This window comes from Crassostrea angulata, chromosome 2 (assembly GCF_025612915.1).
Source record: "Crassostrea angulata isolate pt1a10 chromosome 2, ASM2561291v2, whole genome shotgun sequence".
Classification (NCBI taxonomy): domain Eukaryota; kingdom Metazoa; phylum Mollusca; class Bivalvia; order Ostreida; family Ostreidae; genus Magallana; species Magallana angulata.
In genome coordinates, this window is record NC_069112.1 from 52,377,633 (window position 1) to 52,521,811 (window position 144,179).

The 144,179-nt window shown below is 32.2% G+C and overlaps 5 protein-coding genes and 2 pseudogenes across 5 annotated transcripts; 4 read left to right on the plus strand and 3 right to left on the minus strand.

The window, feature by feature from the left end:
• The first annotated feature begins 9,929 nt into the window (after positions 1 to 9,929).
• Positions 9,930 to 57,713, plus strand: LOC128173500 (uncharacterized). Its single transcript, XM_052839199.1, has 12 exons — positions 9,930 to 9,971; positions 10,753 to 10,853; positions 18,265 to 18,454; positions 18,811 to 18,921; positions 42,146 to 42,212; positions 42,366 to 42,481; positions 44,410 to 44,691; positions 46,788 to 46,895; positions 54,205 to 54,663; positions 54,762 to 54,859; positions 56,371 to 57,540; positions 57,670 to 57,713. Exons 2-12 carry the CDS (start codon positions 10,788 to 10,790, stop codon positions 57,703 to 57,705), a joined length of 2,703 nt encoding a protein of 900 aa, XP_052695159.1. The 5' UTR covers positions 9,930 to 9,971; positions 10,753 to 10,787; the 3' UTR covers positions 57,706 to 57,713.
• Positions 25,540 to 26,902, minus strand: LOC128173502 (uncharacterized; annotated as a pseudogene).
• Positions 48,704 to 52,850, minus strand: LOC128173503 (uncharacterized). The gene is made up of 5 exons (XM_052839200.1): positions 52,462 to 52,850; positions 50,145 to 51,339; positions 49,867 to 49,980; positions 49,624 to 49,726; positions 48,704 to 49,512 (listed from the first exon to the last, which is right to left on the minus strand). The coding sequence occupies exons 1-5, from the start codon at positions 52,474 to 52,476 to the stop codon at positions 49,050 to 49,052; spliced, it is 1,890 nt and encodes a 629-aa protein (XP_052695160.1). The 5' UTR covers positions 52,477 to 52,850; the 3' UTR covers positions 48,704 to 49,049.
• A 14,769-nt stretch (positions 57,714 to 72,482) lies between the features above and the next one.
• LOC128174468 (uncharacterized) lies at positions 72,483 to 92,986 on the plus strand. Its single transcript, XM_052840017.1, is given in 4 exon segments — positions 72,483 to 72,606; positions 90,879 to 90,952; positions 91,307 to 92,807; positions 92,810 to 92,986. Coding segments are annotated over 4 exon segments (1,815 nt in total). The 3' UTR covers positions 92,926 to 92,986.
• Positions 92,987 to 108,156: 15,170 nt separating this feature from the next.
• LOC128173617 (uncharacterized) lies at positions 108,157 to 119,428 on the plus strand (annotated as a pseudogene).
• Positions 119,429 to 126,019: 6,591 nt separating this feature from the next.
• LOC128174469 (uncharacterized) lies at positions 126,020 to 127,949 on the minus strand. Its single transcript, XM_052840018.1, has 3 exons — positions 127,778 to 127,949; positions 126,751 to 126,863; positions 126,020 to 126,194 (listed from the first exon to the last, which is right to left on the minus strand). The coding sequence occupies exons 1-3, from the start codon at positions 127,859 to 127,861 to the stop codon at positions 126,020 to 126,022; spliced, it is 372 nt and encodes a 123-aa protein (XP_052695978.1). The 5' UTR covers positions 127,862 to 127,949.
• A 3,167-nt stretch (positions 127,950 to 131,116) lies between these two features.
• LOC128174470 (uncharacterized) lies at positions 131,117 to 140,517 on the plus strand. The gene is made up of 2 exons (XM_052840019.1): positions 131,117 to 131,583; positions 140,342 to 140,517. Exons 1-2 carry the CDS (start codon positions 131,130 to 131,132, stop codon positions 140,515 to 140,517), a joined length of 630 nt encoding a protein of 209 aa, XP_052695979.1. The 5' UTR covers positions 131,117 to 131,129.
• Positions 140,518 to 144,179: the final 3,662 nt, after the last annotated feature.

The following is a 144,179-nucleotide window of genomic DNA, read 5'->3' on the forward strand; positions in this document are numbered from 1 at the left end:
TTCAACTTCTTTATCACTTATCATAGAGACTTCGGACCACTTGGAATGGAAACGTCTACCTTGGCCGAACAAATGACATAAAGGTCAAATGTCAAGGTCATTTGGAATTCTGTTAATTAACGAGTTTGTAGATCTCTTTTGTTTAGGGTGCTACAGAAAAACGTTTTCATGGACGTAGTAGGACACCTTAAGACATTTAAAAATATAGCCCCTTGGCTCATACTTCTTAATAATTACAGAGTTATTGCCCCTATTATACTAAATATTTGTTATTGCTACTTCTCTGAAACCATAAGAGATAGAGACTTGGATCTTTTACCAATGTATTTAGTACACTTAGAGGGTTCTTCGATCAATTTATACCGAAAGGATCTGATGCCCCCTTCTAGCAGTTATTGCCCCTGAAAGTATTGAAACTTCGATAAATTCACTTCAAATTTTTTCACTATCTATTATAGAGAGTTTGGACCATTTGGAATAGAAGCGTCTACCTTGGCCAAACAAAATGACATAAAGGTCAAAGGTCAATGTCATTTGGAAAGCTATTAATTAATGAACTTTCATATATTTTGAAATACAGAATTATAGAAAGGGTTTCAATAGCCTGCTGGATTGCGTAATAGGGTATTTAACTGGGTCAGCCAGGCATTACATCAAGTCCTGTGGTTACTCAAGTGGAACTTGTTTTTACAGTCAACCCATTCATTTTGTACAAAGACAGCTAGCCTCTAGAACACTATCTTCTATTGTTAGGTGTACTGCTTATATGAGTGTGTGGAAAAAAGTTCAGAAAAGTAATTTAATAATTGTTTACGATATATACAACATGGAATTCTTAGAAAAATGGCTTGAAATTAAAAAAAATCTCTTTAAAATCATTTATCATTTCATGGCTTTGTGTTTTTCCCATTTTTTAGTACAACATATAGCATAGGTATAATATTTTTTGTATACCTTATTGAGCAATCTAGCAATTCATTGAAAAACATTAAGGTGGAAAGACCTCTATTTGTTCGAGAACAATTAGCCTACTGTTGAACTATTTTTTGTTATGTCTTGTTAATCGAAGCGGCTTTCTAGGTCATTACAAAAAATAAGAAGCAATATTATCGTCATAATTTGCAACATTTGTAAATATAAAAAATTAGATTTCAAGTTTGAATGTATATCTGGATTAAATACAGTTTTATGGAAGCTTTGATCACGTACCGACCCGTATATAAGGGCTATATGGAAGATCTGATCACGTACCCACCCGTATTCATATCCCGATTTACATCCGAAAATGATACTTAAGGAAGGAGTCTTCTCGTTATCAAAAATACTTCTTATAATAAGAAATTAATGAAATTTTGATAAGGTCAAACGGATCATATTACCAAATATTCAATCAGTTTAATCAAATTTGACCTTTTTGTTTTCACATAAAGGTCAGGTCAAGGTCACTATCTTTTTCCTCAACGTAAAGGATTTTAAAAATAAGTGTAGCTCTTTCTAGTTCTGTAGACATTTCTTTAAGATTTGAAGATTCTATTCTTCAATGAAATAATAGAATATCAGAATGTCTATCAGCTTAAACTACTTAATTGGAATAAATATTTAAACTAAAATTGATATTGCTTAGACCGCATTTCCTCTTATTTTCTTTAATTTTGAAGAATTGTGTACTATTTTTTATGCTTCAAATAATAGAATATTTCTGATTTTTATGTATTATAAAGATTTTATATAAAGATATAAATTGACAGAAAAGCTAATATATTGACCATTTACTAAGAGAGAAAATCTGATTTTAGTGATTTTTTCACAAAATCAAGGTATAGAATAGGCGCTTTAAAAAGCTTATAAAAATGTAATTTGATAGGCAAATCATTTTTTAAAAACATATTCTGAAACCCAAGTATCATATTATTAGTTCACATAAGTTAAAAAATCCAACATTAATGTTATTGTTTTTAAAATGCTAAAACAGACTCATTGATCTGCAGCAATTCTGAAATGCGAAACGTGATATTTTCCTACGCCAATATTACGACAAAAATATAGTCCTTGTTAGATTCTAAACAGTGATATTTTTTTATGCCAAGTTGTATGATAGTAAATAAGAAAGAAAATTATACTATTAACTGTTTCTATTAAGAAAGAAAATTTTCTATTCGTGTCCTCTTTTTTTCAGTGCAAAATGAAAAATGAACACAATGCAAAAACAGAAATGAACATGAATTTTATTCATTTTGGTCGTTGAACACAACATAAATTGGTGAACCCACCATCTTTTTTACACAAAAGCACATTTTACAGTATCTTTAAACCTTCATATTCCACAATGACAGTCATAATATTGGTGATTCCACCAATTTCATCCATCGATTGTTTCACTTACGAAAAAACTTGGTGGGTCCACCAATAATAAGATAAAGGCGATTCTGTTATTTAAAACAGCATCAAATATATCAAATACACAGGACCCTGGTGATTCCACCAATTTTATTCATCGACTATCTCACTTTCAAATAAACTTGGTGGGTCCACCATTAATAAGATATTGGCAATTCTTTTATTTTGAAAAGCATAAAATATCTCATTCACACTGGAAACTAGAACCCTGCTGGTTCCACCAAAAATCAATTGTGGATTTGTATTTCATTCAAAGAATTGGTGAACCCACCAACAAAGCAATAATAGAAAATTTGACAAAAACAAAAACTTTCGAATGCCTAAAAATACGCAATTTTGCAAACATTGTTTGGTGATTCCACCAATAGTCAAAGAGGTAAAATTTTCTAATATGTTAATAATATGTCAATATATAAATACTACACTGAACAAATCTTAGGAACTTGTCCAAATTGAAAAATGCTGTCGCTATTTCAATACTTGGTGGATCCACCAATATAAAATTGTGCGAAATGTGAAATGAAACTAGAGTTCCTAATTGGTGGACTCACCAAGAATTTTTAAAAGATTAAAAGCTGTTAATAAATCGCTGTGTTAAATAGAGCAGGTTTGGCAACCAAAAAAGATGAAAATTTTAGCTTCTATACAAGACAAGAAAGTTGGTGAATCCACCAGAAAGATCACATTAACATATTTTAAATTTTCGCTGATGCAGACTAGTGGAATGAATTTACCTCGTTGGACTCACCATAAACAAGCACATTTCACTTTAGATTTACACACTTGGTGGATCTACGATGACTTATTAACCAACATAGATTACATAGCTGGTGTATGCACACAAAAACATAAAATCCATCAAAAACACTTTGTTTATCACTGTCATATACAAATATAGATTTGTCGGAGTCTGCTCTTTCTGTGGGTCAAAATACGTTTTCCTTTCTAACGGGATTATCAATGACAGAAAAGAATTATATTATACAAGATAAAAGCAAAAATTATCATCACTAGGTGCAACTTATAAGGATTTCCACCGATGGTAGGTGTTGTAAATAAACTAGTCACCGTCACTACTCATCATTTCAATAATTCGTTGATTATTATCCCTTAGAAAATCACCGATACTACTCTCTGGTCATGTTTTAAAGAGTTTTCAAATCATCGACATACGCATAGTGTGTCTTTCCTCCTCAGGCTTCCAGGTCGAGGTGGTGTCACAGGGATTTTATGTGTAAACCAACACAGCGATCTGTAAAAAAGTACAAAACTAATTACTTTCCTGGATATTTATGAAAATGGAAAGAAATTTTTAACTTTCTTTTTGATATGATAAACTTTCACAAAGATGATTTTACTTGATTTTGTCAGCTCAAGTACAGAAAAAATGAAAGAAAATATAATCACATAGAGTCAATGTAGAGGTCATGCGTTGAAGTTTAAAATAATCAACAAAATGTTGATATCACGAACAAAATTGCATAAAGAAAACTAGGTACTCAGTTTCAGTTTCGTATATAAATAATGACAATAAGAACAATATGTAATCAATAAATGTTTTAAAAAGTTCTTGTATCTCATGATTGTAAATGATATTTCCTAATTTGTTTGCTGGAAAGATAGTTTTACATATGTATTGTTTCATGAAGATGGCTTTAGAATACATATTTTAACTAAACAGCCTCTTCAATTATCCAGGGGCCGGAGAGCAATTGTAAATGAGAAAATGAAAATAAAAATGGTATAATGCTTCATATTTCACTTAATTTGCATTACTTCTCGTATCAACATATCTAAGAACAGAATTCGGCTCTTCCTTAGCACATTGTATTGTATTAAACCATGACCAGGCGTCTCAGTCCGTACCCGCTTCACCCGAGTTTTATACGAAATGCGAGAAAGAATTACGTAATAATGGCAGCTACCGAGTGCCTCTTGGACACACGAAAAAGCTTTCATTCGATACATACAAATATTCCGTTTGCCTCGTGGTTATTTTAACGTCAACAGACCTTGCAACCGACAAGGCAACTCGTCATCTAACGCCTGGCTATTCTACTTGGCGATGTCGCTTATTCAAACAAAAAGATATTGCAACTTATCACTGCACAGTTCTCTACCTAATGTTACATTGTAATCAAATTATACATATTATACCACAGTGATACTCTTTTTCTGCGTACATGTACTTCTTCTGTATCTTATATTCAGTTTATTGAATATTAGACAACAAAGCTTAAGCTTTCAGTATTCATTCTTACACTTGAATAGAAATACAAACAACCATATATGTATACTGGTGAAAATATCTGGCATTTAAGTCCAAAAATCTTTTTATAACATATTATGCAGTGTTTTGGGGTAGGAAATTGTTAATTTTCTATATTTACAACCACCAAATATGATTACCTCAAATTTTAACAGAAAGGATGACTGCACTTAAGGACATGCGATATTTGCGAGAAAATAAACTTTAAAACAAGAAGTTTCTTTCAATTGCAGAAATGGTCAACATCTAAACTGCAACTTTACGTAATTGCGTTAAATAAAAGTATGTGTTAACAAGTACGAATCTGTTTTTATAGGCGGGGGTAATCACGATTTCTTGAATATCCATACGATAATGAGGACCCCCACTTTTACACTGACTTCATACAAAATCAGCGCATGTTTGTCTGTTGTTTTACGTTTAACAGTAGTTGTATATTTGCAACATCAAAGTTATGTCAAAGGGAGATTAATAAACAAACATGCGCTCATGGTTTAAATGAGAAAAAACTGCTTCTTCTTACTTCCGCTTTCCCCGTTGTAACCAAGGGTTGATGCATTTTGTATATTATATAATCATCACGTGATTTCTCACCTCAGGTAACTTTGTGAAAACAAAATTCTATCACATGACGTGTAAGATAGCATGTTGTGTGCTTACGAGGACATTATTTTCAAGAACGTAAATTTGTTAAGCATTGACTTAAAGGGACTTGGACACGATTTAAGCTCAAATTTCACAAAATTTATTTTGTCATATTTAATGTCTAAAATAATCAGTATGGGTGTTTTAATACTTTGTCAAAACTTGAAAGTCCAATATCGAGTTACAAGCGAGTTACAGAGGTGAAAATGTTTTGTAAACAAAGCTTGAGCCTTGTTATTGTTTACAGATGTGTTATAATGATATGTTTCAATCTAATGTTACTTTTTGTTGTTAGTAAAATTATTTATGAGCCAATTGAATGAGTTTATCTTGTTTCCACAAGTTATTTTGTCAAAGAAATTGTAATTTCTTTACTTTACATTATTTGTAAGCAAATATAAGAGTCGAGCTTTGTTTACATAACAACGATTTCTTTCCTCTGTCTCTCGCTTGTAACATGACTTCTAACATTTACATCTGGGTAAATCGTTCAAAATACACAACAAAACTTATTATGTATACAAATCAGAAATAAAATTTTCATCTGAAATTGTGTTTAAGTCCTTTTAAAATCTTCTGTACTTACATAGGCGTGGTCTAATTGTTGAAACCATATCAAGTAGTATACTTGTACCATATAGAATAGATAGGGTTATGCTGAAAGAGTGATCACATAAATTTTATGCATGGCATTGTTATTCATGCTAGTCTAATTTTAGTACCATTCTGATAATGTCAGTTCCACCTCTTAAGGATATTAATATCAATCGTATGTTTGATCAAGGACAGATAAGCAAAAAATCTCCTTTTTTCGAAAGTTGTAAGGCGAAAAACATAAAAAGAGCTTAATGTATCACAGTCATGTTGGAAATTGACTAGACTCTTCAAAAATTTTAAGAAAAGTGGAACTAGGTTAAGAAAAAAACGCAACATAAGCGACCAAAAAGGGCCCAAAACCCGGCGCCAAGTGCAGTCATCCTTTATGAAATATATAGCTATGTAGACACTCACATAACTGAAATCTACCCAACCCTCTTCATTACTTACTGATGTATATGAATTGTAATTTAAATAGTTTATAATTACTTTTGACAATCATTTGATCAATGTGTTAAAAGAATGATGTTTATACAAACAGAAACGAGGGTATGCTTACTTTGATGATTCATACAGGTGATATGAAGGTAGCGAAAATTGCAGAAAAATTTACTAAACCCGATAACGCGAATTCTGGCCACACCCTGCGATAAGAAACCCTACCCTGTGGTTGTTGAATTCATAATTTTGGACTGTATAGTCTTTCTTAAAATTCATTCAGTTTCAGTAGAGATAAAGAAGAAGAGTTTCAACCATTTTTACGTGTATATTAACACTGCATGACCATATTGGCCCACTGACTGCATCAGGTGACAAAACAAAATCATATTTGCGCGTATGTTAATTTTAAATCTGTTAAAGAAAGTGGGCGCTTAAGATGTCAGTTCGGCGGGAATCTGGGTGCACACGGTGAATGAAAATTCCATCGATCAATTTTGCACATTTTCCGAATTAAACGGTTATTTGGTTTTTGTTGGACGTGAAATGGGTAGAAAAATGTTTGTAATGCAAAGGTTTTCTCATAATATGGGTCTACATGTTAATATAGCAACACGATTCAATTCATGCAAAATCCTACTTATTTATTGTTGTCTTTGAATGATTGTGTCGTCTATGGGTCTTCTCTTTTAGTAATGATAGTTATAGTTGTTTACGTGCTGAAAAGTTGCAATTCACGTGGCTTAATAGCTAAAGCTAATTTTTGAACTCATTAATCTTACTTTCACAAAGTCTGTGGATATGATTAGTACCATCGATATCTCTAGACAAGTGTTTGCTTTAAAAGCCTCGTAATATCTCTAAAAACCGTTAACCGACCTCTGAAAAAAGTAAACTGAATTCGCGTGCAGATCAAGAGTCGTCATTTATACGTGTGAACAAACTACAATACTTCACTTACATATAAGTTATTTTGGCTAAGAGAACATAGTGGTTAAAATATAATGATTTAGTTTGATTGATCATTCCTGTATCCTTTTGTATTTTCCAATCATTTTCCTGATTATTTTTGTTTCAAAGTATAGTGAATGAGAAAATAATTTTTAGGCATATTATATTTAAATTTCACTGCACTGAAACTATAGAAAAAAATTGCTATGTATACTTACACTAGTGATTAACTATTCTTTTTCAATGGAAATCCCTACATATTTTTTCCATTGGTCACCACTATGCATATGGTCAGTGAGTTTAAATTGTACATAAATCTTATTTTTTGAATTAAACTTCATATTCATTGAAACTTTTATCTCCTCTTTTATAACGTGTTGGATCCCGAAGTGACATTCAGATGCTGAAATCATTCAATTATGTTTAAGGAAATTATCAAGGAGAGCATATCGCTGAATATATTTTTTGATATCATATATATCAAACCCAACCCATTTATTACATCAGGCGAAGGGATAGATTAGTGCACCTTCCTTTGCACCTTCTCGTTCTTTTCTCTTTGAAGAAAGGTGGGTTTGAGACATTATTATGTCATCTATAGGTCTTGTATTTATTTCGCGCGTGTTAAAGACTTACATTTAGAACAAATAAAATCAAAAACACTTAATATTTTTAAAAAACCATTATGACAGCAGTTACAGGCACGTATCATCGTTATTGAAAGTGTGTGGGGGCAAACTCATCCAAAAAATCTTGACAAGCAAAAAAAAGGAACTTTCAAAATCATAAAAATCCTAATCCGTGGGAAAGGGGGGGGGGGGTCAGAACATAGCATATCTATATCTTCATATAACATCAACTTCCTTCACTTAATTTTTTATCAAAATTTTATCATTGGTGGACCCACCAAGTTTATTTGTAAGTGAGATATTCGATGAAATAAGTTGGTGGAATCACCAATATTTTGACTGTTATTGTGGAATATGAAGGTTTAAAGGTACTGTAAAATGTGCTTTTGTGTGAAAAAGATGGTGGGTTCACCATTTTATGTTGTGTTCAACAACAAAAATGAATAAAAGTTATGTTCATTTCTGTTATTGCATTGCGTTCATTTTTCATTTTGCACTGAAAAAAAGAGGACATGAATAGAAAATCCTCTTTCTTAATTGAAACAGTTTATTTTAATTTCCTTTCATCTTGATTTAATCAATAATTAATCAAATTTATGTTTGACAAGTCAAACCAGAAAAGACTAATATATATATTTGTTTTCCCTTGGACTGAAATGTCACATTTTCATTGGTTTAAACATAGCACGTGATTGCCTCATATATCTCTATATTTGTTCTGTGAGAAATAATATTAGGCAATATGGCCGTCATTTGTCGACGCTTCGCTTACTCATTTCGACATTTCATAGTATTTAATACATAAACCGCATGCCGTAAGTTCTTAAAGTATTTGGAGTAGTTGCCCTTTGAAATTCTTTAAAATTAGAGTAGTTGCCCTTAGAATATTGACGTCACATTCTTTTGTCTGGAGCAGAACAAAATGGCAGCGTCAAAATTTGCTCAAATCTCTGCAGAGGACAGGGAGAAAACATTTAAAATTCAATAGCAACAAAACATTGTAAGTAAACATGGGTGAAGCAAAGATTTTAAAAGAGTATTTGAAAGGTGGGATTGAAAATTTTGAAGAGTTTAAATGAGTTAAATTGTATGAGATGTTAGGCATCTTGTACATGGCTTTGCGTAGATCATCGCTATTTGTGAATAAATATGTCGCTTGATAGTCCTCGGGAAAACAAAACACTTATTAGGTTAGTTACTGACTCACTACGGAAATATATTGGGCTGATCAATCTCATAGATGGCTCGGCTTCGCCTCGCCATCTATGAGATTGATCAACCCAATACATTTCCGTAGTGAGTCAGTAACTAACCTAATAAGTAATAATATATATATATATATATATATATATATATATATATATATATATATATATATATATATATATATATATATATATATATATAACTAACAAGAATTATAAGTAATGCCTCATTTTACATCGCCGCAACATATCATTAATATGTATTCAATCACATTTTGTTCTGGAAGTTATAGCATAGTATTTTTGCTTCTAGAAGAAATCAGTTTTTCGGTAATTATCAGATTTTTTATTTTGGCATCTTGTTTTATAGAGATAAAATTTTATCGTGCGTACATTTTTAATGTTAAAGTTTATTGATCCAAGGGAGTTAAATAATATTTTCGTTATTAAAATGAATGGCTTCTATGTTTGATTGCAACTGATATTGAAGTTCAGACTTCGATACAGGTTTTAAGTATAAAGATAAGATAAATTATACAAAGGTGGTATAATAATTATATGCATATCAACTTTTCTCTAAGAAATATTATGTCACAAGATTCGATAAAAGTGTCATACCAAAAAGAAGTACAATCAAAATCTCACTCGATATTAGATTACTCCGTTTTAAACTCAATTAATAGTCTAATTCAAGCTTTCTTTGAACACATATTATACATGAAAACTTTAAATAGTTCGGCTTTTCGTACTTTTGATGTTATTCTAATTTTTGATTTTTTAATCATTACTTACTTGCAGAACCACCTTAACAAAGAACGGCCACATGCGCTCATGAATCTGGTATGTATTTTGCATACGATTAATAAATAAAATAACCAAAACAATATAAGTATGTAAAGCATATGAATATCTTGTAATTGTTATATCGTGTTATTGCGTGTCATTGAGTGAATGTTTGCATCAATAGCATCACTGAAAATTGAATTGTAAATTCATGGAAGCCATTTTTTTTATCCAAATTTCTGATTACTTCTTATAAAAAGTCGCCTCTTACCTAAACGCTTATTGTTAAATAACTTTAAATCGTATTTGGTAAAGTTCAAATCTTATATCAATCAGGACAATATATTTTTGAACAATTATACATGTATATAGTTTCTTGCAGAAAGCTAGCGTTTAAATGGATCACTTCATATATTACACAATCATTATTATGGCCAACACAGTCTGTCCCTTTAAAGTCTTTGTTGCAAAGAGTTGGAATGTGTGCACTTTGTTTGTTGTGGTGCATTACGATCAATTCAAAACAATACATATTCCTCTCAAATGAAGAGAAATAATAATGTGGAGCAAGCACTTTTTATCTATGTTTATTGCATGACACCTAATTTCTGGATAATTCGGAAGAATGTTCACTGACTACAATGTTTTATGATCCGTATGTATTATGAGATAATAACACCATCTCAATTTAAGATGAAGTCAGGATTTCATTTAAAGCAAAAAACATTCACGATAGGAAGTCAAACATAACAATTTAGTCATTGGTGAATATATATTAAAAAAATATAGAATGCTTATCAACACCCTAGCATTAAAAAACTATTTCTGACATGTTCAGTTTCAGATACAGGAAGAATAATGAACATTTGAATAATGGGACTTTTACTGTTTCGTGTGTGTCTTGTCATTAACGCATTTAACATCGCAACAGAAAATCCGGTAAGTATAAAACAAACTTAAATATTTCTAATTGTGCAAAGTTTATATTTAGTCTATTCAAGTACGTTACTCTAAAAGAATAATCGTTATGCATGTGTGGTGTAACAATTCTCATCAACAAAATAAATGAGTCAGAAAAAATGTTAAAGTGTTTCTTTTTTAATCATAAAGATTGGAAATATGTTGTTTTTATGAACTCAAACGTTATTTTGTCAATTTGAGGTTCTTTAGTAAATTCATTTGGTGTCTATTTATTCGCTTAGGTAAAGTCCATGCGAAATAGGATTTAAACAGTGCATTATATAGTTGTATATTATAATTTTAATTTAGACCATACTTTATTCATTATCTTAAGTTATTAAATATCTGTAGATACATCATGTTTTCAAGCGATGTTTATTTAATACTATTAAAATATCCAATAATTTATATTCTCTTACTCCCAATCAAGCTTTACAAGTTTTAATAAAATGATATACATAAAATTATACGAGAATGTTTCAGTGCGCCAGTAATAAAACTACCCTGGTGAAAACATTGAGATATGTGCGAGGCACATGTAATACAAGTGACCTCCAAAAGGAGAAAAGATATATATATATATATATATATATTTGTATTATGGTATTATTTACTTTTATTGCATGTAAATGCATATGCATTTGCTGTACATGCAACCCAAACAACATCAAAAGCTGCCTTGTAGCACGAGAGTACAAATATCTTATTCTAAAATTATTGTGTGCAATGTAAAGGCAAAATCAATGTTCTTAATTTTACAAAACTCAACTCAGGTATTCATGTTAACAAAAACCATCATTTCTTTGCAACCTACATGTAGTAACTAACAAAGTTAAATTGACTTTTACTATTAATTATCAACAGAATATTTTTAGTCTCATTCTTCCAGAAATAGATCTGGTTGTTACTGCATAAAATGATTACGTTATTTGAACAAAGCTTTTGCAACCAAAAATACCCCGTCATTTCTAGCCATGACTCCTGGGTAAGATATTAACCTTTGACACTTTATAACGCATCTACAGGGCATCCCCAGTGGTTTTCTAACAAATGATATTTGATATTGTGTAAAATGTAGAAAGAGTTCCGGAAAGCGGATTTTGGGGTAAAAATGCTTTATTTTAAGCTAATTTGCTGCATGTTATAAACGCTATCTAAACATTAAAAGAACACCAAAAATCAAGAGATGATAAGTAAAATCCGTAAAGTGTAAGAGCAGTAAGAGAAATAAAAAACGTGACTGCCGGACCGAAGGAATAATAACAACAAACCTGAATTTTATGATGAAAGTGAAGGCATAATCAACTGGTCAACTTTAAAAAAACAATGTCATCAGAGTAATAGTGAAATAGTTGAACTAAATGTGTTCAAGGTATCAAAACATACATTAATGCACAGTAGTTACAAAAAGAACACTGCAGAGACTTAAGAACACTTAATAGACTTCCCTTCAGGAATTTTCTGTTTATTTTGTCCTCGACATTTTAATTATTTAGCAATCCGAGGGAAACGTTATTATAATATGTTTTTTTCTCTTACCTAAGTGTAATGTCATTTTCATACGCAACTTAAAACAAGCAAAACTCAGTAAAACCGGACGTGTTTGTGATATTGAGCACACGTCAAGGTTTTGGGTCGCAACAAGAGGTCAAAATCAATGAATCATTATTAATTAAGTGGAAATCAATCACCCCGTCGACAAGACAAATACATGTGCCTCTATCATATAGTAAATGCATTATACTGGGTGAATACTTTGTAACGTATTTACTTTGATGTTGAATGATTAATACCTTTTTTAAATTTTCCAAAATTTATTAAGTCCGGAAATCAATATTTCACATTACATATAAAAGTACAACTCAATTTAACAAAGGTCGGAAATAGAAGAACACACATTTTTCACTCACACACTTTTCATCTTTGACAACTCGATCCGCCTACTCTCACCTAAACTGATCAATAGAATTAATTAAAAAGTTTCAAATAAATTTGATTCAGCAAGCAAAATTTTACAACGCTCACATATGGAAGACAGGAAACCGTAATTCTAATCTTTAAACGTATTTCTCAGATCTGACTGTTAATTTGACAATAATTAAAGAATAATTACATTGATACCAAGATTCAGGGAAGGGATATTTCAAATGAAATTACTAACATATGTGAATGCAACTTTCCGTAGTTCAGAGTAAACTTATTATTTTCCAATTACAAATTTAGAATTTCCAAAATGAAAAGTAAGAATAATAATAAAGGTACAGATGTTACAAATTATAATAAATAATTTTTGCCATTTATAAACCCTATTACACATAAACATGACAACTTAGAGGTTTTGACGAGTCAACAATTATATCAGTTTGCACAGGGCGAAAAACAATCTTTAAGCTAGTCCTTAAAGGTGGCTTAAAGGTGGCGTAAAGGTGCCTTAAAGGATATACAATCTTTAAGCCACCTTTAAGTCACCTTTAAGCTGAGCTTATAGGTCCTTAATGTCCAAACTTCTTTAAGTCACCTTTAAGCCATCTTTAAGCTACCTTTAAGCATCTTTAAGTGGCATTTACGCTCCCTTTAAGTTGTCTTTAAACCATCTTTAAGTTCCCTTTAGGTCAAGTTTGATCAAACTGAACAACAAAAACATATATTAAATGCAAAAGCTCTTTTATAGGGAGGGGAGGGGGTGATCCGAGTGATGATATAATTTCCAAGGAAGGGGGGTGTTCCATGCGGTTTTTGATTGTCGCTCCATTAAACACATATTGCAATCATCAACAACGCTCCAATGGACACAGATTGCCGTTATAAAATTCTTTATAATTTTTTTTGTTTCAAAATTATTCAAAATTATTGTAGGGCTGAGCGCAGTCTCTGTATCATAATTTGCACATGAAATTATATTTAAGTATGTTTGTTTCCTATTATAAATTAATCGGTGAAATAAATCTCTCTCTCTCTCTCTCTCTCTCTCTCTCTCTCTCTCAGTTCATCCGGTTATTAAACAAAATAAAGATAATGAACCAAAACTGCATGATTTATTTAATAATCGGTTGAAGTTATTTTTTTCTTTTTTAATATTAATTATTTCTAGGTCTAATTCTAGATCTGCTAGTTACATGTTAAAGATGAAAAGACTCTCAACTGCCTTTGTAATATCGGACAGGATATTACTGCTTTGTTTGTCTAGACATAGTTTTGTTCGTTTGTGTATATCTAATTAGAGTCTATTGTTTGTCCAACTTAAGAAAACCCCTGGAACTAACACAGAATATACAAGATATACACAACAGTTGTGTCGTGTGCCCAGGTGCACGTTTGTGTATATCTAATTAGAGTCTATTGTTTGTCTAACTTAAGAAAACCACTGGAACTAACACAGAATATACAAGATATACACAACAGGTGTGTCGTGTGCCCAAGTGCAAGTCAGGGTTTCTAAAGGCGTTGAAATCTTAGTATGTACGTGTATACGATAAGTCTAGTGAATGAAAGTTTATTTACATTTGTAATTCATTTTCAAAATATTATTTCCTAACTGTGGGTTTTAAAAATGTTACGTCTACAAATTAAAGATACATGTATGTAAGAGTAAAATCTAGAGGCTAATTAATTCCTGTACCGGTGATAATAAATAGGGGTTAATTGTTTAAATATATGTATAAGAGTAAATATGTCACATACCCGGCTTGGTACATCATACAATTGTATGTACAAGTATATGTATACATCATTTGCAATTGCCACATGCAGTAAATTTATACGTCACCCGTAATTGGTAATATTGAATGTTTGTTTTAGAATTGATAGTCTAAAAATCATGTATACAATTAAATGTTTAAACATACTGGAACGGTGCCATGATCATGAAAACCGGGAAAATTGCGTAGAACTAATACCCTAATAGTTTCAATGCATTTAATAAAAGAATTGATTTCATCTTCTTCCTTGCATTTCATTTAACTATGAATGAGATGAACGTTTATATACTCGGTTTAAATTTATTTAATAAGTATGCCTTACGATTTCCATTAAGGTATAATATATTTTTTTTCACTGAAGACCAAGTTCCGTATTTCATTCTAAATATATGCATGCATGTAATTTATAAATTAGATATGATTGATTGTTACAATATGAATGGAAGTCAAAATCTTTTCAAGTAAAAATTACACATTGAAAACATTGATTCAATATCCACTGATATATAGGATATAAAAACCTCCTTAAATATGCAAGTTGCCGTTGCGCAGAGGAAGTGAGTGAGGAGATGCTGGTAAACGAAGGGTCACGGGTTCAATCCTCGTCTTGGGCGTTTTGATTATTATTTTTTTCATTTTATTTTCTAGAACAAAAACCATTTTTAATACCTTTTCTATCATTATCATATAGTTAATATATTTTGTTGGTAAATTAAGCACAATATTGAATTAAAAGATTTTTTATGGCTTAAAGGTGGCTTAAAGATGGCTTAAAGGTAGCTTAAAGGTAGCATAAAGGTGGCTTAAAGGTGCCTTAAAGAAGTTTGGACATTAAGGACCTATAAGTTGTCCTTAAAGGTGGCTTAAAGGTGGCTTAAAGATAGTCTTTAAGCTGCCTTTAAGCCATCTTTACGCTCTCTTTAAGTCATCTTTAAGCAACACATATAGCTTAAAGGTGGCTTAAAGATCGTCTTTATGCTACCTTTAAGCATCTTTAAGCTATCTTTAAGGAGAACTTAAAGATGGTTATTTATCCTGTGTTGCCAATAAATAAATAAAATTCTATTTTTCTTATGTGGCTAGTGTGTCATTGAAATTTACGATATGCAAAAAACTTGTGTTGCAATCACCATAACGTTAAATCTAGAACTATATAACATAATTTAAATAACATTAACTTAATATCAATAGTCATAATTACAAGTGCATACATGTGTAACCTAATTGTTTGTGATCAAAATGGAAATGCATTTGTTCTGTAAGAACTCAAATTAACAATGACTTAATTTGTTTCTGAATAATTGTATCAAATTGCCTTGTCTACAAAGTTGCAATAAATCAGAGGTTAAATTTGCTTAAAAAATGTGCTTATTTTTTTTTTTAATTTTAAAATCTTCTCGTTATTTGATTCGTATGGGATGTGTAGGAAATGATAGTGAATTAAAAATATCCCACGTTATCGTCTTGTGATTTTTTTTCTGCAATAAGTGCTCCCTTTATAACTCAAAAGAACATTAAGAAAAAAAACTTAGTGTTTATCTTTACGTCGTTCTTTTAATAAATATATCAATAAACGTGAAGAGTAAATAATGTAACGCAGTTATTTTCATCCGTACGTTAATTCAGAGATATAGTCATATAGCTCTTTATGAAATTTGAGTCGGGAATAATAATGATTTTTTTTGTACAGTCCTTGATTGTTCTAAATTGCTGAAGGTTTCAACCGATCGATAATCTGGTACACTTTAAGAACTGGATAGCATTGATATAATTTTTGTCAGTTTCTATACAGCTGTGTCTGAAAAGCTGTGAATTACAATCAGTTTTGGATAGAATTAGAGAGACTCATACATTATGGATGTCAATGTTGTGAAATTTAAACAAGAGGCCCAGGGGCCACATCACTCACCTGAGCAACAATTGCCTTACTTCTGATCAAATTAGCATTACAGTATCAAAATATATCGAAGATTAAGTACAGTAGATCTTGCTAAGAGAATTGAAAATTTGCAAATTTTTATCCACCTCTTTTTTTTTGGTAAATACCAAGCCCCTTTTGTTGTTGTACCTGTAAGAAGATTTTTCTCTATTCCTATTACCCCCCCCCCCCTCATTTTGTGGCCCCACTTTTCTCTAGGGAATCATGGTTTCATCAAACTTAAATCTGCATTACCTGTGCTTTCACACTAAGTACTGAGTTTTCGACCGAAAACTTTCCCAGAATATATATTCCTATGTAAAAATTCAAACCGCCATCACGGCCCCGCCCTACCATTAGGGACTGTGATTTTTGCAAACTTAGATTTACACTACCCGAGGATGCCTCTTCACAAGTTAAAGCTTTTCTGGCCAAATAGTCTTTAAAAAGAATATTTTTAAAGATTTTCTTTATATATTCCTCTGTAAAAATTAATCCCCCAGTGTGGCCTCACCCTTCCCTATTATATAAACAAACTTGAATATATACGATATGGGGATGCTTCCACTCAAATTTAGGCTGTCCTGGCCTAATAGTTTTGAGAAGAAGATTTTTAAAGATTTTCTCTATATATAAAAATTTATCCCCCATCGTGGCCCCGCCATAGCCCCAGGGACCATGATTTGAACAGCTAAAAAAAGTAAATGAAATCAGTTGATTCACTCAGAGTGGATTTTGGTATTGTATAATGTAGATGTTTTCAAGATTTGAGAAGGATAAGTGCCCTTACTTCGACACCCACCTTTAATTACTATTTTACACGTTAATATAAAAAGAAATAATATAAAAGACACATAAAGCTAATTGCTAAGAACGCGAAGATAAAACATGTAAAGTAAAAATGGATGGGCATACTTTTTTGTTGATATCTTTAAAGGTTAACCAATGCAATAACACTGTAAAAACGATTGTGTTTAATGACTCTTGTTCCCTTTTAATGGGAATATCAATTTTCACTTTGATATACATTTACATTTATACATTTAGTAATTCCTTCAAACCTTGTAGTCCAGACTTAGAATATTGACTTTGTTTCACTCTAAAAGAAATGAATAAATAATGTTGTATTCTAGCAATACTGTAGAGATCAATTAAGAACTCCTGTGAACTGTAATATTCAGTGTAAAAGGGAACTCAGTTTGCAAACAAGAAATTAGAGGAACTTGTAAGCACGTTAGGACGGATATAAAATACACTCCTTTCATGTAGGAAATGGAGAACATTCTTTTTTATGTTTCTCTTATATTTTCGTCAGTTTATAAAATTATCATCAGGTATATGCCAGTTTGAAGGAGGAAATTGCAAAAACTAGAACAATACAGACTTAAATATTAAGATAATATTGTTTCATCGTACTACAGTGAGCTATTCATCATTTTCTTGAAATCAAATCAAATTTGTTGATAATTTGATATCCGAAGTTAATCAAATTTATTTTTTAAAATTATTTTCCTTGCAACACAAAGTTCAACATATTAGGCCCCTCGATGAGCGTACATGTATGAACATCATCTATCTATTTTCGAATAAAACTGTTCTTTAAGCATTTTATTTACTCCCAGTAGAGACTCATTAGCATTCAATGTACCAGCATTTTTATGGCCAAATACAAGAAACCCGCTCAAAACGACAAATATATTAAACCTGTTTAGAGAACTTAATTTTTCAACTAAAACAGAGTGGTCTTTTTTTTCTTTTCTTTTTTTGATTATAGGTTACAACGAAACCTTATCGATTTCCTGTTTATCCTGTTAACGAATGTCCCAGAAGCGAAGATGAGTTTAAAACAGCAACACAAAGAAGAAATTGCACAAAAGGGTTCAGATATATGTGTGCCCCCAATAAGTACCTATCATCTCTAATAGAATTTTGCACAGACCAACCAAAAAGTCTTTATCAAAAAGGTATAATGACGAATATTATCTGGGTGATAATCATTCATTAATTATTAAGATAATATGACAATAATACATGTGTTTGCAAAATTCATTTAAAAAAAATGACATCGTTTTTCTTTGTACCACATTTGAAGAATTTCTATGAGCAAGTTGTGAGCCAATACTAAATCATGTAATAATTTGGACTATAATACGTTATTACATGTGTACTGTTAAGTCATCTGTATACAAATATATAAACTTTAGAAAAAAAGCCGGTTGTGACAATGACGCATTATTATTGATTAGTGTATTAAAAATCACCAATAATCCAAAGCCATCATTGTTTCAACTCTAATACCTCAAAAATTGAATATCAATAGGTAACTGTGTAATACTGGAAGGTACAGGTGACCTGGATCATTACAGCTGTGTGGAAAAATTCAATAGTAGCTGTCCTTTGGAATTTTATAATGACGAAGAGATCTATAAATGTGAGTGATATTTCCTTTAAAAAATTAATATTTTACTAGCAATACTTTCCAGCTATAGGTTTTTTTTTTAAAATTGTGCTTTTTTTCCTTAGTCCATAAAAAAGGTCGATGTAAAAAAAAAAAAAAAAAATTCATACTAGTAAACTTAAGATTTTTTTAATTTGTGCTTTATTTCTAATTCAATAAAAAACGCGACTTAATATAAATTTCTTATTTGTAAAACGATGCTTCTTGTTTCGACCATTATTATTATTTTTTCTCCTTTTTTGTCGGCAGAATTTCTCAGAGATGGCTGGAAAGATTTCCCTGAAATTTTCAGGGATGATAGAAAATGATAATATCTCAAAGTGTTTTTTTTCTTTCATTTTTTCAAAATTCATTTCCGTCGTCCGTTTCCTGTCCCGCGACGAAAAGCTTTTGGCATCGAAATCTCAGAAAGGATTAAAACTTGAACATCCAAACTTTGTGGGATGATAGACTTATTATTGTAGATGTGTTTAAATGATTTTGTTTTGTTCTTTGCAACTTCCAGTCGTCACCGGAAGCTCTTCCAAAATTATTTTATTTACGTATTTTATTAATTGTACATATAATGAATATGATAGTATAAATTCTTGCATGTGTCATCTATGCGATGTTAAATTAACAAAAACATTTTACTTCCGGTGAGATATTTCAATAATCTCAGAAAGCTTTTTTAAAACAAATTTTGTTCCCACGAGATCTCAAAAACTATTAGTGATAAAGACACGAAACTTTCATGGATAATCACAGGATGAATGATTATCTTTAAGTTCTCCTTAAAGATAGCTTAAAGATGCTTAAAGGTAGCATAAAGACGATCTTTAAGCCACCTTTAAGCTATATGTGTTGCTTAAAGACGACTTAAAGAAAGTGTAAAGATGTCTTAAAGAAAGTGTAAAGATGGCTTAAAGGCAGCTTAAAAACTATTTTTAAGCCACCTTTAAGCCACCTTTAAGGACAACTTATAGGTCCTTAATGTACAAACTTCTTTAAGCCACCTTTAAGCTACCTTTAAGCCACTTTTAAGCCATTAAAAAATCTTTTAATTCAATATTGTGCTTAATTTACCAACAAAATATATTAACTGTATGATAAAGATAGAAAAGGTATTAAAAACGGTTTTTGTTCTAGAAAAAAAAATGAAAAAAAAATAATCAAAACGCCCAAGACGAGGATTGAACCCGGGACCCTTCGTTTACCAGCATCACCTCACTTCCTCAGCGCAACGGCAACTTACATATTTAAGGATGTTTTATATCCTATATATCAGTGGATATTAAATCAATGTATTCAATGTGTATTTTTTACTTGAAAAGATTTTGACTTCCATTCAAATTGTAACAATCAATCATATCTAATTTATAAATTACATGCATGCATATATTTAGAATGAAATACGGAACTTGGTCTTCAGTGAAAAAAATATATATTATACCTAAATGGAAACCGTAAGGCTTACTTAGTAAATAAATTTAAACCGAGTAGATAAACGTTCATCTAATTCATAGCTAAATGAAATACAAGGAAGAAGATGAAATCATTTCTTTTATTAAATGCATTGAGACTATTATGGTATAAGTTCTACGCAATTTTCAGTGTTTTCATGATCACGGCGCCGTTCCAGTATGTTTAAACATTTAATTTTATACATGATTTTTAGACTATCAATTCTATAACAAACAATATTACAAATTACGGGTGACGTATTTACTGCATGTGGCAATTGCAAATGATGTATACATATACTTGTACATACAATTGTATAATGTACCAGGCCGGGTATGTGACATATTTACTCTTATACATATATTTAAACAATTAACCCCTATTTATGATCACCAGTACAGGAATTAATTAGCCTCTAGATTTTACTTTTATATACATGTATCTTTAATTTGTAGACGTAACATTTTTAAAACACAGAGTTAGGAAATAATACTTTGAAAATGAATTACAAATGTAAATAAACTTTTATTCACTAGACTTATCGTATACACGTACATACTAAGATTTCAACGCCTTTAAAAACCCTGACTTGCACCTGGGCACACGACACACCTGTTGTGTATATCTTGTATATTCTGTGTTAGTTCCAGTGGTTTTCTTAAGTTGGATAAACAATAGACTCTAATTAGATATACACGAACGTGCACCTGGGCACACGACACAACTGTTGTGTATATCTTGTATATTCTGTGTAAGTACCAGGGGTTTTCTTAAGTTGGGCAAACAATAGACTCTAATTAGATATACACAAACGAACAAAACCATGTCTAGACAAACAAAGCAGTAATATCCTGTCCGATATAACAAAGGCAGTTGAGAGTCTTTTCATCTTTAACATGTATCTAGCAGATCTAGAATTAGACCTAAAATAATTAAAATTGAAAAAAAAAATACATACCTTCAACTGATTATTAAATGAAATCATGCAGTTTTGGTTCATTATCTTTTTTTTGTCTAATAACCGGATGAACTATTAATTTATATAATTTCATGCACAAATTTAGATACAGAGACTAGGCTCACCCCTACAATAATTTTGAAACAAAAAAAATCATAAAGAATTTTATAACGGCAATCTGTGTCCATCGGAGCGTTGTTGATGATAGCGATATGTGTTAAATGGAGCGACAAATAAAACCGCCTGGAACACCCCCCTTCTTTGGAAATTATATCATCACTCGGATCACCCCCTCCCCTCCCTATAAAAGAGCTTTTGCATTTAATATATGTTTTTATTGTTCAGTTTGATCAAACTTGACTTAAAGGGAACTTAAAGATGGTTTAAAGACAACTTAAAGGGGGCATAAATGCCACTTAAAGATGCTTAAAGGTAACTTAAAGATGACTTAAAGGTGACTTAAAGAAGTTTGGACATTTAGGACCTATAAGCTTAGCTTAAAGGTGACTTAAAGGTGAGTTAAAGATTGTATATCCTTTAAGCCACCTTCACACCACCTTGAAGCCACCTTTAAGGACTTGCTTAAAGATTGTTTTTCGCACTGTGAATAGACATTTGAATGAAGATGTGTTTAAGTGCTTTTATTTTGTCTTTCGTCACTTCCGGTCCACATCGAAAGAGTTCAAACAAATCATGTTTATACATGTAAGTTTTACTGTTTTTCTTTGACAATATTAAATACATTGATAGGCAGTAAAGTCCTGTTTCATATGTTTAACAAATACTTACTTTTATTTTCATTGAGCACTTTCGTTTGTCCGTTTCCTGTCCCCAGACAAAATACTTTGACTCCTCGAGATCTCAAAAACAGTAATGATTTTAAGTACAGGTTCACGTAAAAGTCAGGCAAACAGTGATAAGTCATATATTTCATATTGAGATGATAATTTATTTGGAGAACAGGATAAACAAGTGTTCTCAAAAAATGATAATTTTTTTGGCGAATCGTGCATAATTGCGAAGCTGTGTTACTAAAAATAGATCCACTCTGTCAAAGTCTTTAAATTCAAGAAAAACAATCATATAATGATCTGAAAAAATTTCAAAAAAAATTAACGTCAATTCAAGCTTTAAAAAAATGTTGTGATAGAGTGAAGACAATGCCTTCTTTTTTCCCCTGATGTTACAGACCCTGAAACGTACTACTACACCACACGCTCGCTACACGCTCGCTACACGCTCGCTAAACGGTTCACACGAAACGCTGAACGGTTTACCCGAAACGCTGCACGCTTTGCCCGAAACGCTAAACGATTTACACGAAACGCTGAACGGTTTACACGAAACGATTTACGCACGAAACGATTTGCTTGCTTTTCACACGCTTTGGACACGCTTTTATCCTGATCGATTCGGGTGCTCTCGGATTTTTACCCTGAATCTGTTTGTAAGAATTAATTTTAAGAAAACACGAAATAATAGAAATTCTGATATTAGAAACATATATGTACATAAGTATTGAATTGATTAACAAAATAAATTTGGTACTTATATTTAAAGCAAAAAATTACTTATTCACAGAATTAGCCAAAAATACTACTTCTATAAATATATTTATTGCTCAAAAGAAATATCTATGATTCTTATTAGTGCCGTAAATAATAAAAATTCCAGAGAAAAAAGTTACCGTAACACAATATTCAATACCAAAAAAAAAAATCTGTATAATTACAAACTGAAATCGGTTTTTCAGTATTCGGCGGGATTTGTTTTTTCTTCTCATATTTCATGTTTCAGAGAATACGATGTAAAAATACTAACAGTAAATAAACCTGTAATTATTTACATTGATAATTTTGAAAGTTATGTAAAATAAAATTAGTCACATAAGTTAGAAAAATGCTATAAAACAACCGATTATTTTTTTTATGTCGTATCATTCGCGTAAATAAATGTTCCGTACATAAAATCACAGAAAAAAATCAATCGATTAAACAAAAAGAAAGTTGTCAATACTATTTCGGATTTCGGAAAGAATAAAAAATAAAAATGATTTAAATTTTTGTCTCAATATTCGTATACATAACTAGCGCCCCGCATAACGGCGTACAATATATCTATCATAATCTATTTGAATTAAGTACCATGTATATAGATTCCCTTAATAATTAATTGCATGTGTACATTTTAGGAAAATTTCAGTGTGTTAATTACTTGTTGTTTTCTGTTATCAGTGTTTGAATAATTAAAATAATAACTTGTAGAAATATTTTTAATCGGGATTCAGAAGAATTTACTTCCCGCATTTCATAGAAACGAACAGTATATTTTCATTCTATGTTTACTTTTAATTTTGTTCAAATTAATGTTAAATAATCTATCATTTAAATTGTGTGCATCATCAAATACTGATTTCGACTACCTTGAAGTCATTCAATTTCTATTGGCTATTGACAAAAGAAGAGACGCGTGACCATCCAATGAAAACGAATACACAGAGTTTGATTGACAGGTTCAGCCAGGTGCAGGTCTTACCCGATGTCCGAGGTTATGTGTGCTGGTTGTACACAGCAACTAGTCTTCTTTCAATACGCGTACCTTTCTTTTGTTTGTTAAAAATTTTAATTCAATTTTGTAAAAAGATATAAGTAATATATCATTTCTTATAGATTTTTTTCACAAGAATATCTAAAAAGGAGTTTTGCCAATCAAAAACAGTTTAAAGTAATGTTTAACACGAGCGCTATTTTGAAACAATTAAATTGTCAGAGTTCCGAATTAAATCTGATGAACGTTTCATACGGTTCTCGCACGCTTTTCCCGAAACGATTTACACACTTTCCCCGAAACGCTGCACGCTTTGCCCGAAACGCTAACGGTTTACACGAAACGCTTCACGATTTACACGAAACGCTAAACAGTTTACACGAAACGCTAAACGGTTTACACGAAACGTTTCTCGCACGAATGTCGCACGCTTTTTTGGTGTAGTTGTACGTTTTAGGGTCTGTACAAAGGGGGTATCTTTTTGGTTTCCATGGCAACCATGACCACCATTAACCATAAAGGTTTTCAAATAGAGAAAAACGATCACTTTTATATAGATGTTTAAAAAAAACAGCAAACCTGTATGTTGGTATATTACATATCAATGAATAAAGGATATTCTGAAATAAGTTTTTCCATTGTAAAAAGTTTTGAAAAATTAACACACAGTTTACATAGTCAAAGCAATCATGTGGGATCCCAACAATTTTTTTTAAGATCTCCATAATCATCTAAGAGTAATAATAATTGTATTTTATGATTTAAATGTTATTTTAATAATAAAAAACTAGATTTTGGTATGATTTATGTCTAAATATTGTTGTTTTCAACCATTTATACCTGTAATATCATGTATAAATAGTGAATCTCACATTATTATTGATCGGGATCGAAGTTCCAAATATTGTGCAATAGATTTAATACTGAATTTCCTCAGAACTGTGATATGTGCCCGTGTTTATGTGTTCAGAAAGTTATCAAAAGTTAAGTTTTTAACAATATTATTGTTATCAAAAACTTAGAACAATATAAAAGTTTGATAAAAAGAATTTACCTGTGAATAATAAACCTGTAAAGAATACATTGAACAAGGAAATGTCTATGTTAATCTTATTAGAACAAAAGCAACTTCATCCTTTTAAATAAACAGTGTTATGCTATTTCCAAAGATTTTCTGCCTCAGAACATACAATGTAATTGTTGTCTGCAGAAAAATTTATCTTTAACAAATGCTATAGTACATTTGGGGCACATCATTAGACTTAGCTACAATTAATCTGTTATTTTGACCAAATTCTTCAAGGATTGTCGTCACCTGTTATGTAAAGAAAATACATGTACAATATGTAACACAGCTAGTGTTTACCTACACACATTTTATATGAATACCAAAATCATACCAATCAGAGCAGAAATTGTAACTGATCTGAATGGCTGGATTGTGTTAGTATCACAGTGATCCTTTCTTTCAATATTAAGATAGTAAAATCATTTAATTACAAGGCATGCTATTAATATTTTCAATCAATGCATCTTCCTCAATGGCTGCCAAAGCTGCAAGTAAGTCACTGTCAACAAAATCATCTTTCAAGGACGCTTTGCCAAATTCTTTACTAGCCATTCTGGAGAAGAAAGAAGTTATCTGGGCTGTGCTTAACCTTTCATCAACACTGAAAACTTCCCTTCCATCCTCGCTAGTAATAACCCTCATTTCTTCTGCTACTTCTGAAGGGTTTGCTTTTCTCCCCTTTTCGCCACCTTCATACTTTTTGGTTAAAAAAGCTCGCACTTTCTCTGGAAAACGTGAACTCTTCCTTGGCTTCTTCAAACCCCAACCCATAGGTTCAGCTTTCACTTTGTTTTCAACATTTTCTTCTGAAGACAACACATTTTTGCATGTGATGACAACTTCACTACATAGCTGTGCCCACTGAAGCTTTATCTGGTCATAGGTAGACTTTTTGTCTAGTTTCACTTGATGTTTACCACAGAGCAAATGATTTTCTAGCCCTCTGTATGTTGAATACCTCTTAGAACAGCCAACTTCTGGACAATGAAATAACTCTATGTCAGGTTCTTCAGAAGTTCCTCTTTCAGCATCATTTTCATTATCAGACATTTCTGAAACATCGGCATTTTGACTTGGTTTTGTTCTGATTTCTCCTTTCTGCATAGCTGGAGTTACAAAGTCTTCCAACATCAAGCAACCAGAAGTGTGTTCCTGATGTTAAGAATTAGTAAACTTGCTTATTTCCAAATTTGAGACAAATAAGCCTCTCCCAATACTATAGACTTTCCGTACAATCATACCATCCTTTTGATACGTAATACTGCTGTAGTTATTTACATTTTTCATCTTGTGCATAGTGAACAACTGTTTTGTTGTATCTATTGCCACATTTGCAACTTGACATCCTTTGACACCTGAAATTAAGAAAGTGAGATTTTGGTAATTTTGTATTTATCACCACATACATGTATAATGAGCAATGTGGCCCATGGAAATTACAGAGTTGTGAAAGACAGAAATCATACATGTATATACATGAGCCAGCATCAAGTGCATGTTTCATGTCTGCCGCAGTCAAAATATTGTGTCCACTAGCAGCATAACTCTTCATTTTCATTCTCATATGTGCAATTTTCAAATCACAGTACGATTTCCCTGCCTGTGGCTCCGAGTAGCAGTATTCTGTTATGGAAATACCCAAAACACAAATATATCAACATTAATTAAATGGCCTGAATCCTTAACATGGAACCTAAAATTGGTGTTATATCCAGCTCTGCTTATTAAGGTTTTCATTAAAGATTTGTCAATGAATTTTCATACCTGTCCTTTGGCTTATTTGTGGCAAGGAAAAGCATAACTGACCACAATGATAACAGCCTGCATTATCTGATCGGAGCATAACTTCTTTGATAAAAGGCATCTGCTTCTTTATTGTATCCAGTGAATTCTCCAGTAGAGAAGATAGTAAACCAGTCTTGCTTTGCTGAGTCCATTACATGACAGTATGTTCTGTGCTGAAAGAAAAAAATAAAAAACTCAAAGTTAATCAGCAATTGACAATCAGTTTATATATTTATATATATACAAAAAAGTTTTTACACATTTCTATCAAATAAGCAAAGTTAAAAAAAACCCAATAAAAACTTCTTATTTGAAGTCCATCAACCCTCTAATGAAAGAGATAACTCTTACTGGGAAAAAAATGCCTATTACATGTATTACCTGGTGAAATTTTAGAGTTAAGAAGCCATTTCTATAAAATATTGGAAATAACAAATTATATTATGGAAAAACATCAGAGGTACATGTACAACTGTTTAAATGGGTAAACAAAGGGATCATGAGACCTAATACTTTACGCGGGGGTGTTAACCCTCTGGCTGCGACGTTATTGAACAGAAAACTTTACGTCAATGCGACATTAAAAACGACGTCATAAGTTTTTGACGTTTTTACGCAGGATTTTCTCAAAGTTCAAGGAATATGCGCTTTCTATTGCAAAGTGCGGATTACAATGCCGTAATTTTTTACGTGTCTTTTCCACTAATTTTTCCAAGATTTCATGACTGTATCCTTGGATTTATTGCAGTTGCCCAGAAACAGAAGCAACATTTGTTTGATACATAATTATAAAAGATCATAGATGCATGTGAGGCTTAATAATTATATAAACTTACAGTATTCTCAATTTTAATAAAAGCAGTAATAGGTTACAATTAAAAGAAGATCAGAAAAGGATGACTGCGATGATCGCCGCATTTTGGGTCCTTTTTCGGTCATTCTTGTTGCGTTAATTCTTTTTTAAAAAGTTTGGTGAAATTCCAATAGAAGTTTATTGTCAAAATGGTTTTAAACTGCGTTGCAATAAATTGAATCTTTTTTTCCCTCTTACTGGTCTGCAAATATCTGGGATTTAGACTTGTCTTCCTTTGATTGAAGAGAAGATTCATAAATATGCATGGAGGGTGGAACTAATATTGTGATGAATGGTCTAAAATTAGAGTTGCGGTACTATAATCACAAGTTACATTGACTTAGAAATCACGTGGCGAATAATACATTGTAACTGGTCAGAGTATACCGTTACAACAGACAACACGAGCACAAGAAGAAACAGTTTTCCAATAGTCACTGTGATCATTACATATAAAGCGGGCTGTTTTTTATGTTGTTAGAAAATAAAACTTTGTTTTGCTAAGATATTTGGTTATAGTAAAAAAATATTTTTTTATTTAAAAAAGTATCGTGTAGCAGAATTGAAAATTGAATTATTCTTACCTTTAAAGTAGCAGAAACGGACCAAATTTTCAAATCTTATGTGGAGTGTATTGTTTGAAATTGCTTGAAAATTATAAGTAACGATTGATATGATAAATGCAACATTATAATTGACCATTTTTAGGATATACATGTATCACTCCCAAACGTTCTCCAATACCCAAATATGATGTAGATTTTGATAAAATGTTGCAACGTAATTCAATCGGCAGTTTAAAATAAAGAAATTTGACCATTAATAGTTCTAAAATGGGACGGACAAAATCTTTTGAATTTATTGATAAAAAAGACTATGAATATGAATAAAATATCATGTAACTTGGGTGCATTTTCTTAGAATGAAAAATCCAACGTAAGCCACAAACATTACCTTAACAGAACACAGTGCCCATCTTTGCAAGTCAAGGGTTTCTGATCCGCTCCGCCTCTCACAAAGAGGCAGAGCGGATCAGAAACCCTTGACTTGGGAAGAAGCACAGTGCCTAGCGTAGATAAACAGCTTTTTGAAAGATTCCTTCACCTTTTTGTTTTTTGACTTCCGACTTCCGACACGTTGTTGGATCTTCTTAGTATATCAGGCCATCATCATCTCGCAATTTGTCGGACAAGCAGATTAATATTGACTAAAAACATATTGATAGCGCAGTTTTAGTCTTTTGCATGGGAATTACATGCTGCGATATTTTAAACAAATATATATAGAAAAATAATCAAACATCCCTAAAAACTATTCACTTTACGTTTTATCAAAATTTAAGCCCAATGCTTCATGGTTTCGTTGGTGGAAATCTTCTGATTATGGTGTTTTCTATTTGATTCTTGTATTTACATGAAAATAACTAGATTGATGTAAAATTGTTTTTGATGGATATTTAGGTTTTAAAAAATGTTCATCAATAATTGTATTGAAAAGCGTGGACAAATGTGTAACTGTTTTCTATTACAATAGCATAGCGTCAATATGGTACTTTATATATATACTTTATATATAGTATCAACACAGATCGTTTCGTACCTGTAATATGTCTGCGCAGTGAACCCGATAATCTTTACCGAAAACTATGAATAGATTACAAGGCAACTGTCTTTTATATGCAAGGACATAATATGTTTTTACATGTATAATAACTGTACGTTTTTGATGAGGCTTTTTTGTCTTGACAAAGTATTTTAAATGTATCTTTATACATTTGTTGAAGAACAATCATGAGATATTCTCAAGCATGTAAACAAAAGATTCTTAGAAAATATACAAAATCCGATATCATTTCTTGTTGTATCAACCAATTTGTCTTTGTATGAGTTTTTTAGAGGGGGAGGGGTGGTGGTTACATTTATATAGATGTAGATCAAAGTGCACAAACACTACATATCACTCTTAGAATTTCGCATGGCTGCATCTCATCAGAGACAGATTCAGAACACAAAAACAATAAGGGTTTACAACTACGATTCCCCATTCAGAGAAAATTCTGAAAGAGAGAGAGAGAGAGAGAGAGAGAGAGAGAGAGAGAGAGAGAGAGAGAGAGAGAATTCGCAGCCCCTTAATTTATTAGAATATACCAATTGTTTACCGTCCATATCATTTCTTTGGCATTGTGCATTTTTATGTACATCCTTTCCTTTTAATTACATTTATGCAACTGTTACACAGTATACAAACGTAGTTTTTTCCAAGTATACATCTTTATTCTTGATAATTTCTTAATTTTACTGGACTTATGCATGTAGTGTTATACTGTGAAAAATACTGGATTATTTACTCTTGTTAAAGGATATAGTGTCTGATATCTGGCCAAAAAACCCCTTTAAAATCAAATGTTTCGAAACATGTTAACATCTTATTTCGCAGTGTATATATAGTATTTAAAGTATCTACTAATAGCGATTTGTCAGTTCGTCTTTGTTTTTTTAAGACAATCTAATTAAGTCTCAGATTTACTTAAAATTGTTGTTTTTTTTTCTACATAAAATACGTATTTTGTACTTTCGTTCATGTGTGCTTGCTATGACTGTTTCATGCACCACGATCGTTTGATATCATGATGAAAACTTGCATTGCCCTTTAGGTTCAAAAATTATATTGAACATAAACTACGAAAAATAAGTAATTAAACACATCGGAATACTTTAATTTCCAACTACAAGTGTATATGTAATTTAAATATTTGTAGATTTTTTATTATCGAATTAAAAGTTGTATTTTCGTTAATTATTTTTAAATCTTAGGGTTAAGCACTGGACTAGTATAATAGGTATAGCACTAGCAATAATAATAATGATGTCCTTTATATGGTAATTATATAATTGAAGAAGTTGCTTGCAAAATGTTAATCACATTTCAAACATCAACGTATGTGATCAATTGTGAAAGTAAAACTTTCAAGAAATAAAATTATATACGTAGTAAATCAATACCTTTATTTTGTTTTTACTTTGTTGACAATTGTTTAAAAAACACAAATGCTACAAATTAAATGAGTACATTTCCATTGAGAATTTGTAAGCATTTATTGTGTATTTAAGGGATCTCCAAATCCAGTGCCTAGCGTGCTAATTAATTATATACGGTCAAAATGATGATAGTCGTTTAATTATTTACTAAAGTAATATCTGAAAAAGAATACGCAGATTTAATGGCACCCCCCCCTCTTAAAACATTTTTTTTTTCTCAAAAATTTTCAAATTAATTTTGAAAGTTGTGCTTTATATCAAAAGTGGATGAATGTACAAAATTGTTCGAGTATGTGTACAGGTAGGAGTAAATCTACGTACAAATAAACCATCACAAAATCATTGCATGACGGCCAAGACGACATCCAATAATACATGTGTTTGTATATATGGTTAGTATGTTTGAAAGTTTCTACAATACATCATTTATGTCAGAAAAAATCGATGATGGATCGATTTCTCCATTTATTTCCTTCAAAACTTTCTTACAATTGATTCTCGCAAAATTTATATCAGACTTCTACCAGGGTTTCATATGCATACATGTACTTTTAGAAAATCTTTGATAGGAAAACCTCGAGTACGGCACTATAGAGTCCATATTTCTGAAAACGATCTGATGACTTGCAAATGCCGCTAGTCAACATGGAAAACCATACTCTGCATTTTGTTTCATAGCAGAGGAATAACACTTTCATATCATTCAGATTAAAACTAAAAATGTGATTTATGGTGTGCATTCGGATATCGGTAATTTGTGTAATAATAAAATTATAATATACTCTTACAATTTACGAGAAACTGCATGTATTAATCATTGTTTATTCAGATGAAGATCCGGGATGGGGGGGGGGGGGGGGTTGGAAAGGTAATGACGACTGAATAATTCAATTTTTTGTAATGGCGACTTAAAAAAAAAATTATTTTTTTTATTTTCTTGATTTATATTATGTGTTCATACTCATAACCGGGATAATTGAAAAGGAGAACGAAATGTATAGGTATGATATACTTTAAACTTTCTTATTTTCGTGCGACTCCGTTTCACGAGAATCGCAAGAAGCTCAAAGTCACAAATATATATCAGCTCAAACCAGTCTTTATTTTTATTTCACATTCGTCTGATATAATCCACATTAAAGGCTGCATGAGTCTCGGAGATGATAACCGCAATAAAGTTAAAGCAATACAACCTGTATTTTTTAGAATTTTATTTTGCTGTAAAAAGCTGCTAGTGCATTTATAACTTACATGTAATCTTTTATGATAAATAAGGTTTGAAAAAATCCATTCATTTTTGTCAGAGGAAAGATTTCTCTTCTACGGAATATATAGCAAATCAATTTTTGTACAGGACGACAATAAATCAGTTATGCTCAAATTAAGCTTCTTAACGACCTTTTCACACAAAAATATGGCTAAAAGATATTTAAAAACCATGATATTTTTATGTCATTTTAGTAGAAAATAAGATTCTCTTAAAAAAAATATCAACATGAAAATTGCAACTCTTATTGCTTTAACACTCATTACTTACGACATCAAGTCGTCGCGAGTTACTGTATCTTATGCGTATTTTCAAACTTTTTGCTAAAAAATTCAATAATGTTTATTAACTATAACAAAAGGTTGATGTTTCTAAAAATTAAAATCAATTTATAAAGTAAAAATCAAGTAAAAATGATATAAAATCCATTGAAAATGAAAGGGAGAAGTGAGTGACTTTACGTTCATGACGTCGTAAAGGACACATATTTCTCGCATTATCACCGGTGTGAGATCGGTTTGTCCGGTGTGAGACAGCAGTGTGAGATTTTTCTGTCTTACACTGTGTATTACTACGCCGTTTTAAAACGTAAACAAACGTTGTCTGCTGTAGGGAAATGCAAAATAGTGCATTGAGATTATCCATTAAGTAATTGTGTTGCATAATTAATTACAATTTTTCATATTTTAATTGAAACCACTGTCGTATGCTTTCATTTAACTTGCACTATTTGAAGTACGCGGAGGGATAAGCCGAAAGTAATCTTTTGAACGTCATAACAGAAAGTTGTCAAACATCATTTTTTAAGCTAATATAATGCGAGAAAAATAATCATCATTATAAACTCGTGTGGGATAGTGAAATTCCACCTCGGGGCCAAGATTCACGGTCTAAGCCTCGTCCTAGACAGTGAATCTTGTCCCCTCGGTGGAATTTCACTATCCCACACTCGTAATAATGAATGGTTCTATTAGTCCCTCTCGCAGCCAGCGGTAAAAGGACATATATGTCCCTGCCGCAGTCAGAGGGTTAAGGAAGCATATGGAATCTGAGTTACATGTAATTCCGTGATATCACAAATCTTGGTTATTATGTACATATTCAAATATATAAGCAACGAAACGTAGACTAAACAAAAATAAAAAATACTTAAGACAATTTTTGCCACAAATTAGTTTGTATTACGTAGATTTACACATTGATGACGTCATGACTAAAAGTTGAATGTCGTGTGAATTTTATCGGAAAGCATTGTAAACATATTCAAAATATAACTAATCTAAGAACTCTAATAAAGTATTGTGGTGTGATTTATTGAGAATTGAACATAAGAATACTGGGGGAGATGTTAGTTTTATCAAACATTCGCTAAAAGGTATGTAAATTTGCTTTTATTTCTCGGCCAGGGTTTCCTCTGTCGTTGTTTACGATATAAAAATTCGACTAGAACAACACTACCCCGTGTATATTGAACTTGAAATTTTATACGTATCGTTAGTTTGATCAATGCTTAAATTGAAAAGTGCTGCTAGAATCCCATGTCGTGTGTTGTTTTAATGCAATTTGCCGTTTTCCGTGCAAACTTTATAAAAGTTGGGAAGGTTTTACGAGAACCTGATGAATAACTTTTTAACAATGAGCAACATAGGATTCTAGCAGCGGTTTTGATTAAACTGAGATGTTTTGCTTTCACTTGATATGTTTATTTTATTTTGGAAACCGCGGGGTAGTGTTGTTCCATCTTATTTTATGTTAAGGAATATACGTAAGCTATTTATAGTTGTCATGTGATAATGCACCAATGTGGCAGTGATGTACTACCCGATTTTATTGCACTGACATCTATTTAAAAGGATAATACTAAGTTTTTGATCTTATTCAAAAAAATTATTTAATTTCACGATTTTGAATACAACAGTCAAAATAAGACGGCATATTGCCCATATGCTTCCTTAACACCCCCGCGTAGGTGTGAAACTTACACATATATCTTCTGCATCTTTAAATATGCAAACAATGACATGCCAATTTTTGCCTCTCTGTCCGAACCAGTCTGACTGTTTTTCCCTGTAGTGAATAGGTAGAAACTTCATAGCCCATCCATGATAATGAGAGCTTGGTAACTCTTCATATTTTCAAGAGCATCCAGTCTAAACTGATCTTGATTGACAGTTCTAACTATGTGTGCCTTCCAGTTATAGATTTTCAACACTGCATCCCCCGATGTTTTTGTGTATTCATTTACAGCTTCCTGGGTCACATGAAGGGCATCTATTACAGAATTAAGCTGCAATTCCACTTTGATAAGTTCACATCTGTCACATTTTAGCATATGCTTGTGTTGACAAGTACTCTGGAAGTCTTTATCAGATGGATCACTCAAACTCCAGTCAATACAGTGGTCAGCACAGAGACTTGACTGTTCCACATGTAACTTGTAATCTGTTTTCATGTATACTCTGCTGGCAGTGAGTTTGGTGGATATTTCTGAATGGACATCTAATGACATCAAGCCAAGATCTTTCAACTGATCAATCAATCCGTGTAGCCGTCCACTCCTTCAGCTGTGATATTGTCCAAGCCTCTCAAATTCTTTCGTTTGGATGCTGCACATGCACGCAGTATATGAAAAAGATAAGTTCTTCCAAGTGGTTGGAAATCTGTTTCCTTACAATAGGCTACATACATATCAACTAAATGAGAATGACACAATGTTCTCACAACATCTGGAATAGTAATCTTCTCTACAGAGGCAAGTTTCATTTCTCTCGTTCCATATGAAACTATCTGCATAAAACTAAGATCAAAGAAAAAGCCAAGTGCATGTTGCATCTTTTCTGCATCCATTCTTTGTCTTGTCGTTTTCATTTTCTCCTTGACTGTTTCTCTACTGTGTGCATCTCCAAGCAATCTTGCCTGATCTATTTTGTACACTGTCAACCCTGGAATGGATTGTAACAACTCATCTTTCGTCATTATACCCCCCGCAAACGAAGTTTGGGGGGTATATAGGAATCACCTTGTCCGTCCGTCCGTCTGTCCGTCCGTCCGTCTGTCCGTCTGTCTGTTCGATTCGTGTCCGGTCCATATCTTTCTTATGGAGAAACATTAGAAGTTCTTACTTCACACAAAGAATGCTTATGACCTAACGGTGTGTCATGACCTTGAACCAAGGTCATTCGGGCAAGGTCAAGGTCACCAACAGAAAAAGTGCAAAATTCGTGTCCGGTCCATATCTTTCTTATGGAGAAACATTAGAAGTTTTAACTTCACACAAAGATTGCTAATGACCTAAGGGTGTGTCATGACCTTAACCCAAGGTCATTCGGGCAAGGTCAAGGTCACTGACAGAAAAAATTGCAAAATTCGTGTCCGGTCCATATCTTTTTAATGAAGAAACATTGGAAGTTCTTACTTCACACAAGGATTGGTTATGACCTAAGGGTGTGTCATGACCTTGACCCAAGGTCATTTGGACAAGGTCAAGGTCTATGGCAGAAATAAGTGCAAAATACTTGTCCGGTCCATATCTTTCTTATGGAGAAACATTGGAAGTTCTCAGTTCACACAAAGATTGCTTATAAGCTAAGGGTTTGTCATGACCTTGACCCAAGGTCATTTGGGCAAGGCCAAGGTCACTAGCAGAAAAGTATAAAACTCGTGTCCAGTCCATATCTTTCTAATGGACAAATATTGGAAGTTCTTAATTCACATCTAGAATGCTTATAACCTGAGAGTATGTCGAGACCTTGACCAAAGGTCAATTGAGGAAGTTCAAGGTCAGTATACCAATAATTCAAAATGTTTATATTAAGTGGCTGCTTGACCTCGGGAATTTCGTTTGATTCGAGTCATGTTTGTTAACATAAGGATGCAAATGTCCTCATGCATTAACAGTTAACTTGAACTAAAATGGAATTTAAAGAATAGAAATTGGTTTGTGTACTCATATAAACATTAACAGTTTTAAAAAATAGAGCAGTTGTTATCTTTAGGAAATGGACGATGAAATAGATTCATTCAATATTTTCTATAATAGAAAAAATACATCAGTTATGATTTTTCTTAGCGGGGGGTATCAATTGTGAGCTTGCTCACAGTACCTCTAGTTGTTTTTGCCACAACTGATAAAAGTTTTACCTTAAGGTTGTTGTCAGATATTTCTCCATATAGTTTTAGAATTTTGTCCTTTAATTCTGCATCAGGTTTTGGTCTCTCGGGTTCTGGTGAAATAAGCAGCTTTAATTCTTAGGACTGTCCAGGAGCAAGCAGATTTAAAAGAGCATCAGTAGATTCTTCAGCTTTCCTTTTATAATATCTCAAATTGCTTGGCTTCACTTTGGATAAACTTGTATGTAACTGTCCTCTTAAAGGGCTGAATTGGCCGTTAGATATAAGGCTGACAACATCATTTGCATGCGTTAAAGTTCCTGTTATTTCACCAGTACTCCAGTTTGAAGCCTGGGATAGGTTCTGAGACATTTGTACTCCATCTGATACCTGTATTAAAAATTAAAAATCTTCCTTCTAATATGTAATTTTTTTAACATGACAAAATACAAGTTCCATGACCATATATTTGAGCTAAGACTTGTGGTAATCAATTCAAGCGGATACTACATGTATAATCATTGCAAATGATTTGATTAGAACAGATCACTTACAGGATCAAGCTGAAGCTGATCGCCATTCTTTTCAAGTGCAGATGGATACTCCTCTTCTTGTATAATCTCCTATGAAAATTAAATTTAACTCAAAATCAGGCAATATTAAGATTTTATTTAAATTTTAACCCTTTAAGCTACGGCAAAGTAATTCAAATGACTTTGACCTTAATGCATATACATAAAAATAAATAAATCCTTGTAGATGATACCATCAAATTTTTTAGTAATTCTAAATTATCTCCCCTTGTAAGGGGATATTGGGCTTTATTTGAACAAATGTGATACTCCAGGCCTCTACCCATGGATGCTTTATGACAAGTTTGATTATACCATAAAAATGACCCAATGGTTCATAAAAAAAATGTAGAAAATGTGAAAAGATTACAGAAAAACTACAGACAAAATGTGATCAGAATGGGACATTACTACAACTTGGGATTCCAGCAAAAAGAAAAGAAAGACAACTTTTTAATGAAATAAGTAAAATATCAGGTTCAAATCTCTCAGACAGCTTAATCGAATTCGTAGTAATGTCATTTTGCATACTTAATTGAGTCATTAAAACTATCACCGACTACCGCACAATATGATATGTACCGTATAGCTGGGTTTTTTTGGTGGGTACATGTATATAATTTTGGCCCATTTTGGCAATTTGCAAATTCACCAAAATTAAAATCGCCAAATTTAGATACTTTCTATATAGATTTTACTGACAAACATGTAGTTTTTGGAGATTATTTTTTTCATATATTTTTTTATGTAAGCATGATAAAAAGGGACTATTGTTACATGCATACAGTGTTACAGATACAAGGAATGTCCATTTTACTCAAAATCAATGCAAAACTAATGTAAATAAATAAAAGCTAGATATAAATAAAAGCTAAATATTAGCTATAGTCTGTCCCAAGTTATTGCTTCCATCAATTTTTGATGATTTTTAATAAAAATACACATACATGTGAAAGAAATACAATTGAAATCAATGAAAGGGAATATATATATCCAAGATATCTTCATTGAACAATTATCCCTTTTCACCCATAAAATTTCACAGGAACGAAAACAATTTTCTTACGGAGATTTATAATGGGAAATGTTTATGTCTTTTCTTTATTCGGAAGTACTTGGGATACCTCACGCAATTTTTGAACGTTATCATCTGGGCTTATTTATGGCTGATGCAATGCACAATCTCTGTAGACTTTCACTTTTGGGATGTGTATTGAAACATGAAGCGGTAGAGAGGGCGTTTCAAAACAGATAATATGGACATTTTTCATATTAGTGGATGAACATAGTTTGAGCACAAAGGTATTTACTACATATGTATTATTGAAATATCAAGCAAAATGTGGTGGAAGCAAAAACTCGGGACAGAGTATAGTACAAATTAGAAGTTTAAACACCGTATTACTTTTCCAGGTGTTCAGGTGTGTAATTTAGCCCCAGTGACAGTGGTGTTAGCTTGTGTGGTTTTGATGATATGATATGTGCCTTGTGGACTCTCAAGATCTATACGATTGATGTATATCTGTACTGTTACACTTCTACAAGTTTTTGTGTTAATATCGCATTTCTGATGAAGTGGTTTTTGAGGAAAAAAAATTAAAAGACACATACATATATATGCATGCACACACCATATTCACTCTTTCGTGCCAATCTCCCTTTTAGAAAGGATTTTGCTCTTTTCTTGAAGAATTAAAAATTCCATAATCATAAGGATGTCTTGTACCAAGTTTGGTTGAATTTGGTTTTTTTGTTCTAGAGAAGATTTAGAAGTAAATATTGTGAAAGGTTGACCCACAATCAGACAGACGAAGGGACAATTAACAGACAATAGAGGCGTGTTTAACAAAGCGAGTACGTGCTCACTAGCACTCACCAACATTTTTGTTGAAGGTACTGGAAATATTTGTGAGCACTTGCAAGCACTTGCTCTTTTTAACACACCTCATATGATCAAAAAAGCTCACTTAAACCTTTGGTTCCGGTGAGCTAAAAACTACTATAAAAAGTAAGAAGACTTTATGTTATTGTAGTTTTACTTACATTAGCTGTACCATAAACATGAGCTGGAGATGATATAGTGGGAGGTGGATATTTTCCTTCACATTGCTTCTTATATGTGTCCATACAGGTTAAGCAAATACCTATTATTAGATAAATTTTATGAAAAATTTCAATATTTTCATGCATGAATAACCTAAGTATTGTTTGCTGTTGTTACATTACACAATTAAGTCTGATTGTGGAAAGTACATGTAATAATATAAATCATTAATGACAAAAAATCTTGCATTCCCTTTATTAATCATTTTAAGAAACTATAATACCCCCCCCCCTCCTAAAAAAAAAATAAAAGGCAGGGTCATATGGGAATCCATATTAAAGTTGAATGGAAAATGCATTTCAATTATTTGTTGATAACAGCACATATAAGAAATAATTTATTGATGCTTTAAATTAGGTTATTTAGGTGTGGAGTATATTCTGGCTCATTTCCTTGGATACTGCTCTTTGTGGTTTTTGCATCCCTTTATGTGATGGAAAACAACATTTCCTTGAGGGTTTCCACTGTATCCCAAGTGTGTAGCGATGGTATGGACAAACAGTGATTGAAGGATCAAAGCTTTCAACAATAAAAAATAGACATCAAATCAATATAAAATTAATGTTAAATAGATGATGTCAAATATATCTTGACCTACATCTTATGTGATTAATTGAACATGTCAAACAATATTGTGTTGATTACATTACTTATAATGTTTACAGTAAAAACAAAATGTTAACATTTAATGTACGTGGTATAGGGCCCCTCCATATTCTGATGTACTAGCTTCTCATTGAAATAAACAATATTAATAAAATCAAATATAATTTTATTTATTTCTATATTTGATACAATGTACCTAACAGTGTAGCCCATTGTTTAGAGTTTTATCAACTACTAGTACTCTGTAAGCCATGAGTTCGAATCTTGCTGTGGCTTTTATAATTTTTATTTTTAAAACATGTAGAATTGTCATATTAGAAAATTCTAATTTATTAAAACAGTGCTCAAGAGTATTTTGATTTTAATATAATTTATTGACATCAATGACTGGTTTTCTGTTTCAACTGTTAATTGTATTAATGAACATGTTTTGATATAGGCACGTAAAGATAAATTATCTTTCATTGATCTACTATGTATATAAATAAAACATTCATTTACATGTACACTTATGATGGGTATAGATAATGTAATAACAACGCAATCTTTGCCTTAAAATGTAGGTGAAAATGTGAATGAAAGAATATATATACACGTATAGTATGCAATCCATACAAAAACATAAATTGCTCCGATATTTATATCCAGTTCTAAAAATAGTTTCGGGGGGAAACCAGTGAAATATATGTATGCCAAACAAACCAATAGTTTCACATTAGTTGTAAGTTAAATTAATTCACGGATTGTAATTCCTATTTTATTCAATATCTATTGTGTGAACATGCACTCATATACCTGAACAGTCCAATTCTATAGGATATAAGGCTTCCTTCACTGTCGGCTGCTGGGTGACAGATCTTTGGCGACCACCACTTAGTTTTAACCCCTGCAGATATCTTGATACGTCCCTATCACAGTCGCGGAAGGTCAACCTAACCGTTTCTTTTGGGTACGGTTTATACAGGCCGCAGGAACTTTTGGCGTAGTGTCCCACACCGCAAACGATCGTGTTTTCTTCTTCACGAACTTCCATTTTCGCGCACTGGCGTACGTAGCAACGAAGCGCCGCCTATCGGCGATATTGTGAATCAATCAAGGAAGACAACAAAATTCTACTTGAATTTGCTAATTTCATCGGCAGTTTAAAGTCCAAACTCGAAATTTTCAAAACTTTTTAAAATTGGAAATCATTGTGCTGAGTGAGTTTAGTAACTAGTTATAATCAAATTTTCACGTAAGGTTTGCTGTTTTTAGTAATTTGATAAAAATATATGCTATTTTATTAAGACTTGCACGGCGTCAAAATTGAGCGCCTTGTCAATATATCGGGCCTGTATTCAAAAACGAAACGGAATATTTCAGAATAATTTGGCACATACATTCTAAACATCCCAGTTGCTTGCTGGGTAAAATTTCGTTTAATTTTTGTCTTATCACTTATCACAAAATTTCGATATTGCCTGATTCTAACGTGAACCTGTACTTAACAATCAAACTTTGTGGGATGATAGATCTATGTATGTAGATGAGTTTACACTTTTTCGTACTTTGTTTATTTTGCTGTTGGAGTTTTTTTTTATTAATGCAAGTGTTCAAATTTGATTGTCAGTTATATCATTAGTATTGAAATTATGATATTCAAACATTTTCCCATTTAAGAAGCTTTTAGTAGTCTAAATAGAGAATGATGAAATTTGGCTACTAGTATACACCTATTTTAATTGCCATTTTGACAAAAGTAACGTCATTTTATATGTTTGTTAGACCCATTTGGGAATTTTATTGTTATTTTTTTTTCCAATAAAAAGACTGTGATACGAAAAATATGACTGTCTACCATTTGAAACTATTTATCGCGATTAGCATATTTTGTTGGACTCAGCACACCTTAGTTATGATAAAATGCTATGCTGAACCAATTTATAATCGTTTGTTACCTCACCTTTTAAGACTTAAGAGAATTATAGAACTTGCCCGTCGACCATTTTGACCGCCATTTTGACTTAATTAGCGCCATTTTTGTCAAAGCAAGCATATTTTTCAGACCAAGCACCTTAAATAATATGTAAAAACAACTTTGCTGGACTGAATAATTATTGTTTTTATGCGTTTTCTCTAGTTTAAAATTTTTAGGAAAACAATTATACAAATCTGGGTATCTGCCATTTTGAATCGCCATGTTGACCTAATTAACGTTTTTTGGGGGAATTTTTTTAAACTCAGCAAACTTCAGATATGATAAAATACTAAGATGGATCATTTCATTATTGTTTGTCAATAATAAAAAGACTTTAAGAAAGAAAAATGTAAAAATTGTTGTCCGCCATTTTGAATCGCTATTTTGATCTACTAAACGCCATTTTCATGAAGGCCGGCATATTTTTTTTTTCGAATCAGCACACCTTAATTATTTTATGACAAATCATGCTGGACCAAATAATAATTATTTGCCATTAAAAGGTTTTTTCGACTATATCGGACTAGAATGCTAGCAGGAAAACAATTCCCGATTGGCACAATAAAGTAACATTTAATGTATGTAATGTCTGTGGAAATTGAAAGTTATCCGCCATCCCATTTACCTGTATTTAAGCACCAAATGTTGAGTCCATAATTTGAGTACTATTGATATACCAGCTTACATTTTTAGTCAGAATTGCAATCATGTGACACTCAAAATTAATGTCCAAAACAACTTGATTGGTTACGTGTGTTATCTAAAATGTGTTTCAATGCCTTTAACGCCTTTTAAAATTTATTATCCATTAATTTGAAGAAAACAGCTAAACTATATATAGATTTATATTGTTTATTACGAACTGTACGTGTTCATGTATTTGAACAGATCCAGCGTGCCTAGAAATTGATAGGGAGCTCCGGTGTTTTGCTGCTGATAACGGTTGCAAAAAAAGGTAGTATTTGACAACGGTTGCAAAAAAGGTAGTATTTGATAATGGTTGCATAAAGGTGGCACTTTGAAGTTTTCAAACAATGTACATGTATTAAGTACTTACGTATATGGTCAAAATAACTTGGAATATATTTAAATTTTATTCATATTGTAGAGAATTTCATACTACAGAATCTCATGGATGGCTTGCAATTGGTTACATAATTGCAACTGCTGCAGTTTTAGCGGTGATAATACTAAGCTGGATCATTTTTCAAAAAAGAAAAAGGGGTAATAATAACAGATATAATCCACACACAAATATAACTTTTTTGACAGCTATAACTGTATTGCAAGTTATTATTTATCATTACTATTAGAGAAATCGTTTTACGGTCATATGATGTACATGTAATTTGAACCCCAAACCCCAAGTGGTATTGACCGATGACACTGAAAGCAATAAGGACCTTGCAAGCTAGGTTTGTATCACTTTTTTGTCTTTTGTCGATAGTGCTTGATATGGGTCCAGATCAGCACAAATCAACACAAACTGAAATCCAATATTGTAATTCATTACAAATAATCGTTTATAGTAGGTTATTACGCTCATACCATAAGATAACTTAGCATAACATTTTAAATGGGTAGTTGTCATTTTTGTACCTTATCATCAGAAGAGAGGCGGTTGTCGTATAACCTGTCGTATAACCTGTGTGAAAGCATTAACGGATAAAGTAGATTCAAGTTTGTTTTATTAAATTGTGGTCCATAGGGATAGGGTTGGGCCATATTTGGAGGGGTCAACTTTTAACAAAGGAATATAGATCAAATTAAAAAAAATTTTTTTGTCAAATACCAATCGGCCAGAATATGTTAATCCATTTTCGATAGCCAATGATTTGCGATCCACTCTGCTTTTCTAACACCCTTGGCAGATTAAGCCGACAAAATTAAAACTTTTGCAACATAATCTAATTGCCTGCGAAGACAAGCGATCGCAGAGAATCTACTAATTGGCGTTGTAGTTCGTTGTGTTTTGTACAAAATTTAAATCCTATCATTATTACAATGTTTATGTTGTTATTGAAAAGCATATAATATATAATTACAAATATATTGGTTTTTTTTTATTGTTTGATTATTTCTATTTTTACACGACCATTTTTCCTAATATCTCTTATGTGATAAAACGTTTTTAAGCTGCTCCAATTTAAGTCAATTGCTAGACAGCACGGTTCTATTTCTGAAGACGGTGCTTTGTTATTTCTGAAAACATTGGGAAAATCTGCAAAGGGTTGTAGAGGAGCTGAATGGATCGTAAACCCTTGGCTAGCAAACATGGCGATTTACTTGTGCGAAAGAATTCTTAAGTAGGATAGATTACGGTTTATACAAATAATTATATCCGGGATTAGGGTAAAAAAAATTGGCCACAATGGGGAGATCGACGAAATTTTACGTAGGAATATACAGATAATATAACAAAAACAGTCTTTTTTAAAAAATCTCATCAAAAGCCAATTGGCGAGAATGGTTGTAACTTTTATGGTAAAGAAGATATAAAGTTGTTCAAATCATTAATCCGTAGACGTTGGATTTTGCCAGAGTGAGATGGGGACGATTTAAAAAAAAATGGATAACAGATCAAAACATCTCGAAAAATCACAAATGATATTATAAATGGTAACACTAATGTGCAAGCATCAATACATTTTATGATTCTAAACTGTTTAGACTGTGGTCCGTGGACAACGCACGTGTTTTAAAATTTAATGTAGATTTCTACTTATATGAAATGTTGTTCAAGATTTAACTGAAAAAGGACATCATTTAGATATGACTATGAAATCATCAAGGTACAAAAGGGACTCAATTTCTAACATAAGAATATTTGCAGAACAAATATGAACATATGTTTAAACAGAATCTACTCTACCATAATTTCCAGACATTTTGTATAAAACAGGTTGCTCAAGCGAGCGACGTGGTTGCCTTTGGTTTTAAAAAGGTTTCGTTTATATTATAAATATTGTATGTACCGGTTTACACAACAAGATCTGCATATATATATATATATATATATATATATATATATATATATATATATATATATATATATATATATATATATATAATCTTTTTCTCATGTAAACAGTTTGTTTCTTATACAGTAAGATAGAATCACTTATTTATAAATTATATTTTATTATTTGTAGAGCAAGTTCAGGAATGTACAGATAATAATGAAAATGAGTCTTTACTAGAAGATAACCCGGAAATAGATGATAATAAACTCCGACAGTTCCTAAGTAAAGGCGAGATTACTGTTTGCCATGTTAGATGCATCATAGTTGGTTGTGGAAAAGCGGGGAAGACGACTCTTTTAAAAAGATTACAAAATGTTTCCTTTGACGAATTGATGCAGATTGAACGGACAGAAATGGTAGATTTCCACGTTAACAGTTTTGAGGTTCTGTTAGAAGAGGAAACTATTCAAAGTAACATTCTTTGCATTTCTATTTGTAGCTTCCCTATATCAAAATGAAGCTTTCAATTTTTTATCTTCATTTGATTTTAATAGAATTAGACATAAAATGCCATTTTATAGTTTGAACAAAAAAGCTCCATATTTTCAAGCAGAGACGGTAGAGGGAGGCGTGTCATTAGAAGATTGAATTTTAGATTGTAAATTATGAAAATAGTGTTCGCTAATCAAAAGTGGGATACAGCGATTGGTGAAAATATCTACTTTAAAAAAAATGATATAACATCAACAACGGGCACTGCTTACAATAGGCGGTTTGCAAACTTTACATATTGAAGGGAAAATAAACATTTTGCATCTTGACAAATACGACTACAATTTGTAATAATATCATGACGCATCTTTAGTTGGAACACCACTCGGTGAATTTTACTATAAGAGTTGTTTGTTTTGAATCTGTGATACAGAACGATCCATGTATAAACTGATGATCAATATTTAATTGAGACTCCTCCCAATGACACTGGGATATAAGTTGAGCATAAGAATGTTTATTAAAACAAGTCCAATTTTTAGGGTGCACTTTTCTTTCTTTAGTGTTTTTTCTATTATCGCATCAGGATCTTGGGTTTATTTTGTTAAAATAAACCCAAATTTTTCTTGGCATAAACCGAATTTTATGAATTCTGTAAACCTAAATTTGTTAACATTTCTATTTGTTGGTTTTTTTAGCTTTCAAAATATATGTTACCTTTGATAATTTTACCGGGCAAATATCTTCAACACATAAACATGGTAAATCAATTTTTCTCCCTGAGTTATGAGTTTAGAAAAATAGTGTTGAAATGATTTATGTTAGTGCATGAATCGATAATTGTAAAGCGAGTCTATTATCGGCTTAAAGTATAATATTATTTGTCGATTATTTTTCTTCTTATAACACATCAGCATTCAGAATATTTTTTTTCTTAACTTTTTTTCTATCTTTTCAAGGGAGATATTTTGATAGAAAATGTCTCCTCCACCCTTTTATTGAATTTAAAATTTGTTTGGCAATTTTAATTTTATGCAATAATATTTTAGGTGATGGAAAACACTTCGGAAGATGTTATTCAACACGTCCGGTTGCTTCCATTGCTCATTACTTTTTCCCTATGATTTCTGAATATTTTGTTCTTTCGATGATTATTTCATAAATAATCTTGAATGTCATTTTTTTCTTTCCATAAAACTCTTTTAAAACCTTACGCAGTTTGAATTTTTAATCATTGTAATTCATAAAGATCATTTTAACAGAAATCAGTTGTTTTTCCCATGCAAATGTTTACGCCCAAGAATATCTATCTATTTTATATGTCTATAAATAAAGTTGCTCTAATTCACATTTATATTATTGGCTATATAATGTAAAGTAACATGCAAACAAAGTATTTAAACAAAATAATCGCTTGTTTTGTTATTTTCATTTAAAGACGCCCTTGTTTATTCTGAAATAATGATAACGTGTACACAAATTTGATTTTTGTTACATGTTGACTGCCATTAGTGTTAACGACGTTTGATGTTTTAGCTTTAGCTACGATCAAAATACATTGAGTTGTTTTTAACTTAAATGGAACATCGTCACGATCTTGGTCAAAAATTATGTTTCCGATTTTAATGTTAACAATGCTTCAGTAAGCCATTTTTAATAGGCAACCAATACTTTATTGTCATTTGTTGAGTTTTAAGCGAGTTACAGAGTTTACAATTCTTTGCAATTTAAACAAAGATTTGTTTACATTTTAAATGTTGAAGCGAAAATTCAGGTTTTAGACATACACCGAATATGCTGAACGTTAGGAACTGTTTATTTATGTTTAAAATAAGCAGGAACATAGTCAAATCAGCTTCATAAAGATTGTTAGTAGAATATTAACCCAAGTAAACAAAAACAGGACAGGACCCTTGTTTACATGACAAAGAATTGTAAGCGCTGTTTCTTGCTTATAACTGAACGACTGACTCTCAAATTTCATTTCATGTTTAGAAATGCATTCTTAAGGCATTGTAAATAATAAAAGCTGAAAAATCGTGGTCATGGCCCTTTAACGTTCAATTATAATGCAGGTGTAGAAAAAGAAGACACATTACCAACAATTTTGTTTTCGAAAGAAAAACTGGAGATGCCACTCAAAGAAAATGATGGAAAAATGGCAAAAGAAACACACCAACCAGGTATGTTTTGTGGTGTGTGTTCAAATGTCTATAAATAGAGCCTATTTATATGATCATGATATACTTTAAAAGCAGAAATATTCCTTGAGGATTTAATTTCGTTATATTTGTTGGTGGAATAAATCAACGAAATTAAATCCATGACGAATTTCCAACCCAAGTATTAATAAATACAGAAATGATATGCGATACATTTTAAAGATTACAATATGACGAAATTAAATTAAATGTTAACGGAATTGTATTTGGCTTAAAATGCAATGAAATTTTTACTTAAGGAAAGAGTCTTCTCGTTATCAAACATACTTCTTATAATAAGAAATTCATGAAATTTTGACAGAGTCAAACGGATCATATTACAAAATGATTCTATCTGTTTTATCAAATTTGACCTTTTTGTTTTCGCATAAGAGCAGGTCAAGGTCACTACCTTTTTCCTCAACGTAAAGGATGATAAAAATAAGTGTAGATCTTTGTAGTTCTGTAGTCATTTATTTAAGATATGAAGATTCTATTCTTCAATGAAATGATAGAACATTAGAATGTCTATCAGCTGATACTACTAAATTGGAATAACTATTTATACTTAAACTGATATTGCTTAGCCCGCATTTCCTCTAATTTTCTTAAATTTTGAGGGAATTTTTATTATTTTTTCATGCTTCCAATAATAAAATATTTATGATTTTTATATATAATAAAGACTTTATAAAAAGATACAAATTGACAGAAAAGCTAATATATTGACCATTTAATAAGAGAGAAAAACTGATTTTAGTGATTTTTTCACAAAAATCAGTGTATAGAAGGGCACTTTAAAAAGCCTACAAAAATATAGTTTGATATGCAAATCATAATTTAAACACATAATCTGAAACCCAAGTATCATATCATTAGTTTACATTAGTGAAAAAATCCAACATAAATGTTTTTGTTTTTAAAATGCTAAATCAGACTCATTAATCTGCAGCAATTCTGAATTGCGCAATATGTGATATTTTCCTACGCCAATATTACGCCAAAAATATAGTCCTTGTTAGATTCTAAACTTTGATTACTTTTTCTGTGCCAAGTTGTACGATAATAAAAAAGAAAGAAAAATATTCTATTATGATTTCCTTTCATCTTGATTTCATGAACAATTAATCAATTTTGCGTTTGACAAGTCGAAAACCATAAAAGACTCCTTCCTTAACGAAAAATGTGCCTGTACGGAAAATATTGGAAGATTCTTGTTTCGATGACAACAAGGCGTATCATTCTATGGTCTAGGTTTTATTAGGTTAGGTTTAAGGGGCAGTTAGTGAACGAACGTTTCAAGAACAATTTTGCATATAATGTCTACATTGACAATAAACAGAAAATAAATTATGTTTGCAAGTTATTACATGTATCTGTTGAGAAGGTTTAATTTTATTATCTATAATATCATATCCTAATCCAAAAAACCCTGTTATAATAAGAACAACAAAGTTATGTCGAGATATCCTCTGTTTCAATATACAGCAAAAATCATTTATTGCGAAAATCAAGGGACCAACAAAAATATATTTTTTTATAGCCGTAAATCGTTTTGCGATTGTATCGAATTTCTAAGAAATCTAATAGTGAATTCGTTATGAATAATCAGCTAACATTACTTTAATCGACAAAAAAATGTATATTATTTGAGTGTAGGGTATTTTACATATGATTGCGCCCATGAGAAAAGGGTCCTTATGACATTTTTTTCACAATTTCAGATTTTCATAGAATTTGACAGTAAACATGTTGACAATTTCAAAAAATGCAATTTTAGATCCTTCGGCAACTTTAAAATTACATTTTTATGCATTTATATCAACAAGTTTGTTTACTGCAGTGCAGCGTTCGGCAGCGTAACGTCAGTGACGTCATAATGATATGCGGCAAAACAAGTGTTGTAAAGTTTTAATAATCATGGTTATGTAATTAATTTTAATCATGTTATTTTCATTATCAGTAATAGATCACAAATATATGACAACACACTGGTACACATAAATTATATACATCAATAAAAACAACAAATACATCAATCATTTTTACAAGTAATTTAAAATTTCAGCAGAACAAAATTTCAGAATTTAACAAAAGTTCTGGCGTCGAACAACCTAAAAAATAATGTTACACCAGTCACTCTTCCAGATCTGTAGGAGTTGGGCACACTTCCTCCTGATGAAGTGGCCTGACGTAAGGGCGGACATTCCTGTAGAGGTACGTCTGGCGATCTCTGGATAGTCCAGGTGGCGTGATCAATATTGGTCTCGCATGAGGATCCGAGATGGGACTCTTCATGATGGATACGCTGGTCTCTTCTGAATCAACGCTCTCCTTAAGAAAGACGTACCCAGGATCTTGGCATGAAAACCGAAAGTGGTGGTACTTTCTTATGTTTCTGACGGCCTTGAAGTTGGTAGAGAGAAAGCTCTTCCAATCCCGCCATTCCCAAGTCGCTCCACCGTCCTCGTGCTTGTATGGGATGGCAACATTGCTGGAGGCTGATTTTTGCACCACGTCCACCAACTGATTAAAAGAGTCCACATCACTTCGGCGGAAAAGTTTTCTTATGTGGCCAAATCCTCCATCAACAAGACATCTAGACAAATATTCATAATCATTATGCCAAGGTGATACATGTAAATGTAAACAGAAATCAAAAGAATATTTACACTGAAACATACAAGGTAATACATTAAAAATTCAATACCTTGTGTGTCCTGGAATCTGCATTTTTAGTGAGATTCTTTCGTGAAAGCCCATTAGAACTCTCCAGCACAGATACGCCAACATATACTGATTTTTGTTTTGACCTGCACAAAAAGGAAAAGAATTTTTTTTAATAAAAACTGTTAAAGTTTTACGAACAGGTAAATATCATAATAACAAACGTGAATTTATATTTAAATTTAAAAAAATAACTAATAAAACAAAAATAATATCAATGACCCACTGCAGTTATCTGCATGTAAAGAACATGACTTTTCCCCAAATCCATATTCGTTGAATGTGTAGTCCAACATGCTAATAACCGCGTTTGCGCCATTGGTTAAAGTCCCATCTTGGCCTAAATTAAAATACTATAACATATTACACATATACAGTTTCTGCAAAAACAGGTAAAAAATGTAAAAATAAAAAATAAATAAGAATTAACAAATTTTTCAATTTAACAGATTTAAAGATACACTGCGTCATTTTGTTTTGTAAAAAAAAAATGATACTATTTACCGATTGTTTGATTTTCGTCAACCAAAAAGTTCAACTGCATAGACGCACTATCAATGCGGACCCCAAAGAGCTGGACTCTGCGAAGCATGACAAAGTATGTCGGTCCCATTTGTCTGGCGTGGTGCGGTAGCTGGAAGTGTTGGGCGAAATCGAAGGTGTAGTGCACGTTCTGAAGCTGCCCGCCTTGCCACTGTCCCATTTCTTCGACTGCTTCTTGTATGCACTCCCTGTAATGTTGTCGTTCTTTCCTAGCTGCTTCAATGTGATCCTGGAAAGCTCTTACGGATGTTAGTTTCTCCTCTTCTGTCCTAGCATCCATGATCTTCTTACGCAGGCACTCACACTTCTGACACACATCATCACGGGGAGTGCTGATCCGGATGTGTGGAATGCATTTTAGCCAGACATCTTCAAATGATGAAATTTTCATAGCACGGATGCTGGACTCCTCACAGGACTTCACATACCTTTGGTGTATTGCTTTCTTGGTATCTGATGCTGGCAGGTACACAGGGGGAATTCCATCGCTGCCTCTGGGTGCCTCGGGCTGTGGGATGCCGAACTCTTCTGCATAATTCTTTATAAATTTCACAGCATTTTCAATCTCCTCAAATTTCAATGCATGAGCTGGCTTTTTCCTCTTGTTTCCGTGTTCTCTAGGACAAACTCCATTTGTGTTCACATGAGTCACAATACTTGACAGTACTTTGTCTGTCACATCATATATTGCCAAAAATGCGTCTCTGCATATGCTCTCTCCTTTGAAGTTATATGTATAGTGCACACGTTTTCGCTTGGTGTTTCTCTTTGTTGTTTGTCCAAAACAACCAGTTTGTAGAGTGCCCATGATGTACAACTCCTTCTCTACCTTGGTCATTTCTCTCATATTAAAGATATGTTCCTTAATCTCATTATCTGAAAATATTCCAAAGCAGTTCTTGGTACATGCACATCTATTCATAAACGAACCATCAGAAGCGACACACAATGTATCCAAAGATTCGTCTGTTTCTATATCTACAGCTGAATTATGCTCATTCTGTGTCTCCACAAACTCGGACATTCGAAGAGCGATCGTTGCGTCATGGTCAACATCTTCATTTTCATCTTCATGGTCACTTTCAGAATGATGATTATCATCATGTCGAGTCACATTCAAGCGCCCAAAATGTTCTTCAATTTGTCTGTCTAATTCCTATTAAAAAATAACTAACTTAAAAACCAAAAAAAGTTCCCTCCTGCAATCTCTCTCTCTCTCTCTCTCTCTCTCTTTCTCTCTCTCTCTCTCATGAATGTAAATTTTGTAGTACATTAAATTATAGTATGTATATTGTACATGTTTAAAATACATGTATAGTGTATTTTAAAAATGTACAATTATTTTGTGTCCAACTTCATTTTGATTCGGTTTAATATCAAAATCATTATTTATTTTTTTGAAATTGTGTTAAATAGACATTTCAATTTTTTTTAAATATCTAATTAAATTATTTTAAATAATTAAAATCATGTAAAGATAAATAAACAGAAGACTTCCAAATTAGACTTTGTGTCGTGTTAATTTTGATTAAATAAAGAATTAAAAAAAAAAAAATAACTGTTCAGGCACGTAGCATCATTTTTGAAAGTGTGGGGGGGGGGGGGGGGCAGACTCATCCAAAAAATCTTGACAAGCAAAAAAAAAAAAAGGAAAAAAAAAAAGGAAAATTAGGTATTTCCCAAAATCTGGCGTAGTATATAACTTCAATTTCAATCCTAATTTCCCTATTTTCATATCAATTCTTTACATACTCCCCAAAAAGTGGGGGGGGGGGGGGCAACTCCTTGTTAATTCAAATTTTTATATGTGGATTTTAAAAAAATTGTTGTTGCGAGAAAAAGGGGGGGGGGGGGCTGGCTCCCCCTGCCCCCCTGCCCCCCCCCCCCCCCCCCCCCGATGCTACGTGCCTGCTGTTTAAAAATTAAATTGATAGTCATTTTTAAATTGATACAGATTTCCCGTCCTGAGCCCCAAGTTAATGCACGACTGAGTTATCTCTCTTCTATTCACTCGTACGTATATCGTAGTACTGTTAGATTTCACTACTTTTTCTAAATATTAGAATCGTTTATGTAAAACTATAGATTAATTAGATACAGTTAACTATATTTTCTTGCAAAATACGTTTCGCTACTAATTACATGTAGCCTACAACAACATGTCGGATGGTCGTCTGTCACAAGTCGGCGGATCATTATTAATTGATGTAAATATAAAAAAAAAGTTTGATTTCATAATGAATTCTTTGAAATAAATGTGTGCACATATTTTCTATACCTCAAACTGATCCATGGTACAGAATGAAAGCAGTTATACAGAGCTTGCTCTCATAATTTGACTGCAAATGTACATGTATTCTTGAATCCGCTCCTCGTAAGTTTGTTTATCGTCGCCATGGTTGTGTAGTATTTAAACCAAAACAAAATCCGAAAAACAAAAATCGATAAATAAACAAAATATAAGCGAAAATAAGACAATGTTTCATATTTTTACAACAACTTTATTCTTTATTCAAAATAGCCTAGCATAAACAATTTTATTCGTTCATTTATAGTATAACGTTACATGTGGCTGGAATACGGCGCTATGATTAAACATCCAACGTTTATGACGTCGTTTCTCTGTTTTGTAAAAAATGACATAAGGACCCTTTTCTCATGGGCGCAATCATATGAAACTTAAACTTTCATGCGTCTTTGATTAAGTTTGTTATGGAATATATTAGGGATGACAATCTCTCGCAGAATTATTAATCGGTTAACGGCGTTCTTTCCGGCGGATTAACCAGTTACTTATATCAAAATACGCACAGTTTTGACTAACTATTATTTTTGCTAAATTAATGTTATTAATTACATAGAAAATAAAATATGAACAATTCTGTTTATATGTAAATTAGAATATAATGTTAAATATCTTGTGACAACTGTTCCAAATGAAATCCAACATATCGAGCAACATCAACTGACCACATGTCGCAATTTTAGCCAGACCTCTAATGACAAAGTCCAATAACATTTTAAATACCCCTTTGAAATGAATATCATTTCGGATAGATTAACATCATTACTTATGTGCCCGCTTTCGACAAAAACTGGTGTCAACTAAAGAGAAAAAAGTAAAATACACACATTAAACGTACATGTAGGTACAATAATGATAATTTTAACTCAAGAGTCGTTTAAGTATTACTCATTAAGGATGTATGAAATGCTCAAAAACATGGCAGTGCCGGTTTGTTTATGTATTCATTATAATTGACGCCTACTGACTTGATCGTCTTATAAGGCAAACATTAAAATATATATTATAAAATCTCTTTTAAATATGCACCCAATAAAACAAAATAAACAAACAAAATATGCATATTAAAACAATCGGTGTTACATGTAATTATAATTATAGTGTTCTTAATTTATAGTTATCAGAACAAAAAAAGGCTTAGCATATTTAACGTTAAAACCGTCATGAAACTAAAACCTACAATCCTTTAAAAAAACTCCTAAAATTGTATGCAATAATTAAAAGCATATATTTGTCTTTGAACAACGAAATCATATTTCAGAAATGATATGAAAACGATCCATACAAAGCAAGGCATTCAACAATCACATGTCTTTAGGTTCAACGGCAAAAACATGCCGCACTACATTAGATGTACTAATTTGTTCCGGAAAATGTATGTGAGGAAAGGTCGGGATATGCTTTTGTTTCTCAAAATTATTGAATATTTCAAGACAGTTCAGATTATATAAATAAAATCTTGAATTGGAAGTTTGTTTTACATGTATATTTTAATCTGTTTTATTTGTTAAATTAGTTTCATTTTGAGAAACATATTTCCTTAAAGCTTGTCTCTCTGTTTGTCATTTTATTCAATTGTTATAAAAAGGATCAGCAAAATTAATGTGTGATATTGTTTGAGTAATTATGAGTTATGTTCATGCAGCTTTAATATTCCAATGCACCACTTTCCTGATTTTTTAAAAATAGTATTTAACAATTAAAAATTTGTTGTAGGTATCAGGAAAAAAAATGTTTCTCAGAAATCTTCACTGAAAAATACAACACTTAAAAACCAAGCCATCAAAGATAATGCAGAAGATGAGGAGAAATTGATATTCGAACCACACTCCCAAGATACAACGATTGTTCAAAACCAGTTTTCCCCTGAACCGAATGAAAAACATGGCGAGGACATTGATGCAAATGTAGATAAAATCGATTTTGAAAAGTTTGCTATTTTAAAAATAAAAGATGCTGTGAATGAGTTATTAAATGAAAAAGATTTGTGCCCGCGAATAACCTTTTTAGATTTTGCAGGACAAAGTATGTACTATGCTTTTCACCAAATATTTCTTCGTCCTAAATCATGTTCTATATTGGTTGTGGATATGACGAAAAGTCTCTATGACAAAGTTAGTGATCAGGATGAAAATGAAAAGGAATATAGCCAATTTGCCTCATGGAGTTACAAAGGTAATGAACTAATATAACCTTTGTTTAGTTATGCGATGAGTGAATTCAACATGAAAATAACTATAGGCAATATTTTAATATGTTTGTATCTTTTGTAGACTATTTCAAATTTTGGTTGAAGTCTATTGACAGTTTTAGTGATACCGAGTCTCCAGTAATAATTGTAGGCACTCATGCAGATAAATTATCAAAAGAAGTAAGTAAAAACTAAGGACACGATTTTCAATATGTGTTAATACCTGTAAGTTGTGGAAAACCTGTCTTCAATATTTTTTTTTGTTTAATAATTTATAAAAATTATACCTAACTTAATTTTACTTAAAAACACGTTTTGTTTATAATATTAATCGAAATTATCAGAAGAAAACAACTTTTGAAAAATCTGAATTTAAACCGAAAAAAATTATACTTTGAAATCGATTTTTATGAACACGTTGAGATAAGGAATATAGCTTGAACAGCGTGTTTTGCTGTCTGAAAAAAGGCATTAGTTTTGGATTCGTAGAAAGATTGGAAATTGGTTAAGAAACGTACCGTTGATATATATATTTTTTTTTTCAAAGCAATTTGTAACATTAAAATCGTGAAATAAACCCCTGCCCTTACTGCATTTTTTCTTTTTGATATAATTTGACTGACGTAATCACATACTTAAACAGTTCATTTTTACAGTTTGTTGGGGTGTAATTATTTTTTTTTTCTAGGAAGGGGTTGAAATGTTTTTAGTAAGAAATGAAACCACGCTTGACCTTTGTAAATAATGATAAATACATATTCATTTTGATAAATTGTGTTTTAAACGGTGATAAAAGAATCGGCTAAAAGTCTACTTTTTTCATATCAGATGTGAAAAGTAACCAGTCTGGAGGAGGGTGTCTATCAAACGAATGAGAAATTACACATATTCATGACCTTTGTCGCTAATGTATACATAGGAATACCTTTCGTAGGAAAAAGGTGATAGATAGATCATAGTTATGGGAATATTTGTTTTTGAAATCGTCATTTTGAACTATCTGAGTGTCGCATATTTAAAGTCTAGCTAGCTATCTAAAACGAATTTTAAATTTCAATTTTTTCTTTAAAAGGATTATTGATTTAAAAAGACCCACTTCTACCAATGAATATTGTTACCATAATCATTGGTTTATAATTGGCAATTGAGCTGTTTTTCGTCGGTTGACCTTTTTTCTGTCCGTCAGGCAAAGTTATAACTTTGTTGCGTCGCTGGCTGTTCACTTCAGTTAAAACAGTCGTTTAAAAGTCTGTCAAGCAACCCTAGACCATCTTGTTCTTTTTTTTCTAATCTCTCCTTATACATTCGTAACAGACACCAGATCATGTGTGCCAAGTTAATTCGTTTTAAAAACTATCGATTGAAACAAAAACTATTTAGCATTTTCAAATCAATTAAAACAAAAAGGCGTGATATCAATTACATAATCAAAATAACAAATTTCTTTACATTATTCTTTTAAAAAATCCACAATACTTTTAGGCCATATGCATTGTATTGATACATTTGCAATTTGCGTTTCTTTAATTTCATGTTTAACATATGTCTGTCATTAATTTCTGAGTTTCAAACAATCAATAATAACTCTAACTCGTGATTATTTAATTAAGAATAATTTAAGACATTCGTAAATCAAAGATACAGCTATCAATTCATCCTTTTCTACTTTTTCTTTATATTTTATATTGCAGGAATGTCGCAAATTTCTTAATAGTCTCAATGAACTCTTTGATAATTGGTCTCATTCTGGTCTTAGAAGACATCTTAATGAAGACCGAATGTATACAATAGGTTTTCCGGATTCAGGATCAGAATTGGAGGATTTAAAGGACCTAAAAAAATGCATTGCTAATATTGTGAAGTGCCCTCGTTATTCGAAAGAAAATATTCGACCTGTCTGGGCATTATTTGAACATATATTGAATAAAATGAAAGAAACTGAAAAAGTAATTCCACGGAAAACATTATCAGATTACAGTGACCAATTAAGCGCTCAGGAATTTAGGATAGACGAGTCAGAAATTTCTAAAATGTTGGTCTTTTTTCACAGAGTTGGTGTTCTGTTATACTTTGATAAAGATGGTTTGAGGGAAAAGATTATTCTTGATATCCAGTGGCTCATTGATGCATTTAAGTGTATCATTGAATACCCTGTCAGAACAGAGGAAAACGATATGAAGCGTAGGCATTTTTGTCGCACTGGTGAATTAGACAGTGTAGAACTTGATAGAATTTGGCATATCCAGGGAAAAGATTTCCTGAAGCACAAAACGACAATAATAGCATATATGCAACAGCTGGGATTATTGATGCGATTGAAAGAATTGCATTTCATTGACTCTACTGTGTATTATTTCCCTAGCATGAATAGTAAAAGGTTTGACAAGACTGGTGAGAACAATGCAAAGTCCTCTATCCTCTGCTTCAAGTTTGATGATGAAATGCAGCTTCAAATTAATGTTTTTCATGGCATAGTTTTAAAATGTTCCAAACTAAATAATTGGTCCATATTGACAGAAGGAGCAAAGAATAACATTTGTCTTTACCAAAATGCAGCATGTTTCTCTTTCCAAAAACATGTAGTGGTTTTATGCAATTGCAATTTTGAAATTCGGGTGCAGGTCTGGGCATCGCCAAATATATATGATGGAAGACTACTTAAAAAGATAAAACATTCAGTCGAGGATATTATACACGATGACGACCTCTCTTATGAAATTGGTTACAAATGTCGAAAAGATGTGCTCAATATTGAAGAAGACGTATCATTTATTTCCCATAGTATTTTTCCTGTCTCTAATCATTTATGTGAAATATGTGATATTGATAAGAAACATGTAGTGGATAATGATATATGCTGGGTAGGTGTAAAATATTTAAGTCATTCTTTTTAAAGTTATGATGTCATTTAAATCTTAATTTACTTTCCAATTCTGGAAATAGGTTGCTTTAGTTTGTTGAAATGCTAGATAATTTTAAATATTTTTTAGGAACTTGAAGTGAATGATGAAAATCAAGGTAAGTAACAATATTGATATCTTCTCTAGAAGTATTAGTTACAGTTGTATGTTTCATTTACATGTATGATATTAGACATATATTATAAACTAACTTCGAAATGTGAATAAAATGGTTTAATGTAACTAGCTACGAGATAAATAAATCAGAATGTAAACTTTGTTTTCGATTATGCGCACTGAAGCTAGTGTGGAAGCTGTTTATGGAATACGTTCTTATACAACTATCTTATCCTGAAAAAAATGAAATCAACACGTATCCAAACAAGAGCATCGCAAGGCGTGTTATCACCTTGTGACATGACAAATCATGGAGGGGAATGGGGGGGGGGGGTGCATACACGCAAGAAAACCGAAATAAAGCCTATGCATTGGGCGGGAGATAACGCTTACATAAAATTAATACTTCTTCTAGTATGTAAAGTTATTTAAAGGCAAATTTATATATAATTCATAATAAAGTTCGGCTGAAGATATTGCCTTATCTTCACAATGTTTTAGAAATACAAACAAATCTCAAATCGTAGATTTGTTTTTTTAACTTTCATATTAGGTACTAAAACATCAGTATTATAATGTCCCACATACAATCCCTGTCTTAAATGTTATTAGGGTATACATAGTGATAACTAAGAGATAAAGTAAAATTGATAGGTAGTAAATATATTTTGAAATCAGTCAGTCTACCGAAACAATGTGTTTTGAAATGCTTTAATTATTTATAAAATTTAGTGTGCTTTTTTGCAACAGTTTTGTTCACATTAACTTTATCCCTTAACACTGTATGCTTATAAACATTATACAATAAACATTTTCAGACGTTTTATTTATAATGTGTTTTCCAAGAAGCGGTTTAAAAGAAGCAGTTTAGCTTATTTACAAGTAAAAATGATGATTTTAGATTTGACATATATTTGATCTGTCAGTAAGACTGTAAAGGAAATGTTGAGTTAAGTAATTTAACGACAAATTTTGAGTTAAGTTAATTAACGACAAATTTTGAGTTAAGTAATTTAACGACAGAGTAGTATGATCTTTCTTGTACTAACCAATTTCCAATTGTACTGTTAAATTTAACTAATAATTCTGAATGTTATGTAGCACAATTTTCCGTAATTTGTATTTTTTTTTTTTTTTAGAAACACTCATAAATTTTATAAAACTAATCGATCAATCACTTGAGTAAATTGTGATGAAAAAATATCCCCAGATATATGTATAAAAATTACAAAAAAGTGCATACTCTAATTATATGGTGGGATATGTGTCAATATCTTAAAACGTCACATATTATAAATGTATGTGAATTAGAAACTTTAAACGGTTTAAAACACATATGAAAAAATATATCAATATTATTCCATTTGTGAAAAATACATATAAAATAAACAATTCCTGTATTTTTAATGTTTTCAATTATATATTGACAGATTCACCAGCTTTAAACTTTTTTGATAGTGGTGGAACATGCAATACACAATTGGAAGGTAAGAAAGATACAGAAACGTCTTTTTATACATGGATCGAAGAGACTGATACTGTACAGGCTTACTCTGACATAGTCAGTGAGATTAGATTTTTACCAAACAGCGTCACACATACAATGTCAAACAGACAACTTGTTCTTGAAGTAGAACACACTAGTGTGCTTTATACTAGATTTCACAATGACAATACTGGAGTGTTAGATAATGAGACAGATAGTGGAACTGATACTATCCAGAACATTGAGGACAATGTTTTGCCACAAATACCAGGTGTTGATAATCCAATGCATAGCGGTAATCATTTATCAATCATAAATATTGCAATCTATAGTGCAAAGTTAATATCTTATGAATTATTCATGTTTACAAACTATATAGGGCAAAAATTAGTTTGACAATTTGACACAACTTTACCTAAGAATTGACTAAACACTAAAGTTTCATTTTTTTTCTTCTAATTTTAAGACAAGGAAGCATACCCTATCATACATATTATATTTATTTAAACACTGAACTATGTATCAATTCGGATGATTTATGTACGAAATAAAGCATATTTCTGTTAGTTTTAAAAAATGCAATGAACTTTAACTTAGGCATAAGTGATAAAAAAAAATTATTACTTAAACACGATCTCGTTGGAAGCAACAATGAAGTCTTACGTCCGATTTTGGTGTTGATATGACCCCGAATTTGATCACTAAACATGAAGTGGAAAAAAGGGGTTGTATTTTTTCTTTACTGCTTTTCAATAAATATTTTTGGAGAAAAAAAGATCAAACTTAAATACGTTCAGCTCTTTCAAATTCAAAAACACAAAATACGAGTAAACGATGTATGAGTAAAGCAAAGAGCATGGGACTTTAGATCCCTTTTAGCCTGTATGTTGAAGACCCGTCCCCTGTTTTATTATTTGAGAAGACTTATGATTTGTAACATATATCGTACAACATGTGCTTATAAATTTGTTACCAATTGAGTTTTTGTTGGAAAAAGGGTAACTCTTTTGAAAATCAATAGACATTTAACTGTATGATAAAAACGTTTGCATATATAGCGTATTACAATATATCTCTCAGTAAAGAGTTATACATTTTGTTTAACGAGTGTTTGGAAATTCAATATCATTCTTGAAATATCTAACAAAACATCTTTCAGAGAACGACCACTTAATTATCTCCTTTTAAGGCCATTTAAAGCTGACATGAATTCATAAATACGCATTATTTCCCTTTTATCTCCGACTACCGCCATATTAGTAGTCGATTTCTGTTGTTCTGCTCATCGCTACACACCCTCTATATAAGACCGAGAGCACTATTCATGCTTCACCGCATTCAGGTATTTCATTCACCCGAACACGTTACCTTGGGCGAAAAGACGTGTAGAAACACGTTTGGACAAAAATAATATGACAACCACTTCACTGGCTAGGCATATCCAATGAATGACGAAACAAGCAGACTGAAATCCAGCTACAGATAGTTTTCCTGTGTATAATATAACATCGCACATGCGCAAACTACACACTGTGGCAGATCGAGCAATGTCAATGATCGCATGGATTTTTAGAAACGGAGCGATTTTGTAGGAACGAATGGAAACGATGTTACGTTGTTATTTTCTTGGATTGACTATCATTTAGCTACATTGTTGGGTGTACTGCCGCTGGGGTTTTAAAAAAGATGCAGACGTTATGCATTCTGAATGAACGACACACGTGTTCGATGTGCATGCGAAGTACGGCAGCACTCTATATGCAAAATATTACGGATAACTTGGACAGTTTTTCAAAGAATAAATATATTTTGTATTTTATTGATTTGTGATTCCTTTCTTATTTATTACAAACATTTTACTAAATTGTGTAGTTCATGCATTCAGAAGTCCCTGCAACCTGAATGCCTCGATCAGAAAGCAACAGACCGTAACTTTCTCAACCGGTATATATACCCCAGTGACAGTAGAGGTGAGATCAAAACTAATATGTCGACCAAATGCTTTTATGAATTCATGTCAGCTTTAACAAACGTATGATGTTTGAATGTTGTTCGGTGCATTATTACATGTATGAGTTTTTTTGTTTCTTCAATGCTGCCTATTAGAATATTTATCCTTTTTGAGATAAAGGTGATCAACACAACGAGTTCATCTTCCGTAAATATCAAGAGAAAAGTTGAAAGTTACTGTAAAAAGCAGATTTCGAAAATCAGTAAAAAAAACATTGGTTCTTGGTACTATTAAACAAAATCCGAATGAGTCTAGCTACCAATTAACAAAAGTCTTAACAATTCCAAGAAAAACTGAACAAAAAAAAACCAAAAGGTTCAAGAACGACTTACGAATTATCGATTTTATTTTTTTTTTGGTTTTTAAACTACTTTCTTAACAAAAAAAACACACAAAAAAACGCGGAATAAATATTTCTGAAATAAACTATTTTTCAACCCCAATGTTTTTGCAATACAAAGAGAATCCGTGATTTGAAAATGAATTTCAGTTTTAATTTCAGCTTGTTTCTTGCTTGTGTTATTACATTGTAATAACAAATTATCGCTCAGGAAAGTGTTATCATTCAAATACTTTAGAGGCATTATTTCCCCTAATTTTAGGAGTAGGTCCCTTTTTCTGAGCTGAACTGAACTTTCTTTATTATACAACGATTGATAAACAAGTTCTACAGCATATATTAATATGTTAGCGCGAGGGGGGTCATTAGTGTAGAAAACAAGCCGGAGAACCCACGTGTCCAAGCGGGCGACTGCCATACACACTGTCGATCACGGGTCGCAGCGGTGAAAGCGAGTGCATTGTCCACTACGCTACATGGGCACCTTTTTCTTGATTTATCGTAAAAATAAACATATTTAATCAACAACTGTACACGGATTATTGATCTTAAGAAATATCTGAATTATGAAAAGTTATATTCATTATATATATATATATATATATATATATATATATATATATATATATATATATATATATATATATATATATATATTTACACCGAATGTGGTAGGGTAGCAGAATAAGAAAGGAACCGGACAATTGCCTAGTTAAGACGCACATGTACATACCTCTTTGCACTTTCCATTTCCGTCTCAAGTACTTCCATATCATCGTTCAATTCATTTATTGACTGTCGATTGCCTATCTATCGATAGGTGTAGAAATAAAAACAATTCATATCTATCAATTCGACTGGTAAGTTAGTAGGTTATGCATGTACATTATACATTTACGACATATACATGAAATGCACGTTTAAATTATATTTTCTTTAACGCCGTACTCTGGACCGTATCTTAAGACAATGGCTAAAAGAGAGAGAGAGAAAGAGAGAGAGAGAGAGAGGGAGATTAAGGATTTTGCACATAATTCAAACAGGGGATAGTCGATATTAGGGAAAAATGAACAGTTCTGAGAAACCCCTCAGCTCTGGCATTGCATAAGCGTGTACAGATAACTCCGCCTAAGAAAAGGAGTTGACCAATCATAAAGTTTTTACACCGGCGCTGTGTATTATTTATTCTTGACGAAGCAGACAGAATTGATCGTGGCGCTATGGGAAAGGTCAACCAAAGCGGTTTTGATAATTAAGGTTTTTATTTCATATAGTAAAAACATTATACTGAGTGAACACATTGAACTTTGGTTCAGTGTATATAGTGAAGATTCTCAAATGTTGAATCCGTGACTCTCGGACTAGTATTGGGACCTCAAGATGCATTTTAAGTTTAACAACGAAATAAAATATATATAGGGAGCATGTTTAAAAATCTTTTGGGAACTAAAATGCTACAGTTTGTGATATTAGCACGAAGCGTTCTCAGATGGTGTATATTTTTAATTGTTAAAACCATGACCAATGTTTCAAGTTTGAACTGACATAATGCCGAGTAAAGAATTCTTTTTAAATTAATCAAATAATTTTTTTCTAGTTTGCTTAATATAAAGGTAGAAGGTATAAAACTATGCTGTTATTATTTTTTGTCGCATTTTTTTAATAAATCATCAGTCAATGGTAAAATATACACCATTTATAAGTAATAATCTTTTTCACGCGCAAAGTCCACATCTACTTTGAATTTTAAAAAATGTAGGAGGATAAAGGTACTATCTACAACAAACGATCACACATCTGTTGAATTAAGAATTAACGTTTAGGATTTTATAATGAAATGTAATATATATTGTCGGGTCTTCATATTTTATGACAAAATCACCGGTTATTTTTCCATTACGAGTCGTATACTTATACAAACAGATCAAGAGGATGATAACGTTGAATTATGCACTACAATACACTTTTCGTCATCGGCTTCGTCCATATGAGGCATCCGGCAAATTTAACTATTTGCGCACGCATTGCGCCTACCTTATTTTCTATGCAGTGACGGCTACTATTCTCAAAAACTACAGAACCGATTTTCACGAAATTTACAGGAGTGATAGAACGTTATCGTCGCTACATATAAATATATTTTCAAATGTTGACGTCACTTCAGGTTTTAGATATAGGTGATTTTGTAAATTTTTAGGAGTCTCCTCCGAAACTAATCAAGATAGAAGCTTTAAATTTTCAGGGATTGTAGATGAATGTCTGTAGATGTACCCCTATGCTTCCAATTATGAAAATTGTTCAAGGCCTCGAAGCTCGCACTAACCTAAAAATTAGCACGAAATTTTGCACATTTTCTGTAATACCTTTCGATGTACACATATTTTGTTAAAACATGTAATGCGAAGTTGTTTCAATTTGCACTGGCTTTCATTTGATATCAAGAAAAAGGGGCTGGCCCCTCAAATTTGGGGCCACGAGGGCTCTAAAGTCTTTTTTCAATAACTCTTTACTGAACAAAAATTTGTTATCAATTATAGAAACTAAAATGTTTATTGTAGAGCTGTTAATCTTTACAGTAACATACTTAAGTCATATATAACGTAATCAAGGGTTTCAAGGGGCCAGAAGTTCAATATTTTGATCATGTATTTCTGAATACATCATCCTGAGAGTTCGAAATTTTCTTTTCGTTGCCCGTGCTTTTATTCAGTGAGTTATCCGTAGATAAATCGACAAGAGATTTCATTGGGGCAGATTTAGTCGCAGCCCGTGTTCTCTGAGCCATGCAAAGACGTTACGTAAGAGTGTTCGACTAGTGCTCAACGACGCTGATAAATGTAAATAATGTACATACCACTTGTTCCCTGCTTCAAAATGAATGTGATACACAAAGTCACTGTTACATATTGTCGAATGAATTGCTCAATTCACTCTCAAAGCAAGGCAATATAAAGAATATACCTGTCAAATTCCGGAGTTTGTATTTACAAGCACCCGTCGCTCGCTGCCATTCAAAGAATGGGCACCATTCACTGGGACCAGCAAATGTAGCCATCGAAGGAGGGTAAGGTCTCTCGATGTGGCTGCTAATTAGGCCAGATTGTTTCAAGCCACCATTAGCCCTACTTGTAGAATTACTTTTCCCTGTTCTAGTTTGTGTTACACTGCTAGTCGGGCCAGGCCACCGTCAGCAGAGACACTTCTATTTACCCCCACTGGCTACTGTCCCTGTATAATTGTCCCCCGCCGCAACGCGGAGCGGGGACATAGAAATGCCGGGCGTCCGTCCGTCCGTGTGTCTGTGGGTCCGTGCGTCCGTCCGTCACACTTTTTTGTAAGCGCTCTCATGCCTACAAATTTTGACGGATTTTCATTATATTTACACCAAATGTTTATACCAAATGTTTCTACCACTATTACCTTGGTCAAGTTCGAAAATCAGCATTGGTCCATCCTTTTTGTTGGAGTTATGGGACTTTGACCGCAGTAATGACTCCGTTTTATCCAAAAATTGACCTTGTAAGCGCTCTCATGCCTACAAATTTTGACGGATTTTCATTAAATTTATACCAAATGTTTCTACCACTATTACCTTGGTCAAGTTCGATAATCAGCATTAGTCGATACTTTTTGTTGGCGTTATGGGACTTTGACCACAATCATGACTCCGTTTTATCCAAAAATTGACCTTGTAAGCGCTCTCATGCCTACAAATTTTGACATATTTCCATTAAATTTATACCAAATGTTTATACCACAATTACCTTGGTCAAGTTCGAAAATCAGCATTAGTCAATACTTTTTGTTGGCGTTATGGGACTTTGACCACAATCATGACTCCGTTTTATCCAAAAATTGACCTTGTAAGCGCTCTCATGCCTACAAATTTTGACGGATTTTCATTAAATTTATACCAAATGTTTATACCACTATTACCTTGGATCCTTTTTCATCTCTAAGTTTGATGATGGCTGTCGTTCTTTGGGTTCCAATGCCCTCCAAGGGTTTGAGGTCACATATGGATGCAGTATTTTAGATTTTTGTCGTGTTTGCAAATAAGTTTAGTAAGGCTTCACAATGAGATTAACTCTTCTTCTGGTACAACAATTTCTAAAATGGCTTCATCTAAAGTTTAAATACAAGTGTAAATTAATGTCATTTGTTAAACGTTTTGTCCAGATAGGTGGTAAATCTGCGTCTGCATGAATGTATGCCGCAAACTTATGGAGTACACGGGCGCTTGGAAGACCACCTTACCCTATATTTGTGTCCTTACAACGTCCCTCTATGTCATAGTTAAAATGTAGAGTTCTCTCTGTAATGCTGCAATTAATTTCTCTTTTAGAAAAGTTGAGCTGTTCCACCTGTCTGCAAATTTCTTTGTCTTGGTCTTTGAATGAATCCGGGTCTGTGTGACCCTTAAACTTGTTATACGCAAAGACATAAAAGCAGGGCACCTCAATAAATTTGACTATCATTGTTCCAACACCTAACTCTGGTAAAGAACTATATATGATGTTAGTCAAATTTGGCCCCCAAAATTTGCTATTTTTAAAATGATTCAGGTACATTAATTTGTTGTGTTTTTTTTTATAAAAGACTTGACATGAAATATGTTTTTCACCTATTTATTTGATTTATATGCACTCACTGGCAGTATATGACGTCAGGAGTGACGCTATTTTTATAATTTAATGAAAATCAATCAAAAATTGGCATTTTTCTTATCTTTTTTCGAATGGGAAATATAGAGCGACTCTTTGAACAAGAACGAACTTTTTGTCACTTATAAGTATTGGAGAGATACATCTTTGGTGAAAATATTTTGTTTGTTCAAGCAGTCGCTCAATGTTTCCTTAAAGAAAAACTACCTAAAAACAAGCCGTTTTATGCTAAAAATGAGAAAATAGCGGGAAAAGGTAAACTTTATGATGTCATCTTTTTAAATTGTGGGTACTAAAATTAAAATGAAAATCATGAAAAAACTTCAAATGTATAATTGTACAAATAAAACGAAGAATTACAGTAAAATGACAATGTTCATTTTAGGGGGCCATTTTAGGCTCAAACCATATATAGTCCTTTGCCTTCTTTAACAGAGATGTCACATGTACCTAGCCAAATACAGATATATCCTTGTTATTGGTATTTGCCATTATATAATTGTCTAGAAAGTCTACTTCAGGTGCTGTACGCAAGCCTGGTTCACACTAAAATTCAACAAAATCAAGAAAATAAGAAGGAATTGATACAATTCTCGTGCTAGATACGGAAATTAATCTTCTAATGAGAATACTTGTGTAAAATAGTAAACAAAATGTACTAAACGAATGAGAACAAGAGGTGGTCACCTGAGTAGCATATATCCCATACACAAACTTGTCATGGAGTCTCATATATGCATCTAATTAATTAGGTTTCATACTAGAGTAGATAAATTATTAATTTGTAATGACGACCACATTTAAAAAAGAACTGCGAAACCTATAATTTTGGTGAAAAACTAAAAGATCTGGTCTACAAAATCATGAATGTAGTTTTCCTTTCAGGTGTGTGGGAGTAAAGAATATAATGTTTTAACGTTATATGCATTAACATCTGTACATCCATTTTGGCCCTGCCCTAGAGTCAAAACCCATCCTTTAGGGGACATGAAAATTAAAATTTCAGTAGAGGACTTCCTGGTAAACATAATTATTAGTCAGTTTTTTTTATACAGATGTGTGAGAATAGAGAAGAAATTTTTTAAACACTATATGCATTAACACTATATTGCCAAATTGCGCCCCCCCCTTTCATGTCCTGAACCCCTGATCCAGGCCTGGGCCATGAATTTCACAATTTAGGTAAAGAAGAATGTGGATATCATAACCATGTATTCAGTTTTTTGCCCACATATGTTTAAGTAGAGAACAAGATTTTTTAAGATTTAAAACATTTTAATATATGGCCATATTGGCCCCACCCTAGAGCCTGAACACCTAACAAAGGGGTACTGAATTTCAAAATTTTGGTAAAGGGCCTCATGGACATCATTACCATGTATTCCGTTTTTCGCTCACATGTGCGGGAGTAGAGAAAAAGATTTTTTAAAGATTTAAATCATTTTTACTATTTGGCCATATTCTCCCCACCCTAGAGCCTGAACCCCTGACCCAGGGGTCATGAATTTCACAATTTTGATAAAGGGCCTCATGGACATCATAATCATGCATTGGGTTTTTAACAAATGTATATGGGAGTAGAGAAGAAGAGTTTTTAAGATTTAAAATATTTTACTATTTGGCCATATTGGCCCCACTCTAGAGCCTGAACCCCTGACCCAGGGGTCATGAATTTCACACTTTTGATAAAGGGCCTCATGGACATCATATTCATGCATTTAGTTTATAACAAAAATATATGGGAGTAGAGAAGAAGATTTAATACATTTTTACAAGATTTAATACATTTTTACTAATTGACCATATTGGCCCAACCCTAGAGGCTGAACCCCTGACCATATTGGCCCAACCCTACAGCCTGAACCCCTGACCAAGGGGTCATGAATTTCACAATTTAGGTAAAGGGCTTCATGGACATCATTATCATGCATTTAGTTTTTAACAAATATATATGATAGTAGAGAAGAAGATTTTCTAAGATTTAATACAATTTTACTATTTGGCCATATTGGCCCCACCCTAGAGCCAGTACCCCTGACCAAGGGGTCATGAATTTCACAATACTGATAGAGGGCTTCATGGACATCATACTCATGCATTTAGTTTTTAAAAAAAATATATAATAGTAGAGAAGAAGATTTTCTAAGATTTAATAGTTTTACTATATGGCCATATTGGCCCCACCCTAGAGCCAGAACCCCTGACCCAGGGGCCATAAATTTCACAATTTTGGTAGAGGGCTTCATGGACAACATAACAATTCAACCAGTCACATGAATGGGAGTAGACAAGAAGATTTTTGAAAATTTGGCTTTTTTTTGCATATTTGGCCCCGCCCGTGGCCCCCCAGGGGTGGTAGAGCCATAAATTTTACAATTCTGATTCTTCTGACCATAGAGATGCTTCACACCAAAAATTATAACGATTGGCCTGGTAGTTTTCATGAAGTTAAAAATGAAAAAAATTGTTAACGAACGTCGACGGACGAAGACCAATTGCACTCAGGTGACCTAAAAATTCATCCAATAATCCTATATAGCTACTTAAGCGTTAATGAGCTTGCAATAAGTGCAGATCCCAGCAAAACAGATAAACTGTAGCCCTTGGGTCAAATGTAAACACTTTTGATACCAATGTTGTGGTGATGAGTATGTCCTAGACTGCAAGAGACGGTCTGTGGTCGGAACACGCGGACATGAAGCTCACTTATGCAGGGGGACATCAACACTGTCGATTCATCCTGCAATTGTGTACTTTGTACCTCGTATAATCGGTTCCACAGCAATGTGTTTGAACAAAACTGTAAACTTTGCAGACAGTTTTAACTTGTGTAGCTTAATGACAACACAAATTTTTCTTTAAAAAAAGAAAGAAAGAAAAGTCATTAAACACGGCATATATACTAGGTTTAATCATGAATTGTTAACAAATACCCTAAAACGAGTCACTGTTGTATTTGCAATTGGCCGATAAAAACGAATTAAAAATGTCGTTTTATTAACCGGGTTTTCCAACGGAAAAATCCGGTTATTAAAATGGTGAAAATTGCGGGCGGGCGGGCGGGCGGCTGCCAAAAGGGTACCCTCATTGTACGGATAACTCCTCCTACAGTTTTCAAGATAGGAAGTTGTTCTTTTGCAGATCAGTTGTACATATATCAGAGGTGTGCATATTGCTAGAATTTTGATTTTCGATAATTTATGAAAAAAATACCAGCTTTTGAACTTAGTCATTTTTCGGCAAAATATTGCATATAGGGTACCCTCATTGTACGGATAACTCCTCCTACAGTTTTCAAGATAGGAAGAAGTGCTTTTGCAGATCAATTGTACTTATATTAGAGGTGTGAATATTGCTGGGATTTCGATTTCCGATGATTTATCAAGAAAATACTAGCTTTTGAACTTAGTCATTTTTCGGCAAAATGTTGCATATAGGGTACTCCATTTCACTGGATACGGGTTGACATGGATTATGGATACAGATCACATAAAAGAAAACCCGGTTTGCTGTCACATTGACAGCTTTTCACTTGTTTAGTCATTGTGTGCTTTGTTTGGGTTTGAATTCATTCTCAAATAATTTGATGATCTCTGATTTTTCTCGTATAGATATATTGAGAGTACTTACTCTATGCATGTTTTTAAATTACGCATATCCACACACGCGTTAATGCTATATTTTGAATAAACATTATTTATTTTTCAAATATTTATTGATATTTTAAATGTTCTTAAAACATGTCTTTATCGTCATTATTCCAGAGGCAGCAAATCGTGAAAAGATCATTCATATGTATGAAACAGTTCTCAACCATACATACCAAGGGAAATTGGAGAGAAAAAGTAAAGCAAAAAATCCTAATGACTTTGGAAAATGGGAAAGGGTCACAACAACTTATTTAGTTTACAAGATCGATGATGACGACCCTATAATAATTAAAAATAAAGAAGGTTATCACGCAGAGGAACAGTTGATAAAGGAATTGATTCAACAAGGAAAAGTAAAGGATCCCGATGATTCCGACAAGTTTAAGGAAATGTCATTACATGATAAGAAAAAAATGATTACCATATTCATAAACAACTCCCCTTGCTCTCAAAATCCTCATAATTGCGCGGGCGATCTGATCGACATGTTGAAATACAACGTAAACGTTCACTTAAGGTTGTACGTTGCCAATTTGTACAATATTCGTCGGGAGTCTTGCAAAGAAGAATACCACAATACACGCATAGGAATCGAAAATCACAGGGCCAACTATAGAGGTTTGAGGAATCTTATGCATCACGATCGCTGTGAGATCATGGCGTTCACCGAGGATATCTGGGAAGGGCTATTTAAAATGAAGACCGGATCAGACCAACTTCCCGATAACTACGATAATATGAAAGACGGAAATGACAGAAGTAGAAAGGATGAAGATGAACGTATTCAGACAGATTTGGATCATATCAGAAATAATCAATTATAAATATAACATTTTAATTTACGCACAAATGCATATTCGGATATGATGTAAATAAACTGTAAGAGAGGATATACTTGTTCAGACAGATTTGGATCATATCAGAGACAATCCATTTTAAATTTCATATTTTGATAATATAGAGGACGGAAATGAGAGAAGTAGAGAGGATGAAGATAAACGTATAAAGAAAGATCTGAAACCACATCAAACGTTGTTTTTTATAAACATTACATTTTTATTAACGCAAAACCTATCTATTAAAGTTATGTGAATTTACTGCAAGTAAATCTATTCATCCACTTTGAAGACAATAAGCACACGGGATTTCATTTTACAATTTCGCTTTTATTATAAATTACATGTAGTTGGTTCAATTTCTGATAATGTAAATAATTGATATATCTTGATCATTAATTGTACTTGCTAATTATTCCGAAATAAATCTTACACTATCACAGTATATATATTTTACTAGGCGTTAACTCACTTTTTTTTTATTAAAAATGTAATGTATAAACTATTACAATGAGTTAGAACAATTTACTTACATTATTTGCTGTAGCTGTTTTTGACTTTCACGGGCTAGAGTTTTTTATTTTCCGAATTTACTTTTTTTTTAACTCTCACATGCCATGAAAAGGACATTTCTACGGATATTAGTGATTTACTGGTGAACTTTAAGGTTAATGTTAGGCATTTTCAATTTTCAAAATTTAGTTTTCAAATTCTGTATGCAGTGGTCACTTTATAACAAATTTGAAACACTATAGAAAACGTTTTACTCTTTTAATAAATAATGTACATCCAGTCATCCATGTATGAATAAGTCTTCTATTCCAATAAGCAACAATCTTACCTGACAGGTGAGATACACTGATTACAAAGGTGGTTGTTAACTCTTTAAGCAATGGTCTTTCATATCGCATATTTGAATTTTTCGATATCTGCAGCTTAAGCGGGTGCAAAAATGCCACCTTGGCACTCGCATGATTATCCGACACAGTGTTAGTTGCTTAGTGATCTAGTTTATGTCATATGAGGATAATTCAAATCTCTAAATGGTTCTTATTGTTTAAATTTTCAAACTACATGTGCGTGAGCTTACGAGAAAAAAAAAACCCTAATCGAGAAACGTTTTATCAAGTTAGCTAAGAATGGGTTCTTAAGTCTTAATACACTTTGATGTTATTTTGGTGTCATTTTTTTTTATTTCACAGAAATTTGTTGATATTTTATTTTTCTTAAAGCATGTCATTATCGTCATTATTCCAGAAGCAAATTGTGAAAAGATAATTCATATGTATGAAACAGTTCTCAACCATACATACCAAAGGAAATTGGAGAAAGAAAGTGAAGCAAATAATCCTAATGACTTTGGAAAATGGGAAAAGGTCTAAACAACTTATTTAGTTTACACGATCGATGATGACGACCCTATAATAATTAAAAATAAAGAAGGTTATCACGCAGAGGAACAGTTGATAAAGGAATTGATTCAACAAGGCATAATAAAGGATCCCGATGTTACCGACAAGTTTACGGACATGTCATTACATGAAAAGAAAAAAATGATTAAAACCATGTTTATAAACAACTCCCCTTGCTCTCAATCTCCTCATAATTGCGCGGGCGAACTGATCGACATGTTGAACAACAACGTAAACGTTCACTTGAGGTTGTACGTTGCCAATTTGTACAATATTCGTCGGGAGTCTTGCAAAGAAGAATACCACAATACACGCATAGGAATCGAAAATCACAGGGCCAACTATAGAGGTTTGAGGAATCCTATGCAATACGATCGCTGTGAGATCATGGCGTTCACTGAGGATATCTGGAAAGAGTTATTTGAAATGACGACCGGATCAGACCAACTTCCTGATGACTACGACAATATAGAAGACGGGAATGAGAGAAGTAGAAAGGATGAAGATGAACGTATTCAGACAGATTTGGATCATATCAGAAATAATCAATTATAAATATAACATTTTAATTTACGCACAAATGCGTATTCGGATATGATATAAATTAACTGTAAGCAAATTTATCCACTAACTTTGTATACAATAAGCACAAGGAAATTTACTTTACTTGAACTTCGCTTTTTAGGATAGATATTTACATTTATTTTTTTTTCAAATAATTTCAATAATTATATACCAGTAAAATTAGTGCTTGTATATGTTAATTGTTTCTAACCCCTGCCTTTCTTTTAATCATATATATATTTAAATAATATTATAGCAAATAATACCTAGGTATTATTGGGGTTCAACAAAGTATCACTGGGGCTTACGTGGGTATCATTACAGCTAAAACACGGTATCATTGGTAATGTTAATCGGAGTTTGGTTGGGGTTATTAGTTGTTCATAAAGTACATGAATATTTTAGTATAGATGGGGTTTATTTCTGTATCATTTGGAAAATTAAAATTCATCGGTGAATGAATCATTGAACAGAGCTCCTTTCAACTTTAATGTGGTTCGTTGAGGGTATCAACGAAATTTGATTGGGGTATCAATGGGTTCACTGGGTAATCAATCGGTGAAAAATTGCCGCGTAGTTGAAATTTAATTCATTTGTGTAACATGTTGGTTCATAGAATTCATTGGGGTATTTCAAAGTTCATTGGGGGTATGTTCGGGTTCTTTGGGGGTATCATTGAGGTTCATCGGGGTATCATTGGGGTAAAAAGACCGACGCACCCGTTCTTGAACATTATTCAAGTTTCCATCAAATAATACAAATTAGTAGTATACCAGAGGTTTACAAACAATTTCTTTACCATTATAAAAAGTTTTCTCCTTTATTATCTAATTAATAACACTTTGCATGCCTTTTGAAAGGGGGGGGGGTGTTATTAAAGACTCGCTGCATCCAGGAAATCAAAAGATTGTGATTCTTTAGAAAGATATTACCGGGTTATAAAAGGACCAAACTAGGTTCCACTTTATTTCTGTTGGACATCCATGGTTTAGTTATAATATCTAAATATTATTTGCATTGTACATGCCTATCATTTAAAGCTTTTAATGTGCATTGTTGTTTTAAAGATCCAATTTTTTCATACGTAACATTATAGATAGCCATCTCTGATCTTACAGAAAAATAGATGTTATAAGCTTTTCTTTGATTAGGAAAATATTCTAACACTAGAAACGATCTTTTCAAATGCCTGTTTGGAATTCATTTAAAGACACTAAATATATATCCAAAATATAACTACTTGCTTCTTTGAGTTCATAAAAATTCCAGATGAAACTTGCAAGTTAAAATAGTATATTTGTCGCATAAAACCTCTGTAAATTATTTACATCTGATGATATGAAGTTAAAATCATTTGCTTAACTGCATCTGATATAAACAATTCCTTGTAAAATTGTATATTTCACTTCTAATCATTCTAAATCATACAATGTGTGCACTAGTAACATATATTTGCATTACTTTACATACTCAGAATCAGTTTTTACATATTTTTGAATGACTTCTGTTAAAACTATAAAGTTGAAATAACTGGTTTCCTATCATTTTGGTTAATATAAATAAAGTACTTTAAAACCAAAGCATTGTTCAATAGCAACATACAATTAATAAGTTTATATATATGTTTGTACAAACCAAATTTTAATGCATGTATATTTACATCCTCTGAGCATGTCCTCCTCTATTTCTTAATTAACCGACTGTGATAAATGACTGTGATTTGTAGATTATAGAAATTTAAAGTGCTTAGATCTATGCCCCCCGCTCTTACCAGTTTATCGATAGATTAAAACTTTAAACAACCTGGAAAAAATAACTAAATGCACGAAATTGCTATTTTGTTTTTTGTTTATATTTTACGAAATAAAGTTAATTAAAACACATTTAGTTACTTTTATATATTCCGTATGATTAAATTATCAGTATTTTATCAAAAGAAACATATTTTAGCAGCATATCAATTTTTTCTGCAATGATTGTTATTTTCATATCCCGCACGAATTATCAAAGAAAACACTCTATCTTTGAAATATCTGTGGGTTTTTTTTTTGGTAGTTGATTTTAATCAAATCTCCTATGCAGTAACTCTGGCAAAATTGAAGTGAAACAGTGTTTAACCCGAAGCACAAATCATGAATGGAAAACCATCACAGCTGACAAAAATAAGTACTTGAAATTCATCGATAAATTCGATGTAATGTATTTAGAAGCATTGTTTTCAAGAAAACTTAACGATATATACCTTGAAAATAGTGAGATTTAAAAATGGTACGAACAATTTAAATATTTTTTGCAGTTATTGTATTCTTACGCTAGAGTTTCATAAGACGGGTTCGCTATCGCGGTAGCATTTGGACTTATGGGCATACTACTCATACAATCAATGCAGTACTTGCATAGACACGCGACTGAACTTTAAAATATATGTTTGTTAAGAATTGCTTGGATACAATTTACCAAGAATATGCATAATTATTCAAATAAAACTTAAAATCTATTTACCAAGCGTAATTACTTACTGTTGATATTAAATTACAAAAAAATCAAAATAACATCAAATCCCGTTATTTCATCAGAAATTTGATTGGTATTATAATAACATCAAACTGCCATGCGTTTAAGAATGATTTTTTTTTTCAAATCAAAAGTATAACAAACTATTTTCAATTATTTGTGGACATAGTTTCCATGTAATTACGAGGAAACCTTTTAAGATTCCCAGTGACCTGGTCGTCGCAATAATGCATCTGCCCTTGCAGTCTTTTGTTTTTGTCAAAGATGATACTAAGGGCAAATGTGCTTTTGTGCAAAAAAAGCTTTGAACCATTTTTATAACTGATTGCGGGGTAAAATGTTTGTTCACAGTTTGTCTCGATTGAAAACAAAGTCACAAATTTGTACAAGATACGAAGGGTGTCTTGCAAAAGTGAGGAGCATTATTCACTTGTTTCCCAAGCCGACTTTAAAGCTAACTTTACTGGGTTAAAAGACATGATGAAGCACGGCCGCTGTATCGTCAGTGCATTTAGTTACGCTGTCTGGTTTGAGTTGATAAACATTGCGCCTGTTTCAGAGGTATTCAAGTCTCAACTTCTGGCTAGATACAGAACTAAATTGGTCACGGATGACAGAAGTCGAGAAGAAGAAGATAATCGTATTAGATCAGATTTGGCGTATATTAGATAAATACCATTTGTCTTGCAATCGATTAATCTTTATGTTATACTTTATATGCATGATATATACTTTATATCATCCTTTGATTTCTTTGCGAGAGGACTTATTTGGAAATGTGGATGACACAAGACTATTTTTATTCTGGATTATGTTGATTGTTAATGCCTATATCTGATAAATGAAAGGAATCTAAAGATTTCTGAAATTTTAATTGCAACAGCTTGGATATATATTAGGTAAAGTTGATTTAAAAAAATAACATAGTTACTACATGTAGTAATAGTCGTGTATAAATCCGTCATTTTCAATAAGCTATTGAAAGAAAGAGCTGCAAATCTCGGATTTATTTTCTTTTTAAGTGCCCCATAAAGCATTTAGATAAACCATTTTGTTTTGACCGAACAGTTTCAGTACTGGAAGAACAGACAATTATATACATCCATCTAGAGCCAGAATATTTTGATTAAAGTTTTGACACCACCGAAGCTTGAGGAAATTATCTCAAAATCAGTATATTGCAATGATGATATAAACAAATTAGAATTGTTCTCTATTCATGGCTTCAAAAAAAATTATACATGCACATCTGTATAATTTTTACAACGTAGTTATAAAAAAAACATACATGTACAAAGTAAAGTATCTAGAAATAAAATGTGATAACAAATAGTGTTACAAAATCAAAAGTCCAAAGGAAAAACACAAACAGAAGCAGAACAAACACAGACCTCTACATAAATTAAGGAAGGATCAGGTGACATGGAGGAATGAGCTTCCTCTGCTGACCAGTCACACCCGCCGTAACAAGAGGCGGTGCTAAAAGACATTAACTGGTCTACCTACATGTAACTTAGAGCAACATTTCAATTATAGATGTATGAGTATAAAAATTATTGTTTATTTAAATAGATAAAGCTATTGTAACAAGATACATCTAACAATATACCCTTTCTTTTAATTCATTCATCTGTACATGTATCCCAAGGACATTGCTTGATCATGAGTTGGTCAGTTGATATTTGTGATCTTGGTTTTTATTAGTTGTTTGTGTCAGGTTGAATTTGGTTGGTATATATATTTTGCTTTATGTGTTTTACTACATTGTCAAGTTTGACAATCATTGTCTGGACATTGACCAGAGCAGTCATTATATTTTTATACTGACTCCGAATTAAATTCAGGACAAGAACTTGCTATTTTCTGGTAATTTAACTCAATTGTGCAATGGAATAGCGGTTTGTTTTTTTTATTGCAATTGGAAAAGAATCTATGGGGATAATCAACCGATATATTTTTCTATAATCTTTCTAAAGTATAATCTCGTAGGTTAGTTTTCATTTGGATTTGTCACAGACGTCTTGGCCATGGGCTGTTATGTTTCTCAAATCTATTTAGAATCCACGATTTTGGTATTGGAACTTTGTGCTTCATATCGCACATATGCTTTGTAAAGGATACATACATTTCCTACGCGATACAACAATGTTTACACTATGATCATTCACAAAAACGAACTGTTCAATATGTGAATTAGATGAAAATCACATCTCTGATAATATGCATCACTTATTTCATGAACTCAAAAATGGTTTCTTGAGTTCACACAAAGACAAATGACATTATTGAAGCGTCAGTGAATATTGCAGATTAAATGAGAGAGGTGTTGAGATTTTGAGTATCCTTTTGCCACGAGTCGCACCAGAACTCAGATCCATGAAGGACGGAGAGGAGGATAACTTTTTTGTAGAGTTTAGAAATATTTCTTGGATTTAGATGCTCGGATATCTTAAGTGCAAAATAAGCTCCTCTTCCTTTTTTACATGCGTTTGTTTTTCTTTCACTTTTGAACGAGTTTGTAAGGTAAAGAGGATGAGCACCAAGTTGCCATATAAATGAATAGTCGAAAGGGGTCTCTGATGGGCGAAATCTGGGAATACTGGATTAGTTTGCGTTGAAATTGAATCTCCATCGTTTTGAGTAGTCGATTGCTATTTCTAGCGTTCTTTGAAGACCGCTGGGCGAAAGTGCTATTAGAGAAATATCATCAGCCAATGTTGGACTTGAGCTAGTTATGTCATTTTTGTCAACTCTTCACTCTGAATGTTTCTGCTTTGTTTGATTTTTTAAAATGATGGACTGAAACACGTAGCTAAATCGAAATTGGTAATTTAATAACAAAATGACGATAAACTTTATCATATAAACAAGTTATAGACGTGTTAAATATAAAACAAACAATGCTTAATACTTGAACATAGTTCAAATGTTTTCCTTTAAAATCTGTAATTATATACCAATGTGAATGGACTGATTTTCAAGTTCTTGTAGCAGATCGTTGATAAACACAAGGTATAAGAATGTAGAAAGAACTCCACCTTGCCCGACTCCTTGAGCTACAGGGAACCAGTCAGAGTACGACTGATTAGACACAACTGAACAGGATGTATTTACGTGGCAGCCGTCTATTAGGGTCCACAGACGTCTCTTCAAGTCGAGTATATGCAGTTTGTACGTGAGGCAGTGTCCCCAGACTGTATCGAGCGCTGTTTTGGGTGTCAAGGGAGGCGACGTAGGCAGGACTTCTATGTTCAATACAATGGTAAAGTGTCTCTTGTAGATTAAAGGAGGCAGTTATACACCTAAGTCTCTGCTGAAAACCTTGTTGTTGAAGATTAGGAAAGGTAGCAGATTTAGTTCTGTTTAGCAGCAGTTTTTCCAAGATTTTTAGGGAACACGGAAGTAAGGCAATGGGTCTGTAGCTGTCCGGTGAGTTAAATGAACAGTGGTCAAGTGTCTTTAGTTCGATTTTATTTTCATGTATAGGAATATTTATCCACTCCGACCACTGTCCCTTGCATCTTACAAGTTTTGCCAGTGTATTTGCCATTACGTAACCAGCCACCTGTTGACTTGCCAATGTTTGTTTAACAATTTTCGGTGTCAAAAGCGTGCACTTTCTTGTCGGACTTTACAGTTAATTTGTGTATAGGAAGATAAGCAATAATTGTGATTTGATTAAAAACATTACTTGTCTACTTTAGGCCCCGTTCCGCGATATTCGGTTTGTATACTGATGGACAGTGTTAAAAATAGACCGATCAGTTAAACGACTTGAAAAGGACGATATACGACATACAACCGTTTCTTCACAATTTTCATGTTACAGTAATCAAATAGTTAGATCATTTATCAATTAAATATTTAACTTTGTTTGCTGTTTTAGTTTTAATCAACAAATATAAGTTAATACTTTTAAATGCTTTGTATACATTCTCAACGCATGCATATCGATGACTTTTAAAATATCTTAATATAAAATCCCTTCTTTTAGAGGATGCGTATAATACACAGGAACAGTGGCTTACACTCAACATTTTGAGTGCATAAAGTTCACAGGTGTGTGCTGCACATAAGACCTCAAGTATTCTAAAATCTTTACAAAATGACATTGTCAACTCACGACTGGCTTTTTTTCAAACCTGGCTTATTTTGGAGTAATTTTTAGTGCAAGAAATAAGTGGCTTATTTTCAAAACCGGCTTATTATTAGATCCGGTAAATTTTTAGGGTACCTGAGACGTAAGTTTTTTAGATATGTTAAACCATAAAAATAATATTGCATTCATTGTACATGTATTTTTATCTTGAATCAGCTGCTTAATTGTAGATATGTTTTATAATCATGATTTAATGCTTAATAGACAAAGACTGACTTATATGTTACTAAATATCTATAACTCTATCATGAAACAATATTATACAAGTTTCAGTCAAAATTTAAATTTGAAGGTGTTGATATTCAAATTACATAGTAAAATCATCAAATATAGGCCTTGGACTATCCTTGCAAACAAACCTTTATACCCCAAAAAGTATGGATCCACGTTTGTAGCCTAATGAGTTTGGCGATTGTGGGTCCAGACAGTTTGATTTATTAGAAGAAAAAACGGTATACTAAGTAATAAAAAATACCAACTTGATTTTAGATAAACTATTTCTAGCACAGTTTGAGATTTTTAAAGAATGAAATAAAACACATCTCTGACAATGCTGTCAAATCAGAAATTATATGGCTAGAATCCAGTTCTAAAGTCAGGTTTTCTCCGCTTTCAGTGAAACTGTTATACAGGGAAAAAAATTGACGTCGTGTTATGCACATGCAACGCCAAAACAATTTTAATGTAAAAAAAAACCCTAAAATAATTGTGACTTTGAATCGTAGTAAATTTTAACTACAACACTCTGTAAATGACTTTTTTGTAGGTCGATTATATGGCTATAAGTACTCATGTCAAGTGATGTTGACCGAAGCGATAGATATAGACTGGGCTTGCGAGGTCGAATTCACTTTTCCGTGTCTTCGGTCGATATCACTTGACATGGGTCCTAATAGTGACATTTTATGGTACATTGATGTCCATAATAGTTATATTATATAATCATCCGATTTGACAGTCATATTCTTAATATAACTAGCAAATTTAGAACATTAGCTAAACTCATACAACCAGATTTGCTAAATTCTTTGTGCAATCATCCAAAACAGAAGATCAAGGTCAGTTGACGGTAAAGACTCATTGTCCTGGGGCTCGTAACATAAAGGGTACTTAAGTTTAAGACAGTGCTTAAGTAGGACTTATGTACATTCTTAGACTTAAGTCCGTAACTAAAAGAGTGCTTAGCTAGGACAATTTACCCAAAACTTAGGCGGCCGGTAGAGGAGACTTAAGTATGTCTTAAGTATTATTTTCACACATTTAGAAGACTTATTGTTAATTATTTCAATTCAACATATGAGTACAGAGTATTTATCACATTATGATATTTACACAGAATAAATATCATAATACTCATCAATATAAAATTTTTGATTTGATTGAAATAAATATTAATAGTGGTCATAATGATCTGTAACATTTTCCATAAACCAGTAGTATGCAAGTGGACTGCTAATAGGTTGTAAACACGTAATGGTCGGTTAACAAGAAATAACTGCATATATAAACTTGCGAAACTTGAGAAATTAAAAAAGGATGTTTGAAGACAGAAAAACCCTCAGCTATTTTAATGCCGACGATTGCCTTATTTCAATATATCGACTTAATGAAGAAATTATACTCAGAATATATGAATTGCCTTATTGGTGAGGTAAGATGTAGAACAAAAGATGAAAAGAAATTCACTATATAATTATATCAAGTTCTTACGGCCTCACGATATTATCCCAGAGGAAGTCTTCGAGAACGACTAAAATAGTGAATATTCGTCAAAACAGAAGCAACAACAATAACCTGAATATATTGCCCGAGATCCATCGCGTTGAGTTATGTTTAAAATTTTAGGTACAAACGTATATATACTCATGCCACCTTGAATGTTGTGTATGTAAATTTAATTACATCTACCCCCATCTAATATCAAAGATGTCATGCACGTGTATCTATAAAAATATGATTTTATTACCAATACATCCAAATTCGACAAAAGAAATGAAAAATACGTTTATACTTTTTAACATAAACATGACTTAGCTAGGACATTGCTAAGTTTGCTTTATGTTTCGGCATAAGACATACTTAAGCAGGACTTATGTAGGTCCTAAGCTTCCGCCTAAGTCCTACTAATGACCCTACTTAAGTCAAAATGTTAGCATGTTTTATGTTACGAGCCCCAGGAACATAATATGTCACGTGATTTTCTTACAACCAATGAAAATAACTAAAATAATTGTTCTATAGAAGTTAATTATGCACTAATACTTCTCAATAATATGTAAAGTACAGGTGCCCAAGTAACTTGATCAATGCTAAAACAATAGTTCCTCATACAGTACTGTATAGAATACGTTTATTCGTTGTAATCACAGCACATTTTGGCAGGTTTTGAGTGATCACAAGTAAACATTACATTATGTGTTATACTATTTTCGTTGAGAACAACGCAAAATATAATATTGCAAAATATTTCAAGAAATAGAGAGCAATTGAAAACGTTTACTGGGATATGAACTTGGTTGGTCACTTGATCAAAAATATTTGATCACTTATTTAACATTGCTGTTATTACTTATATTTACGTTTGAAAAAGGCACATTGTTCAGAATTACAATAAATCACAGTAATTCAAAAAAAATTGTTAGATCTATGATTGTCGTATCTCTTTTCCGGTTTGTCTTGGTTGATGTAATTTTGTTATACTTTCATGTTAAATACTGAAATCTGATTGGTTAAGACGCAGTTAATAATATTTACTATTACCCTCAGCGTTAGCAACGCACTTGGCAACGGGTAATATTAAAAAATGTTACATGCGCGAAAATTATGCGCGTACGGTTCGCTGTAGAATTCACGTTATTCCTATATAAAAGCAGTAAAATTTTCTTAAAAATTTTAAAAAAGACATTCAGTATAACAAAATAAATAGTGCCTGTTTGGGAGGATAACAGTTGAAATTGACACCCCTCGAAAACCATTGTCAACCTCCGCTTCGCGTCGGTTGACAATGGTTTTCTCGGGGTGTCAATTTCAACTGTTACCCTCCCAAACAGGCACTATTTATATAATGTTACATTATTAAAATTCAAGTCATGATGACAGGATGAGTCTGTGTTACACGTCCAACTGAATGATAGCTGAAATGCCGAATAATGTTAGGGATGAGTAAATATCACAGCTACGTTTCATTGCACATACAAATTATCTGTTAAAAGGACTTGGACACGATTTGAGATCAAAAATTGTATTTTCTTTTTTTATGTATAAAATGGTTTACTGGGGTATTTTATATGATTGACCAAAATTTTGAATGTCAAAGTTACAAGTGAGATACTAGGGTGAGAATTGGATGTTTTGTAAACAAAGCTCGTGTCTTGTAGTGGTGTAAAAAATATGTAATGTAGAGAATTACTATTTCTTAGACAAAATGACTTGTAAAAACAATTTCAACTAATTCAGTATCTTCATAAATACTATATTTTCAACAAAAGAAAGATTTATTTGATTGAAACTTGCACCAATACAACACATATTTAAAAAATGACAATATTCAAGCTTTGTTTACAAAACAAAAAAGTATGAACTCTGTATCTTGCTTATAACTTGATATTTGACTTTCAAATTTTGACATAACATTATAAACATCTATGTTTATCAGTTTAAACATCGCAAATGGAAAAATAAAATTTGAAAATTTAAAGTCAAATCGTGTCCAAATCCCTTTAACATCTACATGAAATATCAATTTAAAAATGTACCAGTCCGTGAAAATTATCCAAAAAACCCCCACAAATGATGAAGGATGGGGATTTCAACGATAAAAGTCGTTTAAAATATTCATTTCATAATGTACCATTCCGTGTTTATCAACCAAAACCAATTACAAATTATGTTTTCTTTATAAAATATTTATTTCATTATGCACCGGCAGACCATTCCATGTAAATAAAACAGGTGCAGAGAATTACAATGATTTTTTTCCTGATTTTTTACCTTTCCTTGAAAATCTTCAAGACGGGTCAGGAGGTTGCAACAACATATCTTTGAATTTTAAGTAGAACACAATATATTCTGTATAAAATATTTATTAATGTGCAATCTCTGAAAATCAATCCAAATTGGTGCAGGAAATTTCAATCAAAGAATTCTGATGAACTTTAAATAAAACACAAGAGGGTTTTCTGTATAAAATATTCATTTCCTAATGTACCATTACTTGTAACTCAATCGTAATTGGTGCAAGATTGCATAAAATGGGTTCTCAGAATTGTAAGTTCACCACTATATGGTTTTCTGTGTAAAATATTCATGCATAAGGCACAATCCATGTTAATCAATAAAAATTGATGCAAGAAATTGAAACGATATAATTTTCCTAACCTAAAGTAAAACAACAATGTGTTTTCGTTATGATATATTTATTTTAAATTTGCCAGTCCGTGCAGATCAATCAAAATAAATCCCAAATGATGCATATGACTGTAATGAAAAAATTCTCAGAATTGTAAATAAAAAGCAATTGCTCTGTGTATTTGAAAACAGCATGCGATTACGATTTAAAAGATCTCCAAAAGTTAACGTGTCTTCTTTAGATTTTACGATTCCTTGCAATAATGAAAGCTTAACAGGAGCAATTTAAAAGCAATGTTGACTGTTGCATTTTAATACAGCATTGACTTTACAGTTTGAAAAAAGTTAAATTCAATAAATCAAGCTCTTACGTGCATGTACAGGATACTAATGGCAACTTATGAATACGTATTTGTTAAGGAAAGCAAATATATAATTTAATTTAATCTTGGAATTGTACCAATAATGTTACATTTTCATATCAGTGAAATATTTCAATAACATACATTTCTATATCTAAGAATTCTAAAACTTCTTCCCTTTATAATCAAAGTACTGAAGTACTGACGGGAGTTGATTTTATCGATTATCATTTATTCAAAATCAACGATATGTGATTTTGCATGACAAGAAGTATCAGTAATCGAAATATTTCTGAGAAATTGTATGGATCCAGGCAAGATTGAACTCTTGTTTTGTTCAACCAAACGCTCGACTGTCTCCATTTTTTCCGACAAGCAAGAGCGACTCTGTTTTGTCGGATATTAACGGAGACAGCCAAGCGTCTGGTTGAACGAGACTACATTGAACTCTAGCGTAGGAATACATACGACTTTAAAAAATATCTAAACTGTTTGTACAATTTAAAATCTTACTATTTCCATGGTATTAATAAATAAGTTTTCTTGAAAACCAATGCTTCAGAATACATAGCGTCGAATTTATCGATTATTTTCAAGAACTAAGTGTTGTCAGCGGTATTGATTTGTGCTTAGGTCCAAACACTGTTTCACGTTCGCTTTGCCCGAGTAAGTGCATAGGAGAGTTGATTAAAATCAACTCCAAAAAATGAATTTGTACATGACATAATGAAACATAACATAATCAAATAAGATCTTTCAACTCCGAGCTCAATGCTAGTCCTAGAAGTTAATATGTTCGCTCTAAATATGGGCAAAATGATCAATGTTCCACAGCAGGGGGTTACATGTACTTAGCTAGAAAAAAATAACAATCCATAAAGTTTGCCAACATCTAAATAACTAAATGTATAACACTGTGTACTTACGTAGTATGATACTTTCTGGAAATAATAATAATAATAACCTTTATTTATCCAGGATTACACGATTAGCTGTAGCTAGTTTTCATCGTGGTCCTGCATTAAAACATATTTACAATCATACATATTATAACGATACAATTAGCATCTAAATATGAACAGACACATATATAAGAAATACAAGCACATTACTGTTCCACTGGTCAGTATATTTTAGTGTGGTTTAAAACTTCAGGAATGTACACCATTTGGATTTTTCACATCAGACATAGATAGACAGACAAAACAAATCAGATGCATGTATTATACAGGTAGGTAATTATACCCCCCGCAAACAAAGTTTGGGGGGGGGGGTATATAGGAATCACCTTGTCCGTCCGTCTGTCCGTCTGTCTGTCTGTCTGCCTGTGCAATCGTGTCCGGTCCATATCTTTCTGATGGAGAAACATTGGAAGTTCTTACTTCACACAAAGATTGCTTATTACCTGAGGGTGTGTCATGACCTTGACATAAGGTCATTCGGGCAAGGTCAAGGTCACTAGCAGAAAAAATGCAAAATTCGGGTCTGGTCCATATCTTTCTTATGGAGAAACATTAGAAGTTCTTACTTCACACGATGATCGCTTATGACCTAAGGGTGTGTCATGACCTTGACATAAGGTCATTAGAGCAAGGTCAATGTCACAGGCAGAAAAAGTGCAAAATTCGTGTCCAGTCCATATCTTTCTTATTGAGAAGCATTGAATGTTCTAACTTCACACAAAGATTGCTTATGACCAAAGGGTGGGTCATGACCTTAACCCAAGGTCAATTGAGGAAGTTCAAGGTCTTGTTTCAAAAATGCTAAATTCTGTCTGTGTCATGTCTTGTATTAATGGAAATATTACAAGCCTAAATTTGACACAAATCTTGCTTTTCTCAGGCCACATAAAATTATTTTTAGATTTTCATTCTCGTCTCTCTGAAAATGGCCTGCCCCGATGAAATTTTTTGGGGGAAAAAATATGTGGGGAAAAAAATTGGAAAAACATCGGGCTCAGTATACCAATAATTCAAAATGTTTAAATATTAAATTGCTGCTTGACATGTGGATTTCGTTTGATTCGAGTCATGGTTGTTAACGGAAGGATGCAAATGTCCTCATGCATTAACAGTTAACTTAAAATAAAATGGAATGAAAGGATAGAAGTTGGTTTGTTTACTCCTATTAGCATTAACAGTTTTAAAAAATAGAGCAGTTGTTATTTATAGAAAATGGACAGTAAAATAGATTCATCCAATTTTTTCTATAATAGCAAAAATATGTGCGTAATGATTTTTTTCTTAGCGGGGGGTATCAATTGTGAGCTTGCTCACAGTACCTCTAGTTTTATTTCATTCGGTGTTACTTACAAGTATTTACATTTAAATTCATTTTCCTTTACAACAGTCAACTTGCATTCAATGAAGCGCTTTATAGATTCAGATTAGTCATAGACACGCTTACTTCTTCTTCCTCTATTTAGTTTTATCTGCGACAAAGAAAATTGTCACTATAAAAAACAGTGGGGAGGAAGGATTGGTAGTAGTAGGTGGTAAGTAAAAATTTCTTTCATAAAATTACAACTTGTAACCAAATTTGTTATTTTAGAACCATCATTTTTCTGTTATTAATTGTTAATGCTCTAAATGCATGAAGTTTCTTATTTATTTCAGAAACAACTAGTCTTCGTCCCGTGCGTGCATGGGTTGTCATTGCATATAATATCGGACCTTTACGAAATAGATACATCGACACACCGTATTGTTGACATTTTCATAACAAAGCCATAAGCCTACAATAATGCTATTAATTTCACTACACTCTTCAAAGTTATAATAATCAAACTGACTCGGGACAGGCCTTCACCACATTTAATATCCCTCCAAACAACAGTAATATTGCAGAAAATTGTAAAATCGCTCCAAAACGATTTAGAAGAATTCAACAATTTTTCACCGACGTATTTTTACTCGCTTCAAATTTACACACCATGTTGACATTCGGAACTCTCGGGATTTTTCATAGTAAATACACTGTGTTAGAAATTTTTCTTTAATAAACAGAATATATAGCAAATTTCCAATGAAAACTTACATGTTTTTTTGAAATATTGTTTCTAAGTTTATCCATGCAAATGTGATATTAGGGAAACGTAAACTAAAGAGCCCCCCTGTGATTACGATTGAATGTAATGCGCATGCGCAGGATTGTTAAATCCAAAAAATCCAGATGATTTCCGGAATTTAAGCGAAGCTTGACTGAGAAAAAATAAAAATAAATTGGTAATCTTCAATTATTAATGATGTTTGAAATATATAAAACAAAAGACAGTATTCTTCCGATTTATAGATATTAATGCCCAAAAATTCGAGCCTATTTTTTTAATATAGTAGTATTGATAAACGTCGTTTATTGAAGACAAATACAAGTATGCACAATATTTAGCTTTACTGAATAGATATCGTTTGTATTAATTGTTCATATCTTAGTGCACACTGATGACGAGCCGCTGGGTAATTCTTATTAAAACGATTGCAAAAATCATATACTGATTTTTTTTTCTATTGACCATTAATTTAGTTTGTGAATTGATAACATGCTTTTAATTCTTGCCATGATTATCCAAAGCTCTTACTGTAAACATTTTTGCAATAAGCGAGAATACAGGTGTATCCAAACTTGGCTTTGATAATAGATGGAAAACATTCCACGGTTTCATGTAATGATTCTTATTGGTTTTAAATTTGCTATTGATCTCTTTACCGTTTGCATCTTTAAATACAGGAGCTTAAAGCACATGAGGCGATAGTCATAAAAAATTTCCACAAGTTGATGGATTTGGTGATATAGGAAAAAGGTATGTCATTTAAAAATATTTGTCAATTTATCTCACAAAAAAAACCCCAAAAACGAGAAGACTAAAGAAGATGAAAAGGAAATTTTTTTTTTAATTTGTTCATTTTATAGTTTAAGGTAGTTATGAGTTATCTTTTAATTTTCATATATTTTACATTGAATGTCTTGCGAAAATTACATTCTGATAGAATTAAGTTCAATACGTAAAGGTCACGACAAAAATTAGTGACATATTTTTCATACTAACTGCAAAACTCTTAATCGTTGATGTTGAATGTTGAGATGTAGACCCATCGTCATGGTAACCAAGGTTCAAGATATAACATTTCTTTTAGTAGTTACTTAAAATTTATCCTGTTTTCACAATACGCATCTACATAACCATTAATTTTTCAATTTAGACTAATGACCAAACAAAAAAGAAAACGATTTTTCAGTTTTGTATTTTACTTCCATAAAATGATTTTATGTTTTAAAGATTTAAAACGAAGTAACACTAATGAAAATTGGAAATAATGGCACATTTAGTCTTATAAAGACTTAACATATTTTTATTTTCTTGTTAACATTGTTTTGTTAATAGTTTATTAATAGTTTTGTTACACATCATATCAATAAAAATGACAATGAATCAAAGGTTGGGTGTCATTTTTCATTGCTTTTATTTTATTAGAGGAACAATTCTCTTTCAATTATTTCTAAAATATTTGTAAAGGTAAACAAAATAGTAAGCCCAGTTTTACAAGTTTGAGTTACACGTACGTTTACCAAGTATAAGTTGTATGGAAAATAATTTTTTTTTACTATTGAAACATTAAAGTGACAGGGGATATCTTAATCTGTAATTATCAGAATATAAAATGAGTTAATTTTAGAAAACTATCACTTCCAGCTGCATTTTTTAGTTTCAAAAGCGAAAATATCAGTCAAGAAATGTACAAATCTGTACAAAAATTATACCAGAAGTGCAGATGTCAGAAAGTATCGGTGTTTAAAAAATATCATTGCATGGCCAGGAAAGTTCCCTAGGCCTCGTTAACTTGTTATGTATGATGCAATTTATAAAGACCATTCCACAACCATAAACAACAATACATGTACGTAAATTTAAATCATTTATTTTTATTTCAGACTCATCGAAAGTAAAATGAAGTATTCTACAATTTTCATCTATTTTTCTATCAATACACGATATTTTAATTCATCGCCAATCAATTTTACAAACCTAATGATGCATCAGTTAACCATGTGTGGACCGGTGGGCTTTTGTAATATCAATCAAATCAACTTAAAAACTCTAGATTTCAGTATGTCAAAGAGTCAAATTGTGTACCGACTGCTTTTGTGACAGTTTATGTTTTGGGAGAGGAGATTGCTGTCCAGACAAATATTTTGGTCTCAGTGGCTTGTCCTGTAATAATGTGACCTTTGTTAATGCCACGCGAGATGAAAGTCGAGATCAGAGATCATCCTTTCTCATGATTAAAGAATGCCCTCAGGAAACTGAACGAGTAATAGCACAGGAGTGTGAAAAGAAATATGACAGTCTTAACAAACTAAAGTATCCACCATTGACAAGCAGTATAACTAATTTAACATACGCTAATAGATTTTGTGCACAGTGCAATAATGAAACATCCTATCAGTACTGGAGTTTCGATATTCATTGTCAAGAATTTCTAGATATTAACTTTTTGTCGTCATTCAAAGAAATTGTTGACAATGGAATCAAAAATAGATGTGTCATGCAGTCTGTACCACTTGAAAATAAAACTGCATTTAACTGCTACCACCTGCGAGGACATCATTTTGATGTGTGTAACAAGACCGGATTCTGGAAAACAATGGATGCTGATGTTTTACATGCATGTGAATCACTTTACGTTAATAATGATACCTTATTCAAAAACTCATTCTGTAGAATGTGCAATCCCACTTTCTACAAAGGAAACGTAATATCACAATGTAATGTTACAGGACAGTGGAATTTATTTGATAAAAATATCAAAGAGGCCTGCTCCCGTCTTGGATCGAATGAGGGCACCTTACCATTTAAAAACATATTTTGCAGAATTTGCAATACCAATAAGTACTTTGAAAATACCTTTATGGATGCATATGCAGAAATCAGCACAAAAGTTCTTTATGATTCATATAAAACCAACGTTTACTATTTATATATAAAAATGAACGAATTTCTCGAAGATTACTTCGATTTTGTAAAAAAAACTATTCCTAAATTTGAGCACAAGATAAAAAGAAAATCGTTTACTTATTTAAATCTGAATATGACATACTTAATATATAAATCGTTTTCTCTGAAAAAGCATGTGGGAGTATGCAAAAATTATGGGATTCCAGAAAGTTTTTCAAGTCTTTTCCTCCCCTGTTCCTGTGAACCTTCGTGTTTTCAGCATGGAGATTGTTGTGAAGATTTCGCATTTAAATACCCAACAAAATGCATACATTCGAAACAACTGGCGGGCGATAAATTTAAGAAAACTATCCCTGATGTAGAATACCTTGTAACTAATGGATGTTACATGCAATTCCAATACCCAATGTATATGGAGAAATTTTGTCAACAGGGAGGAAATAACATACTTTCGTCTCATCCCGTATATGATGTCAATACAGGTATATCGTACCTCAACATGTTTTGCTATCTGTGTAATATACCACCGGAACGACGTAGCTTTGAATCAGGCAAACCATGGGACGTTGAAGTATATTGTAAAAAATTCATTGACTATAGAAACTTTCTAACGGTAAAGCAGCTACTTAAAACGATCAGTGAAACCAACTGCAATGTGACATATTTACCACATTCATTTATGGCTGACACTAATAAGAATCGTGCAGCCTTGTGTTATACCATATCCGCTATATACAAGAAAACATGTAATTCTACTAGGGAATGGCTTGTGAAAGATCCTGGAGTTCAATATGCTTGTGAAAACGTTTCGGCAGGGGTATCAATGGGATTCTATACAGAGTCCAGTTGTTTTAAAAACCATTTTTGTGCATTATGCAATCCAGGAATTACCAATAAGAGTGTCACTATTTCTACGTGTATGGACGCTGGAAATTTGTCTTTGCTCGAAAAACGTGACGTGAGTGGTTGTCACTTTTTCCCTCAAATCAACTTTTATTCGCCATACAAAAATTTATTTTGTAAACATTGCAATCATCAATTTGACCAGCAACGGCGAAGTCCATTTTGTGATTTTCTCACCTTTAAACGCCCGGAAAAGTTTCTTTTAAAGAGTCAGGAATTTTATCCGATCTACAGAATTTTTTTTACGTATTCTGAATATGAAGATAAATTACCCCAAAACGAATCACCAAAATGTAAATCAACACAAGCATACATCACAGAAGTGGTAAGTTTGATATGATTTGTTTTTTTTACATTAAATTAATTTTACTGAATATGCACGCCTAAAGTTTTTCTTGTTCTCATTTAGAATCAGTGCAGAAATTTGACCTGTTATCCGGGAAAGTATCTCCGTAATGGAACATGTCAAGCACTCCTCACAGTAACAAAAAACTTGGGATATTTTCTGACAACAGACTTCCAAGGAAATGTTTCTTATCTGTTACCTGTACACGATCTGTTAGTTATTATATCAGAGGAAATCAAACAAGCAATACTGTCTAAGCTTCAGATAGATTCAGATTCGATAGAATATTTGTTTGTTCAAATAGACCAACCTTGCTTTAAGAGGAATCAAATCTTATCTTCCCCCCAGTTTTCAGGGAGCATTGCAATAGGCATTTTTATCAAACACGCTGTAAAGAGAGTTGATATTGAAATGCTATTAATCGCTATTACAAACAAGATGGCGATATCGAGAAATGAAACTTTTAATCTTCACTTTTCGTTCAATATGAATAAAAATCGATTACCTTATAACCCATTTAAGATATATCTCACTGAATATTTTTCTCGATGTACTTTACCAGAATTTGTGAAATATCAGGTAGTACAAAAAAGGCAGAAATATAAAACTGTTCGAATATCCAAACTGTTAACTTGCGTTCAAGTTGCACTTGAATTTGGCGAATATCGTGTAGATAAACAATCGAGAACATTATTGGTAATTGGGGAAAATAAACTCTACAATTATGAGTTGTTTGAAATTTTATCCGATGGATCAGCAAGGATTTGCACTGAAGACTACAATGTTGGATCTTACATAGGCGCATTTTCTTCAGATAAACAAAACCAAAATGCCCTTCTTTCAAAAATTACGCTTATCTTAAACGTTACTTCCATTCTGTGTTTATTGATTTCATTTCTGATTTATGTTTTTAAAAAAGATTTGAGAACAATACCCGGAAAAATAAATATGATACTGATAGTCTCGCTGATTCTAACTCTTATAATTTTTCAGTTAAGTAAATTTGGTTCATCATCTAATGTGGTATGTGTTGGAATTGGTATAGCTCTACATTATTTTTGGTTGGTATCATTTTTAACCATGACGGTGAGTTCGTTTCATATGTACAGAATTTTTAAATTTTCAAACATAAATACAAGCGTTGGTTTAAATGATATTCTTAGAGTATATATAGCTTTTATCACTTTTTTTCCATGCGTGGTAGTAGTTTTAAACATTATAATATCATGGCAGGTTTCTGGCAATGGTATTATTGGGTATGGAAATAGGGTGTGCTTTATCGACAATCCTTATTCACGATTAGCCTCATTCATTATACCTGTTGGTATTATGTGTCTGTCTAGTCTATTTTTCTTTGTTAGAACCATTATTTCCATAAAACGTGTCCCCAAAGTTCCAGGATACCAATCTGTTAGGAATGAATTCGGAATATTTTGTCGTTTATTCACAATAACCGGGATAACCTGGTCTCTTCAGATTATCGACGGTTTCCTCCCTTTCACAACGTTCTCCTATATCTCATCAATAATCAACAGTTTGCAGGGAACAACGATATTTATAGCTTTTTCTTAAACAAATGAATCATGAATTTTAAATGCACAGTCCAAAAAGATTCGTACAACACTAAAGAAGCTAAAAGAGAGTCAACAGAGGAATCTAATACAATTGATACAAAATTATGATATATTAATTTTTTTTGCTTTCTTTGTGTAAGCTTATAAATGGTTCTCAATGTATACAAGATCTTCATTCCAGTGCAGGCGTTTTAAAATGATATAACAACACGCTGATTAACTTTTCGAAAATTTTCGATATGATTTCTTGGTAAAAGCTAACAATCAATAAACACGTAAAATGCTAATCGCTTGCGACATATAATTCTCGCCTTTTAATTTTGCCTTCCTTCGCAGAAGGGAGGGTATATTGCTTTGCCGCTGTCCGTCCGTCTTTTACTAAGTTTCTGTTCATTTTCCTCACAGAAGTTGCAAAAACGGAAATGAAATTTTTGTATACAGATTTATCATAACAATATCTAAATTAAGAGCCATTTTCGACAGAGTTATGCCCCCATAGACTTAGAAAAATTCCATTTCTTTGCAGTTTTCGTTCATTTCTTTGCAGAGTTTGCACTTACTCAAATGAAATTTGGTATACAGATACATGTATATCATGATAATGTCTAGGTCAAATTCGATTTTGGGTACGATCGAAAAATTTGTTAATTATGCCCCTTGGACGTAGAAACATTCTTTTTATTTACACTTTCAATATATTTTCTTTGCAGAGTTGTCAAATGGACGGGGGCATAAGTATTTTACAAACATCCGTTTGTTTTTTTGTTGGTTTTGTTTTGTTTTGGTTTTTTTTTTGCTTTCATTGCTCCAAATAGCATAGAACTAAAATTAGCTGTATGCTACAAAGAAAAATGTAATGCAGTGTTAGTATTGATTGATATGCATAAAGCTTTGGTGTGTACTAAAAAATCTGATACTCACGAGTGTATTGTAAAACAGTTATCCACCGATAGTTAATTTATATATGCATAATTAAAGAATGTAAAAATATATTTAAATGTAAATATTAAGTTTTTCTCTTGTATTACTTAATAAAATGTATCGTAATTCATACATTTATCACTGGACAGAAATTTACGTGATATAGTTACCTAGCTGTAGCGTAAGAATATTCACATTCTAAACTGCTATTAGATTCATTGTTCTTAAAAAAATCGATTGTAGTTCATACATTACATGCATGACAGGACAGAAATCTACATGATCCAGTGACCTAGCTATGGCGTAAGAATACAGGCACGTAGCATCAGGGGGTCCTGCACCCCCCCCCCACACCTTTTTACGCAGCAAAGATTTTTATTAAATTAGCATACAAAAAATTGAAATAAAAGAGTTGCCCCCACCCCCTTTTCCACTTTTATGGGACCATGTAAAAAAAAATACGAAAAAGTTACAAAAAAATATTTCTGTATAAATAAATTCTTATGAACATCGCAAAATCTTTGTCCTCAAATTCTATGATCGGGATTCTAAATTCTGGTGCAAAACTATGGTAAAAGATAATTTCGAAAATTAATCATGTTTTAGCAAGGATTAAGGTTCTTTAAAAACTTGATTCAGGCTTGATAAAAATTAATGTATTTTGTACAATGTTTTCAACTATCATATCTGTAACTATGTCTGTATAGACTGTATCTGTGATTGGCTAATAAAAAGGATAAAATCAAAAAGCTGATTATTTCATCGTTGTTAATTATTTATATAGTTCACCCATAAGTTATATCATTAAAAAAATTAAGATTTTCTTGCTTATATGTGTAGGAAATGAGATTAAATAAAAGTTTCTAATTAATATAAACTACTTACAAAATAGATTCGGAAAACGCATATATATATTATTTTACCATCAAAGGAGAATTAAGGTATTATTCATACTTATTTAATAGCCATCAATGTTTCTTTCTTGGTTATATCTATACTACTATATTAAAATAATAGACTCGAATTTATGCGCTTTAATACCGAGAAATCGGAAGAGTGCTGTCTTTTGTTTTATATATTTTAAAGATTTACTTGAAGATTACCAATTTATTTTTATTTTTTTCAATCAAGCTTCGCCATTTAATAATCAACGAAAACTCCTATAAGAAATCCGGAAATCATCTGGATTATTTGGATTTTACAATCTTGCACATGTGCATTACACTCACGCTAAATCACGGGAGGCTCTTTAGTTTGTGTTTCCACAATATCACATTTGCATGGATAAACTCAGAAACGATATTACAAATACATGTACATTTTCATTGAAAAGTCTTATATTCTGTTCATCAAAGGAATACGGGAGATAACTCCAACTCAGTGCATTTAAAAATGAAATATTACCAGAGTTCCGGATGTCAACAGGGTGTGTAAATTCGAAGCGAGTAAAAAACGTTTGTGAAAAAGTTAATATGATTTCTAGATGAAAATTTGACTGTTATTTTCAATGCAGCCTCATTAATTTCCTCCAAAATCGTTTCGGAGTGATTCTGCATTTATTTTTTTGCTACATTACGGGTATATCGGAGGCATTTTAAATGCGGCGAAGGCCTGTCCCGAAACACAGTTAGATTATTCTTATTAAGCAGAATGTAGTGAAACTAATAGCATTATTGTATTCTTAAAGCTTGATTATGTAAATGTCAACAATACGGTGTGTCGATGTATCTATTTCGTATATAATATGCAATGTCAACCCGTGCACGCACGGGTCAAAGTCTAGTTTGTTATAAAAAAAAAATTCCGGCTTTCCACATTCTACAATTTACATTTTTGATACAACCGATTCTCATTAACACTCGGTATAGGTTGATTGAAATAATTTTCATAGTCATAAGAAGATATTCCCAGATAAAACATATAACATTTTGGACTATATGAGATGCTTATTTCACGCTTGTACTTCTGTATCAATATGTTTCATATATGTGGCATTTTAATTAAGGTTGAATCTGTGTATATCATCATTCCTGTATTTGATTAAATTTTATTGGATTACTTTTATTGTTTGTTTAAATGAACTAACTGAAACTTCAACAGTTTTAATTTGATATGACTAAGAGTATGTCAAACCCGTTCCTCTGTCACTGTCATCTATTGATTGATGTTTGAAAAGTGTGCAAAGCCAGGTAGTGAAATTTGATCGAAGAAACATAATCACCTGAGTTGCGTAAAAATTGGCGTCTACACAATTTAATATTGATTTTATTGCATAAAGCAGTAGTCTAGCTTGATGATTTATCGCATTTTGTCTATCGAGACAGGTAAATCAATTATAATAATGATTGCATCGTACTAGATTTTAGCTCACCTGAGCTGAAAGCTCAAGTGAGCTTTTCTGATCACCTTTTGTCCGTCGTCCGTCTGTCCGTCCGTCTGTAAACTTTTTACGTTTTGAACTTCTTCTCTAAAACCGCTTATCCAATTTCAACCAAATTTGGCACAAAGCATCCTTATGGGAGGGCAAATATAAATTGCAGAAATAAAAGTCCAATCTATATTCAAAGCGGAGAAAACCTTGAAACTGTAGAAAAAGGGGGGTGCATTTTTAAAAATCTTCTTCTCAAGAACTACTGATTCCAATTCAACGTAGTTTAGCATAAATTATCCTTATGGGAAGGAAAATATCAATTGCACAAAATAAGGTATAATTCTGTTTCAAATCTGAGTTATTACGAAAATAATAATAAGGAAAGGCGTGTTTTAATCGGATTCGGCATCCGCTAAAATGTGTAGACAAGACTTGTCCTGATCAAAACAATTGAGCTCACAAAAGATTGGCAGTTATTAATTAATAATTCAACATAATCAGGTGACTTGCGTAAAAATTGGTTGGAGGCTACACAATTTGATATTGATTTTATTGCATAAAGCAGTCTTGATATTTGATATCTGTTTTTGAGGATATAATGTTGTTTTTTATTGATGATATTTGTAACAAGGAACACATGTTATTACATATCGATCCTTTTGTGAGCCTATGCCTCATACAAAGAATCTTTTTATGGATTCCCTTTGCTTGAAAACTAGATTTTGAGGCACATATTTTAAGCATTTCACCTGCCAGAATATTTCTAATGTAAACATATCCATGCTTTTGCATGGAACATTATCTTGTCGATTTATTGCAGCTTGTGTGTGGAGACAGGTAGATATTCATAGGTGTCAATGATTACATCCTACACGCCCTAATACTTGATATCTGTTTTAAGGAAAATGCCATTTCTCTTTACTGTATCACTGAATATGTGCTGTCGTTGATTTCAGAATCTTGAAATTTAGTCAATAAGATTTTGACAAGAATAATTAAAATGTTCGTTACATATCACACGAGGACATTGTTTATTTACAAACTTGTTGAATAATTTTACAAAAATTAAAATGCTGTTTATCAGATCCAAATTAGAAATTTTTTGCAAATCATAAAATTGTCTTTATCCAAACAGATTGAAATATCAAAATATTTGCTTATGTTTATAACGATGTTAAGTCGAATCGTGGATCTGTGAATTTGCTAACCCTTGTTATTTTGTTTATTCAGTTGTTTGTTATCGCAATTTTCATAATAGGTTTTATTTATTAGGACCACTTTTTTGTTGGGTCACATCGTCATTAAGAGAAAATCGCTAGTGCCATGCATTCCACTAAAGCAATACATTCTTATGATATCCCAGTCTTTGCATCGTGTAATTGTTAATCATTTCATGTATTATTCGAACATTTTTACTAGTTACCACGGATAAAAATATGTGTAAACCATTTTTACACAGATCAAATACTTCTAATTAATTAATTCATCAGCCATTTGACCACACTGTTTTACGTCTATGCGATTGAATATTTATGTTACTGCAATTAACACATAAGTTAAGCTTGACGATTCGTCATAGTTTCTCTGTGGAGACATTTAAACCAGGTTTCAATTACTGTGGCAATAATTATGTCAATTAATACAGGCAACGATATTTGAAATCTGTTAATTTGAAATACCATTGATCTTGATTAACAGTTTTCATCATTGAACACCTTTTGTTTTGGTTTTTTGTTTGTTTGTTTGATTTTTTTTTTTACATCTGTTGCCTTAATAAAGGAAATACGTCACTGTTCACGTACATGTTTAAACCTGCAGGATTAATGTGCGAATACGGCATTTATATTTGTAATTTAGTAATTCATAACCAATGGTAAAGTGGTAAAGTGGACAGCCGTATGTTTGATCTGTAAACAGCATGAATTAGATATGTATCTTTGAGTTAAAACAGAGGTTTTAGTGTACTCATATTGAGATATATCTTTACAAATAAGATATGTTTTATTGAAACAAACAGATATCAAACGCTCATTACTTGATGCCAACGTAAAATTGAAGTCGTTAACTTTATGTTGAGCTGAGAAAATCAGGGCGGTTTGTGTACAAATCCTTCCTTGATTTATTGTTAGTGTCTTAATCCAACAAAGCAATGGGTTTTCGACAACATTTATATCATATATGTATCTTATATTTAATTAATTCGGTTTTGCCAAATTTAAACATCTTTATGTAAACATTAAATTTACCTGGGGTTGAGAGCAATTATCTTTTGTTAGTCTTACAGGGGACGAAATAATGTCTGATGATTAAATGTGTGGTTTTAAAGCTTATGTAAGGCTACGACAGATTTGAATTTTTATAATTCGTTCATTCTATTTGAACGCAATGCTTTATTTTAGGAATGGCAATTTTTAACCGGTTACTCGGTCGGAACGATGGTACATGTAACCGGTTGAAAAATCAGAAATCGGTGAGTCTTCCAAAAAATATAAGTTGTATATTTTCACGCATTTTCATAACTAAAGCGCCGTTGCTTTTTTTCTTCAGCTATTAATGAATAATATTTAAAATCATTATGGGTACTGTTACACTCATTATCTTGATCCTTTCAATGTGTTTATTTCCCTTTTGTTTTCTTTTAACATGACAACATTTTATTGCGTAGCAAATTGTTTTGTCTATACTAGTATACAAATATGTATAAGTAGCTAAGACCATAATGGGTGTTTATTTCAAACGGTATATCTACAACTTTTTGAAAATTTTATTCGAGCTTTGCTGATCCCCTTTAACTTGACAAATTGAACTGATTACCAAATTGAGGGCAGGGTAATTATTGCACAACTGTTTGCTCGTTGTTTTGAACTTTTTTTTGAAAATAAAAAAAATAAAAAAATAATTAATAAATAAACAATTTTCATATATTTTAACTTAATTACATACAGAAGACCCCTATTATTCTTACTGTGGCATTAAAGACGGTCGCAGTAAATTTAGCAAAAAGAATAATATGCACATGCATTCTGATTTAAAAATTGGTAGATCCGTCGAAACGAATTGCGATTGACCGAGTAGCAACTTTGCAATCAGTTGCCTTGCAGACTTTATTTACCCCGGTTGCCTTGGTCCAGAAAACACATCACTGCACATGTTCATGTATGAAACTGCGTGGTTTATGTGTAGGTGCGGTATCTTTGAATTTAAATTCATTTTAAGTGGTGAATTAGACACTAGGCTGCAAGTTGCATGAATGAAATATTTAAGTTAATAACACAGCTTTTGTGGTGTACTTATATACAGATATGCATTGTATCTTCACAAATAAGATACATGTGGATTTAATTGAAACCAATGAACAGGCAAATACAATTTATCAATTTTACAAATTTTATACAAAGAAATGAAAATTAAGTTGTAATGCACAGTTAAATTTATACTTTGACGCATTAGTAAATCGTAAAGCACTATTAAAACTTTACGAAAGGCAAGAAGGTGGTTTTCATTACAATATTATAATTTTTCTACTCAAAAATGAAACACGATAAGTTCATATATGGGACTACTCGACAAATCTGTTTATGTGATATAGTACTCAGGTGACCGTTAAGGCCTCTTGTTTTATTTCATTAGAGTCCAAGTATTATTCATCAAAATTGTTTTATTAATGATGTAAGTGCATTTAACACATTAATTTAGATTGTTGATTTGTCGCCGTTTGTTGGTGAAGACATTTAAATCAATCCAACATTTTTCAATAGTTACAGCGTAAACACATCAATACCCGAGATCTGCTATTAAAGAGTAATTACTATTGATTTTTATTGTTATTTTGCATCACTGAACACTCTTTCCAAAAGAATCCTTTCGTAAACACAATGCTCTATTTTCACATCACTATACATGTATAAACCTGCGAGCTTCGTGTTTGGGTACAGCACATATTTGTAATTCAGTTATTTATTGTCAGTGGTGAAGTGGACAGCTGTATTTTTGGAACTGTAAGTAGCATGAATTGAATAATTATGTATCTTTGAGTTAAAAGCATAGCCTTTGAATTGTACTTGCATAAAGTTGTATCTTATCAAATAAAATGAAGTTTTATTTAAAACAAATGAATATTAAAACCCTAAATATAGATTTTCAACGGTTCATTAATAGATGTAAAGTAATATCGATTTTATAAGAAAACAGTTTGAACCAGGTGATTATGCACAGTCATCGATTTATAGTTGATTAGACTGATAAATAAAAACGTTGAATTTCATTTGAAATTTGAATGCCGCTCCCATTTCCATAGCAAGATTGTGTTAAGGTTGGAAAATGACACTTTAAAGCTTATTTCATGGTTTATTTTAAGTAATGAAAACGAATTTAAAAATATTACCACGGTAACCAAACGGAACGTTAAGCAATGATTTCTTCACTTGATTAAAAATCGAAATGTTTATCATTAAATCTGTTTCTGTTTTACTCGTTAATTTTGCTTTGCAATAACGAATATATATAATTTAAACATAAAATTTACAAAAGTATGAAAAAAAGACCTAGAAACTGATTTTTGTGATATGGTATATTCAATAAGTAAGAATTCATGCGTTATTTCTATACTAAAAAGAATGCAATTGCAAGTACACGTTTGTTTTGTAAACGTGTAACATTGCATGCATTGGTCGTACGTCATTAGTTAACATATGCCTATTTAAAGTATTTTGTCTGAAGCTACCATGCATTATTCGTACTTTTATTTGGTGTGTACAATCTTAAAATGAACACACATTGTGAAATATATCACTATATCACCAAGTGATATAAACAGTAATAAACATAATTAAAGTAGCATATAGCTTATTCCAAAGAAATCTAAATATAAAATACAGGTAAATCGTAAACAATCTGCGCAGAAAAAGTATATTAAACTGGGATGAGTTTTTTTGTATTCATTTAGTTTATTGCCTGTACTTTTAATATACAAAAAACTAGACGATCAGGAAATGTTTTTATTAAGAGAATTTAGAAATTGTGCTACTAATAAGAAGAATGAACTGTGTGAACTCATTGAATCATATTTAATTAAAGTACTGAGAGTACTTAAAGACGGGGTCTTGAACGTTTGAATTAGTAATTGTCCTGAATTTCCTCGAATATGCTTCCAAAATTTATGAGTTTAAATTATTTGTGACAATCTATGTTATTTCGGCTTTTTTGCAATTGTCTGATACTTTCTCTAAATTTTACACTATCCCGGCCTTCATAATTGTAGAAAATTGACACAACGGTATATTATGTAAAAAAAGACCCAAAGGAAAAAATTTACAAATTTCTACTAACCGGGAAAATCAAACAACTATATCAAAGTAGATGATTTTAATCATAAGATTTTTATTAATTTTGTGATCCAAGGGAAAAGCCACAAGTCGGACGGTATCTGTAATAAAAGTTTTATGAAAACCTCGAAAACTCTAAAACTGCTGAATTAACAAAAGTGAACATTTGTAAACCAATAACAAACATAGGCACCTGACGTTAGACATATTTTTTTTACAATAAGATTCCAAGAGCTTTGACAATAAAAAGATTTGTCACGGTCGCCATTTTGATTTTTAAAACCGACTTATCTTACTAGATTTTCTTCATTTGCGATTCATGCAAAATTAATAGGTAAAAATAAATCTATTCGCCACTTACTACTTTTTGTGTAAACTCGTGCATCACCTACACGAAATACGATACAACCGTTCCTTTCATAAAAAATCATACTCCGAAAATCAGAGACATAAATAACAGAGATTGTCAACTCCGCCATTAGCGTGTAAATGTTACGGGACCAACGTTACTTTGAGAACTACAACAGCAATCTTGTATAAGTCATTAAATTTGAACCTGATAGTAAACATGAAGATGAACCTATAAATATTTTCAGCATGTTTTATTTATGAAATATCTACAAAAACTCTTTAGTTAGTTTTTAAATTACTTTTTTAAACTTATTGACTTTTCAAAAAATAATGGTAATGCGTTAATTTACTCATGTAATGGTAATGTAATGCATTACTTCAAGAAAATTAAGTAATGGTAATGGTAATTGAATGCCCTAGTTCATGAAGTAATGGTTATGAAATGCATTATTTTACAATGTAATTCACCCAAAGCCTGATTCCAACTAAGCCGGAAAACATGAACATTAACATTTAAGGTAACTCCATACTCGTAATATTCTCTGAGGAAAGTTGAAAAACCGAATTGATTTCAACTTAATAGACTTAAATGTCATCAATTGTTAGAAAAAATATACATGTCATCACACTGTTTGAGATGCCAGATAAACATAAACTAAAGCATATTTTAGCATCAGAAAACTGTATTTTGCTTTGTTAAAAGTAAAATCATGTAGGCAGAAATTTGTTTTTCTTGTTTAATTTTAATGTCAACTTTATCAGAAAACTAAAATTACAAAAATATTTTAAAATTAATCCTTGGAATAAGAAAAACTATAGCATTTAGACATACATCTGAGAGAAAAGTCAGAAAAGGAGTTATTTCCCCTTTGCATAGATAAGATGTATACAAATTTGGAAATTTAGGATAAAATTAAGTGCGAAAATATCTTGAACCTACCAATAATTCTAATTACACCCATGTGATTATATTGACATAAAATAAATAAAACTACCTTGCACAATTTTTTAGAATATAAAGTTTTACAAAAAAGTGTGACATCACAGAACACCGGATCTACTTTAACTTGGTTCTTCAATCGATAAGATTGTAATTATATATTATATGATATATAAGTCTTCCAAAATGTATAATCTATTATACATTTTGCTTACAATGCATTGTTTAAAATTTAAATTCAGTTTAATCAACTAAAGAGCCAACAAGCGAGAAGGCAAATTTAGACTTGTTTTTATTTTCTTTGTACAAAAGTTCTTTAGAGAAGAACAGCAGTCAGTCATACTGCAAGTAGACTGGAAGCCAATGAAACACCTATTTAATTTGTAAAACATCTGTATATAACCCGTCCCGATTTTAACTTTGGCTTGCGCATGAAGTTTGGTAGTATTAAGGTGAAAGATTGTCAAAATAAAATTCACAACTTTTCAAAGATGGCACATTGCGTTTGGGAACTTTAATTTCGATTCCACCATCAACCTCTTCTATTGATTAATGAGCTCGTACACCAACTAAATCGTCAACGGCGCTGTGCATTCAGTTACATAACTCATTCCACATTTGAACCCGAGCAGGAATATTTTGATCAATAAAACTTTTTGTTTTTTTTTCTAAATAGAATTTTGTTTATACACAGAGGACTTAAAAAGATTTAATGCGTGTTTTTATAATACATATTTACTGAAATGCATGAAAACTTTCTGCACTATTTTCTTACGCGTTGACTCAATTCATGTGTTCTACGCGTGCCTTCCGGTTAGAGACTTCGGCTGACAGAAAATCAATAGACGGGGCCATGTGACCCCGTCTAAAAATGATGTTTTTCGTAATGAAACGGCGGATCTAAACCATACGGGTGTGTATTGTTTACATCGCATCGCATCACTTTCATTCAATTGACAGGCTATAGAATTTAAAACATGCATTTGTTAAAAGTCACCGTGGCCTCGTGTTTAGTTTATACGAATGCAAAGCTAATGGTGGCGGGTTCGAAACCCATCATGGTCTTTTTTTATTTCCTTTTTAAATTGAGTCAGAAATTGGTTTTCCTCTAATTACTCTTAAATTATCAACATTTTGAGTAATTGGTTTAACCATTTTAAGAGGTAGAAAAGCCTCTAATTGTTCCGTGAACAATTAGTCTACTAGTTCTTCTTCTTCTTCTTCTTCTTCTTCTGTTTACCTCGGAGTCACTTTTTTGTTATTAGGGTTGTCTAGATAATTTAAAATTGATGTAATTGCTCATTAAAAGTTATGTTACCAATTGACCTTGTGTCAAAAAACTCCCAGAACTTACAGAGTCATTGCCCTTTGAGAAGGAAATGCTTGTTATCGTTACTCCTCTGAAACCATAAACGATAGAGGTTTGGAACTTTTTCCACTGTCTTTAGTACTATTAAAGACTTCTTCAATCTATTCATACCGAAAGAGTTTGAGGCCCACTTCTAGTAGTTATAGCCCCTGAAAGTATTTAAATTTCCATAAAAATCACTTCCAACTTCTTTATTACTTATCATAGAGACTTCGGACCACTTGGAATGGAAACGTCTACCTTGGCCGAACAAATGACATAAAGGTCAAATGTCAAGGTCATTTGGAATTCTGTTAATTAACGAGTTTGTAGATCTCTTTTGTTTAGGGTGCTAGAGAAAAACGTTTTCATGGACGTAGTAGGACACCTTAAGACATTTAAAAATATAGCCCCTTGGCTCATACTTCTTAATAATTACAGAGTTTTTGCCCCTATTATACTAAATATTTGTTATTGCTACTTCTCTGAAACCATAAGAGATAGAGACTTGGATCTTTTACCAATGTATTTAGTACACTTAGAGGGTTCTTCGATCAATTTATACCGAAAGGATCTGATGCCCCCTTCTAGCAGTTATTGCCCCTGAAAGTATTGAAACTTCGATAAATTCACTTCAAATTTTTTTTACCATCTATCATAGAGAGTTTGGACCACTTGGAATAGAAGCGTCTACCTTGGCCAAGCAAAATGACATAAAGGTCAAAGGTCAATGTCATTTGGAAAGCTATTAATTAATGAACTTTCATATATTTTGAAATACAGAATTATAGTAAGGGTTTCAATAGCCTGCTGGATTGCGTAATAGGGTATTTTACTGGGTCAGCCAGGCATCACATCAAGTCCTGTGATTACTCAAGTGGAACTTGTTTTTACAGTCAACCCATTCATTTTGCACAAAGACAGCTAGCCTCTAGAACACTATCTTCTATTGTTAGGTGTACTGCTTATATGAGTGTGTGGAAAAAAGTTCAGAAATGTATTTTAATAATTGTTTACGCTATATACAACATGGAATTCTTAGAAAAATGGCTTGAAATTAATAAAATCTCTTTAAAATCATTTATCATTTTATGGCTTTGTGTTTTCCCATTTTTTAGTACAACATATAGCATAGGTATAATATTTTTTGAATACCTTATTGAGCAATCTAGCAATTCATTGAAAAACATTAAGGTGGAAAGACCTCTAATTGTTCGAGAACAATTAGCCTACTGTTGAACTATTTTTTGTTATGTCTTGTTAATCGAAGCGGCTTTCTAGGTCATTACAAAAAAATAAGAAGCAATATTATCGTCATAATTTGCAACATTATAAGAAATATTATGTCACAAGATTCGATAAAAGTGTCATACCAAAATGAAGTACAATCAAAATCTCACTCGATATTAGATTACTCCGTTTTAAACTCAATTAATAGTCTAATTCAAGCTTTCATTGAACACATATTATACATGAAAACTTTAAAAAGTTCGGCTTTTCGTACTTTTGATGTTATTCTAATTTTTGATTTTTTAATCATTAACATTAAAAACTTACTTGCAGAACCACCTTAACAAAGAATGGCCACATGCGCTTATGAATCTGGTATGTATTTTGCATACGATTAATGTTAATCGGGCATTGTGAAAATGAAAATGAAATTTGTTTATAATGAATAATTGCAGCTTTGCCTTTTTTAAAGCAACTGCTCTGTCATTTGAGTTAAAAAGAATGTATCAGTTTACAAATTATGTAAAAAGAGAGAGACAAACAATTTTTGTTTACCTTACAGATCAGTCAGACAAAAGCAGTGAACTTGCTGATGAATGTGAAGGAGAATGGGGTATAATGTGGTTTCCTTTCTTCTCTGTCTATCTGTCATTCTGTCTGTCCGTCTGTCTGTTTGTTCGTAACAAAAATTTCGCGCATTCTTTTCAGCAATCATTCATCGCAGGTGCTTGAAATTTTAATACTCTTTATTTAGGCATGGGATTCATTTTTGTGCCCATAAGAGATAAACTCCTGGTTTATTTTATCCTAAATTTGCAAACAAATTTTTGTCAAAGGTTTTCAGCAACTATTTTCAGCAACTATTAATCGTAGTTGCTTGAACTTTCATCATACATTTTAGTCAGGCATTTCATGTGGTGGGATTTATTTTTGTACCAATCAAAAGTCAACTTCCTGTTAAGGTAATTACAGCAAAACTCGTTCATAACGAATTTCAAGGGACCGTGGAAAAAAACTTCGTTATAGCCGTTATTTTTTTAAGTTAATAAAAAAAAAACAGTAGGAAATATTACAGCGAATTCGTTTTAAAAAAATCAGTTGACAGTTTTCCAAACTATCGTACTTTACTGAATGTCAAATTGTCAAAATAACCATTTCACCTCAATTTTTTTTTTTTTTTTTTTTTTTTTTTTTTACAAAATTCTACATTATATGAATTTGAGTATTTTATATACTCATCTAAAGGTAACTCCATACTCGTAAAATTCTCTGATGAAAGTTGAAAAACAGAAATGATTTCAACTTAATGGACTTCAATTTCATCAATTATTAGAAAAAATATACATGTAATTGCACTTTTTGAGATGTCAGATAAACATGAACTAGAGCATATTTTAGCATCAGAAAACTACTTTTTTGTTAAAAGTAAAATCTTTGTTGGCAAAAACTTGTTTATCTTTTTTTATTTTATTGTCAACTGTATTAGAAAACTAAAACTACAAACCCATTTGAAAATTAGTTGTTGGGATTAGAAATTTTTAAGCAACTAGACATACAACTGACAGAAAAGTCAGAAAAGGAGTTATTTCCCCTCAGCAAAGACAAAATGTATTTTAAAAAATGGAAATTAAGGATATAATTAAGCTGCAAAAATATCTTGAACTTAACAGTATTTCTAATTACATCCATGTGATTATATTCACATTAAATAAATAAAACTATCTTGCACAAAGAACAAGTGCACTTAAGCTATGGAGAATGGGCCCTATTTCAGTGCCGTTTTTATGTAGAAAATATCAACAATTTGCTTTTCTCTCGTAATAGTTAAGCACTGATTGATACTTCTGATTTATATGCACGCTTAAATTTACCAAAATTAGCATACAGTTTAAAAAATTGAGGATTTTTAATTGCCTATAAATAATCTAAATCTGGAAAAAATCGAACCGGACCTATTTGAATTGTGTCTATTTAAATCAGAGGGAGAAGACATTTAAATCAACATTGCTCTGTTGGTGGATCGATTGGCGCGTTTGCTGAATTATACTTTATGCATTATTTTACATCTGAAAAAAAATCGAATAAAGCTTTGAAGTTGCATATTACCATAGTGACCAAACAAACATTCCTGACCATACCAAGATGATGGAAAGCGATTTAAAACGTGTCAATGTTTTACAGTGAGCACATTTGACAAACGTTTACCTGGATAGAACACACGTGATTAATTGAAATAATTTATTCCATGCGTGAGTTCAAACATGGGTCACGCAGGTAATAGCTTTCGCTTGCTATAGGAAAAACCTTGACATTTTCAAACGTTTTTCATTGTTTAGGTACCAGCCTAATGTAGTACAAACTTTTTACTTTCACAGGAATTTTTTAAATGTATAATGCGTATTTTGTCTTTCCCACAAGTTTGTACTCGGTTAGGCTGACAGTAAACAAAGGCTTTGAAATAAATGCCCGTCCTCGATTTACTTTACAAAATCACGAATGTCTGCTGACCCCTATTATGTTATAAAGCTTCGTGCTTTTTTGTATACAATTAATTCAGCGCTAAAACTTGATAATGTTGATAATGTTAGGGTAAAACATATGCTTAATTTGAATCTTTATTTTTCACGATTTACCAGGGCCCATAAGTGAACTCGTCCTTTTAAAGAATTCAAAGTTTTACAATAAAGTATGACATCACAGAACACTGGATCTACTTTAAAATTGCATGTATCTTCAATGAAATTTGAAATATTGTTTAACAATTACAAGACTATGTATTTATCTGCATATGTATATATAAAAGTAATTATATGCTGAAATTAATAACTTTACAAACTTAAATAATTCAATTGCATAAAATGAAACTGATGAGTTGTGCACCATCCTAAAAAAAATCGGATTGGGCCATTACACAAAGATTTTTGAGGAAAATATGGTAAGTTTGGTAAGATCTTCTAGAGGATTAGCTAATCTTGATTTTCAAACATGTAAGTGGACCAATCAGTAACTCCCTCCCCTTGCAAACAAAGATTGGGGGTATATACTATAATATAGGAATCACCTTGTTCGTCCATCTGTCTGCAATTGTGTTCGATCCATTTTCTATGTTATTTCCTACAGGATTTTGACCTATGGTCATTTATGCAAGTTCAAAGTCATTAGAAGGAAAAGAACATATTAATTTGATATCTTTCTTATGGAGAAACATTGGAAGCTCTCTGTTAAATTGAATTTCAATGTGATTGGATGTGTCATTAATTGATGCAGTACTGGCCTACTACCGTATATTAAATGACATCACTTAACATCAACTGACACACAGTTTAATCAGATTAGGCTAATGTGATCAGATTTGATGCTACTTTGAACATTTGTTTTTAATTATTGTTTACTTTTGATGCATTAACAAATTGTTTTTGATGAAGTAATTTTATAGTACTTAAAAATTATTACGGGCCGCCGGAAGGCGGTCCGTTATTTGATATACATTTAAATTTTGTTTCTGCGTTTCTGCGGGATAGTTCTTTTTTAATAGAATTAATACTATGCTTATTTTTATGAATTAAACGTAAATTTGCATGTAGAAATATGTTTTATGCCTTTTAGAAAATATCACATATTTTTTGTTTTACTCGTAAATGAAATGTAGGCCATACTTAGTAGATTGTCGTATTTGGCGCGTTTTTATCGAGACTATAATCTATTCGGAAAATTTCGGAGTTCTTCATTATTTTCAAAACAATGCATCAGGATCGGTATGCGGGACATACTAAAGACCTGAAAAAAATACGAAAGACCTGAATGTCATTAAATTTTATATAAATCATTTAATGATACATTTGAATTTCTATGTGCCGTGTCACATAAAATGACTATATAATGCATTAAGTTTTCATTCAATACAATGCAACAAAAAAATGGTTTGAAATACATAATCTCCAAGAGAAAAATGATAAATTGAACTTTTTATTAGAGTAATGTAAAAATCAGTGTGTTCTCCATTACTTCATACTATGGCAATGATCATACAATTTCCGTTAGAAATGCTTACAGTAACGAAATCGATTCTTTATGATAATAGTAAAATGTTAAACTTCAAAACAAGTTGCTGAAAATATATTAAAATTTACCATACCAATTAATACAACCAACTCTTATTTTCTTCTTTGTGGTGTGTTTTTATGTAAACAACCAATGATTTATACAACAATTATATTTTTTGCGGCCCATTTGACGCTTGCGTCAATATGATTTCTTGTGTCCATTGTGAAATGCATGATCAAACATACATGATACTGTACAATTTAGATTGGCATCAATGAAGTGGAGGAGATGACAGACGAAGACTTCATTAAACTTGGAATTGTTTCTATCGGAATAAGATTGAAAATTAAGCAAGCTTGTCGGAATCACAAGAAAGGTTACAAATACATTTATTTACTTGAGAATGAATTGTAAACTTATAAATACATTTTTTGTTACTCTCTGCCCCATCCCCTATTAAACTTTTTCTGTTGAGGCCAGAAAGCTATAAAATTGCTTCAGTTGCTGCAAAAGACACTGAAATTAATTACCTTGCTATACTAGTAACATAAAATTCGCGGTCAGTATTTTTTAACCTAAATTATAACCACTCGTGTACTATATAATGGTCAATAAACCCATTTTTTCTGAAGTAAAAATATGGTGAGAATCACTTTAAAATCATACTTTCAATTTATGCAACCTTGAAGTTATATCATTTTCATGTTTTAGTAAGTGATGCGCCAATGAGCTGCATCAAGACATTTCTTGAACTCCAAAAGCAGAGGAAGACTGGCAGAACCAAAAGCCCGAAAAAGGATCAGAAAACAAAGTTTACACGAAGACTTTATGTTGGCTGGAAACATTCCAAAAGGGCAGGAGTATACAAACTGATCTCAGCAAGCAAAGGGGGTGGTCAACAGATCGTGGATTTTAACAAAGACTTGACTTTGAATCAGTTAATAAGTGAAATCACCGATATTTTTTTTCCAAATGGCATGTCTGAGGCCCAGGATTTGAGACTAGATGCCTTAGATGTACATCTGGCATCCTTTTCTGGTTCTCCAATTCAAGAGACAGACGAGAATGGGGAGACTTTTACAGTTGGAAATTACTTCAGAAAGATGAAACCAACCCCTGTGCAAATTTACTTACACACAGAGTTGGTTAGTTATAAGAATTTTAAAAGTTTAAGAAGGGAAGAATAAGGTTGTTGGACCTAATTTAAAACTGGCTCTATTTGACTTAAATACATTTAATTGTACATGCCAGTAAAAAAAATAAAATTAGCATAATTAACAGACTGGGATTCCACCATAGAACAGATCAATTAAGGCTTCAATTACATGTACTTTTCAGTTTACAGACAAATCAAAATTAATTTGCCATAATTTAAGGAAGAAATTTCATATACATTGTAATAAAGTTTAAAATCTATATGAGGTAATTGAGTTCATGAAACAATAAAAAAATGATCTTTTTGGTCATCTGATCAAATCATTTAAAGTCCCAAAAAGTTCAGATGTGAGCAATTTAATCTACAGGGTTCTTGTTTTTTACAGAAAAGTTTCAAAAGGCCAACCAATGGTGAAGCAAGCTTCGGGGTGATAACTGCTCTAGAATCCGATGAAGAAGATACAGGAACCCCAACTGACACATTCCCCCGACTTAAACGAAGGAGACATAACATTATTGAGGTAGAAATAAAAAGGAGAAGAATTTTACCAATTACTAGTACTTTTAAAGAACTATTGGGCTATTTAATATTTTAAGATTTAACTTTAAAATCTTTTTCATTTAAACCCTGAAAACTACTACCTCCCCCCCCCCCATCAACCCCCCCCCCCCAAAAAAAAAGGGGGAGGGGGGAGAAACACATTCATTGCAAATTAAATGGTTTGAATCTTTTTAATATAGATCTAAAAATGCAACAGTCAGTTTTTGTTTTTTTACTGTACTAATTTTAAGGGATCAAAATATGTGGATCACAATCATATTTTTTTCTGTCAAATTAACCCACTTAATGTTCACATCTCTGAACAAAATGTGAATACAATTACATGAAGCATTACATTCAACTTTTGGTATGCTATGAAGATAAAAAAAACATTCAAACAGAACTCAAATTTCATAGTGCAATACTGTCAAATACATGCATGCAATGTATCAAATATACATGCAATGTATGTCATTTCACAGTTTAATTCACTTATAATCCTAACAAACTGTTTATGTGTTTATCAGGGATCAAAGAGTTTTTTATTTATTTATTTATATGCTACATGTATTGTAAAAATGGATTGAATCCTATTCAATTGAGTCATTAGGGCACTGCTTTGCGGAAACCCTATAGTAATCAGTCTGTCCGTCCATCTTTCTGTCCATCTGAGATAACTTTTCAGGAGCATATCCCCTCTCCCTTTGCTCGAATCTGGCTATTCTTCATCCACAATGTGTGCTTTTCATCCAATGGTATGCATTGACCTTGAATGATATTTAAAGGTCAAGTGTCAAGGTCATATCGATCACACAAAAATCCCTCTTTTAATAGAGCATATATATACTCTCCACTTAGCCCTGCTGGCTAATACTTTACCTGTTCTTGGAGCTTTTTTGGTTAAAGGTGTGCAGTGACCTTGAACCAAATCAATGAGAAGGACATATAGTAGATCTCTTCATAACAAGACTGTAGATTATTTTCCATTTGCTTAATCTTGCTCGGACTGAGAGAAAATGTCTGTATGCAAGAGTTAATGAGATTGAATTAGAAGTTCTATATCAGCTGGAAAAGTGTTAAGTTATAGGTGAAAGTCAAAGTAAAATTCCCTGAAATTCTTTTCATCCAATTGTCCATAATATTTAAGGGGGCCCTTTGAGATGGTCATGATCTCAATGTTGTCTAGTTTGAAAAATTAAAGTCAATTTTATGTACATTAAGGGCTTAAGTTCAGAAGATAGACCCTCAACATCAACATCATCTGCTTTGGATTTGCCGGACATTCATGTTGATGCTCCTCCTTCAAATCATGCGGCTGCAGATACTCACTGCCCGACAGAACATGAACCAATCATTATGCTTCATGAACCTGGACTTTCGGAAGTCGATTATGATCTTGAAATGGGTATAAGAGAGAGTTTGAAAAGTTCCGAGTAAGTAATTTATTTACTAAAAGTTTCTCTTGTAGAATTCATAGTGAAGTCTTTAAGATTGATGAAAAAAAGTTCAGTCATATTTTAAAATTTGGATTAAGAGCTTGCTTAAAATAACTTTTGTTCTGGCCCATAAGCCTTTTCTTTTTTATTTTGTGCAACAATGTTGTCATAAATGCATTTTACAATTGATTTGAATGCATAATTAAGTTTAATTTAAAATATTTAATATATACATGTTTATCATGAAAATATATTTCAAATGAACATGAACATATATTTCAAACATATTACAGAATGTCAAAATCCCACATTTTATCACATGCATGCAGTATCGTTACTTTGTATACCCTTTATGACCAATGTCATGCTCAGCCCTTAAAGTGTTGGGTGGATAATGAGATCTATTATCATTTCTCTATTGAGTATAGAAATTAAAGAACAACAGAAATAGTTTTCAAAATAAAAACTTAAAATATATCTTACAGAAAGGTTACAATTATTTATTTCAAGATTTGAATAAAGGAAAACCAGTTACTCATTTTAAATATTTCATTAACTGTACGTATATTTAAGTTACATATAGTAATTTCTCATGTATTTAATACCAATAGAGTATTCATTTTTTTTTTTTTAGGGGGGGGGGGGGGGGTTAGCAAGCAGTATTTAAGAGCTAGACAAAATAAATTTTAAAATTTCTGCCTTTGTAGACTTATAAATAAATGCATTTGAAATGTAATATGAATGTATTTAGTAGACTAGAGCCATCTTTAGAAGAAATATTGAAATGGTGGGTAGCTAGAAGTCACTTAAAGGATGGGGCACCAGTTTCAGTGGTAGTACACAGAGGACAGCTTTTGCAGAGTACATTTAGAGCAGTATCAAGGCCAAATTTCAACTTCCTTATGCCTTTTCATGTTAGTTTCAGTGGAGAGATTGGAGATGAATTAGGTGGTCCAAAAAGAGAATTCTTCAGGTACATGTTAGTTAGATTTATTCAACCAATACTTGCCATATATCATTTTGCAAAATGTATTTTATATCAATTCATTCATCTTCAGGCCCCACCATCACCAACTTTCCACAAGTCCCAACTCTGCTTCAAGTCTAGTTTTGATCTCAAATTCATGTACTTTTCTTTTAAGTATTTGAGTTGAAGATTGAGTTGATTGATTTAAAAATTTTGGTTAAAGCGGGCCAGTATTAATAAGAACATTAGAGAAATGGAATAATTATCTGCCTTAGAGTTGAGCCTGCACAGTCTTGGAATGTCTGGAATTATGAATTAATGCTTATTTGTAAAATATTTGTTAATGCAAAACAGTTTTTTATCCCCTCGTGCAACTTGTTGAGAGGAGGATATAGCATCGCTGCTGTGTGTGTGTGTGTATGTATGTATGTATGTATGTATGTATGTATGTATGTATGTATGTATGTATGTATGTATGTATGTATATGTGCCCATTGTCAGCTTTTTAGCAAAATTCTAAGAAAACCCTCTCATAAATATTTATTAAACTTTGTACACTTCTTTGGCATGGTAAAAGGACAAACCCTATTGATTTCCAAGTCAGTTGATTCAATATGTTTTAAATTATCGTAAAAAACGAAAGCTAATAGAGGAATTTTATGTATGACTTGACAATAGACATTTTGGGTAATTTTATGTACGACTTGAAGTAAATCACTACCGTATGCAGTTTAAATCAACAACTTGACATTTTTGGGTATTTAAATCCAGTAAAGGTAAAAAACAAATGTTTTGTAGTATTAGAGGGTTATATAGAAGATTGCCCATAGTTAAAAGTTGAAGTGGGCAAGAGATTAAAGTCATCCAATTTACATCGAATTTACAAGCAGTCGACTTCCGGACAAATTTTCCCGTATTACTTACAGTAGAACTAGTCCAAAATTCAAAAGAGTATTTGACAGGTATTGAATATTTATGACACGAAAATTGTTTCATATTTATATTTATTAAAGGGACTTGGACACGATTTGACTTAAAATCTTCAAATTTTATTTTTCCATTTTCAATGTTTATACTGATAAATATAGAAGTTAATAATGTTATGTCAAAATTTGAAACTCAGATATCAAGTTATAAGGAAGATACAGACTTTATAATTCTTTGTTTTGTAAACAAAGCTCAATTATCGTCATTTTTACAAATTCGTTGTATTGGTGTAAATTTCAATCAAATGTAACTTTTTCTGTTGATAATAGTATTTAAGAAGATATTTATTTAGTTTAAATTGTTTTTTACAAGTCATTTTGTCTAAGAAATGGTAATTCTCTACATTACATTTTTTGTAAACAACTATGAGACTCGAGCTTTGTTTACATAACTATCCATTATTACCTCTGTATCTCGCTTGTAACTTGACTTAAACATTTAATATTTTGGCCAATCATTTAAAATGCACCAATAAACCATTTTATACCTAAAAAATAAAAATAAAATTTTTGATCTCAAATCGTGTCCAAGTCCCTTTAATAGCTGCATATCTACTACTATGGGTTGTCCATCAGAGCAGACCACAGATCGCTAAATCTTCAGCTACGTTTCATAATGTATACCGGTACGGATCCTTTATGCATGTATGCTTTTATGAAAAATGAAAGATCACTGAATGACTGTAAATTATTAAACTTTAAAGCATATGTGTTGAGATTCTGCAAGGATTAGGTAAACCACGAAAATGTAACCACCCCCCCCCCCAATTTATACACCACAAATTTTGGGTATTGGGATAAAATAGATATTATGAATTCAAAGTGGTCTTTAGAAATAACTTGTCATATTTATTTTGATCTGACAAATTTACATGTATTTTCCTAAATAATGCATTTCCCCCTACAACAATTTATGTCACGAGGAAATGCTTAGTGGTGCCCTTGTTAAATAAATGAAGCTAAAATAACTGGGTACCTTTAACAGTTATGTTATATTTTAAGAAATGAATTTTTATGTTAAATCTTTACTTACATTTCAGAGAATTGATGAAGGCAATTAAAGAGGCTATATTAGAGGGACCCGACAGCAACAAGGTCTTCAGACATGACATCAGTCTTCTTCATAAAAAAACCTACGAAACCTGTGGTACCCTTGTGGCCTGGAGTATACTTAATGGTGGGCCAGGATTGCCAGTTTTCAATACTGATTTATTTTCTTTAATGACTGGTGGAGACATTGACGTTCAAGATTTAACAAGTGTTGCAGACTCAGATGTCAGAGCTATTTTTCTTCAGGTAACTATATATAGTGATCAGTCCGCTAATTGCTAAAATACACTTTTCAGCATATCTTTACATATGGGACAATCTTCAAGACTTTTTATGTATTTTATAAATAAAATATTGCGATATATATTATATATATTTAAGTGTCAAACATAATTTTGAGTCGAAATTTTCTCAAAATGTTTGACACAATGGCTACTTATGGGGTCTTTCCTGTAGAGCTAGATAAAACACAGTGAATGTATTAGGTAGGTGTTCATTGTTTTGGAAAGGTAAAAATTATTAAAGCCCTAGTGGGTTTCAAACTCAATGACCTACAAATTTATAGTGAATGCTCTAGCAAATCAATTGTGCAATGCCGTTGAGTAAGAATTTAATTTATAAAATTATACATTAATTTATTGCTTATATGTAGATAGGTAGTGTGTCACAATATGGAGGTACTTATTCCCATACCATCTTAAACTCATATTTCCTTAGATAAAACACAGAAGAGACATATAAGATTGTTAGCTGTTACTTAAATTGATTTGAAATGACTCCATTTTGTGTAAAAAAAATGTTACATCCAGTGATGTTAATACATTTGAGCCATTCTTTAAAGCTTTGTCAGAAAGGCCCGGAAAATTGGGATTGAATTTCGACATTGAACTGGAGGGCAAATAGCTTGGACAGTTTTTATTAGACCAAGATTTCAATAAATATAATTCATATACAACAAAGTTTGAGGCAACACATACAGTTTTGTAGATTCCAAATTAACCGCAAGGAATTAATATCCAATTGCGAAATGCGCATATTGCTGGTTTTAATATCTTGCTTTTAATTTTTTTTAAGGATGTAAACCAAATGTAACTATAATAGAAATTCAGGATTCCTGGTTTAATATTCTCTCGATTTAATGCAAAACAGTTGAGTCTCGAAATTAAAAAGTTGCATAAAATAAGGAATCTACAATACCTTCTCACGTTCGCCTTTAGGGTGAAGGTGAAGGAGCAATATATTACTATCGCGCCTCTGCATCTTCACACTTTCGCCTTCGCACTCTTGCATCTTCGCCCCTAAATTATGCCCATAATATTGTGCAATATGTTTAAATAGGTCAATAATGGTATAGATCAGAACAGTTAGTATTTTATTTCAAATAGATATTACTTTACATATATATATTTGCTGGCAAATTTCTGTATAATGCAATGTTTATTATCTCATCTATAATTAGATTCAAGAGGCAGCAACAGAGGAACAATTTGAAGAGGCATTATCCAAAAACAGCGATTGGCTTCAAAATAAAGGCCTTGCACCATACAATCTGAAGATTGATAGAAAGGATGAACTGTTGAAAATCTTGTTCAAGAATGAAATATATTTCAGGTAAATTAAAAATTGCACACTCCATATATCATCATCATGTAATTCATCTCCAACTCCATATAACTGAGCTATATTTGTCTCCTTTTACATATACCAGTATATAGATTTTGACAAAATACATTGAACCCCTGAATATGAAAAGTTTGCGAGCCGGTCCGACAGATCAACTGTTGCTCGAGACACAGTCAACAACTGTTTTGTTATACCCCTTCTAATCAATAACACGTTTTCGCGGAATGTGACATCACCGGTCAACAGTCTTTTTTAACAGTCGATTTTAACAGTTCCAATCTAACAGTCAAAATGCTGAACTTTTTTTCGTATAGAGTTATATAGTAACTGTTTTACAGGGGTATAACAATTTAAGATGTTTGAATATATGATTACCGTAATTTATGTTTTGAATAATTGATTATTTCATCAGATGACTTTAACACTGTGGTAAACAAACTTACCAAAATGATAGTTGTTTTATATTACTATTATGATATGATATGGAGAAGGAGATCTTCCTTTCTCTTGGCTGACTGGGGGTGAAGTGAATTAGTTCAGGAATTTGGCACCAAGCATGCGCACTTGATTTAAGTCTAAAACTTGTAAAACTACCTATTCACTACTATTTCAAAATAAAAACCTATCATACAACTCTCACATGACCCAAACACCTTTGACCTTTTACAATCCCAACTCAACTAAGGAATGTAAAACACCATGAACATGAATGATATGTAAATTACAATGTTCTTTAATTCACTGTCTTATAGATGATGAAAATGGTGATGATTTATGAATTAGTTTAATTCAATATATTCAATATATTTTAATAAATATTCCATTAATAAGTCGCCCTGTAACACAAAGATTTCACAGCAACTATTAATTTCATGAAATTATTAACATCAGAGCGACATATTTCTCTCTCTCTCTTTCTCTCTCTAAAGCTACTAACATTTGATGCAATTTTAAAAGCTATTGATACCATATTCAATATTGTGTGTATTTTTTTCAGGGTACACAGTGAAATTTCCCAGTTTATCGAGGGTCTAAATAGAGTTGGAAACTTTCATACCTTTGCAATTTTGAGGGCAGCTAATGAATTCAAGACTTTGTTCACCCCCAATCCAGTTAACAAGCTGACATTTAGTGGGCTTAGACAAATGTACATAATAGAATTTAGCCCAGTGGGTTCCAAACATCGGCAACAAGAAGATGAAGCAATTTATTGCTTCGAATCCTTTTGCTCCGACTGTGAAGGTAAATTTATGTTATAAAGAAAGTTTAATCTACATTTGTATTTCCCCGCAAACAAAGTTTGTATAATAAATTACATTACACATATAAATTATATAAAACACCTTTAAAATATTTTCAGACCTTTAGACCTTTGACATTTGACCTCTGTTTCCTTTTATTCAAAATATCACTAAGTCTTTCTTTATTACGATATTCAGGGTCAAGTCTTTTGATTTGCATTCTTCTTGCATTCTGGATAGTAATGTGCTGAGTTGAACAGGATTTTTTTGGTTGCTCAGAATTTCCTACTTCAGTTGTTAATGTAATTGTTGTATTTTTTAAGTGATTTTGTTCCTTAACACTTTGATCTTTAAAGTATGAATCCATCCATTGTGGAACATCCTGTGTGAATACTTTGACATGGTCACTTGATGGTTTTTTATCATGGTTTATTAAACATGATTCTGTTGAAGGATCTATACAGTCGGTTCAAGCATATCTTTTACAACATACACCATAGCATAGCATATCATTGAAATCTCATAGCATAGCATTGAAATCTCATAGCATAGCATTGAAATCTCATACCATAGCATACAATCTCATAGAATCGCATTCGTCATATCATACCATAGCATACCATAGCATAGCATACAACATTCTTTTAACTCGGTTTTAAATATTTTTATTTTGGCTTCTTATTATTTTTCTTCGAAATGTGTGGAACTCTTCTATAAAACACCTTTAAAATATTTTCAGCTGGCATTCTTGAAGTTTCCTTGGAGGATCTATTAGCATTTTGGACTGGAGCATCTGAAGTGCCTCCATTGGGATTCGATCATAAACTTCGAATCACCTTCAATGAGAACTCTCAACACCTTCTACCAATAGCTCATACGTGCACCCTGGTAATTAGGTTGTGGAGAGGTTATAATGACCCTGATCAGTTCAGATGCGACATGATTAAAGCCATCACATGGACAGGGGGTTTCACCTAGCTTGAAGCCTTGGGACCCTTTATCAAACCCTCTGCATCTTTTTATAACCCTGTTACAGAATTTTATGCTCCGTGTATATATTTTGTTTATATTTTTATATATCACTTACCCTGTATATTTTGTGTATATTTTATTCATTATTTTTTATGTCGAAATCTTTAATTACTTATTTCTTTAATTTTCAAATTAACGTCAATTGTTAAATAAGCCTCACAGGACCGCTTAGTATTTTAATTACATAAATCAACCTGTTTTGACATCTTACCTGGCACCTGTGAGCGTTTTAATTACATAATTTGAACAGTGGTTATTAACACTAATTATAATGATTGTTACCTGTTCGTTTCATTTTTATCCACGCCCATAAGTAATTAAATATCCAATTTTATTTTATATTTCGGGATTAACTTTATGGGCGTGACTTTGTAATTATCGTCGAAATAAAACCAAAAGCCAAACGCAAATTGTCACCTTTGACATTTGCGATCTAAATTAATAAACTTTATATTTTGGCCTTATTTCAATATTTGGTTTTATTTCGAAGGTAAATATATTTTCATTTTATGTTATTTTTATTTGTCAATTTTAAGAACTGTTTATATTGTGAGTTTAGACCTTTGACATTTGCGATCTAAATTAATAAACTTTATATTTTGGCCTTATTTCAATATTTGGTTTTATTTCGAAGTCCCCGAAGATCCTTTATTCCCCGGTTCCTCAGCAAAGCGAGTACACAGGAGAAACCGTTATAACAAGTGGTGGAGAATCCGGGTAATTCACCGGGGGTTGCTGCATAAACTTTGTAGCAGTTAGATTCCGTGTACCAACAACAGCGATTTTCCACAAGATTATTACATTCAACGTGTCAGAAATGCAACCCAAGAGCAGTGGATTTCCCCGCTCATTTCGACCATCAAACCAGCGTCGCTGCTTTTCGAGTTTCTGGACATCCCCAGGACTTGCAAGACTACACTCCAGACCTGGATCCTGTCCAGCATGCTACAGGTGCGGACATACGTTCACCCGCGGACACCTGTACTCGTGTCCAGCTACACGTTCGGAGTGTTTCGTGTGTGGATTACTTGGCCATTTTGCTAAAATGTGCTTCTACGCAACCATTCCTTGCCATTCTCATCCGCGGAAAACTTACCCGGTGGCGACAAACGACAAAGGTTCGTTCAAAAATGGTTCGGCCAAGGATGGAAGGGCCTGCAATCGGACAGTATCGTCTGTAGGATCGACTGATGCCCAAGCAGGATCAAAACTCGACCCTACTGTAGGAATTTCTGAGAAAAACCCTCAAGAAGTTTGTGTTACAATTGCTGATATTTCGCAATGTAGAATGCACCTTGCAAAAACCAAGACCTTAAGCAAACGACACAGGGACGCAAAAAGAATTACAGATTAATACAACCGACTGGAACTTGTGAAACATCTGCCGTTCCAGCACTTGAGTCCAGAAGACATTCAAAAATTATTTAGGCCTGTTGTAATTCAAGACCACATGACAACGTTGAGAAATCAAAATAAAATGCTAAAGAATGTCGTTAGCAATCTAAACACCAACTGCTACGATTTAGAAGAGAGACTAAAAGACCTAAAGCAAGGACAGACCATCGCTAACCAGAAGATAGCAGTCCTAAGCGACATCATCACCTCTCAAGAATACGACATTGCGGCCTTAAGGAAAAACTCAAGTTCAAGAAACCGAATTCACAACACTCCCGCGCCCAGACCAAGGACACCTGAAAATAATCAACGAAAATTTTACCAGTCCGTCTACTTCGGTCGAAGGCCGCGTGCACCAAGCAATCCTCATCGGTGAGCTTTGAGACGAGGACGTCTCATTTTCCGGAGCGAGAGGGAATTATCATGGGGTGAAATTTCAATGAACTATAATTCAAGACATTTTTTATAAAACTTCAAATTCACATTCCTTTAATTGTTATCAAATTGCTATAATATCTCTATCGCATTTTGTCTTTCAAAACATTAATCCCAAAACACTTGTTTACGTAAGGCGTAATAATTATTGCTTAATCGTTTTAAATTAACTCATAACTTTGTGGACTTGATATAATTGACTCACTCAATTTGAAGTTTTAATCCGTGTCATCTGTCACTCATGCTTATAGTGCTAATTACTATTGTTTACTATTCTTATTTATATCATTTGTTCGTTATTATCATCAGTCAAGAATTAGGCTTCGGATTGTCCGGGTGTAGTTTTTGGATTCCCAGAATTCACCCTACCGACCTAAAGTGCAAATAAAGTGCTTTTTAACATCTAAAGCATTTGGAAACATTGTATAATAAAATATGTGAATCATTGAACGGGCGAATGCCAGTTTAGTTTTGGTCTAGGAGCAAACGAAAATTACATTTATCTTGAATTGTTTGTCTGTCATCTAAGTAAAGACCAGAAACACAATTGGGATGTGAAATAGATTTGTAAATTAAACTTTCCGAAAGCAGGTAATGATGATGGAAGAAATTTGCTGAATTAATATGGTCTTGTGTTAAGGTTGTGAAGAGGGAGTTGTCATGTGAAATAGCAAAATGTGAGGGTAAGTTAAGGAGTTGGGACGCATGTGATGAGTTATTGATCGGAAAAGGAAATGATAGAATTTTGAATAACTTCATTGGTTTGCTAAAACTTGAAATAGGAAAGTTTACTGTTATGAAAATGGTTTCACCATGTCTAAAACAATAAAAAGTTGCCTTGCTGTAATAAAAATCCACATGTTTCTCGACCAAATAAAATTGACTGTTAGAAGCAATTAACAGTTCCTGAACATTATTAATAACATTTTGAAGAATTGCTACTGGAATTAAAGAAGGAGAAATTGAGTTTTGAAACAAAGACAGTACTCCAAAATAAAATTGCGTTTGAACATTTACAACCGCTAATAAAACATTTCTTTGCTTATATAGCGCGTTTAATTTATCTCATGCCTTTTTATTTTTGCCTTTTTTCTATCATTGTCGTGCAAACGTTTTAAGTGTTTTATTTAATGGTGTATTTTTTTTTCGCATATCGTCAGGTTCATTCAATGTTTTGTATTACTTAATCAATCTCCATACTATAGCCGTGGTTACCAAATAACGATGGACTTGTCAAATTCAAATGGAAGCGTTGCAGCAGAATAATTAACGGACATTATCGTGGCTTCCAGACTTATTTCCAATGGACAATTCGGTTATATAATAAACTACACGTGTGTCAAGAACTGTGCAATATGTTTCGAAGAAACTTTTTAAAATGTGATTGTGATAGCCATACAATGGCTAATAACAGTGTTTCACTTGAAGTATTTCTTCATATATATTTAGTGACGATTAATTTATTTCAATTCAAGATATTATACTTTTCATTCAATATTTATACTATTATTCATGTTTCAGAGTCGACTATTCCTTGGATTGCACATCGGAATTTCTATTGATGTGTATATCCCTTTTAGACATATGATGTTTTATTCTTTAATATGTCACATAATATGCTCTGCTCATTTATTTCCTTGTTTGTAAATATTGTGATGCCAGGAGGCATCAATTTGTTCGAGCAGGGGGAGCATTGTTACAGAATATTATGCTCCGTGTATATATTTTGTTTATATTTTTATATATCACTTACCCTGTATATTTTGTGTATAATTTATTCATATCAAATGCTATTTTAATAATGTTATGTTCTTAATTTGTAGATAAATTATTTCGTATATACGTTTTTAAAATAGAAAAAAAAAGAAAAAAAAAGGAATATTCAAATAATGATTTTACTTAATAATTAGTTAATATTATTTTTTATGTCGAAATCTTTAATTACTTATTTCTTTAATTTTCAAATTAACGTCAATTGTTAAATAAGCCTCACAGGACCGCTTAGTATTTTAATTACATAATTCAACCTGTTTTGACATCTTACCTGGCACCTGTGAGCGTTTTAATTACATAATTTGAACAGTGGTTATTAACACTAATTATAATGATTGTTACCTGTTCGTTTCATTTTTATCCACGCCCATAAGTAATTAAATATCCAATTTTATTTTATATTTCGGGATTAACTTTATGGGCGTGACTTTGTAATTATCGTCGAAATAAAACCAAAAGCCAAACGCAAATTGTCACCTTTGACATTTGCGATCTAAATTAATAAACTTTATATTTTGGCCTTATTTCAATATTTGGTTTTATTTCGAAGGTAAATATATTTTCATTTTATGTTATTTTTATTTGTCAATTTTAAGAACTGTTTATATTGTGAGTTTAGACCTTTGACATTTGCGATCTAAATTAATAAACTTTATATTTTGGCCTTATTTCAATATTTGGTTTTATTTCGAAGTCCCCGAAGATCCTTTATTCCCCGGTACCTCAGCAAAGCGAGTACACAGGAGAAACCGTTATAACACCCCCATTCTGAAGGAGAATTGGGGGTATACTGTTTTACCCTTGTGTGTCTGTTTGTCTGTCTGTCCATCCGTAACAAATATTTCTGTCACATTTTTCTCAGCAACTATTACTTGTAGGTGCTTGAAATTTTAACACACCATTTGTTTAGGCATGCCATATGGAAGATACAGTTTTGTACCAATCGGACATTCTGTTAAACTTCCTGTTAAATGACAATTGCAGATGCTTGAAATTATAACACACTATTTGTTTAGGAATATCATATTGTGGGATATAATTATTGTTCTAGTCGGATGTCAACTTTCGTTAAATGTCGATTTTTGTTTATTTTGCATATTCACATATCAGAGCAGGGGTTATCACTAGTCATTATCGCAGATATCTTGTTTTTGTTGACCCTGTTTTTCAGTTAATCTCTTAGTTAAGAGTTTAAAGCTGCTCTACAGTAACTGTTGTTTTTGGTTTTAGGAAAGGCAAGTTTGATTTTCATTTTGATTAAATGATACTTTTACTCTCATTGGGTATACATTTTCACCTTGTGTGTCTGTCCATTACAAATTTTAGTTTGCTTTTCTGACATATCTGAACTTTGAACATGATCTTTGTTTTAACATGATATGATGTATGGTTGCATGGCTTCATTTTTGTACAAACTCAATTTTATATGTTATTAAGGCTAATGGTGACCATTCTTTTTAGAAGCAGGGACATCATAATAAGCACAGACTTGCAGATTTCTTCTTGTTTTTTTTTTTTTTTTTACAACGAACTCAACATTTTCAAATTCAAAAACAAAAATTTGTATTTGTAAAATCTGAAAGAGTAGTTGTTAACTTACCCGACGTTTGCATCCTTATTTTTGTATGTTCAACTTAGAGATGTCACATACTGAATTCATAAAGGAATCAGTTATAAGATACGTGTATTTGCAAATATATTAAGATTCAATTTTTCATTAAATTATGACTGAAGAATTTTTTGAAACTATGTAAGTACATGTACTGTTAAAATGATTTTCAGTTATCAATCATATCCTTATATAGTACACTGTATTGATTCAACACAATTATTTGATTTTAAAACTAGAATTATTGTTTTATTTGTTGTTATTGTGTTAATTTGGTTTCCTCTTCTTTTTAAATAAGTGCTATTGAAACTTTTATAACTTAAGTTTTTTTTAAACTAAATTTTATGTGCAAGAACACTTGATTAAATATTTCTTTTCCTTTTTTACACTAAAGCTAAATCTTCATACTGAATAAAATGCAATATGATATAATGCATGCTTGACATGTTCAAAAAATTCTGAAGGTGTGTTGAGGATATACCGGTAAATAGGAAAATAGTATGCAATAAAACATCTGTCATTTGAACCAAAAAAACCTGATAAAAACTTTGTTTTACAGATGTAGTACACATTTACATTAATTCAATTTGGTCTTTGTACTGAAAATTAAAGCTCCTTAATTCAGTTTTATATCAATTGTTGTATATACTTTTAAACAATGGTCATGCTAAGAATGTGTATAATAATAGAAATCTCAGTAGTTTTCCTGGTCAATTAAGCCATATTTCAATGAAAATAAATGATGTACAAAAGTTAAGAAAACAAATGATATTAAAAGTTTACATGTTATTTGCCTCAATAAAATTTGCCCCTGACGTCTGAGGTGGGGATGATTGTATTATGACTATACGACTTTTACATCGCTTGTAATAGAGGTCATAATGTTTTGGCAAATCAATTATAGACCTGTGTACATTTCGTTCAGTTCCCTTTTTTAAACTTACCAATGATGCATTTGGTTTGGGTTTTTTTGTATGACCTTAAAGAAGTTATTTTTATATACTTTGAATATTTCTAACTTTGAAAGGAGACCGATTCTGCTTGTGTAAATAAGCAAAGGTCTATAACCTTCTGAGATAATTGGTTTACTAGTATGAAAAATTATTTGATACTGTAATAGCCAAAAAATCGGACCCTGTCGCTTTAAGTAGACACATATTTCAACTAGTGACTTTTCTGAAACAGCCATGTATAAAGCCACATACAGTATATTGAAAGAACATCTTGTAAACGTGTTATATGTGTGGCCTAGTGGTAAAATGTGATCGCTGGATCGATTCCACATGTAGTAATTATTTCTTTACCCCCATCAGATAAACAAGCTACACATATATGCAGGTATTGTTGGCCCTGTGTAAACTCACACTTTGCAAGCCAAAATTAGGACAAAATATGTATTTATTTTCGATCAGCTTCATTGAACTATAGGTTTATAACATTGTTTTACCATAAAGCTCTGGATTGACGAACATGATATCTGGCTTTCCTGAGGGACATTCTACAACATTTTTTGATTGATGTCTGATATTGTGAGTATTCCAATCATTTCTGATGTGATCCAAATCCCTTTGTAATATGGCCATAAGGCAAAATCTTAAACATTCTCTGCATAAAAGAAAAATATAAATTTCAACTTCTATTCACATTGTTAAAATATTGTTTTCTTCTAAAAAAACAAACAAGGAACAGGTGTTTTATTTATTTTCTTTTTAAATAGATTATATAGCAATACACAGCCAACTTTAAATAAGCATAACTATCATCTCTTTAAACACATTTTATGAAGATATTAATTCCTCGCGTTTAATTGGGAATCTACAGTAATCTAGCTTAATATGGCACAGGAAAAAAATATAACTATTTTTGGTGGCTAAATCTTTCATTTGGCGTGACTATGTTTGGGTTGATGATAAAGATTTAATTGATCAAAATATATTACAATTTTGATATACCGGTATATGATGTGTTGTGGGTTTTAAAAGTCAAGAGTAGAATACACAAGTGATCTTCAAACATATAATCACCCCTTAGAAAGCCTGGTTATCATTTCAAAGGCCTAACTTATACAAAATCATTTGAGGAAACTTTATCCTAATCTAATATATTGCATGTAGAATATTTTCTGGAAGATTAATGGAAATCCCAAAATAAATTAACTTACATATGCATGGGGTTTCCACATGTGAAATATCCCTGCATCTCTAAATCTTTGAAAAAGTATATCCAATATCCAACACCCAATTGACGAAGTGATCTCCACCATCGCTCTATTCTCTATATTAAAAAAAAGGTTCACTGCATAATATAACTATCAATAGAACAATACAATATATATATTCCTGACAATACATGTAAATATAAAATTCCCAAATAATAAAGGAACCAGATATCCATGAAAAAATGCAATAGTACACATGTTTAGGGAAATTCTATTGTCAACGGAGTTGCAATGTGACAATTTTTCCAGCACATGCAATACATGTACAAAAGAAGTCAAATTTTCAAAACTGCACAATTCTAATAAAAATATAAAAATAAATTAATAAAAATGCATATAAGCCTTGTTTTTGGAACACGTATACATGTATAATAATAAAGACAACTAAAAAAACACACTCCCTCAATGCTAAATTTATTCATTGACAGTGACTATAAAACCAATACATTTGACAAAGCATGGCTCTTTGTTTTACATGTTTAACTATTTGGTATAGCAGAAGCTTTTACTGTGACACTGTTTGATTTTTTGTTTGCTTTTCAAGTTATGCTATTCATACAAATGCAGTATTAACATTGGCAAGTGCATGCCTACAGCCTCTGGACTCTGCTTCTAGCAGAACATGACTAACAAGAGGCCCATTGGCTACATTTGCTGATCAGCAATTCTCAAATATTCCAAGATTTGACAATCCATATAACAATAATTCATGTAAAGAGAAGATGCAGTAAAGGAAAAATGCATCAATCTTGTTATCCTTGGCCTCGATAAAAAATAAACACACCAAAAATAAGAAACTTGGAAAAGAATAATGATTATAAAGATTTTACTATAAATAATAATGAAATCCAAAAGTAGGGATGCCCCATTAATGGTACAGGCCATGCCGGGGTTATGGTTTTTAATAATTTAGAATATACATGTACACTTTATGACTGTACGTATATTATTGTAATGGCAGAATATTTACCTGGTTTGATGTGGAACTTCCAATGATCACACTTTTATCTCCAGCCATAGCATCATCATCATTCCAACGAAAAGCCTTCTGCATGTCTTCAATGTGACCATTTTCTGTTCCAGCATCTATTCTAATGCATCTTGGTACTCCTGAATTGGAAAATTTTGATGAATTTAACAACAGTTAAAGTTCTAAAAGATTAATTAAATTCAATTTAAAACTAGAGGTACTATGATCAAGCTCACAAATGATACCCCCTGCTAAGAACATATAACTCAAATATTTCTTTATTAGATAGTAATGGATGCATTTTCATTAACATAAAAAGTCTTGCCACATTTAAAAGAAATAGAATCTCCTGTCTTTAGGAAAGGACACGTGCCGCACCTGGACTATATATATATATATATATATATATATATATATATATATATATATATATATATATATATATATATATATATATATATATATCTGTGTGTGTGTGTGTGTGTGTCAAACTTGGACAGGTACGGCTAGATTGAGTGTGTGGACATCTTCGTGTGATTTAACCTACGATACAGATTGGGCGGTCATCCCTGCTCTGTATCGCATTAATACAAGTGTGCGATCATCTCTGCTTATAATGGTGGTGGTAGCGGCGGAGCACTAGTATGTGGTCATCCCTGCTGGTGTTCTGGCCTTTCTACCGCAAGTGTGTGGCACGTTCTGCTTGCGTTAGGTTGCGTTGTTGGCGCAAATTTACGGTCATCCCTGCTTGCGTTAACAATGGTTCCTGTTGCGTTGCGTAGGTGTGCGGTCATTCTTACCTGCGTAACGTTGAATCCCTATATATGTGCAGGAGCGGTGATTAAAGTCTGCACTTGTAAATATTGGCAGCAATCAGGGCTATCCTATTCTATCTCGGGTACGGGCCCGTGGGGGAACACAGGCAGCAACCCCCTTGCACGTTACAAAATTAATTAGAAAACTGGCTACTTGTTCCTAAAATAGTGTATTTTTGTACATTTACATATATGCAGATTAATATCAGGCAATTACAAAGTAAATCTTCATCTCTCAACAAATGAGCATCGGTTTTCATTAAGTATTCGTAAAAAGAAACAAAATTATAGCAAGTTTAATAATATTTATATCCGTCTTGCACTTGTAATTTCTCACACTGGAAGGTCAGTCAAATCATTATTTCAAATGCACAAGTGATCCCAAAAGGGGTGGTAACTCTTTGAGCAATTACTCTTCTTATAGAGGCGCGATGTCATTTTATCACCTAATCCGATTTAACTTTAAGATATGTTTTAGCTATGTAAATGGTTAATTAAACATAGCGTTTCTGTTTGATTTATTATACAAGAGACAAAATGGTTACGATGAATCTCCCGTATTTCCTCTGTCGTAATTATGAATCAACAAAAACCGTTGTGTATCATTTTTCTTGGTTTACCGCATTCGCGAAGTTAGCGATTTCTTATTTTTTAGGAATAGGAGAAAAATAAACTGGAGCTTATTGTACAAAATTATTTGAAGAGTTGGGTGTCAAGCCCCTGAAGTTACAATTTTTTCTCATAATATTTGAATAAGATATGAAGCATTTTTGGCAATATGATTTAATGTCTGCACCCAATGACTGTATATTCTATAGCACTGCATGGATATTTAATTATTATCCTGGGGTAGGGGGTTCAAAAGGGTAACTTTATATTTAGTCGCCAGGGGCCAAGACATTTTACTATGTGAATTATGAATTAAATAAATTAGAATTTTCCAAGGGGACTGAAGGTCTTCCCATATATGAGACTTTTTGAAATTGCTATTTTATATATGATGTCTATGTGTTTTTTGTATGACATCTTAGTTCTGCTTCTCTTCTCTCTCTCAAACATTAGTTATTCTGTTCTTAAAGTTCAGGTTTTTCTCTTTATCATTTCCATCTTTCATTTTCGCAGGATATTAGTGTTTGGGTAAATTGTCATCAATAAGAACATCATTATGTTAATCCTAAATCACGTACCAGCTAAAATGATAATGATATTTTAGTTAGTTTAATGTGCTCTCAAAATGACTAAAATTGAGTATTTTTTACAATTTGACAGACAATGGAATTTATCAATCTTAATCAAAACTTCATAATGTTTCGACATGAATTTAGATATTGCACAAATTCAAATACAGCTTTGGAACAGCTTTTCGGTTTGATTTAAAATTATTAAAATTATTAGTACCTAACCCTTGATATGAAATAGTTTACTTGCACCCCTTTATATTACCCGACCTGACCTTAAAAGTGCACACCTCTCTCTCTCCCTCGCTCTCTCTCATTACTGAACTTATGTAATAATGCTATTATAATGCTGGTGCAGTCAGTATGAAATCATATCGTATAATGTTGATGAGCAATTTGTAAACATGTGCGATTCAAAATGGTAGGTAGTTTATTACCAATTTTGGCAAAAGTACAAGAGCATAAGAATGAATCCATGTTATAATATTTCAAACCGTGTTACGAAAGTAATATTTTAAGCGATATATAAAAAGCTAGTAATAAGAATTAATGTGCATGTACATCTTACATCAACTGGATGAGTGTGTTAAAAAAAAAAAGATAAATGAACAGTTATAAACGAATTATCAGCACATCAGAATCGTGTTATTGATAAGCTGTTCATCGATTTTCAGAAAATCAAATCAGATGTTTATAATCTATCTATTAGCCAGAACTATTATATGTGTTTTATTTAGTTTTAATTTATATACGGTTAGTTTGAACAACTCGAATTATAAAAAAATAATGTTATCTATAGGAAGTCTAATATAAAAACGATCTATTTAGAGTGAAGTCAGTCGCATTAAAAAACAAGTTTGCACAATTATTGAGATCATATGGAATTGTAGCCCTCTCCAGTAAACATCAGATACTTTTATAAACAATCGGAAAGGGCTACATTAATGCAGCTCAATAGACTTTTACTTTTACTTGGAGTTTTCGTATTTTTTATTGATGTACTTATATATTACATTGTATTATAATTTACCGAAAAATGCAGAATTTCCCCTGCCAAAATATTTTATGAATCAAAATATATTATGAATTTTTTTTTAGCCTGCAAAGCGTCTCTTTTATAAAAGGAAAATGAATATGCAAACTTTGCTAGGTATCAAATTTTCTATTAGCATTCATATTATCTTTAATACAGATGACGAGGAAAAGATAAAGAAAATGTATCAAACAGTTCTGCATCACAGATTTGGATGGAGTTATGCCAAAACAACTTACTTATTCTGCAAGCTTCATGATAAAAATACTCTTATAAAAAAAACGAACATCCCAAAGAGCGAAGGAAATAAACACGCAGAAAAGCTGATGATAGATGATTTGAAGGAAACAGCCCTTTCAACAGAGCTGCATATAACTGTGTATCTTAGCAATTCCCCATGCTCTAGTATTGAACACAATTGCACTTATGATTTGCGAAAGTTTTTGGACGACTTTAGACATGTAATGTTGAAAATATATGTAACTAGTTTGTACAATATTCGTCGAAAATCTTGCGATAAAGACCACAACAAACACAATCATATCATAAAAGATGAAGACCACTTTGCAAACTCAACAGGATTATGGAATCTAATGCAACATGAAAGATGTGAGGTCAAGGCGTACTCTAAGAAAGTCTGGGAAAAATTATTAAAGGAGCTGAAACTATCAAATAGTGATGAGCACGATCTTTTGAAAACATACACCGACATAAGGAACGGAAATGACAGAAGCAGAGAAGAGGAAGATAAACGTATCCTGAAAGATCTGCGCTCTATCGGTAAGCATGGCTGATTTGATTTAAAAATACTAGCATATTTCTGGAATAGATCCTATTTTCTTTTAAGGAAACAAGAACAAGACCAAAAAGATTTGGCAATTTTATAAGCCTAAACGTGTCCAATAAGGCATGTATATTTTTTGTCAATATTGTACGTGCCTATATATCTGCGGTCTCTAGCTTACCTTTATGAGAGATTAAAAAAAACATGGTCAAAGTGCTGTCACTGAAAAGCATAACATATTGAATTTTATTTCGTTAACTGAAGTAAGATAGATATGATGATGTATACATCCGCGTTTCCTCGATTCGCAAGCCCTTTAAAGTGATGAAGATCGAGATTACTTACACTTCCTTCTTCCGCTGCTCTCGAGCAGATGTCCTTTTTTTCAGATAATGTTTAAATCGGATTCAATCGACTTGTTTTGCCTTAAGTTTTTAATTATGTTCGGTTCAAGTAATTAAAAGGATAATAAAGGCACGTTGTCAATCTTCCTGACACGTTATGTGTGTTTTTAGGGCACTTTGTGCATAATTGCAATCTTAATGACTTGGTGGGTGACCCGTAGGAATCGGTGCAAGAATCTTATATATACTCCCGATCGAGATCGAAATATTAATAAAACTTCCTCCCTCTGCTGGCTTTGCTCTCGAGCAAACGTCCTTCTTTTTAGATAAAGTTTAAATCGGATTTGATAGATTTGTTTTGCCGTTAGTTTTTAGCTCACCTGAGCCTAAAGCTCAAGTGAGCAATTCTGATCACATTTTGTCCGTCTGTCCGTTTATAAACTTTTTACATTTTGAATTTCTTCTCTACAACCGCTTGACCAATTTCAACCAAATTTACGACAAAGCATCCTATTAGTGAGGAGAATATAATATTGCAGAAATCAAAGACCGATCTTTATTACAAACGAAGAAATCCTCGAAAATGTAGAAAAAGGGGGTGCATTATTAAAAATTTTCTTCTTGAGAACTACTGAGTCAAATTCAACGTAATTTAGCATAAATATTTCTTTTGGAAAGGAAAATATAAATAGCAAAATTTATGGGCTAGTTCTTCTTCAAATCTGAGTTATTACGTAAATAATAATAACGGAAATCAGTGTTTCGATCACATTATAACTTCGTGTTCAGTATTCAATACTTTTAAAACGGGACGGTGTAAAAGTAAGTTCTTTGATTAAAGGAGCCATGCTTAATGATAAACGGGTCGACCTGACAAATGTTTTGCAACAGTTCGCGTGCAAAGGGAATCTTTGAAACATGCAAGATACATTGGTGCCGATTTTGTGAAGTAAACTGAGGTTAAATATTTCAGTGCGTTGACAGTTTTCACATTTGACGGTTGAGTTATGTTAGCTCGTTTGGATTTTCGTTCATTTTCATATTATTTGTGCTTTGTAATCTGGGGAACTATTGCCTGTATTTTGTAATTGTTACGCCACGAATCAAACATAGACTTCAGTAATTAAGACAGTTGACTGTATACCTTTGCAAATAAGCCAAATCTGATGTATTAACAAAGTACCAAAATACAATTCATTCTATTGGTAATTCGGTATGATCTTTTGCGAAATGGTTGACTAATGCACTGTGTTTTGTTGAGATGCTCAGCATTTTTTCGAGTTTATATGTATGATTCATTCTGAAAAATAAATTGTGCTTATTGTTTTAGTGCATATCTCTTCTGCTTAATTGTTTACAATTTCTATTTACTAACCATATTTGAGTGTTAAGCTTCAAAGTATAAGTAAGATAGAGAGCTTTGTACACAGATATAAGACTAGATTTTTTTTTTTACATTTTAGATGCTGAATAGGAAATACCAAATTAAAAATCTAGCAAACTTGTGAGCTCTGTATCTTGCTTATAATTCTTTGATTGACGCTGAAAATTTGGTTGATCATACATTTTTTTTTTATAGAAATGTATCGCTAAACGTTAAATACTCGTACAAAAATGAAATGCCGTAACTACTTTCATAAGAAAGTATTACAGCGTAAAATCATCCTCTTTTTAAAATAACTATTTAGTATTAAAGAAAGAAAATGTACATAAATGCTCTCAAATATGTTGATCGCTTTATATAGTTGTGGGGGGGGGGGGGGGGACTAGGGGACAGAACGAAAATATAGGGAATTTAAAGTTAACAGTGTACCCCTACCGAACGTTTACTTTTATATCTTGCATCGGATTTTCTTACTTTTAGTAAAAATAGCATTACATAAAGGTACAATGTCAAAGACATGGGGGTAGACAGTCTACATGAATGTCGAAACAAGGCAACCAAAGTAGTAGAGAACCAATGCAGTCAAACTACAAGAATCCAAAACAACCAGTATCAGGGGAAAACAAGTATGGATATTGCCAATGGTATTCTTCTTGTTATGGAACAAAAAACAAAAATATCAAGTCTGAACAATATGCATGCCTCAGTGACACTTCTCATGTTCAAAGAAATTTGTCAAGACTAAATAATCTTAGGGGGAAGATTAGAACCATTTCTGGAAAATTAGGAAATGATAAGAAAAAAGGAGAGTATTTCAAGTTACAAAAAATAATTCAATTCACAACCGATTCCTAGAACTCAGAGTGGAGATTGTTCAGAAAAAAACAAATTGTCATTCATTTATTTATACGCCCCTAAAAAGATGGGGGAATGAGAACAATATTCAATCTGAAAGCTGTAAACCAATTTGTAGTGTACAATCGCTACAAAATGAAAGGGTTTCAGGTGGTGTAAAACCTGATACGGAGACAGGATTGGTAATGCAAAGTAGATTTAAATGCATAATTTTGCATTCCAATATTGAAAGATCACAGAAAGTAGCTAAGGTGTCGGTACAAAGGACGGCCATTGGGCTGGCATCAGTTCCGAGATATTTCACAAAAAAATGAAACCAAAATTCCGCTATTGAGAGGCATAGGGGTCCGCCTTCTGATTTAGTTTTGTTGCTAAATCAATCACAAGGGCTCTCAAAAGACAGAGACGCACTGTTATGGTTGCTTCACAATTTAGGGTAGTGATTAAACTAGAAAAAATCAATCCTAATCCCATGTCAGCACCTAGAATCTTTAGGTCTAAACAATTAATTAAGTGGAAATGTAGATATTTCTGTCAGCAACTAAAGTAGATAGTATAAACAGAAAAAGTAATTACGTGATAAACAAAATGAAATGTCAATTCAAGAGCTATCAAGAAATATAGGAACACTTTATGCTACAGAAGAAGTTGTCATCTTAGTCTCACTGTATGTGAGGGAGCTTTAAATGGTTCCAACAAAATGCATGTTAAGGAAATCAACAAATGATAATACTGGCCCAGACTTCCAGAGGGAAGATAAACCGGTGACTACAGCAACTAGAGCATTGGAATGGAAAACAAATTGGAATGTCTTCAGAAGCAGATTTAGCCACAGTGTTTATCATGATTACTGTAGAACATTTGCCCGGAATACAAAATGTTCAAGCAGGCTTGGAGAGTCGTCAAAAAGGGAATACAAGCAACTGGATGCTGAACAAGGGAATTTTCAAACAAATAAATAAGATGTAGGGGACACTAAAAATAAATATTTTACAGACAGGCAGAACGAACAACTAAAACAATTACATGAGTTGGCGTCCAGATCCATATGCGATGGGAATAAATGCAATCCAGATATCCTGGAACAACAAAAGGGGGTATGTTTTCCCTCTATTTTGCTTAATAACCAGGTGTTGTCCAAAGTTCTGAAAGAGAAGTAAACAAATTGACAGGATAATCACTCAACCATACTACCCACTACCTCTGACTTTGTCTACAGACAACCAAATTCTTTTACCTCCCATGAAAAACCTACTATTACCAGAGGGAGTAGTGCATTCACTAGCCAACAGTCTAACCTTATAGCAAGTGGCTATGAAGGTTTCAGAAGACGAAAACAAGCAGCAGTAGTTTTGGAGCAAACTTCCTAGCTTCTGGTTGCAGGTTGGAGACAAGAAACTCGGACATCTTATAACAGCTGCTGAAGACAGTGGGATAGCTTGTGTCAATCAAAAGAAATTGATCAATTTCAAACTTCTGTGAATCATGTAGCTGATTTTTTGGCTGAGTTATATGCAAAAGCCTATGAGTATAGAACATTTAACAGTAAGAGATCTGCAATATCTGCATTCCATGTAGGAACTGAAGACAAGTGAAAAGCTGTCAATGTGACAACAAACCGCGTTTTCTTTTATGTGAAATGTATTCATAATCTATGTCAGCGCTAAATTGATAAACACTATTTACCGTATTCAGAGAAATGGAGTACCCATATGCAATATTTTGCCAAAAAATTACTAAGTTCAAAAGCTGGTATTTTTTTTAAAATCAGAAATCAAAATGCTAGCAATATGCACATTGCTAATATATGTACAATTGAGCTGCAGAAGACCAATTTCCTATATTGAAAACTGAAGGAGGAGTTATCCGAACAATAAGGTATCCTATATGCAATATTTTGCCAAAAAATGACCAAGTTCAAAAGCTGGCATTTTTTCCATAAATTATCAGAAATCATCATGCTAGCAATGTGCACATTGTTAATATATGCTCAATTAAAATGCAAAAGAACAACTTCCTATATGAAAACTGTAGGAGGAGTTATCCGTACAATTAGGGTACCATATATGCAATATTTTAATAAGTTCAAAAGCTGAATGTTTTTCCATATATGATCAGAAATCTGATGTATATGTATGTACAATTGATTTGCAAAAGAACCTATCTTGAAAACTGTTGGAGGAGTTATCCGTACAATAAGGGTACGGTACCCTTTTGGCAGCCGCCCGCTCACCCGCCATTTTCACCATTTCAATAACCGGATATTTCCGTTGTCAACTTATGACAGGAATTTTCAACAAAGAGCCAAGAAACATGCAAATGTGTGATGTAAATAAAGTTTTTTTTAATATCATAGGCATGGAAAATAACAAAGATTTGTCACTGAATGGGATTTCAATGAAACTGTGTTTGTTGATGGCTCTTACAAATCGTCTTCCATTATCTCGCGGCAATGGGCAAACTTTATACTCTGTAGATTTAAATTCTTACCTTTCCAAATTTTACCATATAAAATATATTATTAATATATTGAACACCTATGGGACAGGGGTTCTGGTACTATGGCGATGACAATATGGCAATAAAGTGAACATGTATTTAATTTAATCTTAAACAATCATTTTCTCCCCTTCTGCCTCTGCATTTATGAGAAATCCATTACCCTCTTGGTTAAGGGCTTATGTTCTTGGATATTGCCAATATGGGCTCATAGTGAAAATGTATAATACCTAATAAAATTTGCTTGTGTACATATACATGTATGTTCTTTTACAGTCTTTTGGGAATAAACTCCTATGAACAAAATTTGTAATTCTTACGTTTCAATTTTGTAATGTATTGTACGCAATAGCCCATTATTTAAAGAGGTTCGCTCCTCTCTCTTTGGGTAACTCTTTTATGTCACCTCTTGTCTAAAAACTCTGCATCATATATTAATTCGATTTGTATATCTATACCGCCGCTCCGTAGGAGAAGGGGGTATACTGTTTTAGTCTTGTGTGTCTGACTTTGTGTATTTTTAGCCAAATTTCTTCAACGATTTTTCAGCAACTATTTATCGCAGATGCTTAAAATTTTAATACACTATTTGTTTGGGCATGTCAAATTGTGGATATATTTTTGTACTAATCAGACGTCAGCATCCTGTTTAATGACAACTGTGTTTTTTTTTAGCCAAAATTTTCAAACAAATTTTCTTCAAAGATTTCTCAGCAACTATTTATCGCAGATGCTTAAAATTTTAATACACTATTTGTTTGGGCATGTCAAATTGTGGGATAAATGTTTGTACTAATAAGACGTCAACATCCTGTTTAATGACAACTGTGTTTACTTTTAGCCAAAATTTTCAAAAAAAATTACGTCAAAGAAATATCGGCAACCATTGATTGCAGGTGCTTGAAATTTTTAAAACACTATTTGTTTAGGCATGCCTATTGTGGGATATATTTTTGTACCAATCGGACGCCAACTTTCTGTTAATTGTCGACTTTGCTTATTTTGCATATTCACATCAGAGCAGGGGTATCACTAGTGAGCATTGGCTCACATATATCTTGTTATATTTAACAATGGCAATGAAACAATATTGAATTAAATTGTTAAAAGAAAAATATATATTTGCAGAGTTTAGTAAGGGACTATTTTTTTTATGGCGGAAGGTTTTCAAGAGGAAAATAAGCACTTTTCATAACTCAGTAGTTTAGGGTACTGTTACGTTAGCCTCTCAATTTTCAACACAGACTAAAATTCCAGATAGTTTGTGTATTACGATATATTTATGTTGTTCTGAAAACATATTTGAACACTATATTAATATTTCTATCAATATATTTTGGCATATTCAGCTTATATTTCATATAAGTCAAGAAGAAATTAGCTCCAATATTTGCCTAAAATTAGCTTATTTCAATTTTTCGAGATGTGACCCCCTTCTCTTTTTACTTTTATATTAGACATTAAATTTAAGTCTATTTGTATGCAAAGTTTTGGAAAAAGGGCATTACTATTTTTTTTTTTAATTTGTGTTATGATATGGTTACTTCAAATTTTTGTAACAATTTATAAATCTGCTGTTGTATTCATCATGTACTGGCATTTGAAGCAACAAGTACTAAAGCAAGGTTTTTGAAACTTTGACTTGGAAATAACTTTTATAGTCGCTATGTTGTACCGTGTGTTGAACTTCAAAATGTATGAAAATCATTACTAAATAATAGCTCAAATTATAAATATTTGTTTGATTTCTTCAAAAGATCAATTTCAATGCCAAATTTTAGAATTAATTTCAGGAAAATTATCGTTTCTGTTTAGGGGCCAAATATTTCCAAAAATGGGATGTGACATAGGTATAGGTAATGAATAAATAATGAACACCTTAGGTCCCCATCTTTATATCCAAGATGTTTTTGGATGATTGACATTGACATTTCAGTTCAGGTGCAAACATTCTTAAATACATTTGCCTTGTGTGGGCCCCTTATTAGGGAACATTTTAATTATACTTTTAATTATATATTGCTAAAAGAGTTCATAAAAGCATGATGATATATAACTCTGCATGTAAAATCAGATAGAACTTAACTGCATTATCACGTGATAACTATAATTAGCTTACATATATTACATAATAGAAAATGAATTAGAACAACACCACTCCACAGTTTCCACATAACAATAAACATATTAAGAAAAGGATAAACATTTCAGTTATATAAAAACAACTGCTAGAATTCTATATTCTCCTCGAATAAATAGTTACTGGACGTCCAGTTCTCTAAAAACCTTCCTAACTTATAAACAGTTTGAACGAAAACGGTATGTTGCATCACAGCAACTCATAACACGTGATTTTAGCAGCAATTGTCAAAGTAAGTATTGATCATACTATTGATGCGTGTTCTTTAATATGTGAACTTTAAAATATACGGTGTAGTGTTGTTCTAGACGGATGTTTATTTCGTAATCAACGACAGAGGAAAGCCTGGCCGAGAAATAAAAGCATAATTACATGTAGCTTTTCGCAAATATTTCATAAAGTTAACATATGTTTCAGTATTTTTTTTAATGCTTAACAAATCACACCAAAATACTTTATTTCAGCTCCAAGATTTCTTATATTTTGAATCTGCTCTACCATAAAATTTAGACGACATTCCACTTCCGGCCAATCAGTGTAAAATCTACGTAATACCACCATCATGAAAAACATGTCACTTGTATTTTTTTTTATTTGGTTTTGGTCTACGTTGTGATATTTTAATATTTGAATACGTATTTAATGACTAAGATTTGTTATTTCGCGGAATTTCATGTATCTTCGATTCCATATGCTTCCTTAACATCCTAGCGTGTCATCTACGTAAAATACACCTGCATTAAACATGTAAGGATGTCATTATCGTTTATTTTGTTTGGACAAGTTTGTTAACTACTCAATCTCAATGTCTTTCGTATTTTTCTTTTTTTTTAAATTATGTCATGATTACATGTAATATATTGAAAGCTAGTTTCATTAGCTCTAGCCATAACGTTCATTATTTTCGCTCTCGAGCTCTCACTTGAAGCTACTTGGTCCAATTTTTTTGTTATTACAGTATCAACTTTTTTCCATACAAACCATATATCGTAGAAAGTAATGGTCTTTCTCCTATTTACACGAGCAGAATCAGTCTCCTTTCAAAGTTAGAAAATTCAAAGTAAATAAAAATAATTTCTTTTTGGGCAAACGAGAAAGCAAAGTGCATCGTACACATGTTTATTTGTAATTTGTCTGATTAGTTCGACTTTTATTTAGTGCGATGTCAAAGTCGTAATATACATGTAACCATACCCGTCTCGTCGTCAGGGGTGAAATTTAACATGAGGCGAAATAACGAGTTACCTTTTTATGTCGTTTGTTTGTTAGCAAATTTTGTACGTATTTTATTTCGTTGAAATTTGGCTTATTTGACTAAAAAAAACTACTGCAAAGTCTATTATTATAGATATACTAATCATAACCATCGTTTAAAAGCGTGCATAAAATTTGATATAAAATCGGACCAAGCAGCTTTAAACGTCCTTAAAGGTATGACAGTATTATTTTGTTAAAGCAAGAGGAATAGTTATGGTTAAAGATTCTTTGAATAAATCGTGAACATGCTTTTATCTGTAGGTTTTGTTTTGTAGATCACGATATACTAGAACAGATATGGGGAGAAAATCCTGACGATCGAGACTCAGTCAGACCTGCATGCCTAATCTGCACAATAGATATTATTGACTTTGGAGCTATAAAACTGATGAAATGTGACCAAGGAGATAAACACACAGGAGCTGTTACTAAAGGAATTAGAGGAACTTAAATATCCAATGTCTAATATAACCATATTCATGAAAGATACTCCTTGTTCTTTACCTGATCACAATTGCGCAGATAAGTTGATCCAATTTATCAAGGCTAAACAAGTAAAGTTAACATTATATATCACAAGTCTGTCTGAATCTAAGGAAGAGACTTGCACCAAAAAAACAAAACAAACAACAAAACAAAAAATCACCCAGATTGCAGCACCAAGGCCGAAACTCCTCACAAAGCTGGGTTGGTAAGGTTAAAGCGCCACTGCACAGTCAAAGGTCGAAGTAAGGACGCTAGGGAAGCATTGTCCGGTATCATGGAAATGTCTTTAAAGGATTAAACCTTTCAAGATTTTAAGAAGAACTAGATAAGGGCAGAAAATAAGAAGATGATCATATTGAAAATTATTTAGATGATGATATCTAATCATCCATATTTAACTGTACTTTATAATGCTGGAAACAATAATTAGATTCGGTACAGGAAAATGAGGAAATTCAAGTTACATACCACGATATTTGTGATAATCTGTATATTATTTATTTGATTATTAATTTTTTTTTTAAATATTTATTCTATTACACATGTATCAATATCTTTGATATTGTGATTCTCTCCCTTCATTTAATTCTCCCTTGTGTCGTTACAATGGCATTTCTGAATAGTTTAGTGTACATCAGAACACCATATAATCACCCTGAAAGCTCAACCTGGATTTGAAACAGTTGAATAGTTAAATTCACACTTTTCAAAAGTTGTTTCCCTTTGTGGGGTCCACCTAAAGATCAAGGGAAAAAACAACTTCCATCTATAGGTATATATATTTAGGCGTTCTGTGATGATTTAATCCTTCTGAATTTATTTTGTTTTCGTTAATGTGTAGATTGGTCCATCCTTAAACAATTGGAATACAGAACGGTACGATTTTTTAATGCCAAATAACAAAGTAACGAACATCTAAACAATAAAGGCTACTGTGAGAAATATATGCCCCCCCCCCTCCCGAGATGGCGGTGAAGAGATATAACTCTGATAGAGTGTTGATTGGTGTGTGTATATATATATATATATATATATATATATATATATATATATATATATATATATATAAACTGTGTTGTTGTTCTCGACATTTGCATTTGATGTCATTACGACAAAATTATTTGCACTACTAGTATTGAAATCATCTTCCCAAGTGAAGGGTTTCTAATAAGAAACTGTTGACCTGGGAAAATGTATTGAAATATGAATTCATATCACCGATTTATTGCAAAAAAATACACAAGAATAATTTTGTGATCTGGCTGATAATGTTTTCAGAGAGCGTTAATTTGTGTTAGTGTTATAACCGACGTCTCGTTTTCTGTTCTGTGAGGCTGCAGATATTGTGTACGACCAGACTGCAACGGTGAAAAACCCCCCAAAATATTTGGACATAACTTCTCAAAAACTCCAGAGTCAAATTCAACGTATAGAGGGAACGCCAACAAATATTCAGGACATGACAAAACAAGAAGCAAGAGTGACCAATGCTGTAAACATAGTCAAGGTTAAAGCCAACGGATTTTAGACTCCAAAAGTAAACCATCCTGGAAATCTAAATGACAGTTTAGGTGAGAACAGAATTGGACTCATTGCATCGTAGTGCAAATCAAAAGCCTTCAACATGGGTGTTTCGAAAGAGTTACTTAACATTGTTGATGTGCTACCAAAAGTAAAAACAAAACTGATTGGTGGATATCACAGAATTCAGTCTGCAAACAAGAGAAGCAAATGTTATAAGGATGACCTTATCAAGAAAGTTCTGATGTACCTGAAATCATATAAGAATCAATAATAGAATACTTGCGATGATTTATACTGCATTTCGTATCATTTTTTTTTCGCTTGGCAATAGCTTTATTAAGAAAAGCCTTTATGCAGTATCATGCATTCCCTGCCTTCAAGATTGTCGATTTTATAAAGAACTTTTAATAATAAAAGTGGAAGATAATTTTTTTCATAATATTCACATTCCAAATAATTTTTGCATGTAAAGTGTGTGAAAAGACACTGCAGTTATAAGACCGTAACACACATAGGGTACTTATAGGTTAGAATGACTAGTTTTATAATGACGTCACAAACGTTGAACGCTGTAAAATGCAACGTCACAAGCGAGAATCAAAGTTCACGCCTTTGGCTGTTACAGTGGCTCTTCCATTAATTTGAACTTACGCTTGGGATAAAACAGAAATTTTGACGTATAAATCACATTTGCAGACAAGGCAAACATTTTTAAAAAAAATGAAAATATATGCATTAAATCATTATTTTTTGAAAGATATAGTCTCATAACTGCAGCGGTGTGTGCATACAAATTGAGTAACGCGCTGGCGCGCGTTACTCAATTTGTATGCACACACCGCCGCTAGCGCGCGTTACTCAATTTGTGTGCACACACCGCTGCAGTTATGAGACTATATCTTTAAAAAAATAATGGTTCAATGCTTAATTGAAAATCCGTGTGTAAAAGGATATCACCACAGTGAAGTCATAATGTAGAAATGACCTTGTGAAGATTTACTTATTTTAAGTTAATGATTTGGAGCTACATATTGGTGTTTTTCGATGGTTTCTCGATTAGGAAACATGAAGCTACTTGCTCAAGTACTGTTTTTCAGTGATGTGAATAATAATATGAACAAAACATATGTAACAAGAGGCCAATAGGCCTTTACGGTCCCTGAGTACCATAGCCCATACACAAACTTGTCGTAGAGTCTCATATATGCGTTTAATTAAGTTTCATTCTGGAGTAGAGAAATTAATAAAATTGTAATGATGACCACCTCCTTGCCTGAAAACTTTCAAAACGGGCTATCAAACCTATAATTTTAATTAAGCGAAAATCTTAAAGATCATAATAGAGTACATATTGAAAAGGTGCAGTACTCTGATAGAAAATAATTCCTCCACATTTCTCAACTTTCAAGATAGATTTTATGTGTATATGTTTTCATAGATAAACTAAAACACGGTGGCAATTTTACATGTTTTATTTTTTTTAAAAAACCCCGTCCCTAGGGCCAGACCAGAAACCTGTCCCATGAGCATTAAGACCAGCTTAAAAAAATTATTTTAAGGTACTGGATTCTCCAGTTCCATCCTTCAAGAAATCATGTTTCAACGTCTGGCATTTTCTGCTCATCAGTAATCACTACTGGCTCTAAAAAGTACTGAAAGTGCCATTTTTTACTGATAATTTCTGGTATTTACTGATATTGTACTGTTAGTGCTGAGAATTGCTGATATTTACTGATAATTTTACTGCTGTTACTGATAATTGCTGTTGGTTCTGATATTTACTGATATTTACTGATGCTTTTGCTGTGAGCTCTGATAATTACTGATATTTACTGATATTTACTGAGATTTACTGTTGGTACTGAGAATTGCTGATAATTACTGAGAATTACAGGCAGGGGATTTTTAAGAGATTAATTTTAATTACTGTAACATGCAAATTATATTTATTTAAAATTATCGGTAAACAAATACCGGGCATTTTTTAAAAAGAAATATGTAAGATCTAACTAAAGTTTTATCAACAGTAACTTCTTTTTTACAACCACAAAAATTAGATTTGATTATTCTTCTTATAATCTGCTTATTTATTTCAATGCATAT

Coding starts and splice junctions, on each gene's coding strand:
- LOC128174470 (XM_052840019.1), top strand. CDS start 131,130: ATGATAGATGATTTGAAGGAAACAGCCCTTTCAACAGAGCTGCATATA. Junction 131,584..140,341: donor GAAAGATCTGCGCTCTATCG/GTAAGCATGGCT, acceptor TTTGTTTTGTAG/ATCACGATATACTAGAACAG.
- LOC128174469 (XM_052840018.1), bottom strand. CDS start 127,861: ATGCAGAAGGCTTTTCGTTGGAATGATGATGATGCTATGGCTGGAGAT. Junction 126,864..127,777: donor GAAGTTCCACATCAAACCAG/GTAAATATTCTG, acceptor TTTTTAATATAG/AGAATAGAGCGATGGTGGAG. Junction 126,195..126,750: donor TGTGGAAACCCCATGCATAT/GTAAGTTAATTT, acceptor TCTTTTATGCAG/AGAATGTTTAAGATTTTGCC.
- LOC128173503 (XM_052839200.1), bottom strand. Junction 49,727..49,866: donor TTTACATGCAGATAACTGCA/GTGGGTCATTGA, acceptor CTTTTTGTGCAG/GTCAAAACAAAAATCAGTAT. Junction 49,513..49,623: donor CAGATTCCAGGACACACAAG/GTATTGAATTTT, acceptor ATATTTGTCTAG/ATGTCTTGTTGATGGAGGAT.
- LOC128173500 (XM_052839199.1), top strand. CDS start 10,788: ATGGGACTTTTACTGTTTCGTGTGTGTCTTGTCATTAACGCATTTAAC. Junction 18,455..18,810: donor AAAAAGTCTTTATCAAAAAG/GTATAATGACGA, acceptor GAATATCAATAG/GTAACTGTGTAATACTGGAA. Junction 54,664..54,761: donor TGCCTCATGGAGTTACAAAG/GTAATGAACTAA, acceptor TATCTTTTGTAG/ACTATTTCAAATTTTGGTTG.